The sequence below is a fragment of the Necator americanus genome, chromosome III (assembly GCF_031761385.1).
Source record: "Necator americanus strain Aroian chromosome III, whole genome shotgun sequence".
Taxonomy (NCBI): Eukaryota; Metazoa; Nematoda; class Chromadorea; order Rhabditida; family Ancylostomatidae; genus Necator; species Necator americanus.
Window position 1 is genome coordinate 24,310,879 of NC_087373.1, and position 138,936 is coordinate 24,449,814.

General features: G+C 42.3%; 21 protein-coding genes across 31 annotated transcripts in view; 10 read left to right on the plus strand and 11 right to left on the minus strand.

Annotated features, from left to right (window-relative positions):
• Window positions 1–15,412: 15,412 nt before the first annotated feature.
• On the minus strand, window positions 15,413–25,779 carry RB195_010751 (uncharacterized protein; the record flags this gene model as incomplete). Of its 2 annotated transcripts, XM_064191887.1 has the most annotated exons (14): window positions 15,413–15,567; window positions 15,664–15,739; window positions 17,916–17,951; window positions 18,050–18,155; window positions 18,208–18,272; window positions 18,321–18,409; window positions 18,469–18,562; window positions 19,249–19,328; window positions 19,380–19,470; window positions 20,269–20,348; window positions 20,407–20,542; window positions 20,622–20,722; window positions 20,792–20,912; window positions 25,678–25,779. In XM_064191887.1, the coding sequence occupies 14 exons, from the start codon at window positions 25,777–25,779 to the stop codon at window positions 15,413–15,415; spliced, it is 1,332 nt and encodes a 443-aa protein (XP_064049469.1). The 2 variants fall into 2 exon arrangements, with proteins under 2 accessions (XP_064049469.1, XP_064049470.1); XM_064191886.1 differs by lacking the exons at window positions 15,413–15,567; window positions 15,664–15,739 and having other exon boundaries at window positions 17,808–17,951.
• A 1,839-nt stretch (window positions 25,780–27,618) lies between these two features.
• On the plus strand, window positions 27,619–28,937 carry RB195_010752 (uncharacterized protein; the record flags this gene model as incomplete). Its single annotated transcript, XM_064191888.1, has 3 exons — window positions 27,619–27,712; window positions 28,655–28,736; window positions 28,787–28,937. 3 exons carry the CDS (start codon window positions 27,619–27,621, stop codon window positions 28,935–28,937), a joined length of 327 nt encoding a protein of 108 aa, XP_064049471.1.
• A 203-nt stretch (window positions 28,938–29,140) lies between these two features.
• On the minus strand, window positions 29,141–36,533 carry RB195_010753 (uncharacterized protein; the record flags this gene model as incomplete). 3 transcript variants are annotated; one of them, XM_064191891.1, is made up of 11 exons in its annotated part: window positions 29,141–29,266; window positions 30,570–30,673; window positions 30,746–30,863; window positions 31,090–31,198; window positions 32,791–32,846; window positions 33,763–33,822; window positions 34,486–34,605; window positions 34,662–34,808; window positions 34,876–34,959; window positions 35,526–35,657; window positions 36,393–36,533. In XM_064191891.1, 11 exons carry the CDS (start codon window positions 36,531–36,533, stop codon window positions 29,141–29,143), a joined length of 1,197 nt encoding a protein of 398 aa, XP_064049472.1. The 3 variants fall into 3 exon arrangements, with proteins under 3 accessions (XP_064049472.1, XP_064049473.1, XP_064049474.1); XM_064191889.1 differs by lacking the exons at window positions 33,763–33,822; window positions 34,486–34,605; window positions 34,662–34,808; ... (1 more) ...; window positions 35,526–35,657; window positions 36,393–36,533 and adding an exon at window positions 32,930–32,983; XM_064191890.1 differs by lacking the exons at window positions 29,141–29,266; window positions 30,570–30,673; window positions 30,746–30,863; window positions 31,090–31,198; window positions 32,791–32,846 and having other exon boundaries at window positions 33,703–33,822; window positions 35,526–35,637; window positions 36,378–36,457.
• A 47-nt stretch (window positions 36,534–36,580) lies between these two features.
• Window positions 36,581–37,543, plus strand: RB195_010754 (uncharacterized protein; the record flags this gene model as incomplete). Its single annotated transcript, XM_064191892.1, has 1 exon — window positions 36,581–37,543. The coding sequence occupies one exon, from the start codon at window positions 36,581–36,583 to the stop codon at window positions 37,541–37,543; it is 963 nt and encodes a 320-aa protein (XP_064049475.1).
• An 11-nt stretch (window positions 37,544–37,554) lies between these two features.
• RB195_010755 (uncharacterized protein) lies at window positions 37,555–37,842 on the plus strand (the record flags this gene model as incomplete). The annotated part of the gene is made up of 1 exon (XM_064191893.1): window positions 37,555–37,842. The coding sequence occupies one exon, from the start codon at window positions 37,555–37,557 to the stop codon at window positions 37,840–37,842; it is 288 nt and encodes a 95-aa protein (XP_064049476.1).
• Window positions 37,843–37,972: 130 nt separating this feature from the next.
• Window positions 37,973–39,105, plus strand: RB195_010756 (uncharacterized protein; the record flags this gene model as incomplete). The annotated part of the gene is made up of 2 exons (XM_064191894.1): window positions 37,973–38,102; window positions 38,159–39,105. The coding sequence occupies 2 exons, from the start codon at window positions 37,973–37,975 to the stop codon at window positions 39,103–39,105; spliced, it is 1,077 nt and encodes a 358-aa protein (XP_064049477.1).
• On the plus strand, window positions 38,221–39,105 carry RB195_010757 (uncharacterized protein; the record flags this gene model as incomplete). The annotated part of the gene is made up of 1 exon (XM_064191895.1): window positions 38,221–39,105. The coding sequence occupies one exon, from the start codon at window positions 38,221–38,223 to the stop codon at window positions 39,103–39,105; it is 885 nt and encodes a 294-aa protein (XP_064049478.1).
• Window positions 39,106–39,121: 16 nt separating this feature from the next.
• Window positions 39,122–40,515, minus strand: RB195_010758 (uncharacterized protein; the record flags this gene model as incomplete). 2 transcript variants are annotated; one of them, XM_064191897.1, is made up of 8 exons in its annotated part: window positions 39,122–39,202; window positions 39,306–39,380; window positions 39,433–39,531; window positions 39,651–39,754; window positions 39,840–39,948; window positions 40,075–40,166; window positions 40,279–40,375; window positions 40,453–40,515. In XM_064191897.1, 8 exons carry the CDS (start codon window positions 40,513–40,515, stop codon window positions 39,122–39,124), a joined length of 720 nt encoding a protein of 239 aa, XP_064049479.1. The 2 variants fall into 2 exon arrangements, with proteins under 2 accessions (XP_064049479.1, XP_064049480.1); XM_064191896.1 differs by having other exon boundaries at window positions 39,122–39,140; window positions 39,229–39,380.
• A 415-nt stretch (window positions 40,516–40,930) lies between these two features.
• On the plus strand, window positions 40,931–43,840 carry RB195_010759 (uncharacterized protein; the record flags this gene model as incomplete). The annotated part of the gene is made up of 6 exons (XM_013441127.2): window positions 40,931–40,990; window positions 41,051–41,157; window positions 41,227–41,318; window positions 41,678–41,766; window positions 43,557–43,639; window positions 43,750–43,840. 6 exons carry the CDS (start codon window positions 40,931–40,933, stop codon window positions 43,838–43,840), a joined length of 522 nt encoding a protein of 173 aa, XP_013296581.2.
• Window positions 43,841–45,534: 1,694 nt separating this feature from the next.
• Window positions 45,535–49,238, minus strand: RB195_010760 (uncharacterized protein; the record flags this gene model as incomplete). The annotated part of the gene is made up of 11 exons (XM_064191898.1): window positions 45,535–45,640; window positions 45,700–45,817; window positions 45,871–46,028; window positions 46,096–46,198; window positions 46,263–46,343; window positions 46,728–46,912; window positions 46,975–47,149; window positions 48,329–48,465; window positions 48,525–48,619; window positions 48,681–48,770; window positions 49,173–49,238. 11 exons carry the CDS (start codon window positions 49,236–49,238, stop codon window positions 45,535–45,537), a joined length of 1,314 nt encoding a protein of 437 aa, XP_064049481.1.
• Window positions 49,239–49,387: 149 nt separating this feature from the next.
• On the minus strand, window positions 49,388–53,835 carry RB195_010761 (uncharacterized protein; the record flags this gene model as incomplete). Its single annotated transcript, XM_064191899.1, has 4 exons — window positions 49,388–49,439; window positions 49,517–49,686; window positions 52,943–53,098; window positions 53,794–53,835. The coding sequence occupies 4 exons, from the start codon at window positions 53,833–53,835 to the stop codon at window positions 49,388–49,390; spliced, it is 420 nt and encodes a 139-aa protein (XP_064049482.1).
• Window positions 53,836–54,791: 956 nt separating this feature from the next.
• On the plus strand, window positions 54,792–63,096 carry RB195_010762 (uncharacterized protein; the record flags this gene model as incomplete). Its single annotated transcript, XM_064191900.1, has 9 exons — window positions 54,792–54,908; window positions 55,859–55,942; window positions 56,003–56,125; window positions 60,703–60,781; window positions 60,934–61,094; window positions 61,154–61,223; window positions 62,397–62,507; window positions 62,577–62,742; window positions 62,961–63,096. The coding sequence occupies 9 exons, from the start codon at window positions 54,792–54,794 to the stop codon at window positions 63,094–63,096; spliced, it is 1,047 nt and encodes a 348-aa protein (XP_064049483.1).
• A 314-nt stretch (window positions 63,097–63,410) lies between these two features.
• Window positions 63,411–70,665, plus strand: RB195_010763 (uncharacterized protein; the record flags this gene model as incomplete). Its single annotated transcript, XM_064191901.1, has 11 exons — window positions 63,411–63,438; window positions 63,505–63,572; window positions 63,673–63,777; window positions 63,840–63,923; window positions 66,940–67,093; window positions 67,997–68,130; window positions 68,209–68,382; window positions 68,455–68,508; window positions 68,566–68,652; window positions 70,187–70,279; window positions 70,507–70,665. 11 exons carry the CDS (start codon window positions 63,411–63,413, stop codon window positions 70,663–70,665), a joined length of 1,140 nt encoding a protein of 379 aa, XP_064049484.1.
• Window positions 70,666–72,013: 1,348 nt separating this feature from the next.
• On the minus strand, window positions 72,014–72,512 carry RB195_010764 (uncharacterized protein; the record flags this gene model as incomplete). The annotated part of the gene is made up of 2 exons (XM_064191902.1): window positions 72,014–72,328; window positions 72,402–72,512. 2 exons carry the CDS (start codon window positions 72,510–72,512, stop codon window positions 72,014–72,016), a joined length of 426 nt encoding a protein of 141 aa, XP_064049485.1.
• Window positions 72,513–79,116: 6,604 nt separating this feature from the next.
• RB195_010765 (uncharacterized protein) lies at window positions 79,117–85,335 on the plus strand (the record flags this gene model as incomplete). The annotated part of the gene is made up of 4 exons (XM_064191903.1): window positions 79,117–79,187; window positions 79,244–79,352; window positions 79,608–79,737; window positions 85,193–85,335. The coding sequence occupies 4 exons, from the start codon at window positions 79,117–79,119 to the stop codon at window positions 85,333–85,335; spliced, it is 453 nt and encodes a 150-aa protein (XP_064049486.1).
• Window positions 85,336–87,336: 2,001 nt separating this feature from the next.
• RB195_010766 (uncharacterized protein) lies at window positions 87,337–99,370 on the minus strand (the record flags this gene model as incomplete). 2 transcript variants are annotated; one of them, XM_064191904.1, is made up of 14 exons in its annotated part: window positions 87,337–87,401; window positions 88,573–88,666; window positions 88,734–88,840; window positions 88,900–89,004; window positions 89,093–89,149; window positions 89,240–89,326; window positions 90,186–90,352; window positions 91,203–91,336; window positions 92,044–92,133; window positions 92,430–92,493; window positions 92,547–92,658; window positions 92,733–92,850; window positions 92,909–92,989; window positions 99,200–99,370. In XM_064191904.1, 14 exons carry the CDS (start codon window positions 99,368–99,370, stop codon window positions 87,337–87,339), a joined length of 1,452 nt encoding a protein of 483 aa, XP_064049487.1. The 2 variants fall into 2 exon arrangements, with proteins under 2 accessions (XP_064049487.1, XP_064049488.1); XM_064191905.1 differs by lacking the exons at window positions 87,337–87,401; window positions 92,909–92,989; window positions 99,200–99,370 and adding an exon at window positions 95,940–96,029 and having other exon boundaries at window positions 88,526–88,666.
• Window positions 99,371–101,887: 2,517 nt separating this feature from the next.
• RB195_010767 (uncharacterized protein) lies at window positions 101,888–104,023 on the minus strand (the record flags this gene model as incomplete). The annotated part of the gene is made up of 2 exons (XM_064191906.1): window positions 101,888–102,103; window positions 103,955–104,023. 2 exons carry the CDS (start codon window positions 104,021–104,023, stop codon window positions 101,888–101,890), a joined length of 285 nt encoding a protein of 94 aa, XP_064049489.1.
• Window positions 104,024–108,098: 4,075 nt separating this feature from the next.
• RB195_010768 (uncharacterized protein) lies at window positions 108,099–108,329 on the minus strand (the record flags this gene model as incomplete). Its single annotated transcript, XM_064191907.1, has 1 exon — window positions 108,099–108,329. One exon carries the CDS (start codon window positions 108,327–108,329, stop codon window positions 108,099–108,101), a length of 231 nt encoding a protein of 76 aa, XP_064049490.1.
• Window positions 108,330–108,372: 43 nt separating this feature from the next.
• RB195_010769 (uncharacterized protein) lies at window positions 108,373–108,959 on the minus strand (the record flags this gene model as incomplete). Its single annotated transcript, XM_064191908.1, has 2 exons — window positions 108,373–108,695; window positions 108,830–108,959. The coding sequence occupies 2 exons, from the start codon at window positions 108,957–108,959 to the stop codon at window positions 108,373–108,375; spliced, it is 453 nt and encodes a 150-aa protein (XP_064049491.1).
• Window positions 108,960–109,094: 135 nt separating this feature from the next.
• Window positions 109,095–110,276, plus strand: RB195_010770 (uncharacterized protein; the record flags this gene model as incomplete). The annotated part of the gene is made up of 1 exon (XM_064191909.1): window positions 109,095–110,276. The coding sequence occupies one exon, from the start codon at window positions 109,095–109,097 to the stop codon at window positions 110,274–110,276; it is 1,182 nt and encodes a 393-aa protein (XP_064049492.1).
• A 9,699-nt stretch (window positions 110,277–119,975) lies between these two features.
• The window catches only part of RB195_010771 (uncharacterized protein), a gene marked incomplete at both ends in the record, with an annotated part of 41,352 nt that continues 22,391 nt past the window's right edge, over window positions 119,976–138,936 (minus strand). For 3 of the 6 annotated variants that reach the window (XM_064191913.1, XM_064191914.1, XM_064191912.1), the window contains 33 exons: window positions 119,976–119,999; window positions 120,712–120,785; window positions 122,890–123,003; window positions 124,930–125,031; window positions 125,561–125,926; window positions 126,051–126,144; window positions 126,214–126,326; window positions 126,406–126,520; window positions 126,789–126,935; window positions 128,326–128,422; window positions 128,481–128,625; window positions 129,977–130,055; window positions 130,306–130,375; window positions 130,968–131,076; window positions 131,485–131,614; window positions 131,925–132,002; window positions 132,103–132,172; window positions 132,429–132,541; window positions 132,597–132,674; window positions 134,688–134,756; window positions 135,132–135,218; window positions 135,315–135,605; window positions 135,676–135,739; window positions 135,809–136,033; window positions 136,867–137,002; window positions 137,055–137,155; window positions 137,282–137,364; window positions 137,716–137,892; window positions 137,948–138,095; window positions 138,150–138,343; window positions 138,393–138,562; window positions 138,624–138,768; window positions 138,823–138,936. The exon at window positions 138,823–138,936 is cut by the window's right edge and continues 144 nt beyond it. In XM_064191913.1, the coding sequence (XP_064049493.1) occupies window positions 119,976–119,999; window positions 120,712–120,785; window positions 122,890–123,003; window positions 124,930–125,031; window positions 125,561–125,926; window positions 126,051–126,144; window positions 126,214–126,326; window positions 126,406–126,520; window positions 126,789–126,935; window positions 128,326–128,422; window positions 128,481–128,625; window positions 129,977–130,055; window positions 130,306–130,375; window positions 130,968–131,076; window positions 131,485–131,614; window positions 131,925–132,002; window positions 132,103–132,172; window positions 132,429–132,541; window positions 132,597–132,674; window positions 134,688–134,756; window positions 135,132–135,218; window positions 135,315–135,605; window positions 135,676–135,739; window positions 135,809–136,033; window positions 136,867–137,002; window positions 137,055–137,155; window positions 137,282–137,364; window positions 137,716–137,892; window positions 137,948–138,095; window positions 138,150–138,343; window positions 138,393–138,562; window positions 138,624–138,768; window positions 138,823–138,936 (4,122 nt within the window). Of the gene's footprint in view, window positions 120,000–120,711; window positions 120,786–122,889; window positions 123,004–124,929; window positions 125,032–125,560; window positions 125,927–126,050; window positions 126,145–126,213; window positions 126,327–126,405; window positions 126,521–126,788; window positions 126,936–128,325; window positions 128,423–128,480; window positions 128,626–129,976; window positions 130,056–130,305; window positions 130,376–130,967; window positions 131,077–131,144; window positions 131,251–131,484; window positions 131,615–131,924; window positions 132,003–132,102; window positions 132,173–132,428; window positions 132,542–132,596; window positions 132,675–134,687; window positions 134,757–135,131; window positions 135,219–135,314; window positions 135,606–135,675; window positions 135,740–135,808; window positions 136,034–136,866; window positions 137,003–137,054; window positions 137,156–137,281; window positions 137,365–137,715; window positions 137,893–137,947; window positions 138,096–138,149; window positions 138,344–138,392; window positions 138,563–138,623; window positions 138,769–138,822 lie in introns of those variants that run through there. The other 3 variants (XM_064191915.1, XM_064191911.1, XM_064191910.1) reach the window with 2 other exon arrangements.

A 138,936-nucleotide genomic window follows, 5' to 3' on the forward strand; every position in this document is an offset into this window, starting at 1 on the left:
CCACAAACAGCACGCTCGGATGGATACGCTTGTATGTTTGGTCGCCTCAATTTCTGTTGTGGTCTCGTTATCGACGGCTACCTTCTTGCGCTCGGGCATATGACATGGAAACAACCAATATTTTAACGTGAACCTACGATTCACCATGCCCAGCGTCTAACGAAGCGCCCGGAGAAATCGTCAATCTTGGCTTCTCGGTTGGTTCCACAGCGGTTTCGAACTATTGCATGTGCAATAGTGCGAAACCCCTTACCAGCTACGCTAAACCCACCTCACTTTTGTGAAGTGACCCAAAATCGGAAATTTCCTCGATGACTCTCATCGAAAAACACAAGCATCACGCACATTATTTTAGACTCACAACTTTTATTAGGGTTTAAGGTTGCTGTCAGCTAAACGGGCGCTCATTTCCTAATGGCAATCTAACGTAATTCTGTTATAACCTTAGCGTGTAAGGGTAACTGGGCACTTCGAAGGTGCGGCAAGCATTACGTAGATAGCGAGGGAATTCTTGAACGCAGTAATCTGAGAAACCCGCAGAATACGTTGTAAGGAATTCCCTTATGGCGAAATTCCCGGATCCCTGAAACACAACTTTAAAGTCCCCGGATATGCACAGGTTCCATCACCATGCTATAAAAGCCATTACAGACAGTATTTAATCAATGATTTTCAGGAAAAAAAGGAACGCGATTTCATACGTTTTTAAGTATTTGAGTGGAGCAGGAGACAAATTAACCTAATTTCACATATACATCAACTAGTACTTCCATAGCACTCCAAAAATGCGTAGTGTACTTAAGAAATAAGCGGATTCCCACGGGATTAGTATTGGTGAGGTGAAAAGGTGAGAAAATTCTGGAGATTGAATTGTCCACGAACTCCTAAATTAAGATGATTCCTACTTTTAACAGCGTACGGGGGAAACGTAGGGGTTCATATGGAAGAACTTGGAATGAATTGCTGAGGAACTTCAGGAACCCTCAGAAGGGCAGAGTTTCTTCTTCAGAACACACCAGTTAACATAGTTAGCTTCTTTAATGCTTCTAAATCTCTGAGTAGATCGACTAACAAGAGAGATGCACATAAAGAGATAAGAAGTTTGCAAAACATCCACTTTATGCATCGACACTTGTAATCCAGAAAGCGCCGCTGAAGGCGAGAACAATAGAGTTGGTCTAGCTATGGCGGTTGTTGTCTGCAGATGGCCATCAATCGATTCTGTTTATTGACCTCCCGACCCAACTTGTTTTCTGATAAGTCGGACTCAATCTGTTGTTAATGGTCAATACCTCGCCATTCAACCCACAAACTGACACTAATTCGTATCAGACAAGTGAGGCAATTGCCTTAATTTCCATCACCGAAAGTGGATGACTTTAGCTCATAATTCCGCTTTGTGACACATACCACAAAATATTGGGAGGATCTTACTACGCAAAGATCTTGTTAGGGAAGTAGATCACAAGTGCGTGCGCGATCACGCTCAATTTCTCCTTCTCAAAAACGGCGTGGCGATCGAATGTTCCTACGAGGCTCCTAACTTGTCATGTGTGCGAGCGCAGGAATGCGTTTGCATTTTGGCATTTGCGTTTGGCATTTGCGAGCGAACGGACAAACAACGAGTTGCAACGCTGCCTCTCCAACAGACGCATATGCCCGCGCTCGTATACGTTATGGGTTGTGAGGTGCCTCGTAGGAAAATTAGGTTGAGCACTAAAGTTCGAATTGAAAAATTACCACAGTTATTTGTATTTCATTGTTTTTTACCAAACAATGACATAAATAAATGAACCACATCGATGATGTTCACGGTAATGAAAAAAAAAACGAACTCAGCAAAAAAAAAAAACGGGAACTATAAATTGCATCAACTGGCTTTGTTGGTCTGATTTACACGCCAATGGAACAAAAAGAAAGAAAGAAACTTTACCTAAGGTAAACAAAGAACAAAAGCGGAGCGTAAGTCTTTCTGCAATTAACAGAGTTATAATTGTCTTGTTTATTAGGTTGTTTGCACTTCACTTAATGCGCTAAATGTAAACAACCCGTAGTAGTTGCAAAAATTTCCAATAGTTCTCGAAGAAGCTCACAACAGTTATTTTGAGGATGATTCACGCATCCAGATTGAATAAATGCATAAATGGGCGAGTTAAGTAGAACTCAGTGAAGCAAATAGAGAATCAAAGATTTCCCGCACTCATGTGACGTATAGACGGTGGGGACCAGTTCTCGTAGAACGAATATCAGCTTTTCTGTACGAAGCCATCTTAGTAGCATTTACCAACTTTTAGAAGAGGAGTTGACGTTTCTGTCATTCGCTCGATACTTGCGTTGTTTACGACTACCTCTAGGACCTTCATACAACAAGCTCTGCCAAGTGAACCACACACGTCTCTGGAGTTTATAAGGTTAACACAGTAACTACGCTAAACAAATGAAAATTTCGTGTCGGAATCCCGCCACAGCAAACCTCCGTTCCAGACATCTGCGCCTGCGCAAACTCACCGTTGTTTTCATGAGTAATTTCGGCACGGAAATACATGGAAATCAAACAATGAGTGGACTGAGGAAATATGTGGGTGGCCAAACAATGACTCATTAACTTTTAAATGTCCAGTTTTTAGGAAATTAATGGATAGGGACAGTGCCGGTAGATGGGTCTGGGTGCTAGTTTATTTCCCTAATATTTTTTTCTGATGATTTCATTCAAATGCTTTGGAAACATTCCGAGAAACAAGTTGGACAACATTCTCCATCTTTCTGTTTATTGTGGCAACTGTTACGTAAAATATGTGAGTTCGAGTGTAATTTTTCAACTACTTCGCTAACCCAGTAAAAGAGGTTTACGACGTTAGGAAGAAAGCACTTCTATCTCCACTAATACCTTTAATTAATTATTCCCAAAAGTGCAAAGTGCGTTTTTTCAGATGGTCTCAATTGTTAAAATGAATTTCCACCAAAATGTTAAAGAAAAGCCAAAACAAATTCAGAGATGTATACTCTTTACATCTCTCGCTATGTTTTTTTTCTTTTGAAATGTGATTTCTTCTACTGTTTTTCTTCAAAACTACTAATCTTATTTTATTATCAGCCTTCCGCAAAATTTCTAAAAGTCAATTTCATGGCAGCAAGATTTTCAAGGAAATCGGACCTTTGGCATTCTTGGTCATCTGCAATACAGAAAAAAATCTGCAATATTCTTAGGATAGTTCTGCAGACAACAAATACTAATCCGCTCTATTCTTGGAAATAAACGGTCGAGGTGATTTTCAGCTTTGAACGTCTACAAAAACTCACGGAAGACAGCGGCTGCTGAGCTCTTTGGTGGGTTCGAGCACACACTGGCATTAAACCAAGGATAGAGCTGTTTCTTCTGCTGACTTCACAATGAAAATGAAGAAAAGACAATGATAGGATAATAAAACTGCTCAAGCTTGAACATTACGACCACTGCAAATGTTCAGGAAATGCATTGAACACCCGTCTCGGATGGGTCAACGTAACAATGCCATCAATCACACGATACGGGCAGTAATTCACGTCGGCTATGACTGTCGTGAACGAGTTCTCGTACGAATGGAGGTGGCGTGGTGCCGTGGAGCACTTTCCAGAAGGGCACAACCTCCGCCCAAACACTGACCGCTGGCGCAGTCAGTGTGGCACTTTGATCAACTATGAGAACTATTTGTTGCGTCATGTACGTCCCAATTCCGGCCGATGGTTACGTGGGCGTGGTGTCCACGCGCGCGCACATACACACAAATACGGAAAACTTACAGTTCTACCTTGACTGCTGAGTCTATGACCAATAATCGACCTGTTCCTTTTAGTTGGATCTTTGATTTCTTCGCCGAAGTCGAAGTGGCGAAAATGACGGGTCGATCACTTATGATTGTTTACTGGTACAGGCCACCTACAATAACCGCCCTTACAATCCGCACTTGAAACACGATCTCAACGTGGGTCTGGGAGAGCTTGCAACAGTTCCTTCGCTGGGTAGGCGCATCTCTGAGTCTACTGAATAACTAAACAAATTAGTAAATAAATGTCCTCTAACCAACAACATTAGTGTAGCGCAGTGGCAGGGGATCGCGCTGCACATGCACGGTCGATGGTTCGAAAACCCATTCGGCCAAGTTTTTCATCATCACTCAGAGGTTAGTAAATCTGGTACCATACTGTCCCGAAGGGTAAAAGCAACGACCTTATACAATGGATTGCCCACACAACATTTTGTTCATCCGTTCATAGTCCTCAGAAATTCTGAATTGATCTCGAACGTGGGGGCGCGTACTGATTGGAAGGTGCTGATCTTTGCCGAACACCTTCTTCGTTTTACCCTTTTAACAATAGTGATACGCGCTGAAGTGCCCATACGATGGGAATTTGCTGCTAGATTTTATTGTCCCAACATTGTCGCAACAATATTGCCGTCTCCTTGTAGGGTTGCGAGTCTCGCCCTTACGAAAAAAAGAATAGATAGAATGGGATTCGGTAGCAGAAGAACTTTCTTTTGTTGAGCGTAAGACGAACTGTTCAAACGCCCGCTGTGCAACTGAGGAATGCCAAAGTGCAGCATTCCTCAGTTGCACAGTAAACGTCCTCTCTGCAACATTAACCTAATAGACTGAAGAGAAAACCACAACCAGGTGCACAGAATTGCTCATTTATTTCCAAGATGCGTCAACAACGGTAAAGTGCGATCAGAAACGCACTCAATTGTACAAGTCTTTTTGGTGGATTCGATTAGTCAGTACGGTAAGGTTAAGAGACTCCTGTTATTGCGCGGAATGTTCAGAAATACACGTACACTCACTCTGGGATGACGTGGGTACTTTTGTTTTTCCACTTTTATCGCAAGAAAGGTGACCTTTTCCCAAGTTTCTCAACTGGAACCTCGAATGTACTTTACTTGGATGACCTGACAACGAAGAAGTGTTTTCAATTCGGATGACTTCTGTAGTGTCGGTGAATCACACTTCGACTACTGCTTGAACGGTACATTTCGTGGTTTTCTTTTTTCAAAGCAGTAAAGTTATGGTAATTAACAGGGCAGAGGGAGAGGAGTTGAGAAAGGGGACCCGCAACTGTGAACGCTAAGGGCAAAGGAATGTTCCAGTAATCACTGAGGGTTCCTGATTGACTCAACTGAACCCAGATTGATACTGCACCTTGTTACTCCGATATTTTCAATTATTTTCTTTGCTAAAACGAAAAAAGGAAGGGAAGAACAAATGAGTTGTTTTCCACCATTCTATCAAACCTCATGTCATCTCATGAAAAAATCACACATAGAATCAATTTAGAAAAAAAAATCTCTTTGGAAGCTCACTGACGTTATTTCACATGTCACAATTTATTGTTGGCGGATCTTGAATGTTACTAGGAGTTCGGCTAAAAATTCGATGCGACTTTGCGATGTGCACACGTAGAAGAGAATTTATCGTAGCATTCTGGAAGTATTTAAAACTTGTGGAAGTACTTAGTGACAAGCTGTGCTGAAGTACCTCAAACCTACAGACAAATTTAGTGTTAACTACATTGAGGGGGACCTACTAGCCTGGAATTTGAGATGTCTCAAGCGGAAAAGGGGTTCTCAAAAGCATTCATCTCACAAATTTGCAATAATTCCGCTGTGAAATATGATCTCCTCAAATACGTGAGCGCGCCACTCACGCCGCCCAAAAAAAAGTACATGTGGAGACACAATGACACAACTTCGTTAGTCATCATAAAAAGTTCGTTAGGAAAAATATCAGAAAGTTCGTTAGTCATCATGACGTTCGTAACAAACGGGAATAGGTGTGTTCCAACAAAGTACGGTGGAATTAGGAACGAGCACGGAGAATTCTAGTAAAGAGAAGACAAAAGAGGAGATCATTACTATTTCAGCATAAAATGGAGCAAAAGCTAGGATGTCAGAATAGAATGGAAGAAGCGCGTTGTAAATGTAGATCGCCAATAGCGGTGTACCTTCGTAAGTTTCGCGAAGAGCTCTGCGACCAGTGCACACCAAGGAATGCAAGTAATTTGACGAAGAACGTGGTGCACTATCAATCTGAGAAATGGCGAAACGCGCTAGCGCGAGGTCTGTGCTTGGGACCTGTCGACCTTGTCGAGGAGAACACTATAACGTAATGAAGGAAGACCAACTTCGCAGAGGTAGCCCCGCTTCTGCAAGTGACATCACTCGAGCAACCTCGACGTTTTAGGGCCTCCAGCAGAGAAAATAAGCGAGAACACCTACGGGAATACAAAGTTACTATGAATCAATGCTTACAATGAAGAAAAAAAAGCAGGATGTGACGGAAACTCGCCAGAGGCGTAACCGAGTGAACATGAAACCGTTAAAAGGAAAGATGTGATGTGTTGTGGTAATGAGTGTTGTTAGGTTTTTGGTGCGAGACTTATGTTATGCCCTTCTAATCTGACCGTAGCCTAGGACAGGGCACATCCCATCCACAGCGAACAGGAGCGAATAAAGCGAATAAGGAAAAGAATGAGAGATCGATGTGACGCAGCAGCAGCAAAGTAGAGCAGCAGTTAGGAGCGGTCGCCGACATCAATCAGTACGGAATTCGAGACATAAACACGAAACGACGACGAGGAGTAGCGAAGAGGCGCAGAGGCCGCGCTGCTGCAACCTCCAGCCTGTGTTGCTGTTGTGCATTCATTGGGAGTAACAGCTTGTGTTGTGTTTCGTTGTGTTCACCCACAACGTAAACAACTGGGAACACAACACAGGCTAATCCTATTTGAGACGCGCGAAATCGGCGGAATCGATGCGGCAACAGCCGAATCGGCAAATCCCCGAGATCTTCGTGTAGATCTCGATGCAGAACGCAGATAACTCGACCACTACCGTGAAATGCGTGTGAATTGAATGTCATTAAGAAGCTGCAAGCTCGACTAATTGGGTCTTTCACACGCAAATATCCTTTTTCGCAAAGATTGCTCGCAACTTCTGAGGAACACTTTCATGTAAGGGGTCAGAAAATGGATGGTGAGCCGGGTGGAACGAAACCCAACGGTTGCGCAACGCAATCGTCGAACGAAAACCGAAATTCGTGCGGAGAGCGTGCGGTGTTCAGTTATGGTGATAGGCATTGTAAAGCAGCGGCACTCGAACAAAGGAGAAGCGCAGTTGTTGCGTTATCCTTAGTCATAACAATCATCGACGCTCAACTACGAGTAAAACAAACTACGCTGAGTTTCAGAGCAACCAGTAGAGTGTAACAAGCGCCAGCGCCTGCACTCCTCCACTTCGACAGACATTCCGCAGTTCCAGACGAAAATCCGAGATTTCGTTATTATTTGATGGGCAAATAAATAATTTACAAGCTAAAAAGCGCGATCCAAGGGAAGGAAAAAGTCTGAGTTTTTTCAATATTTTATATCGCCTTACCTCATGAGATTTGTCCAACCCGACTGATCTTCGTCTATACTTCGCTCTTTACTCTTACCATTCTATCTAACCCGAAAAAAACCTTTTCGCGCTGCGAAAAACCTTCACTTTCTTATTGAGAAGAAGGACAGACATCGCCTGGGAATAAATTTCTTTCCAATGAATCTTGAACACACTTTTAGGAACAGCTGGCTGATAGAAAGAAAAGATTTTTTGTCCCGAAATATTCGCGGCGTAATCCCAATGAAGTTCGATGTTATGCTCGACACAGTGGATGGTGTGATCGATACTTGACAGATCGATATCTTGCCTTCATTCGGTAAGAACTGGCTATGAATGTATGTTCTACTTGTTTGATGTCACCAACTACGCATGTTGGTGCTAATTCGTTCAAGCGTCGCCTTCTGCCTTCGTGCTGTTCCTTTCCTCGTCTTTCTAGAGTGACCTGCAATTTTCTCTATAGAAATTAGAAAGGTTCTCAGGATAGGAAATAAATTCACGAGGAATTCGTACATTGACACATTATTCTAGGAATCTTCCAGAATCCGAAAGTATTCTGAACTCGTTGATCAATGATAGGTATGGAGGTATCAATCGATCCCGCGCAAGATTTTCCTGTAGTGTTCAGTCAACCCCTGCTTTTTACAGTTATTATGCCCGCAGATTGTTCGGGAGGACAGCTGAGCTCTCTGCAAATTCGACGGATGAGACAGAGCTGACGAGGTGACTTCGCCATCACACTTCTTCCATGACATGTGAACTTGTTCGGAACCCCAGAAGCACTTTAGACAAGCACGATCTTTCAACGTAACCTCGACCCAAGTCTGACAATAAAAAAAGGGTAAATGCGTCGTACCCAGAAACGAACTACGTATGCGCCTATCAAGACCTACGAGAATTTTCATCTACGCGACCCCTAAGCTTTCTTACAGAAACTCTTGTGATCATCAAGTGAGGATAAAAGTGACCTATTACGCTCTCAATTTTAGCTCATGGGATGAGCATTCGCCTACGTGTTCTGCTCCGTGTACGCTGACCATTTGGATGCGGAGGCGTTTGAGAGGATAGATCACTTAGACCTTATTTCTCAGAACTCAACGAAAGCGATAACATCAGTGTAATAGTTGGGAAGTGAGGATTGATAGCAATCTTGCATACAGTTCAGCGAACGTAATGTAAGGTTCAGTGTAAAAAGAATTTCCATTATTGTGGGAAAAACAATGTGTTGTCTGGAAAACTAAATTTACATGGGTTCTCAATCCATCAAATCCATTCCGATAGCTGATTTCTGCACTTGAATCACTACTCCCTTTTCAAGACTAGACTAGTCTTGCGTCTATCAGCGTCCTAATGTATATCCTATTAATCTAAAATTAAAAAAAAATTAAATCAACATAAAAAGCGAAAAACACTATCTTGCAGAGAAAGAAATGTTCTTTCGAAAACGTGTTACAAACCGCTAAACTTCATTTCTGTGTGTTCAAATGTTTAAATTTTATAAAATTCTCACTTATACATCAGCCTGACAGCTTTTCCATTGTTATTGGTGTTATGAAGATTATAGAGGGATTTTTGTGATCACAAGTAGCACTCGAGAAGCGAATTAATTAGTGAAATACCGAATAGATAAGAAAATAAGATTCTGAGCAGATGGAAAATGTGGAAGAACGATTTCCAGACACTTTTCAGTGGCGGTACAAAGAAATGACATCGTACCTCTCACAAATGCGAAGTAAACGAATGATACTTCGCCAGCGAAGCAGAACCCTTATGCCTCTTCTCATTCAAGCGTGTTTGTGCTCGAATACGCCGTTGTTGTCAAGTCTCAGAGGCACACTGTATACGAGATCACAAATAAACGCAAATATGCTCGGCACAACGTACTCACAGGTTGCGCTGCTGTAAACATACTCTTACAAAATGACAGTTTTTTGGCATCTGCTTTCTGACAGTTCGTTAGTTACTTACCTGACGATCAGCAATTATTACTGTCTCTTAAGCTCGAGAAAAATCTGAAATTAATATTAAATCTAAGCTTTTGTGTAATTCAGGTTTCTAATGAACTTAAAGAAAACGTTTAAAGCTAATGCTCGTAGAATTTTCTTTGTTGGATCCTGCTCGCTAATGGATAAGTTCAGAGCAAAGTAACATGTAAAACAGCAAAAGTTTAAATTACCACAAGATCTAGGATCGAGACGGATTGGGAGCGCCACACTGATCCGATGACTGAACGAAACAATTTTTTACACCCTGTAGAGCGCTCATATCCACTTTACGCACTTTTGTTCCATAGATGGTTCGGTGTCAAGATTTCCCTTGTTGGGCAATTCCAGAAATAGCTTATCCTCACTGTTAGTGCTCTTCCTTACAATATTCACTGAATATACTGGAAAACGTAACGACCACGGTTTCGGTAATGACTAGAAGTGCAACAGTTTGGAGCCAGGGTTCTCTACTTATGTAAGCCTGAAAACAACCGAAGTTGAAGTAGATTTCTTTCAAGAAATCGTTAGGAAATAATATTATATTCCTAATAATATAACATATTCCATGGACACATATATGTCCAAAATAATATGACAAGAAATAAAATAATGATAGGACCTAATAATAAATAATTACGTAATAATATGAGGACAACCAGCAAATAACAATCTCATATTGAACTATGGTAAGAGACCTGTAATAAGGTATTTTCAGGAGGCCTCCCTTACCCGACTCTTTAAGTATGAAGACAGCGAAGAGAGCAAGAGAAATTCTTGTTTACCTATAATTTTTTGGGCATCCAAATGACTGTCATCAATTTTAACATCTTCCTTCATTTCTTGAGAAAAGTCAAAGCCCTTTATTCCGAACCAGGAGGTGCAAAATCAGTGAGATGTCGAGAGCGGAAATTCCGCTCCTACTTAAAAAAACCATCGAATTTCTAGATTTTCTGACTTTCTTTTTTAAGCAAGAATCCACTCGAAAATGGACGAGGACATCATTAGGAAAGCAAAAGAAACCTGTCAGACGTCTTGACAAATTTTTCATCCGGTCATAACTTAAAGAGTGACAAGGCACATGAACCAATTACCTGTTGCGCATTGGAAAAAAAAAAACAATTCTTCCTCTTTGTAGTCTAGGTAGCGGTTGTAGAGTAGAACTCGGTGTCATCTGGGAATAAGTGTTTTGCTAATTCATTCTTAAGTTCTTAAGCGATTTCAATGATACTTTCACTGGGAGAAAACTCTGCAAAATTCTGGAATGGTTGGTGTTGCTTTCCGGTGAAAGTAACTGATGTTCGAAGGTGATTTTGGAGATAATCTCAGCAAATATATTTGAGACGTATTGGACGTAAAGGACGCTAGCTCGTAAATCAAGCTACATATAAAAAGCTTAAACATCTTTTTAGCTTATTTGTGCGAGGGAGGTTTAAGGCTTATCGCTTTTGAAAAATAGTATGGAATTTGTGGAATTAAACTACGGGTAATCTGCTTGCTGAGTAATATACTGACCACATGGTTAACACGACTCTCTCATTTTCGAAACTCGAAAGAAGGCGACGCCGTCGAACATTCGACCAGAATAGAGATCGATAGCAATCTTGTTTCTGCTCGGAAAAGTAGCACATGGTCATTAACCCATTAGAAAAATATCAACAACGAGGAACGAAGGAGGAGAAGACGTGGAAGAATAACTCTTGTAGAATTCCCGAACTAGCAGTGCTCCTACTTATGTAAGTGTGCAAATCCTGTAAAACTTACCCCATAAACAACTTTTTAATTTTTATCGGAGAATTATAAGGGAAAAACAAGAGATTCTGGAAGTGATTAATAGGTTATTAGTTCACGTGAAGAGAGCTCGAAAGTTCACATTATATTATATAGGCCCCGCCCATTCGCAAACAACGTCAAGCGACGGAGGTTAATCTCGTCGTAACCTCGGGTGCAAACAATGCATCCAGAGTTGCACGCAACCACGTGGAGCATGATCGGCGCCGAGCTGGCTCAGTTCTGGAGGAGGACGCAAAGTAGCGTCATGGCTATGGAAAACCCTCCCTACAGAGTCCCTTCGGCTGAAAGGACGTGATCGCCGTCTTTGTTACTTGCTCGAGATATGAGCAGTACGATATTAATTAAGTATTTACGATCCTGTGCACAATTTGTAGAAATTTTCGGAAATGAATACGTAATTATGTCGAGTAAATCTGATCTAAATCTGATCTTCCACTACTTTGGGTTTATTTTCTACCAATATTTTAAGGGATTTTCGAAAATATTTTGGTGTCTTATTGTTACGGTTAATTCCACTTCGAAATCCCTTCTTTTGTTTAGAATAGTAATTTCTTTCGAAATCTCAGTACGTCTCAATGTTTTTTCTTTGGAATGTGTGATTATTTACAAAGTTGTTTTCTGTCTGTCTGCTTATTCGTCTATAAAAAATATTTTTGATAGTACGACCTGCCAGTCTGTCGTAGGCATTTAAGGATGCAAGACCACAGGTCGTGGACTACGTAGTTCTCGTCATGCACCGCTATATGAAAAATGAATGAAAATCTACCGAAAGAAGTAGTAGTGCAAAAGTTCGGCCGGACACTGCAACCTACGAGTTGGCAAGGGATAAAAAATAACACAGCTGTCTATGTCTCACGAAAATTAACAAATGCACGGTCGTCAATGTGCTAAGCTCAGTGCACTGTAAGCGCAGCCATCGAAAAATGACTAGAAAATAACAAGTCTGCGACAAAGACAAACAACCTTCTTGCTAGAAACGTATAAAAAATGAGAGCAGAAGAAAGAAAAAAAGAAGAAGAAAAAAACGACGAAGGAGATAGCACAAGGCAAAACGATTGTTCGATTAATTGAGTAGCTACCACACGAGTTAACATCAGCAATTAAATCACTGCTGTTGTAACTGCTGTGTTGACGGGCGAATAAGAAAAAAAAATGCGCACAAAAAAATAATTTGCGGGGAAATAAAAGATGATGCTCGGATTTGCTTTAAGCTCGTGTTGCTGAAAAGACCTGAAAGGAAACCAAGAAAAAAGAAGAACAAAAATGCTGCAAAGGACCAAAACACGACGACAGAAACAAACACCACAACACGTTTTGAAAATTCGCAAACGTTCCAACACATTTAATTTCAATTCATCAATTATTATTACTTATTTCACTAATCGTTAGTTTATTCCCTTCATTGGACAAGTTTTGAGTTGCTATGGCCAAAAACAAGTAAATGGAAAATATACTACACGGGCAAAATGTGCTCCCGCCTCCCTCCGGTTTGTTTAAATTTCCTTGGGGAATCCATGCCAGATTAATTCGATACACAAGTTCGTCGCGATATATTTTCACGAGAAGTTCACATGTGCGAAGTAGCGTTGTAAACTCGTCCATGCAGTTAAAAATTGATACGCCTGACCTCTCTGTGGAGGCAGTGATCGAGGAAAACTTCAAGTTTGACCCCTGCCGCAGCTGCGTAGTGTTCGGGACACTTTCCAGAGGCCACGGCTGCTCTCCACAAACTCAGGAGTCAGACAAAAAGAAGTATCCGAAGGGATCTATTCGCCTCACGGACCTACTCCTTATTTCAGCGATGTGGATGGGATGGCAACAAAAACGCCAACCCCACAGCAACCACCTTCAAAACAGTTTATGATTTTTTCTAGCGATTTTTTCTGTGAAGTCCACCCGTTCTGCACCTCTTGAGAATGCTTTCACTTTCATTACTCTTTTATTACTCGTAACGAGTTACTCCTAGTCGGGTAAGTTGATACCACTGAGCGTTCCTGTCCTACTACATCCTGATATTCCCAAACCCCTTCTCGTTTTCGCAGCGTCCTCTGTGAAGCACAATACGAACTTCTCGCAGTAGAAGGGGATTGAAGGACACAAATTTGTTCGGAAATAGTTCTCAACCGAAATATATCGGGAATGTCAGCTGTAAGTATTTATTTTAATTTTCTAAAAAAAATTGGAATCTATAGAAAAATTGTAAGGTGGACATGTGGTGGACATCATTTATTTTCCGGATTATTTTATTTATTTTTTTTATTTCCTCAGGACATTTATATCCATGGCGAAGAATGAACCGACGAGGCCACCATTTTTTCGTCGTCTGCACATATGTTTTGCGAATTCTGCGCAATTTGCCTCCGAAGCGGTGTGAGCTCTGGTGCGCAATTGTTGGATTCAGATCAAAGACTGCGAGAACGCTTTCTGTTTGTTGCACTAACGAGTCCGCTCAGGAGTTTACGAGCAATCCAACGCCACTTTGTGATCTGCGTCTCTGTTGATCTTCTCCCTTTTGCAAGAACCTATCGTTTTCGTTTCGATAAATATTTGCAACCTGTCTTTAAACGATGTGCGTTATGTGCTGAATTTCGTCTCTAAACCATACTTCGTCTCCAAACTAGTCAGTTATTCGCAAATGCAAGTTATTCGCAGCGGGTGCATAGTATCACAGCAATAACATTTCGCAAAGAATGTTCTATTGTGCAGGATGCTCCTCGATTACCTCACTATTCCTCCGTGCTCGGAAAAAACGTGTAATCATTGCCATAACGGTTTTTGTTTTGTCTGCTTCTCTATTTCGTGTTGAAAACTGGTTTCACTGCTGGAATTCTACACAGTGTTCTGGCGCTTTTTCCTAGGCTTAGGAATACTGCAATTTCGAAAGAATTAGCTGGACGCCATCGAACCTTCTACTTTGGAAAAACCCCGGGTTTTTAGCTCCAATGGAAAATTCTTGGAAGATTTGATTCCGGAAATTTTGGCGTTTTCAGAGTGCTGACGTGGTTAACGTGGTCAGGTTTGGAGACCCACGGGAAGACGGAGGGCATGTTAATAAATATTATTGTTAACAATTGAGCCCCTCTTTTGCATGGATAAAGATACAAAGGAGCTTGTCATAAACTATATGTTAGATATCGTATTATTTCATGCATATTTACAAACTTTGTTGTACATAAATTACTTTTAATTGCTTACTTTTAATTTTTAATCACTAATTACGTATTTTTATTATATCCCTTACTTGTGGCTTTTTTTGATTTTCTGGATACTCGATAAAGATACTGTTTTAATAATAAGAAACAAAAAAAAAGAACCTGCGTTTACACCTCTCTGTCCGTCGAGTCTCGGACCCCCTCAGAAACCGACGCTCTAGACTACGGGCTCGTCCTCGACGCTATTTTTCTCGAAGAATGACATTTTTTGAGCCCAGTCTACAATACGATATATGCATCTACGCGTCAGACTTCAATTCAGGATCGTTTGTGGTTTATGTCCATCCTTACAATGACCTGCAGGGGTCACGCGACGCTGAAGCAAGTGTTTTTATCGTCCCAGACAAGTCTCTGATACCTATTTATCGACCACAGCGGGATCAAATGCAGCCTCTTTAAGAACCACAAAAAGTCCTTCCAATGGATTTTTCTTAATTTGTACTTTCGTCTTCTCCTCTCCTCGTTAGGAGAATTTTGCTATGAAAAAGAACATAGCTATTTTCATGATACGATACATCAGTTTCATTTGATTATAACAGTTCGTTACTAATGACACTTATTTGAAACACTGACTTGAATTATATAGTATGAAATTCTAAATCTACCAAAAGCAGAAATATACAAAATAAGTGGGGAGAGTTTGGCTGACACTAACACTAGAAATACTGACCGACGACCTCAGGGGTACTAAATATTTCAGGAAAAAAAAATCCAAAAAAATCAAATATTCTGAGAGCCATGGCTCGATTTATGTAGTCAAGAACCAATGAGCAACTAATTTTAATCAGATCTGTTTTTTTTTCTGGACGATTTAAGGTTATTGTAAACTCGGCAAAAGGACTGTCAGATTTCATTCAGGAAGGAACATCTTCTTCCCCCGTTCATCACGGCATAAGGTTTCCAACGAAGAAGAGATCAGAAGTTAGTGACTTTTGTTTGCCAGCGACAAGGCAGACTGCGGACCCTTCTCTGCTAAAGCCCTCTTTGTTTAATCAGTCAAGTGTGGAGTTTCTACTTTACCACCTATGCGGATGTAATCGCTTAGCTGCCTCTTCTTGCAAACGAAGGTCTCCTGATTTCTCGAACACTGTCGTCAAAATGAATTCGTGGTGCACACCTCTTGCAAACATTGCTTCAGCGCCATTTTCCTTGCGACCAGTGGTCAGCGAAGCTGAGAAGAATGTGAGAGTGAAAGGTTCATGAGGAACAAAATATCTGTGAGGCCGGGAGGCAAAAGTTGTTTCGAACACTGAATTGTGATGCACACTTTTGAATGTTCGAACTTTCCGCAGAAATTGGCATCGGAATGTGGCAGCATCCAACTCCATTAAGTGCAGTTCATTCTGAAACATAAAACAGTGTTTATTGATGTCTTCCCATCGCTGCATAAAATTCTTTAAAAACGGTGCGATGGTGCGCATTCTTAAAGTAATTGTTGATGTTAAACTAGCCTGATGCAAGATCTTCCAGAAAGCAAATGAACTAATCGAAAATGTTCTGTTAGTAGCGAGGATACGTTATTTTCTTACATAGATACGAAATACAGACAGGTGTTATGATACGGAAAAATAGACACTTGATGCCAAATGGATTTGGAAAGGGAATGAATAAATGATTCCTAAAAAAACAGAAGTGTCAGTGAAGAGTTGTTCCTGCACGCGTAAATATGTACCGACAACAACATTGGAGTCCACCGATCGTGGACTCCATGCACATGAAGCTTCTACAGGTGTACAGCTTCTTGGAAGACAACGCTCTTGAAGAGGTTCTTGTCGACCATCGGAGCTGCTCAACCAACTTACACAATGCTCCTCAACGGTTCCTACCGTCCTCAATGGTAAGTGAAACCGCACACAAATCGCACTAAGGGTAGCGTACAGTAAGGGAACGATAACGATAAACTGCCGTGCCCAACAAGAAATCTACAGTAAGCAAATAATAAAGCTAAGCTGCAACAACTGCAAACGGCAAGCTTCAGGGGATGCTGAACTTGCGCGCTTCAAAAAAGTCTGGACTATCACACTGGAACCTAGACCGACACAACAACGCAGTGAAGACGTAGTCCTTTCGTCCATGGAGAAACATAGAGATCAGCAGTCCTGACCAATGATCAGTCCTCACGGCAAACCAGAAAAAAGTCCGGATATCTGCACAAGTGCGGCCGTCAAAATGGTTTACAAGCAAAAATGATGATGGCGAACGCTGTCATTAAACAAGCTACCAGTGGATTGGCAACGGTCATTGTTGCTCTAGCATGATGCGTATACTAATTTCATAAGCGCAATGGAGTCACTTTATCGGTCGTATTTTTGGAGAGGTGTTGGTGGTCGTGGAGAGCTGATCGCTCTAAGCTTTCCTCTATTTTTGAGAGAGTTCCGAGGAGAGGAAAAAGAAGTTTTGAAGTATTGCTGAAGAGATCGAATTGGAAATTCTGCGCGAACGCTTCTTCTTAACGACGAGGAATGTCCGCAACTGGACTTCTAACATATTGAGGGGAGACTGAGCAAAGTATTCATGCGTACAGTGGAGGCCACTTGCTCGATTTAGTCTAGAGGGATCATGGAGCCGACTATTTTCTCCAGAGAAACAAAATCTAAGCGACCTTGACGAAGCGCTACAAGTATATTTTACAAGTACAAGTATATTTGTAGTACTTCAAAGCACTACAAGTATATTTGCCCTGAATATAAAAATACCGTAGTTTTCCAGTTGCATCCCTCTATTATTATTATTGTTGTTGTTTCACAATGCAATTTAGTCTACATAGTGAAGATCGCTTATCAACAGCCAGAAACGCTTTGTGTGGCGGGTGTGGCGCAGCCGGTTGGAGGTCCGTTGCAGCCACACAGTCGACGGTTCGAAACCGCCCTAGGACAAACCAAGCCTTTCATCTATCTGGGTTCGACAAATAGATATCAGATCTGTCTGGGAGGATAAAACCACTGACTTGACCATCGGCTTGCCCCCACAAGTCACCGTATAGGCCAACACGTATTCCTAAACCTAAACTATTACGAATTGCAGTAAAACGCGTCGGTGCATCCCAAGCGGATTGATACGCCAGTGACTTTATCCTTCATTTACAGTAGAACACCCGTCCTAATTCATGTTAGAAATTCGGAGAAGAAGCAGCACGATCAGTAGAGAAGCAAACAACGTTCGTGCCTTGGCTACTCTACTGCTTGAATCGGATCAAATCCAATTAGCAATCTCATTCTTTCTTAAGACTTTTGTTTTTATTTTTATTATTTATTTTATTTTTTTTATTTTCTCAAGACTTTTATTTCAAGTGTTTTCTTTGCATAGTTCTTCCTCTACTGCATGAAAACAATTAAAAAAACAGAAAAAAACAAAGAAGTTAGGCTAATATTTACTTCATTCAATACGGCAGTGTAAATATGCTTAGCATAATTATTTCTGTGGTGCAATGCCCATGTATTTACAAATTATCGACAGCATGACTTCGTCGGCCCCGGCACCGATGGAGTGCAACCGGAGATCTCGATGCATCTGACACACCGGATTGTCCCATGTGAACCCAGTTCCACCCCAGAACTGAAAATTATCACCTTTTCGCAGAAAAAAAACACCTGTTTCTCATTTTCTTTTGCAAATGCACTCGTATCTATGGATGGGTGTTGGGTGGCATTTACCTGCAAGCAACTGTCCGTTACTATTCGAGCCAATCTTCCCGCTTTCAGCTTAGCCATCGACGCCAACAGAGTCACGTCATCACCGTGAAGTCGTGACAGCACTGCTCTGGGAAATACGACTACTAATTTTGTGCATACGAACACCGAAGCAACGGTACCTGTACAGAAGTGCGCGAACAGCCTCCAATTCGGACTGTAGCTCGGCCAACGTGAAATGTACTGTCTGGAACGGTGACAGTGAGAATGGACAGCGCAGTTCAGCTTCACCAACCTGTTGATTCAAGACTGTGGTTCCGAAGATCCTCCGATCTCTCGCGTATTCGGCCGTGAGAGAAATGCACCGTTGTAGAGGTTCAAGCACTAAACACCACAGTTTAACGGCTCTCACGACAACGCGTGACCAAAATCCGTCCACTTACAGACAGCGGCAGTTACCAGCCGTTCGTCTTGGAATTGCAACATTTGGTAAACGAAACCCTGTCCTTCTTCACCAATTATATTACGAGCCGGCACCTGAAATTACAGTTTAGAAAATGTCTGCCAGCGAGCGGAGAGACGGCTTTAACAGCCCTCTGATTGTGCGCTCGTTCACAAACGCGTCGCGTACGCTTACGTTCGCAGATATGGCACGTTACTAGGTGGCTTGTAGCCAAATTCGATCGCAAGGCCGTTTATCACGCCATCTTTGAGAACTTTTACGGGGACGCGAGAAATTCTGGTTATGGACAGAGCTCATCAGATAGATAGAATTAATCGACGATGGTCTCCAAATTTGATTTGTCAGGGATTAATAGGCGTTATGCAAGGGTGGGAGGTTAACAAATGCCTTAGGAACGTTTTTCTCGTTAGCGGCTAATAGCAGGAACAAAAACATCGGAAAGAAGGTGGTTGTGTTTGCGACGATAGAACTCGTTACAATATGATTGATGTACAGAGTTGTGGATTTCAGACCTAACCAAGTAAGGCATCTACTCTGAAAAGGCCGCATGCGCACACAAATGCGTCGAATCCGTTGACGTTGATCTACATATCCCATTCAAATTGTTTGAGTGAGCGAAAAGAATGGACGTCCTTTCGCTAGAGATGTATTTGACGAATGACTATCTCTTTTTACACTTTTCACCCGTCGCTGACGCAATTCTGAACTAAGTCGCAGTGGCGACTCCACTAATCAAACGGGAAAACAGTGAATCACCCACTCTGACGTTGTCGAAGAAAATCTCGGCCGTATCTGAACTCTGCATCCCTAATTTTTTTACATTTGCAGTGCGAAGAACTCCTGAAATTTTGAAAAAAATCCTCTCCAAGAAAGAGTTGGATGCTTTCATACCTGGTTCGTCCAGTCTTACACAGACAAGACTTTTGCTACGGTGTGGCGACGAGTTGTTGTTGGTGTTCACAAGCACGCAAGCCCAATCGGCCTTAACAAGCAACCGCCAGGCTAGCAATGAGCACGATTGACGAGGCACAAATAAAAATGCTTCGTAGCCGGATCTAGGCGTGATGAGCCGGGTCACCGCGACGCTTTGCGGCAACCATCTCTCTCCTGTTCTTTGATTTACACATCCATCTTCACTCTCTTCCAGCCAAATGCACTCACCCCGCTGGACGCATTTGCCAACAACTACAAAAGAGCTTGCCATGCCCGAACTCTTGCTCACCGAATGGTTTTTCGCTCCACTGTGCACCCTACCACATTCGATCTAATCATCTCATCTAACCACATTCAATTTGTGAGATTTAAGAAATCGCGTAAGCAACTGCGCTCGAGAAAGCGACACGTTCTGCAGTATCACAGTCCATTTAAGACGTGATTCCCTAGAATAACTTCAAAAATGCAAAACATTTTCTATAAATCCAAAAATCTGAACCTTCAGCAGCATCAGTTTGCCTGAGCAGGGAATTCTTGGCATAAGAGTGATAAAACAAAGGTGGTGTAGTGACAAAATCACCTGGCGAAGCAACTTTTCGCAGCCGCACCAACAATGAGATCTTCTTTTTCGTTCCATCTTCCCGCAGCTGTAAAAAGTTGCTTCGTCGTGTCCACTGAGGCCTCAGGGTTTCCTGAGGTGTTTGACTCAAAGAAATGTGGAGAGTTTTGCGTTTTTATTTTCAATCTTGAAAACTACATCTCAAACCCCACATTATTTCGAATGAATCCTACACCGAAAATTTCCAAAACAGAGTAAAGCATCAAACTGACAGAAGGACACAGATACCTGCGCTCCATTCGTAATCCACATCTTATGGCCGCTTATAATGAGATCGGAACCGCTTCTGGTAGCCCTAGTCCGGATTGCTGATTATATGTCAAAGAAAAAATCTCTATGAATAACTGGTGAGAATCAAACCACTACCTGCGACGTCGCTGCCCGCTTCTGGCTCGCTCACTGCAATGCAAGCCACCATGTCGCCGTTCACTGATGGAGTAAGGAATTCGGCTCTCAACGAATCGCTGCCGAACATGGCCAGCGCAGGTGTCGCCATGTGTGTCTGCACAAGCGAGCATGAAGTTCTCGCCGGTGGATGTTTTAGCTTGGGATTTCAGAACGTTTATGTATCTCACGCATACCTGAACGCAGACGGCCATCGGAATCGCAGCGCAGTCTATGTTGCCCAACTCTTCTGCGACGGCGATCGAGTAGGAGAAATCCAAACCCAGTCCACCAAAAGCTAAGCAGCGGAAGTTTGATGACTGGTCACCGAGCTACGAATTACGAGTCTAACCTGCGAATTAGTTACCTGAAGGTTTGCTAACAGCTAGAACCCCCATATTTCCCAGCTGCTTGAAAACCGCATGTGCTGGAAACCTCCCCGCATCCTCCCATTTTTGCACGTGGGGATTGATCGATCGCTGGATCAGCTGAAAGGCTTTAGTGATATTTTCGTACAGTAATAGTGCCAGTAGAGATATTTTGTATTTAAATCTCTGGAACATTCCTAACTTCCGAAACCTGAAAAGACTGATTTGATTCGGAGAGTTGTGTGAGTGCTGCCATACCGTGAGTGTAAAGGGAATACGTTGATCGTTAAGCTAAAGACGTTAAGCTCTCCCGGTTGAACACATTTGGCGCAATCTCTATGTTTTGCGTCCACGCATCTCCCTCACCGAAAGGATCACAGTTTCCTCGATTATTCGCAGTAGCGTGTGCCCACAAAACGCAGGATAGAGGCTCAACGCAAAAAAAAACAGCGATCTTGTTCTAAATCAAGCCAGATATAATTATGAGACGAACTCCTTTTTGCGTTGCGAGCTCTGACAGACAATGGGTGTTCAGAAAGTTGGGGCGAATTTAACAGTATCATAAAACACATGAATTGCAGTGGAAATTTAAACTTTTTCCACCGAGGAAGGTTCAATGCTGGTGTACCATTGAGACAGAAAATATGATATCGTGCATAAGGGCAGGCAAGGATGTGTGACATCGAGGTATGCTTCCATTGAAGTTCGATATGTTTAAATTCTCTCAACGAGGAAAATAATGTACAAATTAAAAAAATCTATCGAAAGACTATTTATGACTCTTGTACGGCCATTCAAGTCTTTCATCCCTCCGGAGTCTATAAATTGGTGGCAGACTTGTCTGGGGGATGCAAACACTGACTTGACTCATCGGCTGGCCCCCGCTAGTCATTGCATAGGCTAGCAAGACGTTCGTAAACCTCAAACGATTCTGAATTGAAGTGAACGGGGGGGCGCATCCCGAGCGGACTGATTAACGCCAGACACTTTATCCTTTATCGTTTGCTAACAGACTGCTGGCTCGATTTCGTTGATGGTTCTCACAATTTCCTCCTTCCTTCTCACGGGATATTCTGTGGTTCGTTTGGATGAACTGTTGACTTTGCAAAACCCCAGAAAAAGAAATCTCATGGGTCAGATCGCAGACAGTGACAGGCCGTTCTCGATCGCCAAGCAAAGAGATGCTACTACGTTGAGGAGATTTTTCGTTCAATAAATTTTTTATAGGGTCAGAAGATTGCTCCATCCTTCCAATAAAAGATTGTAAAGCGCCATCCCCTTCAAAATGAGGCAATCCCAGTCAGTAAGCATAATTCTGTGACGATCACGGTATACAGTGATAGCAGCTCCATCGTAATCCTCAAAAAATACGGTCGGATCACTCCTAATGCCCAGAATTCACACCGTACAGTTGCGAATTGTGGATGCATCGGACGTTCCGTAAACAATTCGCTCTCCGTAACCCAAAAAGTTTTGTTTATTTACTTACCCGCTTAGGTAAAAGTGTATTTCACCCGAAAAAAATGTTTTTTAATTTTTTTTTAAATCCACAACTTCGAGTCGTTCTGACCCGACTATAACAGGCTATAGATGGTAGAATTAAGAGAAAGCGAAAATGAAAAAAGCAGGTGCCAAGAGTCGTCAGAAAAAATGGCGGTATTTCTAAATTTCTACCAAATTCCTGAACCCCTGCACATTCCGTAAAGCATAATCGAATTCGTGCATCTGTGTGGATGTGTTTATGCGTGCACGGATAGCAAATGGCAGACCTGCCCCCGCTCTCAACCCATCAGCACTTGAGGGCCGAACAAATAGGTCAGTCTGCAGTCTAGTGGTTAAAGGCATCACTCCAAGAATTTGAGGTGGTACGGATTTCAGGTGGAGTATTCGTATACGGGATGGGAGACTATGGATAGAGAGGTGATTCCGTCCATTTCTTCCTAATTGCCGTAAAAAACGATCCAGAAGATACGGCTTCGGGCTTTATGGCGCACTATTTTCTACAAGGAGTTTGACTGGAGCGCGCCAGCCTTGGGCGGCGCCGCATCTTCCGTGCCGTTTTTTACGGAAATTATGAAGAAATGGACGGAATCACTCCCCTTTCCATAGCCTCCCATCCCGTATACGAATACTCCACCTGAAATCTGCACCACCTGAGATTCGTAGGGTGATGCCTTTAAAAGGTCCAGCAAAGGCGACTTCGAGTTGTCTCCAAAAGAATAACCCTATCCTACTCCACTTCTGATTCTGGCTTTCAGGGGAGTCCATCCAGCCTCCAAGAGACTGGATGCAGACCGGCTGCCCACGTTCTCGTATCGTTCACAGTGAAAAGAAGGATCAGTTGTGCTTCGGAGCAACGCCGGCAACGGAGGTGACGGGGGCCATCCGAGCAGCGGAAAGGACTCGAATGGCGATACGTACATACATACATCTTGCATCAGTAGCGGAAGCTTATTGGTGCAAGCCAAGAAAACCAGGCACGTCATGATAGGACCAACAGCTGCGAGGAGTACTGCTTCTCAGAAGATGCGATAGATGCGAAGTCTTCGTCAATATGGCGTTGCAATGATCATCGACTTCACAGGACAACTGAAATCCCAGTCGCACGCCTAATGGACTAGAAAGATGTAAATCGGTGCAGTTCTGACATCCTTCGCCGCTTACAATCCATCATCAGACTCATAATGCCAGAAAATCTTTTCTCCATTTGATAGTCACTCAGCGGGACAAACTATAACAAGAGATAAAGTCTCTGGCTCAGCTCAGCGAGCGCCAACGCGTTTTCACTGCAACTCAAAATCCTTGAGGTACGAATAATAAATAAATAATATAAATACGAACGCGTGTTGACCTATACATGACTTGCACGGTCCAGGTGATGTGTCAAGTCGGTGTTTTTCTCTAAGACGAGTCTGACACCACTTTAACGACTCCGAAGCATGAAAGGTTTGGCTGGCACAAGAGCGGTTTCGAACCTTCGGTCGATCGTCCACTCCCAATCGAACCACTTACCGTCTGCGCTGCACCCGCCAAAAATCATAATGGGGAACGGAAAAGAGTATTCGCTATGCTTCACCGCTCTTGCATTCATGAAACTGGACGAATACCTTCCGGAACCCGAAAGGAACAACCGCAGCATCTGGAGAAGGTCCCTCATGACTTCTGCTCTGATATTTGCAGTCACGTTCACTAGATTAATTATCGTCTAATCGATTGATATCTCAAGTATCACTTCCTCGAAGTTCAGCATGAAGCATCAGCCGTCAAGTCGCTGAAAAATCGTTCCGTAGTATCGAGTCTTAACATTCAAAAAAAGTTGCCGTCTGCCTATTCCTTATTGGAACTCCGGCTCTTCACATCCTTATTTCAAAATCAGAGGTTTTTAACCAGTAAGGAGCCAGCATTACCGTACAGTTACTTAAGAAGGAGAATCTGGACGTCATCGGCAACGATTGCCGAATCTGCTTGCTATCTACCTTCCACAAGCCCTTTACAGGGGTGATTCTAGATTGCATTAAAAGAAATTGGAGAGGATTTTGAAAACGAATCAGCACGATTGAGTGACCACTATTTCAAAGCTTATACGAGTTCCGCGAGAATAAAGAAAACCATCAGGGCTTCCATTAACTTAGAAAACGCACTTGAGGTCAGCCAGGACGGAAGTTTTCGACAACCAGTTCACAATTTGATGGTCGAAAATATTTCATAGCTTATATGGCAACTTCGCAACCACAGTTCTTTGATTCCATAACATCATTGTCGATGTAAGGGGAAACCTAACAGGACAGTAGTCTCTGAAACGTTCATCAGTCAATTTTAGAAGTGAAACGGAAACATAAGAGAGTAAAAATTGATGGATTGCAATCACAATCTTTTAGTGTCGCTAATGACATCGTTCTTACAACAGCAATCCTCAGCAGTGTGGAACAGGCGCTGGAAAAATATGGCGAAACGTGTGGAAAATTCAGCTAACATGAGTAAAGCAATGTTTTTAAGAACAGATAGGTTTTCTGATGCCTCGTTCAAGCTGAGTGAAACAAATATGTTCGGACTCCTCAGGCAACCATATCGAGAAAAGGAAGTTATGAAAGGCATACTAATCCCTGAGGGAACGAACAGTGGGGGGAGGCCAACCATGTAACGGATTCGAGGACATGAGGAGGAGGACCGGTAACCTCCAGCTCCACGCCCACTCTCTTTAATAGCACTGTTTTTCCTGCGTTATGCTTCATATACGTCCCAATTCAGCGTTATTTAACGCTACCTTGAAAGAGTGATGCTGTGAATAGTATACCATGAAGTAACTTCAGGCAAACGGAAAGAGTTTTCAAAGCTCATCGTGAGGATCGAAAATCATAGGTGCTGCCACATTTGTCAAGAAACGTAAAATGACTTGAGCTTACACGTGATTTGTTTGAACGATCACCTTTCAAGCAGAGCCGTGAGTGATTTGATTCGACGAGACAGAAAACACAGAAAAGGAAGTGATCCTATGAGCAGATTTCTCGGCCAAATTTCTTGAGAAAAACGAAGTACATCATGACTTTCGAAGAGTGGTGTCAACCCACAACTCTTGGACGCGGACAGAACAAATGAAATTACTGCTGGTTCTCGCCTCAGCAAATCGAAAAACAACGGGAGGAAACGGGAGTAGAGGCGACAGAAGTGGTGTGCACCCAATTCTGTCATCGACTAATTATCCTAAACATCCTGAAGAACTAACATACATAAAAAGACGAGTGACTCTTGCCGAGTGATTTGCAATGTTTTAAAATTTCGCACGTCTATTTCACAAAAAAAGCATGATTTTTTTTTGGAATGAAGTCCAAATATCAGGACTTCTTTACAAGAATCGGGTCGCGATTTGAAAAAGTCAGAGTTCTACCTTGCGAAGTTCTCTGCGAATTTCCATGTGCTTCTCCGTATACAGCATATGATGCTTTGTCGGTACAGCACGGGTGCCGACCCGTAGTGCTGCTGTTGACATTTCCGTCAACGATAGGAACTATAACTGTATGAGTGTATAACATTTTCTATGGAACAAATTATGAAACAACGCAATGACAAGAAGGACAGATAGACAGTTGTTGGAAAAAATGACGGACACGGATAAGATGAGACAAGCTATGGAAGGCAATGAAGGTGACTGCAACAGGAGTGAAGCAGTCTGCTACATCCTAGCTGCGAAAGCAATTAGCCAGGGAGCCGAACCGGATCGCATCCGGCCGTAAGGATTGGCGTTCGATTGACCACCGCAACAACAACACGCAAAAGGAAAACGGTGATCAAATGGGGAACACCCTAACTTGTGTTTTACATCTGGAGACTGATTTAGGAAAAGAGAAAAGGATTAGAAACAACGCTTGGCAAACAGGAAAATGAATATATGCGACAATCACTTTCTAACTTTTATGTTTATCTACACGTATCGCTTTTAGCGATAATAAAATAAGAAAAAGGATGAGGAAAGTTCCTATGCGAATCGTAATCATAACTTTACAATTAAAAACGAAATAATTTATCTATCATCACGAATCGATACGAAGTGAATTTAAACTGAAGTACATACTTTTGAAACTGCAGGCTAATATTCACAGTGTGGTGCGAAATGGAAAGAAAAGAACAGGGAAAGATGAAGAAAAAGAAATAAAGGAAAGAGATGTGTGGTTGAACAGCGCCATGTTCGCTTGTTCATTTGAGGTATGTAACTTTCAGACACAGGCGATGCGGAATTTTATTTTGCAGTAGTAAAAATCAGCGAGAAAATAGTGCTACTGTACTTATCACATACCAACGTCTACGTATGCAATTTGATAAGGCCGGAATCGAGATTTCTATGCCAGTATGGGCTGGATGAGCGGTATTGATGAAGACGCCTCAAAGGGCAACTTCCGTGAGCGATACGTTACTCCCAAAAAGGACTTCCGTCCACAAGAACACGGCAATAACGAAACTCTGGACTAAGAGAGGGTCTGTGCTTCGATACGCGTTTCAGCATGAACTGGATTTGAACACCGGCTGCTACCAAAAGGGTGTCGCAAACAGGGCCGGTTGTTTGAAAGAACGAGGAGTGAGAAGGAGGGACACCTGCAGAGAGTAATGGACCACGAACTGTCAACTTTCTCCTATGATGCAAAGAATATTTAGAATTCGTGTTATTTCTGAGATACAGAGACGGGAATTTTGAGAAATTAAAAGAAGAGCTAGAATAGACTCAGAGATTCATGAGATTTGCTGAGAGAAAAGTGCGACGACAAGATCCGGGCACGCCGGGAACAAAGGCGCTAACACATCAACACCTTCCCCTAGTGAAGCATATCGGAAAGGTTTTGAATCAGGAATCCAATAGTTGTGGTGAAGAGCGAACCGACTTTTAAAGAATGAGACAGTACTCGAGCGCGGCGCCTCGACTCGCCAGATCTAAGCGACCTGTGAAATGAAAACTGGCCTTTTGACAGGAGAGAAACTGAAAGTGCCTGGATAGAGGACAAATTTCCACGCCGTAGAAAATCATTTATTTCTTCTGGATGGCTGTCAATCAGCGGATCGCCTCGGATGCGATCTTCTTCCTTTTTATAGGTGTTCAATGTTCTTCACATCGAGGTTTCTTCGATTTCAATATTCGCCATTGCCACTGTCTATTGGCCGTTGATCAGCACCGAGCAAACAAAATTATATCAAAAAAATATTTCAATAAATTAGCAATTGTAGAATTTTATAATATGGAAGATGGAACGAAATGTCTCTCCCGTCCTCTGATCGAGATAGCGACAATGCTGTCATCCAGATAAGAAGAAGAATGCTGATCCGACATCAAACTCAGGAAATGATGCTGAGTCAGGAAGTACTCAAGAAGTGTCGTGTACTACCTCAATACATTAATCCGCTAGCAGCACAAAATCTTCTACCTCAGAAAATAGGTCATATCGTTCAAAAATCACAAAAGAAATTGGCTCTTATTTTTTACTGCAAGCTAATTTTTTGCGTACATCAGCCCGACTTTATTGAATATGTTTATGGCGACTCCCAAACAACGCCGAGATTAACGTGACACTCCTACCTATCTTCGCTGAAAGTTGGACTGCTCCAGCAAATACGAATCTGCACTCGGGGTCGTGCTACTGTGCCTCGAAACAAGTTCTCGCCCATTAAAATTCTCCTGAACATTGTCGTTGACGACAGAAGGACTTCCAGCGGACCAAAGGGCATGTGATAACCTACATGTTCTGACCGCCGCGAGGATAGCTCTTAACATTGGAAGTTGATATTCAGTTGAAATATTATACAGGTAACCAGGAATTCCTACTCCTCATTTATTCAAAATATTACAAAAAATACAGAAAAGGGGTTGTTCTAGGCTTCAACCACCCTAATCATTTAATCGTTAATCCTTTAATCGTTCCTTCTGTTTGAGGAGCCGACATCCTCTCGCGAAAAATTGCTCCCTTTTAACTCAGGAAGAGACTGGCTTGCACTTGTTCGAGGAGTTCGAGTTTATTCACTGTTTTCAAAGAATTCACCTTTGAGAATTCTGATAGATGTGGACTTTATAGATAGATTAAATCCTTTCTAACACCTGACCAACTTATACCTGACTGTTAGACAGCATGGAGGGTCGAGACCTCAACCTGACCGGACCTTGAAAAACTGATCATTTTCTTAGGACAGTAGTCTTATTTGTTTGTTTTTCGATCTTCGCTATCCTAGTTTTACAGCACCTTGCCTCTTGTGAATGCCTCATTTTTAAAGGAGTAATGGCGAGTCATCGAATTTTGCTACCATGATCAATTCTTGACCTGCTCCTCTTGGCAGCGTAACGCAGATAAAGTGATAATAACGAATGAATAAGCACAAGATTTCAGACAGACACGGGGACGTAGCATCGATTCCAGAAACACCACAATCCTCACAACCGGATCTTAAGAAAGTCAACTGTGAATTCCAGTAAGTGTAACAAGCAGATTTTTCTTGGTATTGAAAGTAAAACGTATCAGCTATGAGGCAAATATTGCTCTAGAAAACCCACAGCTCAATGTCGCAGCATGGAGAAAAATCAAGAAACGAAGAAAGGAACTCGATGATGGAAACAATACATCGGGAAATGACGAATGGAGAGATTTACGAACTGAACACGGCGTAGCTTGAGGTAATTTGAAAAAAAAAACATTCAAAACACCGTGTGACATCTTTTTGACGGTGTTTTTTTAGTATGTAAACAGAATAGAACTGGAAAAAACAACTATTTGCTAATTTTCATTTTGGCAAGATAAAACATGATAGCACTGAAGCAAAGAACTGAAAATTTTCCATTCAGTACCTATTAGTCAATAACAATGTGCAGGAGTTAATCATACAAGTTGTTTCTGCATGACATACGCATCGGCAGGAATGCATCGGTTGTAGTAATTTTTCGTGGCTTCCACTATCGTGAAACCTCGCTTTTCGTAGAACTGAATTGCGCTTCCGTTGCTGACCTAAAAAAGTGGTGACGAATAATTGTGCCACGATTTTGTTTACACTGCGAGTGAAGGTGGAAAATTTGACAGTAAGAACTCAGTTTCTCCGATACTATACTAGAAATCTTATTAATACAAAATGCACACTACTAAACAGCCTTTCTGGAGTGTTAGTATCAACATTATACCGGATACGAACAGTCCCCACCGAAGGAGTTTAACTGGATTGATGCTACGCGTCTGCGTACAGGTATAGTCGTATCAAAACGAAACGAACGGATGGAATCGAGGTGGGACCCTCGCTAGTTCCACCCATCGAAATCGAGTGCAGCTACCTATGGTTCCATCCCGATCCCAGCCCCTCGCTCCATAGCGCTATTTCACGCACAGTTGCTTACGCAGTTGCACCAAGCTTCATACCGCTTTGATTCAAATATACGCACGAGTGTCTTGCCTTTCTAAAGAACGAGGTTGCATTTCGTTCTGCTGATGGCTTCCTAGAAGCACCAGTGCCCACGTTTGCCGCCCACGCTTCAAGCCTGACTTAGCTTTCAGCGGTGGCGATTCGCAAACCAAAGCCTGGACAGTGACTGAGGAAATTAGGACGGTTTTATTTTGGCACCTAGATGCCAGAAATAGAACCTTCCTAATTTGACTTTTGCGAGATGATACCCCTGTGTTGTGCGTGTTTCCAGGACTAGAACTTTCTAATCACATTAGGTCAAAATTTCAACAACAGTAATACAGTCTGAGCCATCAAAAAGTGAGAGCACCACGTCTCACGCATGTTTTCGGTTAATTTTCATCAAAATCGATAAAAAGTTTTGAAAAGAATTCTTACGCGTTTTGTTCTTGTTGTGGCAAAAATAAGTATGGAAGTGAGATAGAAAAATAACATGTATAACACTTTCTGAAGACTACCAAAACAAAAGACAAATAAATAAATAAGTGTGCGATCCTATAAAAGCTGTTGCATTGAAAACAAGCTGCTGGGAACTTTATTTACAAGCTCCAAAGGAACTATGAAGAGAACGCTCTTACTGTAATCCAAGAAAAAGGTCCAGTAATGCAAATTCATGGCAGATCAACGCTTCGCATGGCAAATTGGCACACTGAAAGCTGTTTTTCTCGAATTTTTATTTCTGATAATGATTTACAAGCGGCGGTACAGAACTCAAAAAAAGATTCGCTTTGAGAACGGGTGCAGAGTGGTGGTAATCGTATTGATTTGACTGCCACGACAGAACAATTATGTGCGTTTCAGTGCGGAGTTCGAAAACAAATCTATTTATCCAAAAGAAAAAGAAAAACAAAACTTCACCTGCACGTGAAGCCTTATTAATTTTACATGATGATTCTCTGCCTTGCTTGTCGCGAAATCAAGGAGTTTAGCTCCGATTCCTCGGCAGCGGTATAGTGGATGAACTGTAATGAATTCTTAGGAGAACACTAAGAGCAAGAAGCAGAAAAACAGTCTACTATTAATTGGAAACAAACCTGCAAGTGACATTATATAGAGAGTCTTTGTACAGCTGACAATTTCAAGTGTGCAGCAGACTACACCGATACAATCACCGTTCACCATTAGGGCAGCGCATAAATCATTGTTGGAAACCTCAAAAAATCAAGATGTTAATAAGCTCCATTGGATTCAACCCTGTAGCCAAATTTGCGTCATACACATATTTTCTAGACCTTGTTTTCAAGTGTACATTGACTTTTAAACTGACTACGATTTAAGCAAACGTCTTCGACACAAACAACAGTAACGTTCTTTCCACAGCTTAGTCCCTTGTGAAGTAGCTAAAAGATCATCTTAAATAGTTAGGAAAAAACAGCACCTTCTCGAAAAAAGCATCAGAATACTGAACAGGAAATACACCAGCATGAAGATTCTTAACCGAGCGAATATTATCCTTGTTAATGGCACACAAAGACATTGACGAGTGTCTAAACAAAGAAACATTAGAACAACAAGAAGATACTCTGCTTCACGTGGAGACTTCGCATTTTAAAGTATGACTAACTTATATCTAAACGTCACGAGGGGGTAAAACTAACAATAATAATGGTGCCTTCAACTAAAGCCAATTGTTGAGGGAAACTAAAAACCAATATGAAAAGAAAAAACTAAATCTTCCGTACATTGGCATCCTGTAAGAAGAGTGCAAGCATATTAGTCATGTTTGTCTCCTTAAAAACAACCACTTTTCATGCTAATGTTAAGATATAGTGTTATGTTATACAAACACAAACAGCAACATACAATAGGTTTGAAAGGCGTGGATATTCTTCATAATAGGTTATCGTATCCAATATGACAGCTTGTCGTCTCAAGAAACTCTGTAGGTAGATCATCAAGAAATTGGTTACGTGCAACCGTTGATTTAGTAAGAGATAAAAATCCCATTTCTTCGCTTGTCATTTGTCCTCAGAAGCATTTAATGAGCTAATGTGATAAGAAAAGATTATAGCTGTCGTTCTCCGAAGAATGAGTGCAAAACTGCCCAAACAATTTCAGTTCGTAGAAAATCAACTGATGGAAATATGTGTTGCTCACTCATCAACTCATTCTGGGGGATTCAGTTTTCTTTTCCTTTTCTTCACGTTTAAATACTTATTTCGTTATTTAAGTTCAAGTTTAGCTTCCTTTATCGATTTTTCAAAAGCAAAGATTGTGAAGATGAGAAACAACCGAGAGAGGTAATGTGGGCAAAATTTTCTCAAATGCTCTTTTAATGCTTTCTATTGTATTTCCGGCATGTTCAAACCACTCCTGTATGTGACACTAGGCGAATTTTTGCATTTCCTTGTTTGGAGACCAAAAGAACTTTCCGGTAGCTATTCAAACGTATCGGATACCGTGGCGCTCCACTGAAAACTCGCACATTACTGTAAGCTTGGTTTCTAAGGAGCAACTTATTCCAGCATCACTAAATTTTTCCCAAAGGCAGTTGAAACGAAATTCACGGTTGCTTCGCGACGAGGCATAAATGCAAAGCGAAACTGTGGGTCAGTGGCTTCGCCAGATAGCAGGGTACCATTCGTTTGAGCACGTCCGTCGATGGCTAAGATCTTGTGCTGACTTTGACATTGCAGAGCATTGCTTGAATTCCGTCGCTGCATAGTTCTTAGAACACAACTATTCTCATGCAAATAATGCCGTTAGGAAAAGGGAAAACTAAATCTGAAGTCGTACTAAAAATGTGAATATTGATATCAATTCGAAATGTTCGGAAGTGATTAATAAACTAACTACCACTTCTTATTCGATTCTCGACAATCTACCGAAGATATATTATGTAGTCCATTAGTTATGCACTGTGACGGCTGTTGCATGCTTCTTTATTCATTCCCTGTTTATCATGCCCGCATGCGAAAACGCGAATTTTTTTTCACGAGAAAACCACGAATAACGCTGTCTAAAATTCGTCCTTTCCTTCTGCTTATATCATACGTATCAGGCAACAAACCACATTTTGAAAGTCTGTAAGCCTGCAGTTGGTAATGTGTCTAAATAGCTGACATTACCAAAAGCTTACCTGATCAAATTTTTCGCGAGGCCCTTCAAAAGATTCAGTAACACGCTAACTTCTCCCTATGAGAGAGACCAGCGAATGAACCGAATCATATGGGATGGACTAGAATACATCACCTTCTAATTTGGAAAAAAAAAGTCACCTGTAGAGAAATACGACAGTTTCTCCCTTTCTGTGTACTTAAACAATGTGACATACGTTCAAAAACATTTTATTGGAATTTCAAAGCAGGAGACCCTTCACAGCCGTTTGAACCATAAGACTATACCACTTAAGAGCAATGCAATGAAAGAAAACGCTTTAAAAAGCCATGGTCACAATGAAGTGCATTTAAAACCGGTGAAGTTGGTATCCTTCAGGAGGCGTGGAATAATAAAATAATTAAGATTGTTTTATTTCCAATAACTTCTGTTCCATTAAAATCATTATTATCTATTTGTAATTTGCTATTGCTATTGAGCAGCTAATTTGACTTTAGAAACAAGAACTCTAAACTCATGTTATCTCAAATACTAAGCTGAATGTGTGGCATATAAATATTCCTCGTTACAAAACAAAGATATGGAGAATAACAGAATATTCCTCGTTACAAAACAAAGATATGGAGACTTCTGCTCACTGTCTCTACGAACGAGATATGAGATCACAACAGCAATTTTACCAACAAAAAAAGCTGCTCACACTTTGAGCTCAGAAAAGTCCACGATAACAAATGAATGAGCAGTCATCGTTAGAATGATAGGGTTACACGTGAAAGTGGCCGAAGTGGAAGAAATAACAATCCGCAACATGTATTCTTCAGCAAATTCTATATTGGTCTTACGTGAACGTCCTCCTTCACAGGTAATCCATGTGGAACATTGTGAATAGCCACAACGAGTAAGAAATTATGTACAACTGACAGCAGCACTTTGTTCACTCCGCAATCCGCGTCATTTGGTCGTCGAGAAAAGTCACATCCGTCCACACAAGAACTTTGTGGCTTAATGAACTCTGTGGACATAATAAGCTCATACGTTTATCTTCCATATTGATCTATAACAAAAATTTAGTACTAAGACTGCTACAGAAAAGTTACAATAAATGAAAAATATGTATGCGATTTCACCACTCCAGCGGGAGAAAACTCAGAAATTAGTACGGCCAGAGCAAATGCTGCCTATGTTTTGTAAATAGCAGGAACATAAAATGCAAATACAGTAAGTAGTAGTCCGAAACCTTCAGGTTTTTATGCACAAAGAACCAGAAATTCAACGTAGCGAGATACATTGAATCGAGATACATTCTCTGGGAGACCTTTAGCTTTTTACGTATTAACTATAGCTACAGGGTTAACGTTTGCTCGTGATTTAATAATCGTTGTCTTTCGACGACACTTCTTCTAACTGTGGTCTTGCCACTGCAGGGAGAGAACAGCTTACCCCATCAATTTCCCCTTGCAAGTCTTAGCCGAACTTTTCTCAATTGTTTCATTCAGTTTGTACAGTTAGAAGTTGCCGCCAGCTCATTTTTGAAATAAAATGCCCGGAATGAAATATGGAGAGTGTTCAGTTCACTTCGATGCTAGTAAAGTAGCGACTATGAAAACTGTTTAGCACCGCACTGTCTGGACTTTTTTCTCCGTGGATTGGGATATTCTACGATGTCATGCAGATGCTGATTGCACAGTGTTACAAAAGTCAAATATCCTAATCTTACCTCGGTAATTACAACAAATCCTAAAACGCTTGCTTTGAGAACAGCTTGGGAGACAGTGGGGCACGGAGTGACAGCAAACATCCTATGAGCCATATCAGTGGACGGATTTATAGGGACAACCTAAGTGAGATAACTGAGTGTTCTCGAAACAAGCGAAAATGAGCACGCAAACACACCTTGGTTTGATGGTCCTCGACCTTTGAGCCGAATGGTAGACATGATTCGGGTACTTTTTCTGTACCAATCTTGCAGAATATCACTTCAGAGAAGTTCAATTCAAAGGTGAAAGGGAAATAAGGATTAGAGTGGACGCCGTAGAAGTACTGCAAATATGATTTAAAAAAAGAATGAAAAAACAAAAAGGGCAAACAAACGAAGGCAAAGACTAACCCGATGGATAGAAGCGCTTCGTGCTGCTATCCTTGATTGGCGCGAGCGCGTCTCAACTCCACCAGATTTTGGTTGGTGTAGTATCTGCATATATGATAGTGTTAAAGATCTTCGACTAAACCCAAGGTGATAGCTGATACTGTTTTTGCCTTAAAAAATGCAAGACATCCAAAATAAGTAGACCAAGATCCAGAACAAGAGAACGCTCTACTTTTTTTTCGCGAAAACAAAGCCCACTTCGCTAGCCTGCCAGCCCTCCCGCCTGAAGCAGCGCGGCGGATCTAGCAGTTGTATTGTAGCAAAAGTATTCGAGGTGGAACCCTAGCTAGCTCCAATCATATTTGAAAAATTCAAGGATCCCGCCTCTACGGCAGCCGCTCACGGAATTGCACCAAGGTTAGGCTCGTTTTCAACTGACTATACAGTGATGGGAAACCGAGTTTCTCGAACAATCGAACGTCAAATTGATTGAGTTCGACCAATTACTGGACTAATCAATAGAAAACTACTTGGAAACGAAGAGAGCTCTTGTACAATGGTACCGTAACTCAAAAGTAAATTATCAAATTAGTTCTTTGAAAGTGACATAACCTAAGCACTGTGAAGAATTTAAAAACAAAGAAAAAAGAGCAAAAAAATTCGCAACAAACTTTAACAAAAGTCGGCAAATCCCGCTGTAATTCGTTATATAGCCGTTCATGGTCAAGGACAACAACAACGTCCACTTCGAAAGCTTCAGCAGCAGCAACAATACAAGCATATCTGAAATTGCTGAAGTGCGACTGAAACCTTTTCAAAAAGCAATTTTTGTTATGTTTGCCGAAAGCGCCACATGGGGAAGTAGCGAATACAAGAACGAGTGACTAAACTCTCAATCTAAGTTTCATTAGCACAATGAGCTAATGAAACTTAGATTGAGAGTGAAACTTAGTTTGAGCTCTATGAGCCAATGACGCTCTCAGCACTCTGCATTTCCACCTCGTTCATTTCATTCACATATTCCACAAAACTATTCCTCGAAACAAGGAAATATCAACTTTCCAAAATCAGTCCATTTCAATCATGTAACCAATACTCCACGGAAGAGGAGCGTTAGTGCAGGCCGTGGCGCGTCCCAGGGGCGGAAGGGGCAACCGCGGACCAAAACGACCGGCGCCCAGAGCGCAGGCGATTCAGGGAGGACCCCCGGCCAGGACGACCGTAAAATCATTGTATCCCGCACGTCGGTCCGGCCAAAACCGCAATCAATGACGGGAGGTGCAAGGGAGGCGTTTGGAGTCGCCCAACAAATAAGCCCACATGTCCACCTGGGAGAACGGAAGTCTCCAAAAACCAGGGACTAGAGGCGCAACCTGCCCGTGGGTTTAAATTTCATGCAAAAAACAGTAATAGAAAAGAGTCTCCGACCGGTAGAAAGCCTGGTACGGTAGCGCCAGGTAGGACGGGGTTGCAGGAGTCATGTAGGCTACCGAAACGGAAAAGGACTAGGATGACGATCGTACTTATAACGCACGCACGCTTGCATCGGAAGCGGCCACGAAGATCTGATGGTGCAAGCCAAGAAGATCAAGTACGACGTCATCGGACTGACCGAGACGAGACGACGTCACTCTCTCAACGCTGTATTTGAAACTGGAGAAGAACGTTCTTAGGAACATGCGACAGTAGAGGTGTTGGTGGAGTTGGCGTCCTCGTCAACACGAGTATGGCACAGAACATCGACTCTTCGAACAACTCACGACCCGAATCGGACGTCGCGATGAAGATGGGCCCACACCGGCTTGACTATCTTCGTCGCTTACGCCCAACATCAAGCTACGAAGAAGAGAGTCGAAGCTTCATAGGACCGGAGAAGTCACCGAGAAGATCAGCCTTTTACAAGGTCATAATTGGCGACTTCAACGCCAAAGTTGGCCCAAAGAACGCCGGAGGAACTTCACACGGGACCCACGGCCTACAATGGAATGACCAGGGGAGAGGCTTCCGAGTTCATCAGACGACTAAGACCATCCAGGAACTGCAATCCAGAAGCCCCCCTCTACGCTGGACGTGGGAGTCACCCGGTGGAGGGACCGTAATAGATAGACCACATCATCGTCAAAAAAGGTTCTGCCGACGGATGTCGCTGTTGTACCAAAGTTCTATACGGGATCGGACCATCGCCTCCTCCGAGGAAGATTTTCTTCACGCGGAGAGCAGAGAAAGCCGCCAAGTTCAGCAAGAGAATCCCAGAACTACCATCAACTGGGATCCTTCGCTGGACGTTAGCCGGCTTTGGGAAGATTCCGCAATGGACAACATCGACGAGGAATACGACCGGCTTGTCAAACACCTCATGACGCGGAAGAAGGCGAGAGTATTAAAACAACCAAGAGACGCGTCTCTGAAACCAGCGAACGCCAGCGGAGCAGCACGAGCCGCAGGGAACCAAGAGCTTACGTCGAGCCGCAAGGCTTGCAGAGGCGAAAAGAAAGACCTTAAAGGAGAAGAGCAGAAGTGCGGCAAGCAGCAGAGGCGAAAAACATCCGCTATGCCGCCGAGACTTCCACGCAAGACAAGGATGACAGCTCGGAACCCGAAGGGAACAACCATTCATCGAGAAGGGGAATGGAAAATCATCACGACTCTACCGATCTCTCACAGCGTGCCCATGCCTCCCACCATCTGAGGGAGATGGACATGTCATTCCAGCGGTTCTCCCGTCCGAAATACGACAGCTATCATGTCGGTGAGAAATCGTACGGCAGCCGGTCCCGACAGAAAAAACCAGAACACCTGAAGAACCTTCCGCCAGTACTCATCAACACCCTGGCGAGGATCTTCACACGTTACCTGTCGGAATGCAAGGTCCCAAACAGTGGAAGACCAGCAAGACCGTGTTGCTGTATAAAAGGAGATCCACATGACATCGGCAACTATCGCCCAATCGCTTACTGTCCGTCATCTACAAGCTCTTCACAAGAGTGATCCTTAATAGGATTGAAAAGGTCTTGGATGAAGGACAACCAGCGAGCAAGCAGGGTTTCGAAAAGGATTCAGCACGATCGACCATATTCACACTGTTTCGAGACTCATCGAGGTATCACGAGAGTACAAGATGCCGCTCTGTCTCACTTTCATCGACTTGAAGAAGGCCTTTGACTCAGTTGAGACGGAAGCGGTCGTGGAAGCCTTGGACAACCAAGGCGTTCCCACTCAGTACATAAAGGTGCTTCGAGAGTTGTACAGTAACTTCACGACCGGAATCTCGCCATTCTACAAGAATATCATCATTGACGTGAAGAGGGGGTTCGACAGGGTGATACAATCTCACCCAAAATATTCACAGCCACCCTCGAGAACGCAATGCGAAAGTTGGAATGGGACGACATGGGAGTGAAGATCGATGGTCGGCAGCTACACCATTTGCGCTTTGCTGATGACATCGTACTGATAACACCTAGCATCAGCCAAGCGGAACGAATGCTGACCGAATTCGCCGAAACATGTGGATGCATCGGTCTTGAGCTGAATCTTCAAAAGACGATGTTCATGCGGAACGGATGGATCTCGGATGCCCCATTCACGCTCAACGAACGAACATACCGAATCACCAGCTACGTCTATCTGGGTCGGGAATTGAACATGATGAACGACCTGGCCCCCGAGCTGGGCAGGAGGAGAAGAGCGGCTTGGGGAGCGTACAAGAGCATCGAGGACGTAGTGAAGAAGACCAAGAACACCCGGCTCCGTGCTCACCTCTTCAACACCACCGTACTTCCTGCTTTGACCTATGCCTCAGAAACCTGGGCACTTCGCAAGCAGGAAGAAAACGCGGTGAGCGTCATTGAACGCGCAATTGAGAGAGTGATGCTAGGAGTATCCCGTTTCAAGCAAGTGAGAGACGGGATTCGAAGTTCTCTCCTACGTCAGCGATCGAAGATCAGAGACGCCGCCGCGTTTGCCAAGGAAAGTAAAATAAGGTGGGCCGGACACGTGATGCGCTTTAACGACAACCGTTGGACCAGAGCCGTGAGCGACTGGATTCCCCGCGATATTAAGCGCAATACAGGAAGACCGCCGACCCGATGGTCAGATTTCTTCACGAAGTCCTTCAAAGAAAATTACGATGCTCTTCGTGTCCCACGCGAAAGGAGGAACCACTGGGCTACTCTGGCACGCGACCGGGACAAATGGAAGAATTACTGGCGCCCGCTCGACCGGTTCGAAGACCAACGGGAGTCAAGGTGATCAAGGTGAACCAATACTAATCAAAATTTGAAAAGCTTATAATCAAGCAAAGTTTGGTTCGAACAGCGGGGCAAATGTTCAATGCGTAATAAAGAGTCTTGAAAACATAGAAAGAATACCCACCCTTCACCAGTTACCCATCCACAAGTGTTTATAACAAGGCCGCCCAGGTTTGCTTCGGGGTGAGTAGCGCATCTAACCGTAACAGAATCCGCTAATTCTTTCACCAGAAGATCATATAGCGGTAAGTTTTCTCCAGGCGAAATATGACCAAACTGAAAAGGAAAAATGTGTTGTAATAATAAGAACGATAACCAAATTCCTCACATTGTACACTAATGGCTTCGAACGATCGAATCCTTCCACAACGTCAGCGGTTTTGTTGATGAACAGCGCACCAATGGTTCCAGGGACAGAAATGCTCCCCTAAAAGTCGTCAGAGTAATCGCAATTCCAAATATTCATTACTTCATATATAAAATATATGTTCCTTCCAAATATTCATTACTTCATATATGAAATATGTTATTATAATACGTGCATACTTGTCCAACATCGAGGTCGATATAGACAGGGGATCTTCCCTGCCTAACGGCGTAATTGCAGAGAATGCGGCAAACAGTTGACTTTCCGACATCCATAGGGCCAACTAAAACTTTTTTCTTTTCAGCAGTGATTATGACGAATGAATGGCTATTGTACACTTTCAAAACAGTAGTTAAGTATGCGCAAACCTAGCATGATACGAGGACCCTTGGGATTCTCTGTGCCACCAACGGATGCTTGTTCCTCCGTATGTTGCCGCAGCTGCTCCAGTGCAGCATGTGTATTAAGATAAATGACCTTAATTCAGTACTTAGAAATTATCCACTTATATAATTTCATAATAAGTACTAGTATGTTACTAAATATCGCATGAAAAAAAAACTTCGGAAAACAGATATTTCAAGCGGTCAGACAACTACTCACCATGGGAGTATGCTCCGCGACATAAGCACTATTCGTTGAGCCGATCAACTCAACCGAAGCCCCCTTCCAGCTGAAAACAGCCACACGAGTATCTGTAAGAAACTACTCTCGGATGGATATAAATCAAAAATAAATGAAGTCTGAATATATGGCATGGTAGTAGAAATGTTCATATGCTCGTTGCAAGTCCCATTAATTACTCACTTGGGGGAAATGCATATTTCTTGTGCATTTCTAGTTCTGTACCGAAAACCTCGGCTCTTCCTTGAACCAGCTCAAGAACAACTTCCGTACCCCCCACCTGAACGCTGTGATAATTCTTCTTACCATTGAAAACAGAAAAATGATAAGGTTATTCCATATATGAAGCTAACTGACCTCAAACCTTAGCTCGTGATCCTCCTTGAGAGTGAATTCTTGCAATTTTGGCTCCTCCGACATTTCCGGAAGCTTTCTTCACCTTCTATTGTCCAATTATCCAGCAACAATAGCTGAAAACTAAACGAACTCTACCAAACCACCGACTGACACACTGATATAACGTCTTTAAGACAACAAATCTAATTCAATAACTAGGAGAAGATCACTTCAAAACGGAAACTAATCCCTGCTGACTGAAGGTGCAACTGCAGACATCCGCAGAAAACGGCCAAATCACGTGTTGACCGTAACTGCACCGGTTCTGCATAATTTGACAGAGTAAACCAAACATGGGATGGTGAAGCGTGGCGGTGGTGTGGTCTCTTGTGGTCCTCTTTGTCTCTTTCCTCTGTTGATCGTTTTATTTACTGTTTCTATCTTTCCACACTCGGCCTGACGTTATCGACGTTTGCTGTAACGTGACTTCCTTGCAGATATGGCGACTGTGGTTTCTCAAGTGGCTGTGAACCTAGAGAAGCCTGTAGACAGGGAGAAGGTATGTTGGCGTCTTATTTGCTGTTTCTCCTGTCAAAGTCGAAGAATTGCATATTACTAGATCTGTCCTTTGCTTCTGCGAGTTTTCTGTGCGAATGGCAGACATAACCCCATATCTGATTACATGAGGGGTGGAGTTCCAGCTAATGAGCTTCAGATGTACACATGGTGATTACATATTTGTTCTGTCCTTTGATTAGGATCCATAAGGTTACAAGCAGTAAGTAGGAATTTAAGGATGGATTGTACCCTTCGAGAACTGACGTCGTTGATTAAAGAAGTGAACCCAGACGCTCGTCGACGTGGAACTACGTTTGACTTTGCGATAGGTATACAACCGTTTTTTTCTTTCAGTTCTCACTAACCAGCTTGTGCAGTGATCACCTACTTGTGTTGAGAAACATATTTTAGTGAGCTCCGTAGCTTTTCGTGAGTTTTACAAGGACTGACCACTTGTATACTGAGTAATATGCTGAGCATTTTTACTTGAGAAAAGTTGAGTGTTAGTTCGCAAAGGTCACTTCTAAATCCGTTTTATCCTGCTCTCAAACAAGTTTAGTTCATAGTCCAGCCATGTAAGAACAAAAATCTGTCCAAAATTGGTGAATTATTGCGCATTCAAGGGGTGTGTTACATTATGCTTACCTAAGGAATTGGAATTTATTGTCCATATCTGATTCCGTTATAGTGGCACCTGATCGGATGAACAATCGTTACACAATTCGCGATATTGGTAACACCATGAATGGCCAGAGAGGTGTTGACGATGGCAAGTCGGTACGAACCTGATTTGTTGCTCTCTTTTAAATTATCTAGTTGTTTGTTGTTTATCTAGTTCTTGCAAAGTTTTATGAAATCAAAGAACAATCTCATATCATATATAGTCAACTGTGGTGCTTATAAGGGTCGCCATTATGCTTTATAACTACCGAAGCCTCATATCCAAGTAGTTTATGCTCCGATCAATTGGTGTACCTTATTTTTGTGTCTCGCCTTGGAGATAGCAATTTTAGCTAGCGAAATATTAGGAGAAGGGCATCTTTATTGCGAAGTGTAAAGCGCCAAAGTGAACGATCCTCTACAGTAGTGTTGATCGTTGTTGTTATCGAAAAAAGAAGGCATGAGAAACGACATTGACCTTTTACGAATTCGCTGTTTTTGAAGTGCATGGGAGGACTCTAGTTTTCACTACGTCAGAATTCTAGTTTTATTTTGTCTAGTATGAATATTTAAACGTAGATAAGTTTACAGCATTTCGAACATCTTTATTCAGTTGACCGATTGATCCTAATATATTATAAGTGAGCAATACATGCTTCAGTCAAGCCAGCAAGCAAAAGAGAGTGGTGAAAGGAAGGAAAAAAAGGATAATCAGAATAAGAACAGAAATTCATAGTCCAGAACTTGAGTTGAAATAAGTTAATGAATAATCAAAAAGGAGAAAGTACTTGAAAGTTGGTCCTCGTAACCATTGGAGTAGGCAAACATCCCATCGAAACATCCATACGACATTTAATGTGAAAAGTAGCTTAGCCACTAACATATAATCGTACTATGTTTTTAAAAAAGATCAGAAACAGATTTTAGATAGTTTTTTGCATCGTACTAATCCGCTTGTGTGAGGATTTGCCTTGAGTAGCTCCGATTCATGAAGAATTCTGCTGCTAGATATGTAGACATTGACCAAAATTTGTTTTTTTTTTTTCGAGTTAGTTGCTTCCTTTACTGGTGCTTACTCTTGGTAATAGTATCAAAATAATGTGGGAATAGAATGGTTTCCGTGACATGCCGTCTTACATCTTGCCTTCTATCTTAGTTTAAATCGATGCAAAATTCGACTTTTTTTTTTGGTTATTTTACTTACACCATTGATTAGCCTGGCTCATCTACAATAATGAATTCCGAGTTAGTTTCTGATCTTGACTATTCGGTGGCTCACAATTTGTTTGAGTTTTCAATTGCATGGAAATCACTTCGTCCTCACTGATCAACACATTGATTTAGGGGATTAACAATTACAATAACATTTGTTTTGTACTTGACTGGCAGATCAACAGATTAATTAATTCCGAAACTTCGTTTAAGGGTAAAGATTGATTCGTTTTGTTTTGTAGTAAAGAGCGCAGGTTTTTCACGGGTTACATATGTTCTGAAGTTTGTTGTTAGATGAAGCAATTGCAGAAAGTGTTGGAGTTTTCTACATGAGGTAACCTATAAGGGCCTCATACACGCTAAACCAGACTATGATGCGAATCGCAAGCATGAGGACAGCATATCTGTCTTGCAATATTTGCAAATATGAAGATAGAAGGAATGGTTTTAATCTAACAACCCGCAATCATACCAATGAAACCTGCATTCTCGTGCTGATGAACTTCTTTCTTCGAGCGGTTCTTCGAAGATGTAATTTGGATCCAACTATTTTCACATGATAAGCAGGAGAATACAGCTTTTCTTCCTTATAGTCTTGAAATTGCGACCAATTTCTTAGGATAAACTTCCTTCTATGTCTAATTGCTTTCTTCTTTACTTCTGCTGCTTTATCATCTACAACACTAATTGTTCAGCTGTCGATGTGCAAGTTCGAAATTGGAGATTTTATTGATGTCGCCATCACTATGCCTGGAGTGGGACCAGGACCTGTTAGAAGGTATTCATCTATCATTTCATAAATATTATTGTAACAATAGTTGTGTAATAGTGTCTCAAATTATGAGTGGAAATCTTGCTTCCAAGAAATTTAAACTTTGTACCACTCAGATATGGATCCTTCGGTGGACCGATGAGGCGCAACGGCGATGATTTTGACAGAGAGAGGAGAAGGTTCAGCCCTACTAGGGACAGATACTGACGAGAAGTTGATCTCTATTGTTGCGTCTGTTAACGCAGAAAATTCTCTATCCATCGGGATAATTGCTTATCAATCTTGTTTCTTGTTATTTCGAATCCGCATCCATTATATTTGCTGATATTCGGCTCTTCTATTCCTCCGGCTATGATTGTATTTGCCGAAATAAATGTTTGTCCAAATTCATGTGCAATTCACTACAATTCGCTTCATAGAGATGATTGCTAGATTGGAATAATCGATTCGTGGGCATACGAGTTGCCTAGTGCATAGAACCCTTTTCACTGTCATCCCTTATACGAAACAGAATTCTCTCCGCATATATCATTTGTTTCTATCAAATACTACGAACATTTTTCGCGAAACACACGATCACATTTTAGTACCTAGCCGCTTTTTGAGAGAGGGAAAAATGTCCAGGCAGTGACAATGTGTGCTGGTGACAGTATAATGGAATCTGAACTCAAAAATGATTGCTATGTTTCGATAGGGGTCTTCTTGTTGGGTTAAGTGATATGAAATTGAGGAGAGAAAGGAGAAATTAGTACTGTATTTCATGTTCTAGGATGTGCAACTGTATGCGGAGATATTATATCACATTTTACCCCTTCCTATACAACGCGTCGCGTCTCATGTGAATGCGAGCACTAAGCTCTCTCTACAGCATGCGGAAAATTCCCCGGACCTCCTTACCTTTTGCTTCTTATAGTTTCCATTATTGTCTTCATTTGGTAGTGCATGAGTAGTCTTACACTTCTTTAGTGGGGTTAGGGCGCTTTTTACTTTGTAGGATTTTGGTTCCTGCCCTTTTTTTCGCTTTCAAATCCTCCCTAATTCAGAGTTTCTCCTGATCCCAGAGTTTTTCCTTAAGGACTTTAGTTTGCAGCAACTGAATTTATGCCCCGCTTTTTGTGCAGCTGAACATGCTTAGCTTTCGTCTAGTTCAGATTTTGGATATTACTATGATTTCGACTACAACAAATGCTACACATTAACACTCAAAAAGGAGAATAAAATGAATCTCCACAAGCTAAAATATTAGAGGCGCCTTAGGAGTAAAAGCAAAAAAAAAAAGACAAAACAAGACGGGAGGAACTTTGTTACGAATGCGTAGTCCTATTCAAGTATTAGTGTATAAAAATGAAGCAAAATCATGAAAGCAAGAAGAGAGGTCTGAAGAGTTTTCTAACTAGTGTGCAGAAAGCTCTGTACACGCTTTCATCGAGAACGCTACGCATCGTCACGTTACTTCCTATTTCACAATGGCTGTACTTGCTCTATAGTATAAAATCGGCGCACATACGTCACAGTAACCTGATGGGGGAACGGAACTGCTAACAGTGGCACGTTGTACATCTGAAAAAAGGAAGCAACATTTTGTTCCTCATCGTGGACTTGGTGACTGCTACGAAGGTAGTACTTTTAAGATTCACTCCTTCCCTTTTGCGTTCAATTAACATAATCCTCGTATTTTTTTTAAAGTGAAAATTGTTATTGGTTACAGTAAAAGGGTGGAGCTTCGCTTTTCAACATCTGCTACTTTGCTACCTTTTCACTTTTATGACCGTTCTCAAAAACAAACTCTGTCTGTTATTGCATTAGAAACAAGATTTCAAAGGGATGGAGGTTTAGTGAGCACAACATGTTCAGGATATGCTTGCTCTGCCTTTTCTGCAGGCACAGACTCGCAAGTATATTTACCACTGCAGTTTCTGGGCAATATTACTATCAACTTTGCGATACTGTGTGTACAGAAGTGTCCTCCATTCAGGATTTAGCTCTGACCAAGCTTCCTCAATCTTTCTGAAATGCAAATTATTCATTGAGAGTTAATGATAAAATAGGGCCGGCCTGGCACTCACCTTATTTCTAATGCAGAACCATGCTTTATTTCTGCGAAAGCCTTTTCTACACTGGTCAGAATCCGTTCCCTGTCATTAGCTGTTTCTCCACGGATTTGTGCACCTCCATTACCACAAGCTTAATTATTTCCTACCATTTTAGAAACCAATCTGGGAGAACAAATTCCATACCACTTGGACAAGCCATCACTTCTACGTAATCATAGGTGCTGCTGTTGTTTTTCAGCTTCCGCACAAAGTTTTGTATGTTTCTAAATCCGTAGATCCGTGCGGTCCGCAAAATGACATCACCATCACGAGAAACAAAGACTGCATCAACGTTTCTTGCTCTGCAAGATGAACACGGAATAGCCAAGACAACAGTTTTCTTTGGGACCTATGGTATCTAAAACTTACATTCTCTGCTCAGTGAATTCGGCACTGTGTTCTTTGGCGAATCTCCTTACTAACACATCAAGAAAACCCCCGGATGTTCCGCCATCATTCCCGTAAAGAATACCTGCAATGGATATGGATAAGTGTGAAAAACTGGTGAACATAGACTAAACAGAATTAGTTAAAACCTCTGCTGAAATCGCCCAACCATCCGCTCTCTTGAGATTCGACAATTTCTTGAACATCGTCTAGGAGACAGTCGATCTCAACTGAAAAGATAACAATATTAAATCCTCGAGAAGGAAGAACTGCTGCATTACTTCACTCCCGAAAATTCATGTACTTTCGAAGATGCCCTCAAGAAATCAGAGAACAGGCAGAGGAGTCAAACTTGCACCTTTTAATCGTTTTTAGCAATCAGATAGTATCTCGTAAGTGCAGTGCTAAAACCCTAATGCGTTCATATTCTTCCTGAAGTAGTTGTTGCATAGCTCTTACAGATGAAGAAAAAAAGATCTTCAGATTATCAGCATGGTGGATTCAAATCAATAGATTCATCACAAACGTACTTTGTCTTCATAATTCACAAAGTCACATAAGAAAAGATTCCCAGATACCGAAGGATTTGTATACTTGGCGACTTGAGACTATACCTGTGCTTAGTACACAGTCTGTTTCACGTATTTCGGAATCATGCACGTAGAAATCAGGCCTCGATGCTTCAAGCTTCTTGTCAAAACAAGGCATTACTGTTGCATGATAGATAGCAGATGGAAGAACACCAAACTGATGAGACAGGAAGTCTTTCACCAAAGCACCACACATGGCCTGCGGAGATCTGAATCAACGTTGTCTAGAAAACGTTTTCATTATCATCAAAAGGAGTCCATTATCATTTACCTAACTTTGCTGAGAAAGGGAAGAAGAAAAGCACCATGACTTTTTTCTGCATAGCAAACAAAACCGGGACACGCAGAAACTAACACAGGATGAGAAGATGTCGAACAGAACTCTTGATATGCTGCTTCTAGAGAAAATGCACGGCCTATTGATGAGTCAATCACATAGTGAAACCCTGAAATCAAGAAAAAGTTGAATTGATACTTTTGGGGGAAAATGTCAATGAAAATGTCAAATGTCTCATTTTTTTTTCTTATAGTAACTTTAGCTTACATGTCGTAGATTCTCTGAGACCAACGTTTGAATCTTAGCGGCCCAATTTATTTAGTTTTTTACTAGCAGAAATAAGGGCGCCATTGAGTACCCTTTTTCCCAACTACATTTCACCCTACTTTTGTAGTCTCATGATATATTGACGATTTTCATCAGAACTCTGTAGTTCTTGAACATTCTGGAACGGATATCCACGCTTCAAATCCACTTGGGCTTATAGTCGGCACCAAATGCTCATCACAAGTTTCGTCAACGCGTCTATCCCACCATCCACTTTTCTGCTATTCACACACCACCTTTTCCTCTACTCTGCCTAGATCAGGGCGCTCAACCGACATTCAGCACCTACTACACTGTAAGTCACCGGTGCCAGCAATCGCCTCAAATTCAAAGAGAGGTTTCATGAGAACTCGGATAAGAAGATGAATAGAGGTGGTGATCACGAAACTAATTTCGGTGTCATTATCAAAGTAGCTGAAATAGTGAGGCCGTGCTGCTCATTTATTTACTTCTTTACGTCCATTTATTTACTCAGCTACTACTTTTTCGAATCTATACAACAAACGCATATTTATAAAGCATAAAAGTGTTTCAGCTTAGCTTCAGTGCAGCGATAAACAGACTTTTCGACTTTTCGCTCTCATGCGGTTGAATGCTGTCGGTGCCAACTACACATTACCCGCAAACTGTGAGTGAAGCCAATATCGTTCACTCAGCAAACATTCTTCCGTATTATTATTGTTCTACTTGGGAATAAATTATTACTATAATTACTAGTGTTCAACTTGGTAAGTTCTTTTTTTTTGAATCAGTCACTGCTATAGTCGGGTCAGGATGAACTAAAGCCTCTCCAGGCTGCTGAGATGAGTGGAGGTAGTGACTGTTTCGGTTGATCGCAACTGGTAGTGTCATCGCTTTCAGCGCAGCCCTTGCGCCAGCTACCAGGCTTCAAGCTGCTATGACCCGACTACATCGTACTGCCCACATTTGCGAAGCAGGTAACAGAACAAGCTAAGGAGTTCTTCAAACAAGCTTACTGTAAAGTACAAAAAGTAGTGGCAATACTGGACAACGTCCCCACCTTTCGAGAAAAAGTAAGAAGCAATCAATTTTGCTGCATCAGGTACAGATATTTGCCTTTTCACAGCGATCGAACACACACTTTGAGGAGATACTGTCACAACGCAGAGTTGCTTTCCACTGATACTATCGAGTAGTCTGAGAAACAAATAAGATAGGACATATTTAAAAAGGTAAACTGTTTCGAAAAAAGGTGCCTTGACAAAGATTGCTCCTCAACTAAAACAGTCTCGGCACTGGTGATGCAACCGCTACAGGCGAGACAATCATTAAGTGAGATTTTCACGGCGCCCTGAAAAAATGCGGCACCTCGAACAAAATTAACATTCGTTAAGTAAGTATGAATAAAGCACTTTCTCGGGCTTGCTCCTACTCAAATGTTTATTTCGAAGCGACACCAGCGGTTCTTCTATTGTCTTTGTTTCCAGCGGTATGATACAGTTCTGAAGAAACAATAAAATTGACTACAAATCAGTGCAGTGAGTAAAACTGAGACGTGGAGTAAAATAAAACAGTAATAAGTCCCTCGAATAGTAATTGCAGAGGACACGTCCGCATTGCCAAAGAACCAAAGTAATGGCAAAGAGGACAGCTAACCGTTATGCCTCATAAAACTTGGTTTAGAAGACATAACTCTCTGTTAGCAGAGATGCGACGGAAGCATATATGATAGCTACTGGACGCGATACAAACAGTCAAATAAAGTCTGGTCACTTTGTCGAACCCAATGAAATAAATCAAGTAGCTTCACCGTGTAAGTGCTCCTATATGGAGCGGGAAAATGTCCTTTTTGTAAAAAAAAAAGAATAACAAATACATTGGTTTTCTCGCACAATAGAACCTACCGGGTTCGGAGCGATGAAATCACTAATATTCGAAACACGTACGACACCACTGAAGCCTTCATCCATCTGTTCACCAAATTAAAAAGAAACACAAGTACACTCAGAACGAAGTATGGCTTCGAAATATTGGTGAGCAATACTTATCAACAACACTTTCAAATAGGCAAAATCCCCTATTTATACAAGTTTAATTTATACAATCTGATTAAAATAGGTCACTGTTCCCCGTTATTACACAGTATCTGCACGGCGGCTTTTGTTAATGATCTGAAAATGTGTTGAATATTAGCTCTGAGTAATACAACAGAGTCAACTTTTCTGCTCCTCATTAATGCTAAACTTACTCGGATCTAATTTCACTCCCAAATGTGTGAAATGGATTGGAGATAGCGTTGCAATATAGTGTGTGAAAGCGTTTGAAGATCCCTCGGACATCCAAATCCTTCAGATCAATGTTGTTTGCTTCGAGAACCAAAACCATTCGAACACCAGTATTCGTTATGAAGCCATAAGACTGAAACCAAGTGGTATTATTCACTTCATTTTATTGACAGCAATGACAACAGCTTGCAGCTAAAAACCTTGGGCTGCGTACATATGTAAAATAGTGATGTTTCTTTGCGTACTTTTTGGAAAGCATACCCACTTTCATCTTTTTTCCAATAAGTAGTGAATTCTAGGGAAGATTTGCTTCACACATAAAACTTGTGAAGACTGTTCAATGTATAGGGTTGGTGAACAATGTAATTTGAAAAAGGGCAATCATTTACATTATTATTGCTGTCCTGTGTTCTACGGCGCACAGCCTGAATGAGTCTTCTTTCTGTAATCACTGTAAACACCTGTAGTTGTACTAGTTTATGTTTGAAGCACAACTGCATAATCACGGAAGAAGGCTGACGCAATAGCGTGAGCGATTGAGCTCGAAGCGACGTGATGGAGTCAGCGTTTGAGACAGAGGTAGGGTCATCGCTAGCACTGCAGAAATGAGTAGTGCTAGCGAGAGTCCCTCCTCGATCCCAACCGTTAACTCCACCGCGTCGGATCGAGTGGAACCGCTTGCGCAACTGCACCAGACTTCAGGTCGTTTTGATTCGAAGAGCTTTCTAATTCCTCTAGTTCACCTCTCTGCGTTATTCCGTTTCTCCTTCGAGGATGGCGTTAGAACATTCAAAGAGTATAATTAAATCTGACCAGTATTATATCACTAGTAGGGAACAACTATTCGGTGGAAAACTATACGTAAAAGCAAAACTGTAGAGAACACAAACTAGTACAATCATATTGCGTATACATTGATTACAACAAGAAAACTCACCTGAGATTGTCACTACTTCATTGCCGACAATGACGCATCTGTAGGTCTGCTGCCCAATATCAAGCCACTATCGCGGAAATTGTTGCGGCGCATATCGCTTCACTCTAGCAACTGATATCTATAAAAACTGAGGTCGTCGAAGCACAGCAATGATAAGCACTCTGCTGCCCCAGGATTGTACTTGCATAATGAGATATATTACCAAAAGTGTAGCGCCTCGTTTATGGAAACAAGTGTCACACAATCGAACTAACCTGGTTCTATGCTATAAGTTAAACGTACTTTTCGAAATGTAGTACTCCAGTTTTTTGACTTCATTAAAGAGACCTGAACTCAGTTTTTGCAAGTTTTTGCAATTAAAGATGATTGTCTTCTTTGGCAAAGCAGTTTATAAACAGAACAGTTAATGAACGTCCGGCTAAAGCCGGACTTCAGACTTTTTGTAGTGTCCGCTTCGTTCGCCTACAGCGATCAGTAAGAAATAACAGCAGTGACTTTTTTTTGTAGAATTATAATTGTTTCTTCCTTTATTAATGCTCTTTTCATTTTTTTCCTCGAAAATCTAGGCATAGATGAGAGATTTCATGATTTTCTCCCTAAACGCGTTAGTACTATATTTGGAGAACAATCAAACTTGATCACATTTCTTCATTTCTTTACATTTTTACATTTCTCTGAAACCTCCACAATTTGGAAACATCATTCAAAGACACCGTGGGACCCGACTCACCGTATTTTACTGCGTTGGGACTCCTGCGCACCAATCCGACGCAGTGGAACCCGTCTCACCTCATTTTACGCTTTGTGGCGTCGGAGCACCATTCCGACGCCGTGTGACCCGACACCCCATTTAATAGCTGTCTCGCCCCGGGGAACGAATTCGACGCACTGGGATCCGTTTCATTCAATTTTACCGCGGTGGCGCTCCTGCGTATCGATAGGACGCCATGGTACCCGTCTCTTTCTCTTTTTGGAATTTGGTTACAGAGACACACAAAGATGCACACATGTGACAGAATAAGTCCGTCATTATATAGCATGATAGTTTGCAAATTTAGAAGTATACATTCACATAAAAGTTTACTTACCCTCACTAACATATGACAGAAACTAACTTGCTTTATCAAAGCCAACATACGTTCTTAACTATGACTCCGGACAATGATGAAAAGGTAGAGTGCTCGTCTCTCATGTGCATGGCCATGGTTCGGCACCTCACCGGCGCAAAGTTTTGCACCATCATGGGGCATTTTCGTGACACACATACACGAACAAAGCGCGTTATTATATAGCATTACTACATAGTCTTAGTAAAGTACTTTTCTTTTAGTTTGCTATATGTTTTGCTCCTAAAAACGCTTCCAAGATCTTATTTTGCGAGAGTTCGATTTCTGTCCCGTTTTTTTGTGCTGCTGGGCATGATTAGCGTCAAAGTAAAATCCTAAAACGCTTTCTAAAGAAGGTTAACTAACTATGGACAGCTACACATAAAGTGGACAGAATTCTTACTGCAGCTAACTGAAGTTTTCCAAGAGATGCAAAAGAATCCGAGAGAAGCATTGAAGTAGCGAAATGCAGAACTACACAAAAAAAATTAAATTAAAGGACTCAAATCCTTACAAATTAAGGGGTTGTAGGCGCCCTAGAAGCAAGACAACGATAAAATGTACAGTTACACGAAAAAAAAAACAATGAAAAACCGTAAAGAGCTAAAAGGAAAGAAGTCCGTTGAGTTTCTCGCATGCTGTAGGGAGGGGTCAGCGCACGCCTTCACAGAAGACATGCTGCGTCAACGCGTTAGAACACATTACGACGACTGCAAAATCGTAAAGGATTTGAGAAATACTAGAGCAACAATCTCAACATTAGTTTCCGAATCTTTGGGAGCAGCTAGTTAGCCCTTTCAGATGTGCTAAAATAAAGAGAATAAAGAAGAAAATGCCTTTCGGATACGTCGCAAATTGCGCCGCATCTCGAATGACTCTCCTGATCTGAATGAGACATCTGAGTCCCTTGTGACCAATCAGAGGTCACTTTTCAAAATACTACAATTCAAGAGAAACATCTTTTCTTTGCTTTAATCACTGAAGAAATAGTTCTTAATTAAATAAAGAGTTTTGCCTTTTTGGTTGGAAAGAGATTCAGTGGAATAGGTTGCAGGTTGAACCACAAGGCAATTGCGTAAGCAGTTGCATTAGAAGCGATGCGGTGCAGCGTAGGAATTGAGATCAAGGAGGTACCTTCTCTAGCACTATTCACTGTTGCAGCGCGAACAGAACCAGCGGTACGCGTGCTTCAATTCTAACCGCTGAGCCCACCATGCCACTTTGGGCGCAGCAGCTTCTGCAAGTTCACAGATCGTCAGATCACTCTAACTCGATTATTCCCCAATCTAGGTAACCGCTCAAAAAATAATGGAAATACGACCTGCGACAAGTATCTCAAAACATACCTTATATTTCTGATTGCTGTACAAGTGCCCCAAGAACATTTCATTCGCTTTTGGAGCTTTCTCGTCGATTATGTCCAGCGAACAATGAATGAACAGCTCCAGATCGTACGTGTGTTTTTGATACAAGTCATTTATGATGTTTAACAACCGCACATGCTGAAAACCACCAAAATAGCAGAAAATTAACAAGGAAATTCTGATGCGCTAACAAGAAGTCTTTTTTATGGACAACTTTTTATTGATTTATTCGATATTTCTGCTCTGCTCTGAATGCATACAAATTCAGTCTACGTCGAAATGTTCCTCCAGGAGTACGCGACACGACGACAATACACCACCCTCTTTCTCCTTGGCACACACTTCATTATCTCTTAGTACTGCCACAATCGGAAGGCCCTCACGCTCACCCGGTTGAACATATTCATCGCCTTGAATATATTCGTCAACTACAACACACTTTTCAAAAACTTTTTGGATATAGAGGAACTTTGTAACTTCCACTCTCATTTGGACAGAAAAAACGACATCTTGAGTCTTACCGATGAGAATGGCGTTCCTACCGAAAACATTGCGCACTAGATCATTTGCTTGCTTCAGAGTTGACACGAATGATAAGTTTGAAACAGTTATAAGACAAGGTAAACGTCATGTTTTCGACTAGATCAGGTACTCAAAAAAGAAACTCGTACATTTCATAGAGGAGAGAAAGAAAGGAGAGATGGATAGGATGGTATGGACCGCCTATGATATAGATGGACGCAAATAAACATACAGTTGCGAGTTACAGTTTTGAGACCCCGTCTTAGCCATCGTTTTAATTCAAATCCATCTAAAACTATAGGAAAACTCACATCTCTGTCAAATAATGCGAAAGCAACTGCACCGCCACCCATGCGATGACCTGAAAGGAAAATAATGAAGAAACCAAAATAAAAAGAAGCAAAGCAGACCACTTGAGGATGTATCTGGCACCGATATCTCAAAAAAAGAAAGTTTAGACAACAGCCAATACAGCCGTTATCTTGTGGTCATTGGTGAAGATGATCACTCAGCGGAGAGACAACAGTTGAGGTGTTTACAGTCGTCGCCGGACTGCTCAATCGGGTTGACGCGACGCATCTGCCGCAACACACATTCTTCTGCAAGACACACAAATTCGCTTCGCTCTAAATTGCTCTAGTCGAACGCACGCTGGCCCTCTTGATTGCGCCACCGACTATAAACAAGCAACACTGCTACTAACTCCTCCGGTGTTCAACATTGTCAGTAACGACTCAATGCCCAATTCTTGCAGTCAGCAGGGATATTCTTCTGCTCGGAAAAACTACGATGCTCTCGTTTATGTGAGGAAACCGCGGGGAACATACAACAATCCCGTCTTGATGCGGTCCATCCATAGAGGTCAATCAAGGCAATTACCAAGTATTAGAGTTACATTAGAGGCTTTTCAGAAGCATACAGGCCCCTAACAGCATAATGACCCTAACTTCCTCAAAAGAAAGGAAAACCCATGTGAAGTGAATATTGTTGCGATAAAAACTTTCCCATCGGGGCTGTTTCTGCAATCTCGCAGCTGTCTCACATATGACGCGCAATTTGAAATTCGGCGACGATTTCGAAAATTAAGTCAGCTGCATGGTTGCATTTGACGTCAAGAGCTTGTTGTGTCTTATCTGATTAGGGTGTTGCGTGAGAAGATCGGCCGATTTCGTTTGCTCCTCATAAATCCTCTCTCCAAGTGCTTCTCCGCCTTCAGTTCTTTCGGACGTGTTATCCTTCTTTTGCCTTTGTATTATTTACTTTTGTTTATATGTAAGCATCGAATTCTTCTTAGCATTAGTATTTTCAGATGGATAAAGGTGAGAAGATTGGAGATGGTGACAATTCTCTTCATGAAAGCTTCTCAAAGGCGGAGGAAGTGATCAGTGACATTGAAAGCGGGCAGTTCTCGTCAAACGATATGCAGGTGAATTATCTACCTTCAGTTGTTTCCTTCAGCTGATCTTTGTAAACTGGAAAATATGAAATCATTGAAAGAGCACTTACCAGTGGATTTCCACATGCACAATTCATGGACAGTTTTCCTCAAGTATAGTCGGCACTGAACTTGTTCAACCGTGGGAACGCGACGCGCCTTCGATTTCGGAAATGCGGATGAGAGATGCAGTGTGTGTCGAGAACAAAAGACCAGGCGTTGCGGCAGAAGCTTCGCAACTGGACAGTTGGATACGAAGCCCCGATTATGTGCATCCCTAGATTCTTTGCGGAATGCACTATCACAAGGGTTAAGAGTAGCGTTATTTGCTGCCTTGTTTACCCTTACCTCTCTCCTACCAGCTAACAATCTAATTTAGCTATCTTAACTGTGAAGTACTGGTTGATCACAGCGTTTGCGCTCAGAGATTGTCGAGGAAATCACTCCAGTTACTCGAACTGTAGAAAGAACTTCTGAAGAACACACCCATATCTCGTTCTTAACTCTTTTTAGTGGTATTTTTCCTTTCTATGACTGTTGAGTTAATGTTAATGATAACTAACGGCACAGTTCTGAATGCTCAACCAGTAGTAAATTTTGACAGAATGTGTTTTTTTCCCCTATTTTCTGTCTATAGAGCTTTTGCACATCTGGAGCGAAGTTGTTTTCTTACAGAGAAGAAAAAAAAAACTGGTCAAGTGTTGCATAAGCGAGTTCTCTGTTCTGGGTTGTCTTTCTGTTTCTTTTTAATAAAATCCTCGATTGTGTTTGGTTATTATTTTTCCTTATTCTGATATGTCTGGCTCATTTTGTTCCCATAATGTGGGGTATTTCTTAGGAGTGATATTACAGTAATGCTCTGTCAAAATTTTTTTCTCATGAATCCTTATGGTACATAACGACGATACCTTTCAATTGCTTTTTCCATAACTGCATTCCAGGGTCGTATAAAGGACGCAATTGGGACATTAGAAGACCTCACCAGGGCTGTATCTACGCTATGTTTATTTTCAAGCAACGAGCAGGTCAGTAATTTGCGTGGTTTCGGAATCACCTTCATGTTTCATACGCATTTCATTCACCAGGTTGAGGATATACCCACATCTTCCCTTCCTTATCTACTTATACCGTGCTATCTCGGTGTTGCCCAACACAACATTGCAACTACTGATCCTATCCAACGCCGGGATCAGCTGCGATTAGCGAAGGTTTGTCTATTATAAAATAGTTGTTTCTTCGCTCTCAAAAATATGAAATCAGTTCATCCGTATGAGAGATAGGAGTAGTTCGAATGTTCTTTTGTCTTGAAACCTCGGCATATTCCGTCTGTGTTTTGTTATAGTATGCCTGCGAGGTTTTTAGGTGGAACCTTTATTTGCCTGACGTTTCGGCTTTTTCGCTGTCTTCAGAGGCCTAAATAGAGGATGACTGGAGCAGTGCTACGTTTATCCCGTCAAATGCTACACTACCCTGGGTCAGTGCTTCGATAATCGTTCAGGGTAGTGAAAACAGAAACCCATCTACATTAAAAATGGTCTTACGTTTTGCTCCACCGGATGTGGCGCGGCTGGTTGCACGCACTTGTCACTCAGTGTACCAGCGAATGAGTATTACTGCGAGTAGATCACCAGCGACGATGTAGATGATTTGATCTACACACAGAATATCAGGCGGTTATAGGTCACAGAGCGGTACAAGTGGCAAGAACTCATTCGTTATCGACAAGCATTCATTCCTATTATTCATTGAAGGGTTTCTTTTAAGAATCCAAAACGCCTCCAACGTCTTCCTTGCCGATAGTTCTGTTTCGTGAGCCAGTATAACGCATTTCACATCGTAATCTTTTCCATTGTGGGCCTTATGTCTGTGCCTTCCTAGTGGTGTTATCAAACTTTTTCGTCGTTTTCCTGCCATGTGTTCATTAATCCTCACTCCAACATTCCTACCGGTCTCCCCAATGTAAGTTGCATTGCATATCAAGCACTCAATCTCATATATTACCCCCATTTTTGCGCAGTCGCCTGTTTTTCCGTAAGGACAAATAACACATCTTTCACAGATGCAGTATCTATCATATAGTCTGTTTCTAACAAGCTGGCTTTTGACGTTTGCATTTGGGATATTTACCAAGATCACGTCATCTTGTAATGCGTGGATAATGCTGCGCTGAACAGCGGCACTAACACTGCTAGAGATAAAAGGAAAACACAGAGAAATTTTGTTTTCGCGCGGAACATTGCTATTTACAGTGCGGGTTCTTCGGTAATGCGGACGTACTGTATGGCCATTAGCACATGCAATTTTCAAGGCTAGTTTTCGTGATTCGTGTCGTTCTTGGTTGCCAGTGTATACTTCACTAGCGGTTTTGAACATATTACGAATAACTGCGCGTTTTACTGCAGTCGGATGTGCAGATTTGGCGTGCAATATGATGTTCTTGCAACTTTCTTTGCGATACCACTTTACTCTAATAATGTCGTTAGAAGTACTTACTTGGGTGTTGAGGTAAGGAAGCCATCCTTCTTTTGGGGTTTCTCGCGTGAGTCTTATATATTGCGATTGTTGGTTGAGTATTCGGAAACACTCGTCCATTTCGGACTGTGTTGATGTTATGATGTAACTGTCGTCAATATATCTGCAATACATTATTGGTCTATGTGAGAGCACTGGTTCTTCGATTCTGCTCATGGAGCAGATCACCAGTACTGGTGCTTATCGTTGACCCATTGCTAGCCCTCTCAGTTACGCAAAATAATTTCCTGACCACCTGAAGATATTACAATTCAGGCATTCCTTGATAAGTGTTATTATGCGAGATTTACTTAGTCCATATGTTTCCAAGTTGTTACCATGTAAATGTATCATCTCCGAGAGAGCTTGCAGCGCTTCACTGTTTTTTACATTCGTGTAGATTCATCCGCCCTCACGTTCACTTCAATTCAGAATCGTTTGAGGTTCACGAACGTGTAACTGGCCTATACAATGACTTGCGGTGGCTAGCCGATGTGTCAAGTCAGTGTCTTTATCCTCCTAGACAAGTGTAGTACCAATTTATCGATCTCGGAGGGATCAAAGGCTAAGTGAGCATTAGGACGGATTCGAACCTCCGATCGATCGCGCAGGAAGCGGAACCTCTAACCGCTACGCTACACCCGCCCCATAATATATACGTATATATATATATATATATATATATATATATATATATATATATATATATATATATATATATAGTACTACTAAATACTGCATTGATACTTATTGATCTTGCGTAAAGGGAGAAGGAAGGACAATAAGAAATTCTCATGTTCAGTTTGTATGGAATATAAATGATTAAGCAGGATGATTTCTTCTGCTCCATCATTATTTCACCGCTCATTTTTGCACAAAATAGCTGACTATAAAGATAGATTTACGGAACGTATGACTTTTCCGTCGCGCTGTACATTTTTTAATACGTATAGCTGCTTAAGCATCAATAATAACAGAATTTTCGCAAGTTCAGAAGAGGCGAAATATCATGTTACTTGTTTTTCTTTTCAATATGCAAGAGATTTGTTCACTGCTGACAGGGGTAGTTTGTATCGAGCACCTTCTGAGTGGGTCGTGGAAGTGAAACCAGACAATCATATTTCGAGGTGCCCTAGCAGTGCGTCCTTATTTATCAAATTTCTGCTGAAATCCAGCTGACTATGGAAGACACGAAGAATAGTAGCTGGATTGTTATTCATCAGAAATAATATTTCGATGTTTATTAGAAAATAATGCTTGTGATTATTTGCTCAATTTCTTTTCGTTTTTAAATTTCTAGCAGTTTAAGGGCATCACCCCACGAATGTGAGGTGGTGATGATTTCAGGTGGAGTATCTGTATATGGTGTCGTAGATTATAGAGATAGGGGTAATTCCACTCTTCTCTCCCTGCATCACTGCAAACAGCCGCCTCCAGAATGCTGTTTTGTACGACGCCATCCATAACAACGCTCCACCTGTTGCGCCGCCCCCACCCTGCGATTCGTCGAAAATCAATTCGGACTGTCCCGATAAGCAGTAAGGGACGCTACGCGTGCAAGGGTGGCGCGCTGCAATAGAAGGCATCGTACAAAACAGCATTCAAAGACCGGCTGCTTGCAGTGATTCAAGGAGAGATGAGCGGAACCACTTCGGTCTCCATAATCTACGACCCTGTATATGGATACTCCACCTGAAATCCGTACCACCCCAGATTCGTGGTATGCTGCCTTTAAGGAGTGGAGGTGATTCCGTCCATTTCTTCCTAGTTGCCGTAAAAAAACGGTTCGGAAGATACGGCTTCGAGCGTTCCTGCCCGCTATTTTCTACGAGTTCGACTGGAGCGCGCCAGCCGTGTGCACACACCGCATCTCCCGGGCCGTTTTTTACGCCAGTTAACAAGAAATGGACGGAATCACCCACCTTCCATCCCGTATACGAATACTCCACCTGAAATCCGTACCACCTCAGATTCGTGGGGTGATGCCTTTAATGCTGCTGGGCTCAACGCTTGAAACAATAGCAGGCAGTTGATAGTATTCTCGGTATTTACAAGAATTGTCTGGAAAACTTATGAACTTTATTCATAATTTAAGTTTTAAAAAGAAGTGTTTTCTGTTTTCTTTTTCTTTTAATATAGTTGACCTGGAGTATCGAAAACTTCGTTTGTCATGACTTTACTGAACGTTTAAAGGTATGCTATTGCTGTCCTAGAACTGTTTTGGCCCTGGAATTACGAACTGATGATAAATGAAATAGGGAGTTAGCACTGAGGATGTCGAGCTTTTATAGAGTAAGTCAGTAAAATCTATCAAATCACCATTTCCACCTCTAATTCTGCCATGTAAAAATCAGTTTTTTTTTTTTGTTTTAGCCGGAGCATGTTAGAGGGGAAGAACAAGAACGGTAATTAAATGTGACGAGAAAAGTATTAGGTTGCTCGAAAAGTCTTGCATCAAAAATTTTTCTCAAATGACTTTATTTAGAACAATTCATATAAAGCAATATGTTCACCATAGACACCTGTGACCTTTGTCCCTCTTTTGGGCAAACCATTGATGCTCTCCGCCCAGAATTCAGGCATCGTATTTGTCGAACTTCTTCCCGTGCAGATGACGGTTCAACTGATTGAACAAATGATAGTATGTCACCTCAAGTTCCGGTGAATTAGGCCTGAGGGCGACCGAATGCCAGAAAAAAAGAATCGAACTCCGCAATTAGGTTGCGAATATCCAAAGCCAGATGCAGAAGTTGTAGTACATTTCTCATGTTTTGCAAATTGACAAAAGCGTGCACATGCCTTTTGATGTACCCCCATATGAAAAACTTTGAAAACTTTCTCGACGGTTCTCACACTTGCTAGAGCATTAGATTCATTTCTGAAAAATTCTGGATTTTTAAAGTTTTTCGTGCAAGATTTTCCGGGCTACTTGATATAGACCACAGCACAATTGGAACCACTAAAATATAAACGTGATTTACGTAAAAAAAAAACATGAAATTGTGTTGAGGATAGTGTAATTTAGAATGTGGAAGTTTTGTGATGCGAACTTGAGAAAGTGCCTATCCCATTGTTTCCTCTTTGCATGAGTGAACTCTTCAAGCTTGAAGAGGGGCTATAGAGTTCAACCAATAAGGCAGGGTCCGGGATGACCTATACAATTTCTACAACTTTGCTTGTAAGTGCGATTCCGTGCAATGTAAGTGAGATAGTGACGATCCAGTTATTCTATGATAGATTTGAATTACTCCACAGGGACAATTTTCATATTTAGGTGTATTACATTGACTTCATTCGACGCATAAGGAACTATGGTTTCGATTTCGAAAGCTATGCACTTTCTTTGGACAGTGGTGATTTCATTCTCCTCTTCTGAAGTATATTCTCTGTTGGATCTTTTTTTCAGTGGAAATCAGTAGCATTTTGTCAACTTTCTTATCCGAAAAATCTGAGGATTAACTGCAAAATCAACTGTTTAGTCACAAAGATCTGTTTTTTTTTTCAGGGGATTTGTCTGACACTCCACAGCCCTCGATAAAAAAGTTTAGTGGTGAAGAATTAAGGGAGCAGAAAATTGCACGTTTCCGGAGGCAAAAGGAGTTGAAACAAGCAATGCAAGCTTTAAAACAGCAAAAGCAGTTGAACAATTCTGATGATTCGATTGTGGTAGGAGAGTTGACTTTGATTGTGGCTTCAATTCATGTTTATTCACCATCGTTTTGCAGAGAGAGCTCCATCTAACACTGATAAAGTACTGGATCGAAAAGATTTTGGAGGAGTTAGGCTCTATTGAAGGTATCGTTGATTAGTTCCATGTCGTTTGCGTTTTTAGAATTAATAACATGTACATTTGCACAGGTGTAAGGTGGAAATGTCATGTCCAAACACTTTTCCTTATTCTGTTTATGGACCACTTCCTCTACCTTTTTATTGATCGGTTTTATCTGTTTGAGCCAAAGATTGAAACTCCTGAGATAAATGGCATGCCTCCGTTTTAAGTACGCCGAGGATTTTTTGAGGTGATCCACTGTCTTGGCGGACAGTGAAACTCTGAGAACTAAATTCACTAGTAGATTTTTTTCTTACCTGTGAAACCTGCATTGAACTCGCTCCTTTTTGTGCGTTGAACTTCAATTTTTTCCCCAGGATTTTTTACTCGTTGGTGCGTTGTAGAAGTCCCATCAGTAGTCATGAACAAAATTATTCTTTTCTAGAATTGTACGTAATTGTAATTGTAAATTCGCTGCCATTTCCCTCCTACATCAGTAGCGAAGTTTGAGTTCAACATTATCCCATAAAACTTCATTCAGTTAGTTGAAACTTTTTTAACACTAGACAAATGTGATGCAGTGATAAGAAGTTAAGCTGCGACTGCATGATTTTTTCTCCAGCTGTTCCTTTCATCCCTCCGGGATCGATAAACGTCGGTTCGTTTTGTCTACTAGGATAAAGGGCTGGTCCTGCAGGGATATTGTATTTAGCGTTCATAAATCTCAGGCGATGCTGAATTGATGTCGAAGATGTGCATAAAGCTTTTGATTAATACAAATCACCTTTCCTTTTTATTTAAAATAGTTCTGAAGAAAAGTTAACCTGCAACCAGACCACTTATGCATTTTCCTGAACCACTCTTAAGCTTAAAAAAATTCTCTAGTTTAAATGAAAAAGTCCGATGCTCATCACCAATAACCACTCGGCAGATACCGGAGCAGGTGAATGTCCGATTGAGATCTGGATATTATGGTGGGTGTGAATAACTTTCTCAAGGAGTTGTTAAGTGCCCAAATCATGATTCGACTTCTGCGGAACAGTTCGCGGTAGATGAAACGTTCGGTTCTTTTTTATTAAAGGACTATAAAAAACCGGACAGATTTATAGGAAAACGCGATAGTATAAATTCTCTGTTAAGGCTAACATCTCAGGAATTGTCTAACATAACAAGTAGTCTCTATTCACTACCAAATTCAGATGAGCTGCCGCTAGTGGAGATGATGGGGAAACGGCAGCTCGAGATGAAAAATGGTTCCGAATTAATTAACAACAGAGCAGCCTCCACTTCAGAAAGCGCTGCAAAGCCACGTGAGTAATTGTTTTATCTTCAAGAAATGTTCAAAAAGTCTTTTTTCTTTCCCAACTATGTCTTTGCAGCGGGTTTGAAGCCGTTCATCATCACTCGATCTGAGCAACAAAAAGCGGTTTTTGGTCTTGGATACCCATCAATCCCAACAATGACCGTCGACGAATGGTACAATCAGAGATTTGGTGATAATGCGTCATCAACACAGTCTTCTCAGAAACCTGGATGCTCCGACAGGTTTTCTTATCTTGATTTGTCTGAGACAGATGTACAATTTCTGTTCTACAACGTGGAAAATACGGTTAAAACGGCGAAATGATTGTTTACTAATGAATTTTTTGTCGTAATGTAGTTGCATGTGTGTAGTTGTCGAACATAAGTGTTACATTATAGAGAGAAAATAGCTGTTGTTTTAACCGATCGAAGCCAAGTTTATGCAACAAAAATATTTGAAGAAATGCGGGAGACGGTTGCGAGGAAGATCATGGACGAGAAGAAACTGAAGAGGAGACCAGAGCAAACCTGATGAGATGGGATGAATACAAGGATTTTCACCGCCGAGGATGGGGCAACACCCATAACAAAGGATAAAAAAGATAAAGTAGTTGTATATCGGCCGTCAGTCATACGTGTATCTACTTCATTGCTTCTTAGAGTACGTGTTCATTGCTTGATAGAATAATGTTTCGTCCAGTGTGTTTCTTTATATTTTCTTAGTTATTACTTCCTTTGTGTTATGCGCTGCCCAGATTCGATTTATTAACCATTTTAAATAAAAACTAGCAACAACCCATGAAGATCTCTGTTGTGGTTCATAGTCCACCTTCTGCTTATTGTTAAACTATCCCGTAAACCCTTTATTTTTCTAAAATAACATTCAGTTATTTTTGTAGCACCCCTCAGGAATGGAGAATTACAGAACAAAGGCACAAGGTTTGTTTCGACCATTGTGGCTTTAATACTACGTTGTTCAAAAATATCATGTACCAACATTTGCAGAATCGGATGTTTCTGACAATGAGGAAGAGGTGCTCCCATTGAACTCTGACGATGCTCCAAATGAAGAGGTTCGATTTTTTGTGGTCTTGTCTCCCGTGATTGGGTTAATTGAGTTTTGTGAATAATATGTTTTTTTTAGCTTGCCTTTATTCTTGCATTTTTTTTTAGGATGGTGAGCCTCCTGAGAAACGACCTGGTGGGAGTCTTTGGGGCGATTCCCTTGTTGAGCAGGGTTTGTTGCAGAGAGGCTCCCGTATCGCGTTGGAGAAGCAGGTTCAGCGATTATTTCAGTCGAATGCTAAGAATCTTATTATAATCTTATTATTGTTATTTAGAGAGAGTTGCGAGTGCCACGTGGAGTCGAATCATATCAGGTCCCATCTTCGTTCACTCGGGTCGAAAAGAAAGACTTTGAATCGGTATGGTTTAGAAGATATTTTTCAGAAAGCTTTCTTTAAGAACTTAGAAAAATGGGTGCCACTTTTTCGCAGTAGTACAACAGATGAGAAAGTACAGTAGAAGTAGTAAAAAATGAGTCTTTGTTTTCCCTTCCTATTCCTGGAATTGAGGCGCGAATTCGACTGAGACTTCTAGCGTATGTTATAATTACGTCTTGAAATGACATGCCAGGATATATGATATTCTGTATTAAGAAGTAAGAAGTTCGATCTTTTAAAATCACCGACCAAATTCTGTCAAGATGACGAGTGGTCAGCGGTTTCACCGTACACATAAGAGCTGGCAAACACTAGCAAACATTGCAACAATTCAATTGGAAGCTTGAATGAGCATTCCAATCCTTTGTATGATATCCGTTGGCCTTCATGACAACCTGTCATCTCTGCAGCCTACACTCCAAAAACTTCTCGATAACTGCTGATAGCATTTCCTTCCTAACTCAATCCCTCCAACGAAGTTCTTGTTGGCATTCTTTGCAACTACTCCTCTCTGCTGGTGCTCGATAGTGGCTGGAATGCTTCTGGCAACGATTCTACCTCAAAGGCAGCATACCTCGAAACTGGGGTGTTGGTATCTCTCCACGGATATACGGGGTTAGTGATTCAGTGGGCACGACGACCATAGATGTGATAGTCGGAGCCGATGCTCTGACTCCCTTCACTTTTGAACTCTCTTTTGGGGAAGGGATCTCCTTCACTTTTAAACGGTTGGCGAAATTACCCCCTTCACTTGAGCTGCACCCCATAAGCTAAACCCCCTTCACCTGAGGAGGGCCCGGCTTCTCGCTATCGCACCTATGACGACGATGCCCAATTCCTCCAAATTATCCGGAGAAAATGACGTGAGAAACAACCTTGTTGCATAGAGATTCCTGCGTGGCATCTAACGACGTGCCACCTTTGTGAGAGTAAGCATACGCGCAGCCTCCGCGAGCGAGCGGACGATTAGTAGTTGATGATTTTTCCTCTCACTGGCAGAGGGGGCGCCTTCTCGGAAACATTGGCCGTTGTTAGGTACTTCGTACGGGTATTCAGTGCGATAGATTGTTCTTTATAGTTAGGCGGAATTGAGCGTAATCCACCCCATAGTCGTGAACTGCGCCGATAATCCTATCTTCTCGTGAAGAGGTTCCTGCAAGTTCAATTTATAGTACACTGCCTTAAAGTCGCAGCCACAGCTTTACGTTTCTCAAGCAAGTGGCGTCTGGCTTCTATCATACGGACTTGAGCACTAATAAAGGAGTCTTCATATGCGAAGAAGCACTCCCGCCATACGAAGAATCGACGATGCTATGAGGTGCCTCTCCATGCTTGGAGTCCCTTCCCGAATTCATAGAATCATGGAGAATTCTGTATACCAGAAGATTCCTAGTATGATATTCTAGGCTCTAGGGAGGAACAGGGTATGCAAAGCCGTAGCCATATTTGTTACATATTGCATTTATACCCCACAACTATTTATTTACAGCTCTATAGTGACAACAAACTATTATATATAAAATTTGATCGTCGATTGAATTGAAATTAATGAAAGAACTGTGATCTGCACAGGCACGCCATTATTCGTTTTTCCACTGTTTTACTTTAATGCTCGACAGTGGAAGAACGCTGCCAAAGGTTGTAATAAAGCGAAAAATTCTACAGGAAAAAGGCTACGAAACACAGAACATGTTATCAACGGGGAGTGTTAAATGACCAGTTTGACAGTTGGTGAGGGTCCAACGAAAAGTGCTTTATTGAATTCGATATGGAGAGTTCTATGCAAAAATGCAGGAGGAAAAGAGGAGTGCAGAGTTTGGAAAATTTCGATAAATGACGACAGCCGTCCTGTCGGCTTTTATCTACCAGCTCTATTAAAGGCATCACTCCACGAATCTGAAGTGGTACGGATTTCAAGTGGAGTATTCGTATACGGGATGGGAGACTATGGAGAGGGGGGTGATTCCGTCCATTTCTTCCTAATTGCCGCAAAAAACGGCCCGGAAGATACGGCTTCAGGCGTACTGGCGCACTATTTTCTACAGGGAGTTCGACTGGAGCGCGCCAGCCTTGTGCGGCGCCGCATCTTTCGGTCAATTAGGAAAAAAATGGACGGAATCACCCCCCTCTCCATAGTCTCCCATCCCGTATACGAATACTCCACCTGAAATCTGCACCACCTCAGATTCGTGGGGTGATGCCTTTAAGGGACTTCTCCCCACGAAAAAAATATAAGTTGGTGAACGTATCAGTTCTCCAGCAACATAATTGACGTAGGAACGATTCTCTTTCTTGCAGCATTGCTAATGCAGAAACATATTAACATATTCTAAACATCGCATTCTCCGGTTTAAAACACGACTCAGCTGTAACGATTGTTTGTCATCGTCGGATAGAGAATGAAGAAGTCAGCTAGACGATATCGTGAACTAGCTTCCTGGTTCTCTTTAACAAATGTGACGCCGAACGGTTTGAATGATCTATAGTTGGGTCAAAACGATATGAAGCACGAACAGTTGCGTAAGTGGTGGAGAGTGGAGGTTGGGATCGTGTAAGGATCTTCGCTACCGCCACCCACCTCTGCAGTTCGCCATGGCCCCACCTCGATTCAAACCGTTGTCTCCATCGCAACCCTTCGACCGCAGACGCTTACGCAATTCTCCGTGCTTCATGTCTTTTTAACCCGACTATACCTTTCTTTGTATCAATTAAGGGAAGATTTCTGCAAATGCGACCTTCATTCCATGTTTTTCTACACCGACGTTGAAAAGACAATTTTTTGATGCAAATACCAATTTCAGAATAACTTCTGAATTCTAGCGTGTTCATAAGAAAACAAACAAACCAAAAAGCCCAGCGAAATTTGCAGAAATGGCTGGAGTCAAATATTAATTGCTCTTAATTATATTCAATGTAAAGAACACTAGTTTAGCTTGTTTCAAGAAATTAGAATTGTGCTGAAGTTCGTCCCTCGATTGCTTTTTTGTATCTTATCCAGTTTGTTCAACGTGAAGTACCAATCAACTCGAGTGAAGACCCATTTGGAGATGCTCCTGTTGACTTATCTGGAGAAACTGCGTTCTGCGAACGACTGTCTGAGGGCAGTTGGCTTCCTCGCGGTCGAAGTATTAGGAACGAATCGAATCGAAGAGGTTTTTTTTTATTATTTTCACCGTTTTTCTTTTTGCTTTTACTCAACTGCACATTTTTATGAGGTAAGTAAAAGACGGGGTAGCATTGCATTATTTGAGTATTTTACGATCCTTTGGGTTTGGAACTCGAAAAGAATGTCTGAGATTCGAATTCTCGAAGTCTGAAATCTCTACTGAAGTGAAGCTTTGGTGAAACACTAGCCCAACTGTGTTCGTAAATAAACAGGAAAGTGCTGAAGGATTTGAGAACTAGGGTTTCACTGCTCTGCGTTATTCGTCGTTTGGAACCTCATCGACATTGTTTTATTGAGGAAAGCTTTGATTGAGCATATTGAATCGGAACCTATGTTATAGCTCTGAGTATATGAATACCATGAATGAATGAGTACCACCAGATGAAATCATGCGTAGGAAACATGCTTTTTAGATTTCAACTTGATAAGTCTTTGCTTTATAACGAACTGATTGCAGTTCTAGATTGAATTTGGAGTTTATATACTCTATTAATGGAGTACTCTCACAACGAAGATATCAGGGAAATATACCCATTGATTTTGAGTTTCTCAAGAAAAGTCCTGAACTAACAGGAAGAGAATTGTCCTAACCGATGAAACACCGAATGGGCTTTTCTTGCCTATTGATTTAGGTTCAATGTTATAAAAGTTGTAGACAGTGCATAGTTGCGTAGTGGATGTTCTGTTACCTTTTTTGTAGTTGCTACTTTTTGAGAGTATTTATGCATCTAAAAGAAATACGAAAAATAAATCGACTGCCTGAACTTCCCGAATGTATTCTTATGTTGAGCACCCATAGCGTAGTTTCCAAAATCGAGGTAATTGAGATAACGTATGGCTGGCAGTTATTTTCATCTTATAGCTTCTATCTTTTAATTGTAAAATCAAGGACAATCGTCAAGTCGAAACAATCGAGGACGAGGTACTGGTCCTAATGGGCATTTTCACCGAGGACAGAGAGGGAGCATTAGAAGTAGAGGTCGTGATGGTGGAAACGGATTAAAGCGGCCATGGACAGGAAAAGTAGTGTACTTATATTTTCATTTTTCTTTCACCGTCGCTCTGCTTTTATTTCTTGTTTTCTACATGTACATTTCTCAGGTCACTGATCCTGCCCAGCTGCTTCTAGCATCGTATTCGCTTGAAACTTTGATGGCCGTTGAATTTGCTTCCGATATTTCTGTGGAACAACTTGGAGACGAGATGGCTAAGGCAATGGGGGAGCGGGATCCCAAAACTGTGAAGAGTATTGTCCAAGTATGCGGTGTTGAAAAGGTATATGTTAAGAAGGTTACCTGCTTGTACAATTCAATATTTTCGTATGTATCATATCGTTTCCACTTTCAGGCTATTGCGTTGTTCGAGGAGACACGCAGTGTCGAATCTCAGGGAGGAATGATGGTTCCGTTCCAAGTATTTCGCGTTACACTATCTACATATGAGCTTTATTATGTTTAGATTGACAACGGGCAAAGGAGGCGAACTCCAGGTGGAGTCTTCATTTCATTGTTCAAATTGGACCCAGATATTCCTGGAGACGTAAAGGTGACGTTTATTCTTTTTTTTATGCCGTTAGTTAGGCTTTTACCACCTTCTCCAGCGCCAAGAATTCTGTTTATTGCCTGTCTTTGGGGCCATCTGCTCCTTGATTTCCCTGTTTGTTTTGTTCGCCTCGTAAACTTCTGCACCAGGACCAGAACCGTAGTCTATCATCCGCACCTTACCAATGGTTAATCTTATTGGGGCGTAGTCGGCAAGAGATTTGGTTGTGACTGCATAATCGATCGCTCGAAACCACTCTTCCACCAACTAAGTCTTTCGTCCCTCCGGGGTCAGTAAATTGGACTACCAGACTTGTTTGGGGGTTGAGAACACTTACCTGACACATCGGCTCGCTCGTTATTGTAAGACTGCACATTCGTTCATGAACCTCAAACGATTCTTAGTTCAAGTTGAATCCGTAGACGCACACCAAAGGGATTGATCATCACATGCACTTTATCCATTTTGTCTTTTAAAAATTGTGTTTAAAACCTATATTGTGACGTCTCGCTGTATAACATTATTTGTTGCGAATTCCAGTGGTTTTGAGAGAGCGCTACGCTACGAGATTCATACATGGGGCTGACATGAACCAAAGCTGCCTTGGAGGACGACGTTTCTCGAAGTCTTGGCAAAGCCAGTCGATTACACCTATGTATATTGAACATATGTGTTGATCGAAAGCTGGTGATTGCCCGACGGTGCCCCACCGTCAATGAGTTGTGCATCATGTTGTGTGAAGCCAACTACTTTTCGTTGCCAGGAAATGTGCTTTTACGTATGAACACTCGACTTCACCTTTGGAAACTCTCCCTTCAAAAAGTTGTTGGAAATAATGAGATTCATTCGTAGAAACTTTTGGTAAACTTCTGACTGAGATTCCGTTCTATTGAAAAGCCTTTCTGTGCAAATGTCATCGCAAAAAAAAAAATCAGTCCAATGGGGATTTTCTACCATTGTTTGATGGAGTACTTCAAAAGTTTTGGCAGATAGGTTATAATTTTATAGACTAATTTTATCGTCAAGTTGATGAAATAGTGATGGGTTTCGGATGTTTGCTTATAACCAATGAATGAATGTTTGAATGAACAATGAATTCAGACCGTTCTGATCCGTCTGTAAAATCACCGTATCCCAAACTTTTAAATACAAATATGGAATAAACTTCTATATTTAAATATCATTCAAATTATATTCGCACGTGTCCAAGACATTTGTCCACAAATTTTCAAAAAAATAAGAAGAAGAAAAGATTTTGCTGTTTGACGCAGTTTTGATGAAACGGTGATCACAGAACAAGATCCCAAGATCCTGAAAACAATTCCCCAAGAACTTACTTTATTAGGAAGAAGAGCTCTTAGAAGGTGAAGATTTCCCACGTCTATAAGTAATGCGCAACTTGCAACGGATTATTTTTTCTTTTCAAATATCGGCACAGACCTTAATCTTAAATGAAATATGTTCTTAACATTCACAAAAGGGAATTTTTTTTTGAAATTTGGAGTTTGTATTCACCGTCTAGTTTTGTTATTTTAAGAAACGACTTTTTGAAGTCACAAAAACAGAGGCGCGAAGAGTGCTGCGCGCTCGAAGAAAAGGGCGATCTGATTTCTCGCATGACGTAGCCAAGGTATGTTCTTTTTTTGAACTGTTGTCTTTGACTATGATCGCGTAACTATCTGTTTTGGTTTTCGAGAGGATTCGTGTTAATTTCAGGTTTTGTAGCTAAGTAACTCAGAACATTTTGTAGATCCGAATGAGGAACTAGTTTATCTGTTGTCGGATTTGTTCAGCACGGAAAACTTTTTTCTTCACACAGTTTTATGAATATTGGCTATCGGACTCTACTTTTTTCAGGTGGCTGAACTTATAAAGAAAGAGAAAGGGAAGGATAACACAGAAGATACTCTGAAACCATTACCTCATGTGGAGCAGACCTTTCACCCAAATAGTTCGTCTGTTGCTGGTGGCAGCGTAGTGCTAAACGATCTCGGTGATGCAGAGATGGAATCATAACTACCTTTCGATTTGTTCTCTTCTTTCTGTTCTAAAGCTTTCTTTTGTATCTAACATACTATTCACTCTGACTCTGATTTTGACATACCGGTAGCTTTTTGATTCTCTATACACATTGTTTAATATGTTGTTACAAATTTTAGTAAAGTATACATAATCTGCGTTTTTTATTGGACAGTAACTGTCGTAGGGGATTAGAGGCGGAGTACGGTTCACACAAAGTTCCGGAATGTAGATGTGTTGTATTCAGTTTTTTCTGCGTTTAAACTTCATCTATAATCGTTGACCTCGGCCCTGATTTCGGAGACGAACTACTGATTGAGTTTTAGATAGTAGTAGTGTTGAGCTCAACAATTACTGACTTTAAAAGAGGTGTTGCTTAAAGACAGCGATAGCTTTCGATCCTCGATTTTTGCTTGTTTTGGTTGTCGATGTTGTTTAAAACAGTAGTAGAATAAGTTCAGGTCGTGGTGATCAAAACTCGCAGTGAAAATGAGAGAGTGATCAAACTAACTGAATCGGTAATTTTACCCACTCAGTTAGTTTGATCACTCTCTCATTTTCAAACTAACTGAGTGGGTAAAATTACCGATTCAGTTAGTTTGAACTTTAACTTTTAACTGAATGGGTAATTAAACCAACTCTTTGCGGCAGTACGGATATGTAGCCACTCTTTGATTGATTTGCAGCTCTTTGCCTGCATATGAAAGAGGAAGTCGTGGTTTCAACGAATTCAGTAAACGTCTGGATTTTAGAGTCAACTATGTGACTTTTACAGTGCATTCATCATAAAATGCTTACATGTATCCGGACGTCTACTCTGTCGCAGATTTGCGTGTTGAATGGTTTTGGGTCTGATTGAAGGATTAGTTTTTCTAGTTGATATTTTATTAATCAGAAAAAGAAACAGTGGAAGTTCAGGTGCTTAGAATGTTAGAAACGTTTGCAGTCGCGGTTTTTTTATACGCAATTGGGATACCAGCATTCCGTTGAATTTCTTTGAAATCCAATTAAAATTGGTTCCAACCAACAACGAACCCTACTTTGTTTCCACTTTTTTTTTCGGGCGCTGAACTGTGTCGTTACAGCGCGCTGATGGAAGCTAATCAACCATGACTACTTCTAATGAGCACATATTTAATTTATGAGTGTATAAAAATGTTAGAAAGTCTCATTGTTCAATGTTTAGTGTCGTAGAGTAAAATACGATTTTTCAAACTGTAGGAATAGAGCGTATATTTAATTTTAGCACGAAAATGATACTTGTATTTGAAGTATGGGAATTTCCTTATGGAGAGATTTCTTTCTATTGCGTCCAGAAAAAAAAAATCGACATAATCTACAGTGATTATGGTGAGCTGATGAGCTCGGATATGTTCGTTCCGTTGAGCGTCAATGAGGCATCAGAAACCCATCCGTTTTTCATTAACATCGCCTTTTGCAGATTCAGCTGAAGATCGACGCATCCACATGTTTCGTCGAATTCGGCCAGCATTTGCTCCGCTTGGTTGATGCTAGATTTTATCAGAATGTCATCAGCAAAACGTAGATGGTGTAGCTGACGACCTTCAACCTTCACTTCTATGTCACTATACTCCAGCTTTCGCATTGTGCTCTTGAGCGTGGTTTTAGGAGAGATTGTATCACCCTGCCGGATTCCCTTCTTCACAATGATGACATTCTTGCAGAACGGAGAAATTCTGGTCTTGGAGTTACTGTACAATTCCAGAAAGTACCTTCATGCACTGAGTACTGACGCCTTGGTTGTCCAATTCTCCCATGACCTCTTCTGTCGCAAGTGAGTCGAAAGCCTTTTTTAAGTCGACGAAAGTGAGACACAGCAGCATCTTGTACTCTTGCGATGCCTCGATGAGTTTCGAAAGAGTACGAATGTGGTTAATCGTGCTGAATCCTTTTCGATATTCTGTTTCTTCGCATGATTCTCCTCCATCTAATACTTTTAATCCTGTTTAGGATTACTCTCGTGAAGAGTTCGTAGATGGCAGGCAATAAGTAGAACGCACGAAAGTTGCCTATGTCATGTGGACCTCTTCGTATGTATATCCGGGTATAGCCGGGTTCTGCTGGTTTTTCATTATTTAGGAACCTTGCATCCTGATAGAATAACGAGTGAGGAGCCTCGCTAGTGGATAGACTAGGACTGCCACTACGTTCTGCAGATGATCAGAAATGATTTTGTTGAGACCGGCATAGGTACTATTTCTCAATTCCCAATTTTTCTCAATGACATGATCGTATGTCTTTAGATCTTCTTCTTTTCTGCAAAGAATCGTGCATTCATGGTTGTCTGCAGCTCCTGCTGCTTCAATTTATCGACACCGGAGGTATGAGATGCTTGGTGAGCACTAGGGGATTCAAACCTCCGATCGATCGTGCAGGAAGTGGTACCTCTAACCGCTACACTACACCCGCCTTGACGAAACGACACTGACGTTTTAGCTCTTGAGTCTTCAGAAACAGGATTCTCTTGTTGGTTCCAAGCCTCCCCTCTTTCTTTGCATAGTCGTGATGAGTTTCTGTGAACCGATCAAAGTCACTATCTGAACATTTATTTATTCAGTTTTGAATCTTAAGCGAAGAGTGCTCAACAGAATTTCTAAAAACATAACCTGTTCGTCTAAATAAATGTAGTCGCCAAAATGTCCTAGGAAAATTTCTGACAAAACTGGAATTGCGAATTGATAAAACCCAAGCATGGAGTTTTTTCCATTACAAAGGCTCCAGTTTTACATTATAAAATGCACAATGAGTAGCGCTTTGCATAGAAGATTCTCTCTAGAACAGCGGCAGAATGAACTGGTTGGCGCTATACACCTTCTATAAGTTTCTACTACCTGGATTAGTCATCAGGAGAATTACTCGACGATGCATTTCTTTACTATTTAGTATTTTTCGCTTCAATTGCATTATTTGTTATGCATAGTATCTCCTCGATTTCATCCGCCACGAAAGAGGAGATAACATCGATGACTTCCCCAATGCCTTCTTAACGATGGTCTTGTATTTTGCTAGGTTGAGTCGAGAGTTCTCGGACAACGTGGAAGTGATGACCTTTAGAGTGATGACTTCTATAGGGATGGCTAGAGGGGAGCTGGATTTGGACTTGCTGCGGAGACAGGTGGAAACCGATCCGTATCAAACCACTCGCGAACTGATAGGGAGATTGGGGAGAGTCAAACCGCACTTGTTCGCGGATTGAAGTCAGTCAGCAAGATGCGAAAACTAGGTCGATGGGTACAACATGCTCTGACGCAGTACGCTAGACACGGACCGCTGCGCTGATATGACACTTTCTCTCCTCATGCTCAAGCACACCCATACGTGGCTGGAGCACCTAGTCACCGCAGGTGAGAAGTCCCTATTCTAACATTCACCGTCGTGCCCAATGGACTGACAAAGGTGCGGACACAGAAGAAGTCGTTAAACGCAACGTACGGGTGTACGCCAAGAAGGTTACACTCTGTATCTGGTGGAGCGTACGCAACGTCGAATACTGAGAGCTGCTCGACGAAGGATGACCACAGACGTCTACATTGAGCAACCGAAGAATTTAAAAGCAAATCTCAAAAACGCACACTCGCAGCAGCACGAAGTCTACTTCCAGCACCACCACGCTCGGCAGCACATTGCAAGAACGACCAAACTGAACTAGTAGAGTTTGCCTGGACCATTGTACCACATCCACCGCATTCGCCAGACCTGGCTCCTTCGGATTACTACTTTTTTTTCTATCTCCAACGTCATATGGATGGTCGAGACTTCCAAACCCGCGACGACATCAAAAAGGCTCAGGCAGTTCTTCAAGGACCAGCCCCAGCGTTCAGGAGTGAGGGCACCTACGATCTGCCTAAACGTTTGCAGAAGACCATCGATGCCAATGTAGCATACTTCAAATGATTTACAGTTGTTTAAAAATTGCAAGATAAATAAAAATATTGTCAATTTGTCGGAGAACTTTCGACCCAACTAGTTAAAAGATTTGGCTTTTAGTTAGAGCATACAATCACTAATACATCTAACTACCAAGAACAAAAAAAAATGTTCGTTCATCACACAAGAGTCACTGATCCGTTAAATTTACTATTTCCTCACTCCTGTTAGGTGCACATTTATCAAAAATGTCTAGTATTATTTCCAGCAGTAAATATGCCTGCTCTCGAATGCTCGTGAATGTACAGTACTGCTTCAGTTTCCAAAGTTTTTCCCGCTGATGAGAAATGCAACGAGATGTGAAATTAGCTACAATAGATTGTTACAAGAACTGCAGCTAATTGTGCCCGTCTGTTGACACATACCAGGCGGTTCTAGTAGCTTCCAGCACCCCTGAAAAGAGATAGTTCCTTCCCTTTTTCACTCCTTTCCTAGAAAGAAATGCTAACCCCCTTTATAGTCGAATATGTTCCAGTCTTCTTCTTTCACTGTAACTCCTTTTCTCTTAAGAGCCTCTAAACTCTAGAAATCCCTCAGATGAAATGAATTGCTTCCAAATCCATTTCTTCTTCATCTTCATGTAATCTAAACCTCATGTAAAAATTCGCGAAAATATGGATTTATTCGATGAAATTCCACAACTTTAGGTGCGTTAGTATGTTTAAGTTAAAAGATTTTGATGTCTGGTGAAAGGATCAGTAGCTTACCAGTGCTTGAGATGTACTTGTCTGTGGTGGATGAAGAGGTATGACGGTCATTATCCGGAATTTCTCACTTCATCCATCGCTGACGAACGCTTGGTCCGCCTCCTAGTCATTTAAGGCTAAATTGTTGTTTTTGCCTTTCTACAAAAACAGCACTATCCACCGACAGTGCTTTCGGTAAACGATGTATTCTTCCGGTCAGCTCATTTTTCAGCCGATCAAAGTTTTCAGCAGTTACCTGTGGTTTTCACCTTCTTCACTACACTGGGTTGCTCTCCCGTAGAGAAAATTTGATATAATTCTACTTTATCGTTCCCCTGTGCGACTTTTTTAAAGACATCACCCCACGAGTCTGAGTGCTAAGGATTTTAGGTGAAGTATTCCTATCCGGGATCGTAGATTATTTAGAAGAGGGTGATTCCGTCCATCTCTTCCTAACTCGTAAAAAACCGCCCGGAAGATGCGGCGTGTGCACACGGCCGGAGCGCTCCAATCGAACTCGTAGAAAATAGCGCGCCGGAACGCTCGAAGCCGTATCTTCCAGGCCGTTTTTTACGGCAATTAGGAAGAAATGGACGGAATCATCCCCTCTCCTTAATCTACGATCCCGTATACGAATACTCCACCTGAAATCCGCACCACCTCAGATTCGTGGGATGATGCCTTTAACTACATGCGCGAGCAGTTGGATGTCGTCAGTGCTATTGACTCTAAGTTCACATTTATCCTGGAGTTGCAGTGCTTTTTCTTCCACCTTTAATAGGCCATATAACAGTTTTTCTAATGTGCACAAAATTTAAAAATTCTTGAAGAAAAGTACTTGTAAGTTGCAGTTTAATGTCGCTGGACGTATACATGTGTGAATACAGAAATTGATGGGAAATAACAACTTATTGCAAGTGTTTGTGATCCAGCCTGTAGAAACCTCCACAATTTTGAAGCTTTTATCGGAGCTAAGACCGTGAATTAACTCTCCAAATTCGTCGTGGAAACTTCCACAAATCTTCCATTTGCCCTTTTCACTCTCCTCTTCGCAGCATGGGTACCGATCTAAAATTTTTACAGCGACACGACTATTAATAGACAAATGTAGAAATAGGACGGAGTGTAATAAGCGGCGTTCGCATGATTTTTGATGTTAGATTTTTTCTATCTAGCTGGAAGGGCTAGGGACATAATTCTCAAAAAAATAGAAGTGGAAATCTCAAACGTCAGTACAAGTTGAGGAATTTAAAGCGTCAGGAGTACCCTGACAATAGATCCCCTCCCTCTTCCACAAGTCCTTTATGCCCTTTTTTAGAAATGATGGGATGGAACTGCGCAGAGTCTCGCGTCTCGATCTCACCGGTACAAGTGTAAAGAGTTGGCTTGTTGGATGAACTGAGATTTTCGGGTCCTTTCGATCTTTCTCGTTCCTAAATCTGTAGGGTATGCTTCGCATTTTCACTGTTGTTGTCGAAGAGGACGTCCGGAACACTAATTACGAAGGAATCCAACATTGAAAATCTTCCCGATCACTTTGCGAATGATGTTCAGCTTTTGACGTAAAGGCGTACTTTCCAAAATGGGTACAGTCCCTAAGGAGATTTGACAACCATACGTATTTTTTTGTTGGAGCGGAATGAAGTTCTTTTTTGATCTTGTTTCACAATTTAGGAAAAACAAAAACAAAACCAGAAAACCAAAAAGAGGAAAGACCACGTCTTTACGCTATAATAATGAGCATATGGAACTAAGAAATGATGGGTACACAAAAATTGAGACGATTATAAAATGTGAAAAACGATTGTAGTTCAGAAATGTAAAACATTCCAAAATACGATATCTTCTACTCAACTTTTTTTATGTTTTTGCGAAACGATGGCGGTTTCGCTGCTTCTGCTCTTATGAGACGTGCGGCCGGGCCCACCACGTGGTTGCTTGTCCCCGAGGTGTGTGTGTGTCGCGGGAGTAGATTATTGTATGTGTTCTTTATGAAAAGGAGTCAGTTGCCTTGACCCGCGAGAAATTGATGAAAGATCCCACGTTTTGAGCGGAAAAGTCAGAGCGAATTGGGTTAGCCGCATTACATAGCACATATCAGCTCGTTCGTCAAATCGAAGGCATCTTCTACACGACTAATTTGCCTTATGATGCGATTAGTCTAGTCAATGAGTTCCCAGAAGCGACGCCCCAAATTTACCGGGCGGATCTGCGAAATAAGTCGAAAGGACCGTGCAAAAATAGCTTTTTTGCGTGCCTGTGTTGGCGCCTTGAATATCTTGAGTTCCCGAATGGAACAAGGTCGCTTCCTCTACGTCATACTCTGCACTAGTCTATCTGTGTGCACATGCAGTCGCAGCAGGCACTTCCGCGTTACATGATCTCCGAGCGATCACGGTCTCTCCGTCCCGTGCCCCACGTGTTTACACCTCTGCCCAGTCGGCGGTGGTCAGTGATACTGATATGAACGGAGAGTCTTTTGCCGATAGATTCAGCATGTTTTGGTGGCTATTCGTAACGAGGCTCCGATTAGGTTAAAACTGCTGGGAGCGGTCTCCGCTTGTTCATGAGGGCTGCGTGCGTCACGCGTACTTCGCGTTATAGCACGTAGAAATTCGAGAACGGCTAGGTATCAGGTCTCGAATTCAGCACTACGATAGATCCCGGATGTTTAACTCTGCGTGTACTCAGTGTTTAATTCTGAATATTCTCTGCAAATTTAGTTTGGAATTTGGTTTTCAAGAAGGGCAAGAGACAAGAGACAATCCTGCAAATCCAGGGATCTGAGCATCAATTTCCGCAAAAATGCGACACTTTACATAATTAAAATCATCAAAATCATTGGTTCGGTAATGGAAATTCCCAAGAAAGCATCTGTAGGAGCAATGACATTTTTGCATTCATTTTATGCAGTTCACTTTTGTCACACAGTGGACGTCAAGAGTTGCCTCGTCGGGTAAACAGAGGCTTTTGGTGCTCCCGAGGCGTCTGATTAATAGTAGTGCTAGGCAGTGCTTCGCCTTCTCGCTGTGATTGCCACAAACTCTTGTACGTTAGGGCACTATCTACTGTTAACGACATCGAAAAAATCAGTGGGCTGTAGTTCGTGTATGGAACGTAAACCAGACAAGAAGGAAAAAAGAGAATTGCTTTTGCGGGAAAACTCCCGAGTCTCATTTCTAAACCGTCATCCAGAAAAGGCAGTAGACGTGGTGCTGGGATCGAACATGTTCCAGAGGTGGCACGCTACGCTTGCCACTAAAATATTCTCGGATATGCCTAGATAGCTGCGAGGTCAACGCATAAAAAGTTCTGTGCACCTCACTGATAAACATATCATATTAGGAACAGGGAGGAACATCAATCTCCAATATGTTTCGTAGTTTCATAACTTTCCAAAAAGACGGTTACTCGCGACGGTGATTCAAAATAAACGTCCCGAAGGTCCAAAGGTCCCTTTTATTTTATCTACGTTCCCTCTCTGCAAAACTCTTCCTTTCGAATCGATATGCATACTTAGTACGGCGCTGCTGTGCCTGTCGAGGCACCTCAGAACTGGTGCAAATCATCCACATATCGACATCATATAACTCTGCTTCTCCTCTGCCTTCACTATTGTGTACACGTTTCTAAGGTCTGTACTGCCGAATCTACTGTTTTTCCTCTAAACTGAGGGAAGTATTAAGTCTATTTTATTTTAGACATATTATTGCAAAAATCTACTCAAAGGGACTATCTCCTAATTGACATACATTTAAACAAACAAACTCCTTTAGAAAGCCAGCGCTACTTGAATCGCGTTGACATGTTGTCAATGCCAGAGAACGATTTAGTCGAGGAGTTCACAGAGGAGAAAGACGAGAAGTTGCGCCAGCAGTTCGTGCGGTAAGGAAGTTACCGTTAGTTACTGTTGCTTCGACTACCACAAAATAACCATTTAGGTATGAGAAATTTAAAATGGAGTACGTCGAGGCGCAGCAGCGTGCACTGGAGTTCAGAGCGTACTGGGAAAGAAGACATAAGGATGATCGTGACCTCTGGAGAGACAAGGTACCGCTTCTCGTCCCCTCTTCATCCTTACTTTTCCAGATTATCCGAGTAGCAGCGGTATGAGGCTGCTTTCTGCGCGTGCTTGACCCCATCGTTAAGGTCACGGAGCAATTTGCTTGCACGACAAATATTGCCTTTTAATCCACCCCAAGTGGTAAGCGATCTCCCCACAACATCGGCTGTTCAAAAAAAAAACGATCCATCTCCATTCCACAAGAGTCCACTGAGCTTCAAGTGCCATTTCAGCATTTTCAGGATTTCGCTAATGCTGTCGATAAAATGAGCCGAGCTGGATACAAAGGAGAGTTTGGGGATCATGAAGTGCCTGAAGAGGACAAAATCAAATTGGATGCGCTTTACATGCAGGTCACATCCGGTGATTATGGTAAGCTTCTTTCGAAGGTACCTGCTTCCAGAAGAACGATGATTTGTACAATGTAAACAAAGTGCGTATTTTCAAAGAGTTCTCTTAGGGATGAAGTGCTTTGACGTGAAAGCTGATTTGAAGAATACAAAATCAAATTTTAAATATGTACGCTCATTTACAACGTCTTTTGTCATTTTTGCGCGTTGTTAATATCATCAGTATGAAATGAAGTGCACTGGGTTTGGCTAAATTTCTTCGTTCGATGATTTCGAAATATAAAGCTCTTTGATTTTTCTTTCTGTAAAAGGGAATACAGTAGCTGAAGAGAAAAAGAAACTCCTCAAAGTGAGAATTATGTGCATTCCATCATTTGTGCGCAATTAATTGAAAACAGCAGCCTGGAAACGCTTCCAACCAAAATTTCCCATGATCCATTTGGATCATAGTCCATCTAGTAAACCGTGCCATTATATTTTCCACTAAGAAATATTTTGCAGAGAAATTATTTTTTGAAAAAGTTCTAGAAAATTTTCAAAATGGGAGAGAAGAAAAAAGTGTCTCCTTGCTCACTCTTGAAACAACCCGTCCATCTTCTTTCGAAACATTAAAGAAACTTTTCAAATCATCCTAATCGAATAATACCGTGGTGCATAGGAGATGTCAGTCGAAACAACAAGCTACATATATGAGCTTACGATAGAAGATGAAGCAAAGGACAAGAGATAAAGTGTACGACGTTGATCAATCCCTATGGGGATGCGTCTACGCCTTCTACTTCAATTCAGAATCGTCCGTGGTTTAGGAAAGTAAGTGTCAACCCAGTGCTCTTATCCTCCCAGACCAGTTTATCGACGCCGGAGGGATGAGGGGCTTGCTCGGCCTCAGGGCGGTTTCGAACCATCCATTGATCGTGCAGTCACAGCAGAGCCTCTTACGCACTGCTCTACGTCCGCCCTGCAGAAGATGAGTCGGACAGTGGATGGTTTGAAACCGCCTTGGCGCGTCCCATGTGGATTGATACGCCAGTGGGTTTATGGTTATTGAATTTTTTGAAGTAGGAAAACTACGGCTTCTTTGATCAGTGTGATCCGCTAGAATTGGAACTTAGCACATATAAAGTGCCAACATACATAGCCGCACGTGCGAGTCGCGATGGAACAAAAAAAAACTGGCGTACACTTTCCACTCCAGATTTCCTTTCCTATCTCATAACTTCTCGACCACCTTTCCTCTATCGATCTGGAGAGAAGCTTTTACATTAAAATAATGCCAAAGCCGGTTCAGATAACAAGAAAAACTAATTAAACATAGATTTCACGTTCTAACTGCATTCTCTGACGATCCCAACTCGTTGTTTTCAGGCGCACTTGTGAAATCCCATGCAGAGATAGCAAGATCTGTATCCGAGTAAAAACTCACACCCAATTATTTACCACAAACACGGAGCGAAATAAATGAAAATGTTGAAAGTGGAGCAGTTTTGAGAATTTTGTTCTTGGATTTTCAAAATATTTGATCGCTTATCCGGATAGTTTCCTTCACCTTTCAACTTTTTCATTTAGATAGTCAAAATTGAAAAAAAAAATACTAATGAACGGTTATAAATTAATGACAAATCGGTTTGCGTAGAGGAAACAGGTGTCCTTTGACTTCAAATTTGTAATTTGTCTCATATCGTCACCAAGCTCTCTATAGCAGCTTTGCATCCGCTACTATCGATCTGTTTATTTGTTCATTTACTTTCCATATTGGTCAAAACCATGCCAAACTAAGGGGCAACAACCCAGAAATCTTCAGAGTCGGATAAAAACAGACCTAAAGAATAGGTAATGGGCAGCACTGCTACTGATGAACGAAGATGGAGCAAAGAGCAGAATGGGAGTTCTTCAAGAGAGTTTCGCGTATTTGTCTGGGTGTGCTTATATGCTAATCATTTCTTTCTTTTTGTAAAATTCAGGAATTTCGCTCTGCTGTTTGGAATTACTTAGGCTTCGTTTGACGGCTAAAATACAGTATGAAAGAAAAAAGAAGAGCTCAAAGACGTGACATAAGCGGTCAACTCGCATCGCCTCAGCCAATTATTTGGAAGAAAATTCAGCCAGCTTAATTGCGCATTTATTCATTCAATTTACCTTTAGAGAAAAAAACCAGCATCTTTCTGGAATGAGCACAATATGTGGGCTAAGTGATTTTAGTGTAAAAACAACTATCATTACCGGTTTAGGGATTGTAGGTGCGCATACGAAACAGGTCCGACAAGCTTGACCAAAATGAACCTTGTGGAGTGTATCCTTGAGTCTGGATGCACGAAGAACAAAAATGACCGTAATATCAATAAGTCAGTGAAAATGTTACTGTTCACTACCGTATTAAACAATTTAAAATCTACAATATTCTATCTACACAAAGTAGCCTTGAGAAATTGAGAGGAAATAGATAGAGAACATTAGAATTTGATATCAAAATGGTGGAGTTTGGAATAAAAGAAGAAAAACTGGATCTGAATGTTACTGCCTTGTATATCTACCTAGTGGTCTCTCAGAGAATACTGGTCGGCGACGGACAGACTTTGAGATCTTTATTCATCATTTCATAGATCTGATGTGAATTCCAATCATTTCCAGTGATTCTTTTTGAAATAAACCTCCTCGCAGGGCACACACTTCTTCTTGTTTGGGAGAATTTCTTGGACGTAGATTTTCTCAAAATTAACCACGAGTAGAATGTTTCAAAATTTTTTAAACTGTTCTTCCTCCCTATGACGAAATCTTTGACATACATTCTCTTCTTCATATGGTCTAAAAAGAAACATAAGTGAATCTTCGGAAATTTTATTGACGCGAATAATACGTTGTGACCAACACGAGATTTTTATAGCGGGTGTCGAAAAACGATTTCGAATTGAAGTAAACACGTTGGAGCATCCCAAGCGGATTGATTTACGCCAGACATTTTATGCTTTATTCTTTATCGAATATGTTGAACCCAGTGACCGAAATGCGCATTCGCTTGGAACGAGTGAGGTGAGGTGTGAGGCAACTGTATTAAGGAAGTTAACATCTCTCTCAGCCGTCGTGCTTAAATCAGCAACAATGTCGACTCTTCTGCCCATTCGATTCCTATACATACTTCTCGTTCACGACAACGCGCTTTTTTGCGAACCTGGCGTCAACCGCCTTGCACGAGCTATATTTGAACAAGGAAATAATAGTATTAAATAGCAACAAAATCAAAATAAACCCAGAATAATAACAATTACAGCAGCAGAACTTTCGAAAAAAATGAGAAAATCATGAAAAATAAGCGCTGTTGCCAACGCAGAATAATCTTCAAAAAAAAAAACCGAAAGTAACTGTCGATATTGGGTTAGCATCAGGAATAACTGCAATCGCTGTTCCCTTGTCCTCACTCTGAGTCTAATGGAGGCATTATTCTTTTGTTGCGATTTTGAGTGATTTTCTAGTTCGGAAACTTCAGTCAGATCTCAAGCGCGTACGAGTTAATTCAAATTCAAAGGCAGACGTAGTTAGACTGCACTACGTAGTCCTTGATCTACTGAATTATGGCATTACTGGAAATAACACTGCGGCACGAATTGTAGAACGCATTTAGAAGTAAAGGTGATTGAAAAATTAAGATATTAAGATTAATATTAAATAAATGTGAAACTAAGGTTCAGGAAATCATAATTTCCTGGGACTTAATTTGGTTAACGGTGTAATAAGAACGAATACTCTCGAAGTAAACGGCAACAAATTTGAAAAATTCATCTTGCGACAGCTACGAAACCGCAGTCAATCGTATTCCGTACATATATCGAAAGTTAGCTCGACCACGTACATCAATTTCTTTTTGTACGAGGTGGACGAGTTTCCCTTGCTAGTCTTTACCCTCTGTACATCTTATACGCCAGCATGCATACGGCGATGTGTCACGTGAATGTCTCATGAAGTGACGATGTTGCTAAATCCTTGACGTTATCATTGTTCTTTACACAACCTCGTCCGACGTATCCATGTGATCCTTTCCAAATTCCACTACAGCTACACCTTCTATGAACAATTTGGTGTACTTTTCACGCGTCGGAAGGTAACGATGTGCTCAATTGTGCCTAGGGGTTTTCCAGCAGAAAATCCAAGCTAAAACCTAAACTAGGTGTCACAGTCCAACCTAGCTAAAAAGTTCATTCTACAATAATATTTTTTGTATGACGGGTGTCTGCTGGTCACCCCGCCACCATTCTGTGGCGTTTCCCCATCTTCAATCCTGTTGATTTCATTCGTACCTTAGAACCGCGCCCCTTGTGATATTGATGATGAAAATTGGAAAACTCAACGGACAAAATGGAAAAGAGAACGTTGCAAAAAGACACTCCTCAGAAATGCGAGAGTCGAAAGTCGTCCCTACGGGTACTCGACGATCTCATTTCTCCCAAAAAAAAGGAAAATATTTACGATTTATACTTACTGTTCTATTTTATTTTTAGTATTTTTAAAAGTTAATAGAATTGTCGGAATCGGATAGCGTAAAGTGGGTCAATGGGAAAATTGGCAGCAACTTTTCGCTCTCTCTTCAAAGTAATTAAGTCGTTTTTACGCATTTTCATCCCGTGAGTACCAGACGTGTAAAGTATTGCCTTGTAGGATGTACTGAAACATGTAGTGTGGGAAGTGTGGGAGGTGTTTTGCGTTTTTGGAAACACGGCTGATTCATACATCTTCCTGCTGGCTTACAACGCTTGCATTAAAAGAAAGAAATCTCATTCCAGTAAAGAAATGAAGAAATTCCAATGAAGTTGAGCCAGATGAGTTCAGCCTGGTGAGCGCAACACGACTGGCACAATATTTTTCCGTGCTTCTGGCACTTTCTCTTCCTCCTGTCCCTCATGAGGGTTGCGCACAACACAACTCCAAGTTTTATAAATTCTACGTCGACTGCGAATCGCATCACTACATGATTGATAACAATAGCAAAAATATTACCATCTTCAACGTTATTTGCAATTTTATTGTGAAAATAATCCCTAATACTTTGGTAAAGAATTCTCTGTTTCTTGCCACAAGATTTACAAAAAAAATAAAAGAAATTTTGAAGGAAGGAAGAGGATGAAAGAGTGGTCAGTAGCGTTCTTTTCAGCTTATAGTTTCCTGTTAGCTTCTTATTTTTGAAAGTGCTGTGACAGAAAAGGAAGCGATTTGTAGTCTGGAGATAACGACATTTAATTTTCTCCAAGCTTTTTCCGCTTTTCCAGGATCCATTTTAGCCTTATTCAGGTAGTTTCACTTGTCCTACATTTTTTTAAAGAAAAGGGGAACGAGAGCTTAATCATGTGGATGAACAGGATTCCAATCGGATGGAAACCTCCCAACGAGGTGGCCGGAACGGTTGCGGTTCAACTTGTGTACTGGATTATAAAATGCGGATTTGGATTAGACATTGATCCACGCACAAAGCACGACGCTAATGCTTTCAGATGGGAATACGGCTCTTCGATGTGCTGACGAATGGAAACTTCTCGCCGGGAAGACAAAGATCGAGGCTCAACGTGAATTCATCCATACGACTAACAAAATCCTCACAAGATACGGTTGGAATCCACCAGATGGATGGGTTTAACTGCTTGCCACACATCCGAGATCGCTTCTTCTAGGTCTCTTAATCTTCGGTGTTTACATTGGAAAAAATGCTGCTCTTGTTCCATTCTCATAATTTTATCTCGCTAGACATCCACACGGCTGTCCAAAACGGTCGAAAAATTTATAAGCAGTACAATCCACTTGTCTTTACGTTCTTCTAGTGTTCATTTAGCAAGTTCTAATCCTTTGCGCTTCGTTGTCGCCGTACTTGCGACACTGAAAACATATGACTTAAATCCTCTGCCGCCGTAGCGGCGACGCGCTTGCTTAGCTTATTTCAGCACTTCCAGATAAAAAATAAAGTCTGTTCGTACTTGCGGTTTTCAGCACTGCATTTTTACTTCTCATTCTCTTTTTCTTTACTTCACATATTACGGAAAGGAAAGAAATGAAGCTGTGTCGTATGTTCAAACAGACAAGAAAAGGGAAAACGATGCGAGTTTTGTGATATTTGTCCTAGAAGGCCTCGAACGCAATGGGTGAATGCTTCCAAAAATATCAGATTTCGAGAAATTTCAAAATTTAAACAATTAATTTTGTTATTATTTTACAAACTAAAATTAGTTAGTAACGGTGTTTACCAGAAACAAATAATATTGCTATAACTGCATTTTCTGCGTCATTAAATAAGTGGCTTAGGATTAGGATAGCATTTGTAATGAGAAAGTGTTGGAACTGCTGGTGTTCCCTGTGCCAGAGTAAACTGGAGCGCAAAGGGCTGAGAAGGAACTTCGAGAAAAAAAGACTTGTAAATTCATGCATTATGCGTGGAGAACAATATTGGCCCGTAGATGTAACTGCACACTCATTTTTATCGCCATCAAGAGCTGGTCAGCTCGTGGGAAACTCAGGTAGAGTCAATCGGTTATAGTTGTGTTCGAGTCGGTTGTGGCGACGCATTTCCGCGACGCACGCCTCGTCTTCAGACTTCGCTGCCGCACAAGTTGTGGTTCGCAGTGATTATATTAACAAGCGAAAACGTTAGCGTCGGTTGCTGGTTTGAAAACTGAGAAATCATTTCCTTATTTTCACCACCCAGGACAGCTAACGACTTCGTCCAGGTTTTGCTGGGATGCCCATTCAGCTCCTAATAGTGTAGTCTGATGGGTTTCCTTCCGAGGCCTGCGAACAGGATTTTGGTGTGGGATTTAATCGGTTTCGTAGCTAAACCGGAATGTCACAAGTTTTCAGTTGACGCCACTGGTTGAATTCTTTATTCTTTCTTTCAAAATTTTCTTTTCTCTTCTTCCTTTCGAATTCTGTTCACCCTTCTTGAAACTCACGAATAAACAAATAAATAAACGGAGATTTCTTATGCACAAGCATAGTTACTTTTTAAACCAAGGATGAAAAAATACTTGCGCAAATAATTTGCAACACCACGAATTCAGAAGGAAGCTGATTTCACTTCTACAGTAGCTGATTTAGCTGTAGCTTTATTGGTCAGACAACAATGGAGACCTTCAATTTTGTAGTTTCAAAGGACCAATCACAATCAATGCTCAACACAAAAAATAATAAATTAATAGAAGTGTGCCTAAAAGGAATAAATAAATAAATAAATACAGACAAGATTCACATCGCATTAGTCAGCGATTGCACACGATAGCACTATAATTGCACATCGAACAACCTGTAGAAGAGTTGAAACAGAAAGTGGACTAACACAACTAACTGGGATCAAGAAGAGCTAACCAGAGTCTAAGCAGTATCGGAGGGAAATAGGTGTGCTCGCCGATCGCTCGAGAGGCGATGGCGGGCGTCTGACCAGCAGTCCTAGGTGGAACAACGTATGATACACAGTGGAGGGAGGGGAACGGGGACGACGAGGAGGCGAGTAACACGTCAGCAACAAAGAAAGCGAAGTGGATATGATGGCTACCTGGATCATCTATCGACTAAACCACTGGGCGGCATCGCGCAGGGAGACCCGCGGAGAGATACCCGAACATGACGATATGAATCGTAAGGAGAGGAGATTCTACTGTAGGCGCAAGTAGTCGGGCAGAAAATCGTCGAAGAACGTCTCATCGTAGAACGACGAGTCTGAAAACGAGCTGCATGAGTGTGTACGTACGCATTGGCTAAGACCGCCCTTTCCCTCAGTCACACGCGGTGGCCTCAATCTCTACAGATGAGCTTGCGACAGTTGAGAAATCCGCTTGATTTCACCTTATCGGACTTTTCGTCATTCTCACAGCGCCGAGTTGGAGCGAGTTATGGCCGCAAGCTCACTTCGCATAAAATATCTAACGCTTCGTCGGCTTCATCCACGTTTGGCTCCTCATCTAATTACAATTTTCTTTTTCGTGCCTAGTTTCGTTCATTTTTGGATGTGCTCGCTAACTTCAAAAAAACAGGCTTTTCTAGCTTTTTTCTCACTGGGAACTTTTTTCGACGAGAAAATGAGAATTTTCTGTATGGAATTTAAAAAAAACATATTCTATAAATCAAATCTAACTTTTCATGTCGAAAATAAAAGTTAGTTGTTAGAGAACAACATTTTATTAGTCTTTTGTGTTTTGGATATAGAAGTCACACTTTGATTATTCAATTAACATGTTTTGCCCTTTTTAAATTATTGCCTGAACAATTTTCCATGAAAACGTTGGACAGTCCAGAGGAAATTAACAGTCAAAGGTGTTCAACAGTTGTTAGGATTAAAAACAAAATAAAAGTCTGAAGAAACTCTTTTTTTGAAGCTGGCAGAGCATGCTATGCATGCAAGTATAGCATACGTAGTCGAAACAAAAGTCGTATATTGGTTTCGTGCACTGCTGGTTCGACAAACGATATCAATCAAGAGCTTTCTTCGAATCAATTATTGTACGACACCGGCTGTTGAAACTTTAGCGTATGGAAGTCTGTGTGACCTGTGAGAATATCTGGAGCAATTATCTTCAGCGAAAATATCCACAAGAACGTATGTATTGTTTTAGAGTAGAAGGAAAAATCTTCTGGACTCAGAAGTAAGACTTTGTTTCATGCAATACCTCCCCCCCCCCAAAAAAAAAAAAAAAAAAAACGTAGTTTTTGGCTCGATCTTCCGAAGTTCTGAATCCATATGCCTACAAGAATTCGGCTCTTACAAAAATTGAAATAAAAGCCAAAAATAAAAAGAAGGATCTCAATCCATTTTTGCAGAGCATCTTGTAAACTGGCCATAGACATCATTTGCTTAGATCGCAGAATAATTCGAGAAATAATGGACACGAACCAAGGATGGAAGGTTTTCCTTGCTCGAGGCGACGCTGCGCCCTCCGTGTCATTCGACGGATGGAAGCGGACGAAGCCGGACCGAACTCGGAAACCTTCAAAAAACTCCAGATTGCAAGGCTCATGTGATGAGGCGAAGAAATGAGGAGAAAAGCAACCAACCTCTTTCATAACACCATTGAACTCTTTCTCAATAGATTCACTAGCAGCATATTCGGGGCTACCTCTATACGCATGCAAACCCAACAAGAAGTTACACAACACCTCACCTGAAATCAAAGAATTTGGTCGGTTAGCAATCGTTGCTAGACCTAGACCAGCAACTTACTGTAGGTTTTTGATTCCACAGCGGGAAAATGTAAAAATTTTTGCAGTTTCGCTTCTATCGACCGTTGCACATCATTAGAAGCAAGACACCGTGGGATTCTGGTTTCTGAATATACGACCGGAAGATGAAATTCTCGAATGAATTGTCGTGAATCATACGATTGCTTGATGATTTCGCATTGAAACGAACTTACGTTTTAAAATTCTCTTCGCTGCTTTAATTCGTTGCTTCGGACTGTTGTTGAAATGATCTGAAGTGGAAATTTTCGTTTGGAATTCATTTGAAAACGGAAGAAAGAACGTGGAGGAGAGCAGAAATGAAAACATCAATCCTCACTTACTGCTGGACGCCATCTGGGAAGAGTTGTTGTGGATTGGCACAATTTCATTCATCAACCAAACGAATAGACAGTACTTTGACGACCCCACTTAAAAAAAGTTGGAAATTACTTCAAACTCAGGTCTTAGGGAAAGGTTTATTTTAGTTGACGGATCGAACGGAAGCCGAGCCGAAACGTAAGAAAGCACTAAGAAGCATGCGGGGAACCCCCAAAACTTCATTCCTCCCTGGGAAATGCTCCTGTCAGACTGAGAATCAAAAACCACATTCTACGGTTCGATACGTTGTTTATCACCACCTTAAAAAAGAGCGGAGTTTTTTTCCCCATCGCTTCAAAAACTGTACGCGATATCTGTGGCGGAGGCGACAGAGAGTGTGTTATCGGGAAATTACACATCAGACGTGCATGTTTCTCTTATTTCTTGTTTTACTTCAGGTTTCTGATGAAACAAAAAACCTTCTCGTTACCGATTGGTCCTATTATATGTTGACTGAGAAGGTCCAAAATCCAAAAAAAAAACATAATCGGAGCCGTTTTTGAGTAGAGGGAAGCATTCTGTGCAAACTGTCACGATATCTCTGTGAAGAGATAAGAAGGCGCCAGCAAAAATGCTTATTCCAATTCTTCATTCAAAAATACGCATCAGCTTCCTCTCTGAGACATTACTTTTTCCCCGGAATCGCAGAAAATGAGTTTATAGCCATAGTGTGGCAAGAAAGAGGAAAGAGGCATGGAAATTTCAGGACAACCCGAAATTGAGTCGAAGTGTACTTGAACTCATTTCGGTACGCTGTGCCGCATAAGAGGTGGCAACAAAGTGACGTCAGGGACTATTTCCGACCCGAACTGTGTTGCGCTTATCGCGTCCGAGAAAAATGAGCAAAAGCTTGTAAAAAGCAGCATTGAATAAACCAGATAGGAAGGAACGCTGAAGAACTCCACCTACCGTAGTTCCAGTTGATGCCGCATTTGTCGTCCAAAGCGAGTTTGATCTCGTCCAGTGGAATGTTCTTGTAGAAAGGATACATGATGGCTTCTTCCTTTTTCGCATGTTGAAGCCCAAGTGCATGGCCAATTTCGTGCGCCAGAACGTAGGGGAAGAATCGTCGATTGCTGAAAAAGCATGTTTGAACACACCCACGCTTGCACTGTCAGCTTCCCAAGAGTGGTTTCCTAGCACGGGGTGAGTGCTGCGCGCTGGATTTTGGCGCCTGGGAGCACGTGGTTGCTGTTCCATGTGCTATCTGCGCTGAGTTTTCTTGGGTGAACGATGCGCTCGGCAACATTCACCGCTTGCTTTTCATTTTAGAGGTTGTGCGCTTTTGATTTCTTCCGCTTCATTTCAGAATGCACTGCATCCGTTGCATAGGAGAGAAGTTGGGTCCCATCGTTTGCGATGGAACTTATAAGGAAAACCGACGAGGGAGACCTTCGTGAAGAGTGCCTTCAAGTTAAAATATTGACTACTGGAGGTATCTTCGCGTTGAGCGAAATCTCGCCCTCCTTGGAAATGAACTGAAGAAGTGGGTGGAACCTTCCGATCACATTGATGGAAAAGGTGGCACCTGGTCAATTTTCCCACAGAGTCCACCACTTATAGTCACGTTGAACATACTCCGCCCGGCGAACGCGACGCGTGCCCCGCAAATGTTGTTTTGAGGGGAGTTCCAGGGCTGCGGAACCGTGCTCCAATCGTAGGATGAGTCAGAATGGCTGGACACCGGGGCCCGCATCGCCGCCGATACTTTGCGTCTGCAATTTGTCGAGCTCAGCTCTGAATCCATGTTCGCTGTAACTCGCTACGAAAAACATCTTCTTTTTTAGTGCGATTTCCGAGTAACTTCAAAGCGGATCTCTGCGCAGTTGGGCTGTGAAGGGTTACTTTACAATGGCACCAAGCAAAGTTTCCAAAAGGAACACAGAAAAACGTATTTAATGTAAAACATAAACCTGAAGAACGTACTAGTTGATGGCGGCAGTGAGGTCAGTCTCCCATGTCTCGGCGTCGTCAAAGTGGATGTCACCGTTGAGCGGCTCCGGATGCCCGGGGAAGAATGCGTGTGCCAGGATGTTCTCATGTGCAGAGGCGCCATCAAACTGCAAAACATTGTCGTTGATTGAGAAATCTACGGTTTTGGTCCGTCTAACTATCATTATGATTCGTAAATATTAGATATTGACAGAAATAATGCGATTTTTTCTACCAATTCACAGCGATAGTTTTTTTTTTGATAAGCGTATTCTGGAGTAGGAGGCACGAAGGTCTTCCAGAAACACGGAAGAGGATTTTAGAAAATGAAGATTAATCAACACAGATTTTAAAAAAGTTTTGCTTTCTTTTACGTTTTAAAAAATAAAGCATTAGAGGCATCATTTATGGAATGAAAAAATAGTTGCGTTCCTAAGCAATTTGTCGCTGCATATTTTCAAGGCAGGTTTTCATAATCGTAATCACTGTTTGGTCTAGAAATGAAGACTAAACTCGTTCAAAAAGGGGAACAAGTGTTAAATCTAGTTCGGTTTGGGTTTTTCCATATTAAGGTCGAAATTCTGCGTGCACCTGTTTGCTGGATATGAAATAAAGCGAACTTGTGAAGGGAAGTTGGTGAAGAGGGATATATTCGAAATATCCAGAAGTCACGAAAAAGAAATCACGAAATATTCCGCTGTGTTTCCCTCTTCGCTGAATTTCCTTCCGAAAGTGCTCGTTAGCGAGCGGCTGCAGTTCAACTATGAGCTTGAAGCCATGAGTTTGCTCTGTTTCGGAGCAACTTCCTGCTTAAGTGCATTGTAGCCCGGCTCACCTCATGTTGATCCCCGTGAGCACCTGTTGCCCATAATATGTTGATGTCAGCCTCCTCTTGCGATGCAGCTTCTTCAAAATGGAACGTCACCTGAAGTGTTTCGTTCTCTTCACGATAATTCAACTCAAACCTCAGTTGTTGTCCACTCGCAGCTTTATCTGCTGCTAAACACCACGTGAATCACTCGCATGAGTAAACACTTCATTGAGTTAAAATGTCAACAATTTGTTTATCGTCATAAGAGGCTTGCGTCAATGAACCAAGTAGTCTTTGACCATTTCAGTGAAAAACAATCTGAACCCAATTCATCGGGATTGACGATGCATGATAAGACGTCACTTTTTTCCGGAAAATAAGTACATCGGCACAACGGAGCAAAGACTAACCTTTGGCAAGTTCCTCTCATTGGCTTGCTTTGCCCAAAGCTGGAAGGCTTTCTGGATTGTCGAGCTGAAACCGCCTTGGTGGTGTGATGATCGCCGCGAATTTGAAGTTAATCCTACCGGATGATCGCCTTCGGGATGTCATTCGTGTACTCGGAGACAAACCATTTTAACGACAATTCATGCAAACCAATGAAGTGCTTTTTGTCCCATTTGGAGGTGCCGGAGAGTGCTAAAAGTTGCGGCTGTGAGCCTAGTTTAAGAATCACTACGGAGAAAAGAAGGAGCGTTGCCGCCAGCACCAACCAAATCGCTTGGATCGACCTGTCTGCTTGCGGATATCGCGCTGAGAGCATCGCGGTCGACGTGTAGCCTCCACAGTCGCGGCATCCAATTCTCCTGTCGGTTCCACGCCCACTACGCTCTGAAATAGCTCGTCATTGCAAGAAAATAGTCGTGTAAAAGTAAAAAAAGAAAGCTACTTGGAAAAGCCGTAGAGCAGATCGAAGTTCGTGAAGACTTGGCGTAGAGGTGCTCAGATAGCCGAATTTGTGCAGGTAGTGCTGGAAATGTTCAATATTAGGGAAGAACTTGGAGAATTTGGGCAGCGAAACTGTGTCAACGTTGAAAAGTGCAACTCCTTTCACCAACGTTGTTTCCAACAAAATGAGCTCATTTTGCCGATTTTGCAGCTCTCACAGCGTCCTACGGTTACTTTTCTAATTTTGTCTTGAATATATAGCGATGCATGTGCTGTGTTGAAGTGCATACGCAGCTAATAATACGACGAACGTCAGCGATCAAACATGGCAAAGGACAGAGAAGAAGCACCCGCTGAAGCAATCAGGATTATCTGTTTCTTCCGGGTTTCAGACACATCGCTGTGAGATGTCACACAGTTGTGCCTCTCAGAAATCCTACTTCTGTCAGGTCTTTCGAGCGAGAGGTATCCACAATTAGAAGTTATGTAATCATGGTTAGCATAGATTTTTCGAGTGCTCCTGGCTTTAAATAGGTCGCGACATCTTCCTTTCTCCCTAATGTTATGCTAGGCTTAGAAAGTTTTAATTTAGCAGTTAAAAAGGCTATAAAAAAAGAATCGATCGCCAACTGGATGAGTCGCATCAGTTTTGGATTACGTTGACGAGTTTGCCGCACTACGCTTCATTAATTTCCACGTCTCACTAACTTATGAGGTGTAGCTGCGAACTCGTACGCAGGATTGATATGAGATGTATTTCTGAACGAATTTTAACTACGGTGCTAAGTCGCATGCTGCACAACACCTGAAGCCAATCGTTCACAAAAAAAATTGCAGCGCTGCACAGTGATGGAATCATATGCTGTCACGTAAGAATCGGGAAAAGAAAGATTAGTCCTTGAGCTCCACACCTTTCTTGGCACTGCGACCACTTTACGGCACCAACCTGCTTATTTTTGGGTCTTCTCTCCCAAAGGACGTAGTTCTCGGGAAATCCCGCTTCTTGCTGGTCCTTTGTAACTAGTAAACGCTTAAAACGTTGTCCACCTATTCCAAGAATTCAAATGGTCATTTGGTAGATCAAAACATATCCATTTATTTTGGACTGTACAAAAGTCAGCTTCTTCCGTACAAAACTGTAGAATGGTAACATTAATGAGGAAAATCTACTCCAATCAATCGCAAAGGAACTTTTTGATACGTGATTTAAGAATTTTTGTGAAAAAAACAACTATTTCTGTTTGAATACACGCTCAGCAGAGCACTGTTTTGGAAATAGCAAAAATATCATGTGAACACATGAATTCCGAAGGAGAAAATGTGTGCACGGTCTTCTAGGTGATATTCTAGGTCTTTCGTAGGCTTCGGACTGAAAAATCCACTTGCTTCTATCGTCCGGTTCAAAATAAAACGATACTAAAATATTCTCAGCAGTTTCTTCGGAGCAGAATGACAGACCTGATTGTTACGATGAGCCATTTTAATGGCTTTGGCTGGTTAACGTCAGAAATATCTTACTGAGAAAAATGTTCTACCGAAAGAAGGCGTAAATCCAGTTCCTACTCCAAAAAGTCTTGTAAATGTTCAGTCTAGCATTGGAAAAGTCCGTCAAAAGACAAGATCAAAAAAGATGGGATTTGAACACTGCAGTTCAAAGCGCAGATGATGAAACCAAGGTTCCACTCAAAAAATTCTACCTTGCGTTTCGCGAAAAAACTTTATATTTTATTTGAAGAAAATCATGTTGAGGAAAATTTCACAGACATACTTTCTTTCTTTGAATCCCTCCTGGGAAAACATAGTATCCTATCAGTCAGGGCGTTAACAAGGTGGACCACCACCGATACGGAAACGCTCGAAACTGTGGCAACCCTGACCAACTCGACAATTCGTCTCTCTCGAATCAACGAGCGTCATCTCAACCAGTGTAATGATAAGTCGCCACAAAACTACACCGAGTACGAACTTTTAGCGACATTCTTGTTCCTTAGAAAAATGAGAAACAGTTCTTTTCGGGAATGAGTGGCGTTTTTGTTGTGAAAAACGATGGCGATGTTCTGCGAAAATGAGCGCGCTGAAATCTCATCGTGTCTGCATGGAAAGTGTCCTCAATTTCTGTTGGGTTGAGCGAAAGTGTTCCGCGCAGACATCTTGAATAATGGAAATGATTTCAGAGTCTCCAGAACGTCAGAAAACCCTTTCGTACTACTTCAGTCCCTTCTTCTCGGCTCTGCGAAAACTAGAGAAATGCAGGTAACGAAAGAGCGCAGTGCAAGCTGGAGGTGATGGATCGTGGTGACATCCGACGAAACAATGAAACGCGGATGAGAAGTGAGGAGTTTCAGTGTTACAAACAACTAAGAAATGGCGTTGTAATGCCGATAAACAGGAAAACAAAGTGGCAGACCAATTGGACACAAGATTCGTCAAACTGTAAACAGGTCAGGCTACGGAATTGACGCTGGGGATTCGTGTAGGCCGAGCAGAACCTCGTCGTTTGCGTCTGGTGCTAACACAACCTGACTGCTGCAGATTACGCGCACTGATTTCGATACCTGTCTGACGTTCCGCCGATAACCTCTCCTATCAGAACGCAGTCTTTTTCCAATAAATTAAGTCGAAATGAAGAAGATATGATCGAGTAGTGCAGAGCTATCGATGATTTCTTAAATCTTAACCGGAAGGATTCGAATGTTCAAGGCAAGACCAGGTTTCTAAGGAGATGTTCTCCGCGGAGTGGTGACTGGTCGTGCCGAACTTTTCATACTACATCAGTTCAGCTCCGTTCACTAATCAGCACATACCAAAGTGAGTAGTTCAGCGTATCTTTAAATTGAAAACTTTGAAACCAAAATTGTTCTGTTTGTGTAGATAGATGCAAAGGCCAGTACGACGTACAAATGTAGAAATGTCAGTGTCAGTAGAAGTTGCACCCTCAGACATATGACACAGTATTCAAATCAACGGAAATGAGTCAAACAGTGGTCCTCTAAGGGACTGAAAAGTGCAAAAGTTTCATGAAGATCACGAACCACAGTCTCATCGAAATCGGTGGGGAAAAGTGGAGCGGACCGGACCGGAGAAAGGGTGAGCAGCAGTAGGAAGAGCGCCAGAGAGCACATCTCGCACGGCCACCGGCTGCCCCTACCGCACGGCTGTGGGCGGTCCCCACGACGCCCCGCACATCTACCGTAGGTCAAGCAGGCGGAGCCTCCGGAGATCCTGATAAAGACGGCTAGCTCACTCGTCGAGGTGGGTGGTCTTTGGACAGAAGAACAAAAAACCTTCGACGTTGCGACCTAGAAAAAGAACTCAGCCGAAGTTGTTTCAGGTCGGAGCGGAGACATTTTCGCTATGGCAGAGATCGCAGTAACAATTTGATGTGAGGATTACATTTCCGGACTCGGCGGCGCTGTGAGCATCGCATTTTTTCCGGCAGAACAGCCGCATGCTACAGTACTACTCCTATTCTCTGCAGAGAAAAACATTTGTCTCTGCCCTAACGTTAATCTGTTGCAGGGCGTTGCATTGCTATGGCATGACTGACGATAATTTTCTCTGAGAATGACCGTTCGAAAAAAACAACACAGAATTTCTGAATAAAGAACGATTTTCGTTGCTAAAAACTCTTATTCTACAGAATTGTAGTAGAACCGTGAAAATCACCATTGAAATGATACCTAACATTTACTTTTTTCTTGACGAAACTCAAATAAGAGGGAAAATTTGTAAAAGGCCGTTATAAAGTGCACAAATCAACGTCACAAAGCAAAATAATTCTCAAGATTAGAAAAAAAAAACTGAAACTCTTCTCAATAAAGCTTTAGAGCCATTCTCTGATCAGTCTTTTTTTCAAAAAAAAAAAGATTAGGAACGAATGAAACTTAGTGCTCCGGAATTTTTAAAAACTCAGTGATAAAGATGATTTAAAATTCCCAGGAAATGGGAAAATTCCGTATTAGTTCTGCACGCCAACGAAAAAGTTGAGCACTTTAGTTAACCTAATCTAATTTTGACCAGGAAGATATGACCACGTTATGTGACCTGAGTACTCTTTAGTATCAATATTGTACTTATAAGCAGTGCTGTATTTAGTAGTTTGAATTTACCATGCCACGGAATGGGCAAAGTTGGGATCTTTCTGCAAAACGATAATGTTAAAGGTGAAGACTGCGATTAACAGCGTGTGCACCTTCAATTCCCCCTTATCACCTTGAAAAACGAAGTGGGAAGCGGTCTTTCTGTGCAAATGATCCTACGAGGCACTTTATAACACCACCTTTGTATGCGGTTCGGTTCTCTCTGCAGCCTTCCATTGGTTCTACTGAAACAGGCTGCTGGAGAAACCCCATTGATTATTGACCTCTCGCTTGGCACATGTGCGAAGGTGGAGCGTTACAAGGTGCCTTCATGGAAAGGTCATTTCACACGAAGTTTTTCAGATACGGCTAGATCGAACTAGATGATTTTGACATGCTAAATCCCTCTAATTTCTCCTAATCGTCATGAAAGGCGTGCTCTTAGTTCACAACCTAAGCGCTATCTTCTCCTGAGAAAATCCTATCATCCTCAATCTCCTTGAATGCTGCGTTCGTTTAGCAATATCTGAAGAGCTCAGATTATTGTGTGAAGCGAAGATGGCAGGACTGAGAAATGACTTCAAAGGCAAGAAGTACTAGGGCGAAATGCCCATTTAATGATTTCAAAAGTCCCCTTTTCAGCTTTTTTTCTGTAAAATGTACTCGAAGAGAAAATTAGTAGCTTCCGTTGCCTCAAGACTAAGAAGGCTACTGAAAAGAGGTTAGAAAATTTTCTAAAGATGCAGAATTAAGGAATGTTTCTCTGCTTCCATTTAAGCAATCCCAAAGCCGCAAGTATGATTACAACGGGCGATCACATCAACAAAAAAGTACACTTTGCGCAGCTTCTTTGCCCTGAATCAGAACCGGAATCAGCAGAAATCCTTCCCAGAGATATCCTAAAAGGCGACCACGATTTGGTTCTAGCCGACTTCTCCGAAATTAGAAGTTAACCTTACCGGTCGATTACTAGAAACGCATAAGGATCTGATCATTTCAGACAGCGTGATGGCTTCTCAGTAATTCTCAGCCAGAAACAAGTAAGAGTGTTCTAATAAGAACATGAGACATCGCAAAAGTTTGCTATGTAAACGAAGATTTCCATGCTGATCACAATTATGAGATCCATACGACATCCTCTCAAAATATGACGAAACACAAGAAATAAACAAGGAATATAAGTGTCCTGCAGGATAGGGAATACTTGGGTAAATAAATGAAAGAAAAAACAGCACTAAACACAATGGTTAGCGACGAATCTATGCATTCCACTTTGAAAGAGTTCTCCCTAAACCAGCAAATAAAACTGGATTTCGTTCCCAAAAGAGAAGAGACAGTGAGTAACGGTGCGGCACCACCCACTGTTGCTCGCCTTCAACTTGTCACGAAATGGGAATTTCAGAACAATATGTGGTACACTACAGGAGTGCAAGCTTTGAAAAAAGGACTTTTTATCCTCTCTTCATATTTACTATGCATCTGCTATGCATCCCGTTAGCCTCTAGAACAGAGCAGAAGTTGAAGGAATCCAAACAAAACTCTTAAAATACACAGTGTACTCCTGTGTATGAGGCTGGTTCTCCTCTGGATGGATTTTTTCACTCTCTTGTAGTACCATGTTTTCATACTTCTCAAGCAAGGGAGAGGATGGAGCTTTGGGTAAATTTTGTGCAACTATTTGGGCACCATACTCTCAACCTACAAAGAAAAGTTGAGTACGGCACAGCATTTCGAGTTGAATGCTTCAAAACGGTTCGAGACCATCTATTTCCACTGCGATTCCACGGCCCAGCTATTTTCGTGCCTCAGCGAGTGCTGACCGATTGCACTCAATGAAAACTGCTACTGTAGCGTTGGAAGGCCAGCATTACGTTGACGTTGCCACATTTTCGTTCAGAACAACTTATGAATTAATCTTTTCGAAATATTACATTATCAAATTAAACATTAAGAGTAATCGAATTCTGATGAAGATGAAGTGATGCATGTTCTCGAATGCCGCTGAGCGCTCCAGTTCAGCCGGCAGATGATGCGATGAGATTTAAACTGTCTTCCTTTTTGTACTGGATACACAACTGCACAATCGATCGATGGTTCGAATCCGCCCTAATACCAACCAAACCTTCCATGTCTCCTCAGTCGATAACCTGGCACCAGATTTATCCAGGAGAATAAAAAAGCAGTGACCAGGCACATTGGATCGCCCCGCATACCATTGTATTGCTGCACGTGCGTTCATAAACCACAAACGATTCGGAACTGAAGTCGAACGCAAAGCGCATCCCCGTAAGGACCGATTTTGCCGCCGTACACTCCATCATTTGTCCTTTACTCACGCAACTCCAACAGTAACCATCTTTTCCCTCGGGGTTCTCTTCGGGCATTCAACAGCACTATTGTTGAAAAATTATCTCTAACTTCACTTCATTTTCAGCTGTCATTAAGAAATCCACCATTGGAGGATAAACAACCGCAGCGTTTGCGAAGTGTTCAACTTTTCTATTCTTTATACATATCTCCGGTTCCGGGAACAAAATCTGGATGAAGCATCCACCCAATGCTGCATTTCCCGTGCTACAGCACTGACTGTCAATGGGGCAATAGGTCAGCACCGGATGAGGCGAGAGAATAGCTGGGCCGCGGAGCCTCACAGAAAAAAAGTAGTTTTTTTGAAATGACATCATTCAACTCGTAATGTTATGGCGTACTGAAGTTTTTTCTGCGAAATAATAAGTATGGTGCAGAAATAATTGCATGAGATCTAGCCCTCGCTAGGGAAAATAATGAAAAGACGGTGCTGCAAGAGAGCAAGAAAATCCATCCGAAAGGGAACCAACTTTTCATACTGATGTACATTGAGTGCTTTAAGGGTTTTGTCTGGATTCTTTCAACTTGGATTTTGTTCTGGGGACTATCGGGGATGCAAAGCAGAGAGAAAATATGAGTAGAGGTCGAAAAGTGCAATTTTCAAAATTTGCACTGCTCTAATGCACGAACTATTTTCACCTGACCAAAAATAATAAAAATTTCACAAAATCCATACACTTTTGTGCTTAACGGCGATCTTGATGGCTGGTTTGATAATTTCTCCTTTTGCGACTAAGGTTCAAAGTAAGGACGAACCGCAATTCTACACGGAAATCAAAGCCGCACAAATGAGAAAAAAAACGATAAATTAGCGATTTCATGTGGTTGCATTTTTTTGTCGTTTTGATGAAATATGAAAGTCTTATGCATAAATTGTATTCCGTACGCACTGAATAATTTTCAACTATAACCACTGCTCTGTTAGACTACAATTTTTTTACAGTTTTGGGACCATTTTGTTCATTCCTCGATGTGCCGATTTTTGCAAAGATTTCAAGGAAAAGGATATAACGATATGTAAGTTGTTTTGAAAGTTAGATTTTGTGAGAAGATGAGGGCTGTGACGTTGGCCGACGGTAGCCGATGGCGCTCCACCGTCACTGCCGGTTTTTCAACATCCGTACATAGCATTCTACTTTTGGACTGTAATTCTGTCATTTCTTGATGAGGTTCCAGATCTGCTCAAAATTTGAGCCTTTCCAGAAAAAAACTTGAAAAAAATACCTTGTACTTCTATTCAACTAAATAAGTAGTCCTCGTACTACATCACTCTCGGTATTTCTCCCCGATGACTTTCTTTGTGTAGGGGTGATCTACGCGAACTCGTATCTAAGCAAGAACAGCACACAACAGAAAGTAGAAATCGAAATATTTCTCAAAAGTGGCGTCACAAATTTCTTGCAGAACAGTGTCTAGAAGTTGTTGATGTTATATCATCTTTGAATTCTGCAGGAGCGCATTCAAACATCAGAGTTGGCTGAGTCAACACAAACAAGTGCTGCTAATGATTAGTTGAATCAACGGAAAGGACTGAACAACAAAAAAGATTAGGACCTCATAGAAGTAATCAGAACCAGACGATTCGGTTCCAAGCATAATTATCGTTATTCTAAAACATTCAGTAGATCAGAAGAACAATGTAGTGAGAAAACTTTGATGTGCAACGTCTTTAATGATCCCAAACACGGAAACTGCTGTTAAAATTCTCCTCTGAGATTTCGAGGTGCAATCTTATTATTCGGCAGGTCTCTGACAGGGCTAACTAACTATGGGGGAAAGAAAGAAAGAGGGGATATGTCCATCCGCTTCAAATAGAAACTTCTCTTGAACCGATCGAAAGCGAATGGGCTAAAGTATTTTCCAGGGCAAGAGAGGACATTGGTCGCTTACCTAAAAACCGTAGGTCACGAATATGATGTGGTGCGCAACCCATAAGAAAAGTGTAGAGGTTTAGGTAGTAGATTGCGGCATCCAGCCTCGCTCCGCCCATCTTTCCCTAGTCACTGTAAAAAAAACAGCGTGGAAGACGCCGTTTACGACGATTTCAGTCGCAATGCGCCGCACTTGTGCACGCGTGCACGCATCCACGTGCGAGCGGTCGAAGAACAGAGAGACCTTCTCAACAACGTATTCAATAATTAGGCTGCTGAGGGGTTACGAACGTGTACATAGAGGCGTCTTCTAACGTAGTTGGTACGACCTGAGACGGCTCCCACGCCGTTACTACGACGATTAGGGAAAGATGAAGGGAACAAGGCTGACTTCCGCAATGTACTACCTGAACCTCTACGCTTTCGCTCTGGATTCTGCACTACATCAAAATCGTGACGCGCTGCCTTTAATTGGCCGCAACTCTTCAGTGTTCGAAACAACATGTGCTCGCCAAAGGTGATAAAATCCAGACTTACGTGAAATCGCCAAATTCAAACCTCATTGGAAGCGTCCAGTTTTCGTTGGAACCCATTCGTCGCCCTCCACAGTCTTCAAATTCTCCAATTCAGGTTCAACCAGAGCGGTTCTCGACCAATGGTTCCTCATACGGACACAGTGGTCAATTCAGAGGCAGAGCACGCATTGTCACCTCCCCAAACTGAGTCGATCCTTCTAAGCTTCACGTCATGTGCTACTTTTGGCAGCTTTGCTTCTCTTTCCTTCTTCTCCTCGATCAAACAGGCCAGAAGATGAGCCTGTGTCTCTTTAGCTACACCAGCAACTGCCTTCTTTTCATATCGGGAGATTCCACATTCTTTCTGATCATTATAAGAGTCAATAAAAGAGATTACAACATGCAAAAGAGGAATAAGATAATAAAATACGAAGAGGTTCGAAGTTCGAGTTCCTTTCTTATTTTATTATCGAACTCCTTTTCTGTATCTGGTGACATCATGGCCAGTTTCTGTCCACGCGAATATCAGACCCCTTTTGTGTTTGCTATTCTAAATTGTAGCGACAGTAATTTTTGTTCTATATTCTACGGGTTACTGTTTACATTGGTATTGTCACAGTCCCACTACTTTTTTCAATCGGCTCTTAACTACACGTGATTGGAATGTCGGATCTTCCGGAGTAAATTATCTTCGACAGCTGGCAACATCGCCTGCTCGCCAGTCTGCTCTCGCTGCTGTTCATATCGAAGCTCTTGTGAACTGCCGAGAAAGCAGCAGATTTTAGATTCTGCACCTCTTCGATGGCTGCTACCGACGATTGCGTCAGGATTCCGGACTCCAGAGTTCTCTAAGATTTTAATACGAAAACGCAAATCCGCAGTTGTGGGACTCCGAATAGGAAAATTGTTTCAAAGGTAGCATACAACGAAATCAACGAATTAACGAAAATCACTCCAGGAAAATATAGGACAAGGGAGGCAGATTATTGGTACGTGGGTGACCACCAGTCGTCCTGAAAAGACTCACACTCGTAATTTACATTCCGAACTCCATATTGTCCCATAGCGATCCCAACCTCGTCGTCAATTTCGTAGCATGCTGTCTTAAACTGATCGACATAGAAATGATGAAATTTTAAAGTCGTAGAAGAGAAGAAATTTCTGGAAGCCTGCTCAGTGGAATAAGGACGCACTCATAGCCTCTTACTACTACTTACTCTTACCGATAATGATATGTTTAAGAGGAAAGAAATGAAAGGAGAACTCCGAAAAGAAAGTTATTCAGACGAGCCTACCTCTCTGTTTAAAGAATTCTAGTCCTGAAATGGATAGAAATTATGTTTCGGCGGCTTTCTCTCCATGAAATCAGGAAATTATCAATATAGAGAAGGAGAAGTGGTCGCATAAAAAGGGTGAAGGATGAAGTGTTTAGAGTTAATCACTCCGCTTGGAGTGAGCCAACGCGTTCTACTACGTCAAAATCGCTTGAGATTTATCGGAAAGCACCCATTGCTTAAACGACATTTGCTAAACATAAATGAAGTGGGAGAGGATTGATCGGTAGCGTGGCTGGAAATTGGCAGCAACCGAAATCTGCCCGTATGAGTGCGGTTAAAACATTTTCTAGACTACCTTTTTGCAGTTTTCCTTCTCCTCCGAATCTTTGCAAGAAGAGGAGAAAGAGGACTTCTGAGGAATTCTCGGCTGCATATGAACGACCACTCTGGTCACTCGCGTTCGATGCATTAATGGGACCCACAGTGAAAACAAAGAAAAACCTACAGAAAACTTCCAGTGAAACTAACATTTGGATTTGATGAGGCGTTCAGGGTGTTATCCCATTATTTTCACAGCGGAGTCAAATTCAACTATTGCAGTAACTAGTATATAAAAGTTGTAGCTTTTGAAGATCTCTTTATTTTTCACTAACATGAACACGAAAGAAATTAAATGTCAGTTTTGTTGATGAATCCAGAAGAAATACACAAGTGTGGATAGTGTGGTACTGTTCGTATCACACTGATAATGTATGTATGGTTGGTTCTAGAACGTTCCAGAAAGAAGCAAAAACGGTTTTCTAAAACAATATTTGTTTCCCTCTACCCATTATTCTTTTGGTTGAAGAAATGAAGTGGAAGGAGTTGGCGAACCCCGAACGGATTGATGAGCGTCAAATATTTTAACTCCTTACCTCTGAAACCTCTGGAATCTTTACCTCAGTAAATCCAAACAAAGACAAAGCCTGATCGTTCAGGTTCAGCTCGTCCAACTGTGGACTCAGCATCTCGTCCAACCGGACCTTCTGCGTACACACCTAGCACTCCTACCGCCATTTGCAGCTGAAGAAAGAAAGTCGCCGTCGATGATATTAAGGAAAGTGACCTGGTATAAAATGACTCCTCTTCGTGGGATTTTGCCCGGTAGAGATTCGTGTTAATCACTGGCTGGTGTGCTTTAGGAGTGATGTTCAAAAGGAGCCAGCGCTTACATCCTCCCTTGAGAATGCACTTTTTTAGAGAATACTCTTCTGGCAAAATACAGAAGTTGCTTGGTGTTATGCCGTAAGCGCTGTTCTACCCCGCGTCTAACCTCGTCTCCCAGTCCTGAGGTAAACCTCTGTCGCTGTCTCCGCCTCTCCGCTCCTATCCTTGGCACGCTCTGCTTTTTTCCTGCTTCAGTTATGAGCTGCTGTCAAAAGCGAAGTCCCGTTCAGTGCAGGAAGAATTCTTATAGGCAAATCTTAAAGTATACGCTATGTATAGAATATTGTACACATCATGGGTACCCGTAGGTGATCAATCATTACTAGTATGGAATACTTGTCTCATCGAACTCGGAGCGTGAGTGCATAAGGACGTATTTTACATGGGAATATTACAACTCGTCGCCTTGACTCTTGTGACAATTAAATTCAAACCTTTTCATCGCACCTTCTAAAATGACGGACTATCAGCCGACTGGAAAACGTTTCCGTCATTGCATGCTATCTTATTTTCGATCGAGTGTTAATGGGACGGTTGCAAAAAAGAGGATTTGTGATGTATATGGAGACGGACGGAGGTCAATAAGTGCTAACGCTAATTTGGAAAATTTCCCAACGGTTATTTTTATTTGTATGATAGCGATCGAAGTGGACGCCTTTTTTGAGTTTGATGATGGCACCTCAGGATCACTGGTGGAAACTGACCCCAAACTGAGTGTTCAGGAAATAACAAACACTCTTCAGCCTACATACTAGGTCAACTTGGTCCAAACAAATCTTCAAGAAATTTGAAAGGTTTGCAGGCAGGCCGCGCAGCAGAGATAATGCCAGACCGCGCAGCAAGATCAACGCAGGAAAAATAAGGTGGCTAAACTGGGAGATTTTTCCTCATCCCCCTATTCTCCAGACACAACACCATCTGATTTTCATATTTTTCATCGATGGAAGATTTTCTAAGAAATAAATATTTCAAAAATACTGATGAATTGTGAGCTCACCTAAGCTTTTCTCCAAAGAAAACGAAATTCTATGAATTGGATCGAAATCCAGCAAGATGGCAAAGGTCCTAGATAAAGATGGAGATTACACAGTCGAATAAAGTTGAAATCAAATGTTAGTAAATTCGCTTTTTTCGTTGCCACTGAAAGAATTGATTATTTATGGGTGCCTCTTATTTGTGGTGAAAGTGAATAGAACGCTGGTCGTTAAATGCAGTATGTCCGAAGGAAGAAACCGTCATTAGGGCATCCATCTTGTGCTTTATTGTTATTCCGTTCGGATTATTCGTTCACTCGAATGGTCGAAATTCGACGCTAAAGTCGCTGAAGCTGCGCTGATCTAATCAATGCACTGTTTTGCAGTGCACAAAACAACACCTGTTAATTATTTCTTATTCCGATTTTTCGATAGCAGTGATTTCCAGCTCTACGTTCTCGAAGTTTTCGAAAAGCAAACACTACGTTGTCTCAAGTTTGATCAAATCCCTACTACACATAAGTATATCTCCTTCTCTGACTCTCAAGCTTACTAAGACGTACAAACGTTATGGATTGTTATTTGTTTTAAGAACTAGGTTCTCGCTGCAAAAAATGAGAACCGTGCACGTGAACAAAAGCGCTCTGTCCAGACAGACATCTAACGGTATCGAATGGGTGCAAATACGAAATAGATGCACAGGACGTCGTAAAGTGCAGTGAAAGCTCAGCATTTAAAAGTCTGAAGAGCCTGAACTATTCTATTATTCTATTCTAAAACTATTCTTTCCTAAAGGAAAACTGTTCTTAGAGGGCGAGCTTCCAAAATGGAAGCAGCAGTGGGCCTAATTGGCCGGTCTCCATCGCTCCGCGATTGTCCAAGAGCCACGTTAGTATGTTTTTTTCGAGCTGACCTGCACCTGTATGTTTGGGCTTCGTGGTCGCGCGTTGACGAAGTGGTGTCTAGAACAGAAAAAACGTCGACGTACAGTATCGAAAAGCATGCTTCGGTTAACCAGTTCAAACTGGCACTTGGCAACTGGGTTGGATCGAAAGCCACTTTGCACAAAAACGGTTCGAGATCTACTCCTAATGCTATCGTTCTCACGCGCCTACAGGGAGCAGAAAATTGTCGGCTAGCAAATAACATCAACAGCAAATAACATCGGTATACTTCGTTTTGGAGCGTTTCTCGAAAAGATGCGTAAATTTCAATCTCTCTGTCGCACAACGCCGAGGTCTACGTGAGATTCGCAATCTTATTACATCTGGAGAGATCAAGGTCTCCATTAGTGACAAGGGAGGCGATTTTGTTGTTCTATCACGTGAACTGGACAAGGCGATAACGAGACAGCATCTTGACTATGACAGTTTATATGTCCCATCTCCGCCAATGAGTTTAGAAAGCAATATCGCCGTCTAAACAGGGTTTGGGTAGAAACAGCTGGAACAGCAGGGCTACCAAAAAACCTTATTACGCGTCTCAAGAACGACTTACCCGCATGTACAGTCCTATACACGCTAATCAAAACTCACAAGCTCTCTGAAAATGGCTCCGCTCCGAACGATCCACCTGACTTTAAAGTGAGACCTATCATTAGTGGCGTCGGGGGCCCCACAGATAGAATCTCCTGGCTGCTCAAGATAATCCTAAATCAGCTGCTCAGACACGTCCCTGCCTACCTCAGCAGTTCTAGCAACTTCCTAAAACATCTTCGCAGTACCTCCTTTAATTGTGAATGTGTAGTAGAGACCTTTGACGTTACATCACTCTATACGAACGTTTCAAACGATGTAGCGATACACACTGTTTACGAACTGCTCACGTAGCGCCAAACTTCACTGAACATGTATGGATTGCGCATTAGCCAGATCATGACACTGATAAATGAATGCCTGAATTGCCCTATTTTCAGATGGTCGGGACAGTACTACCGACAACTTAGAGGCCTAGCTATAAGACAAAGGCTCCTGCCATTGTTTTCATGGTCAAGACCGAAAAGCCTATAATAGGCCGCAAACAACTGCTGTATTATCGTTACATAGATGTCTGTTGCGTCGTCTGCTCAACACGAGCAGAACTAGACACGTGCTTCAATCTTCTCAACCAGCAGTGTCCGCACATTAAGTTCACCAGGGAGAGACCGATAGACAACTGGTTCGCTTTCTTGGATGTGCACATCTACTTGCGGAATGGAATATGGAAGACTAAGTGGTACCGAAAACCCAGTAGCAAGAACAATTGATCCACAATCTCTCAGCGCATCCCAGCAAAATAAAAAAAATCTATTATAGGTAACATGTACGGGACGGCGGCAGGAGTCTCATTGAGTCACCCTGATCACCTTGACTCCCGTTGATCTTCGAACTGGTCGAGCGGGCTCCATTAATTCTTCCATTTGTCCCGATCGCGTGCCAGAGTAGCCCAGTGGTTCCTCCTTTCGCGTGGGACACGAAGAACGTCATATTTTTCTTTGAAGGACTTCGTGAAGAAATCTGACCATCAGGTCGGCGATCTTCCTGTAGTGCGCTTGATATCGGGAACCCAGTCGCTCATGGCTCTGGTCCAACGGTTGTCATCAAAGCGCATCACGTGTCCGGCCCACCTTATTTTACTTTCCTTGGCAAACGCGGCGGCGTCTCTAATCTTCGATCGTTGACGTAGGAGAGAACTTCGAATCCCGTCCCTCACTTGCGTGAAACGGGGTACTCCTAGCATCACTCTCTCAATTGCGCGTTCAATGACGCTCACCGCGTCTTCTTCCTGCTTGCGAAATGCCCAGGTTTCCGAAGCATAGGTCAAAGTAGGAAGTACGGTGGTGGCCCAGCTCTGGGGTCAGGTCGTTCATCATGTTCAATTCCCGACCCAGATAAACGTAGCTGGTGCATTTGGATATGTTCGTTCAGTTGAGCGTGAATGGGGCATCCGAGACCCATCCGTTCCGCATGAACATCGTCTTTTGTAGATTCACTTGAAGACCGATGCATCCACATGTTTCGTCGAATTCGATCAGAATTCGTTCCGCTTGGCTGATGCTAGGTGTTATCAGTACGATGTCCTCAGCAAAGCGCAAATGGTGTAGCTGCCGACCAACAAGCTTCACTCCCATGTCCTCCCATTCCAACTTTCGCATTGCGTTCTCGAGGGTGGCTGTGAATATTTTGGGTGAAAATGTATCACTCTGGCCCCCTCTTCTCGTCAATGATGATGTTCTTGTAGAATGGCGAAATTCCGGTCGTGAAGTTACTGTACAACTCTCGAAGTACCTTTATGTACTGAGTAGGGACGCCTTGGTTGTCCAAGGCATCCACGACCGCTTCCGTCTCAACTGAGTCGAAGGCCTTCTTTAAGTCGATGAAGGTGAGACAGAGCGGCATCTTGTACTCTCGTGATACCTCGATGAGGTTCGAAACAGTGTGAATGTGGTCTTCAATGGTGCTGAATCCTTTTCGAAACCCTGCTTGCTCGCATGCCTGTCCTTCATCCAAGACTTTCAATCCTATTAAGGATCACTCTTGTAAAGAGCTTGTAGATGACGGATCCTAGGCAGATTGGACGATAGTTGTCGATGTCATGTGGATCTCCCTTTTTATACAACAAAACGGTCTTGCTGGTCTTCCACTGTTTAGGAACCTTGCATTCCGACAGATAACGTGTAAAGAGCTTCGCCAGGGTGTTGATGAGTACTCAAGTCCCACGAGTTTCCGGGAGAACGGAAGTTCTCCCAGAATCTCATGGGGCTAGAGGCTTGCAACCTGCCCATGGGTTCTAAAATTTTTACGCAAAACAGAGTAATGGAAAAGAGTCTCCTGATTCCGGAGGAAAGCTTGGTACGGTAGCGCCAGGTAGGACGGGGTTGCAGGAGTCATGTGGGCTACCAAAACGGAAAAGGACTAGGATGGCGATCTGTACTTGTAACGCACGTACGCTTGCATCGGAAGCGGCCATCGAAGATCTGATGATGCAAGCCAAGAGGATCAAGCACGACGTCATCGGACTGACCGAGACGAGACGGCGTCACCCTCTCTACGCTGTATATGAAACTGGAGAAGAACTGTTCTTAGGAACATGCGACAGTAGAGGTGTTGGTGGAGTTGGCGTCCTCGTCAACACGAGTATGGCAAAAAACATCGACTCTTTCGAACAACTTACGACCCGAATCGGACGTCTGCGGATGAGAAGATGTGGTCCAACACCAGTTTTGACTATCTTCGTCGCTTACGCTCCAACATCAAGCTACGAAGAAGAAGAAGTCGAAGCTTTCTATATGGAGCTGGAGAAGTTCTACCGAGAAGATCATGCCTTCTACAAGGTCATAATTGGCGATTTCAACGCCAAAGTTGGCCCAAGAAGAACGCCGGAGGAACTTCGCATCGGGATCCACGGCCGACAATGGGGGGAGAGGCTCTCCGAGTTCATCATGACGACTAAGACCATCCATGGGAACTCGCAATTCCAGAAGCCCTCCTCTCTACGCTGGACGTGGGAGTCACCCGGTGGAGGGTACCGTAATGAAATAGACCACATCATCGTCAATAAAAGGTTCTGCCTGACGGACGTCGGTGTTGTACCAAAGTTCTATACGGGATCAGACCATCGCCTCCTCCGAGGAAGATTTTCCTTCACAAGGAGAGCAGAGAAAGCCGCCAAGTTCAGAGAGAGAAATCCCAGGACTACCATCAACTGGGATCTCTTCGCTACGCTAGCCGGCTTTTGGGAAGATTCCGCAATGGACAACATTGACGAGGAATATGACCGGCTTGTTGAACACCTTCACGACTGCGCGAAGAAGGCTGAGAGTTTTAAAACCACCAAGAGGCGCCTGTCTCTTGAAACTCTTGAGCTGATACGCCAGCGTGGAGCAGCACGAGCCGCAGGGAACCAAGAACTCACGTCCGAGCTCGCTAGGCTTTGCAGAGAGGCGATAAAGGAAGACCTTAAAGAGAGAAGAGCAGAAGTGCTGGCTGAAGCTGCAGAGGCGGGGAAAAGCATCCGCTATGCCCGTCGAGACTTCGCCAGTTGCAAAACGAGGGTGACTGCTCTCCGGAACCCAAAGGGAAGCTATCATCTCATTGAGTAGCCATGAAAAAATATGCTCTGTAAATCTGGCCCACAAAGTGGCAATATCCAATGGGTACCCAACTGGAGATGGTGCTACCCGACAAGCACGACATCCCTCTCGAAGATCCAACGCAGTGGATAGCCCAGAAAAGATCCCTTTCTGTTTACCTTATATATCTGATTATATGAGGTGAGCGGTATCTACGGAAAACGGATGTAGAGAATGACGTGAGGGTTGTGGATATACCTCCAGCTAACCTCAAGGGTCAGCTGGTACGTAACCGTGCGTACGATCGACTCTGCACAACTCCCAGGGTGGTTTGCCCCTTTGGCAGAGCGGGTGATTGCATGGTATCAGGAGTAGTTTATCGTATCACGTGCATATTGTGCGGTGACTATTATATAGGGGAAACGGGACGTCCACTGTGTATTAGGGTAAAATAGCATCTAGATGGACTCGCTAAATCTAAAATCTTTAACCCATTCGTAGCGCACCGTAGAATATGTCATCCAAACTCCGAATTAGAAGTAGAAGTTAGTATATTATCGTATGAGTCCGAGATCACAGCACGCAGAACACTAGAGGCATTTTGGATAACCGCCAAATGTCAAAAAATGAACAAGAAAGATGGGTGCATTGCTATCACAAGACCTATGCGGGTTTTGATCTACAGGGCGGGCCGTGAGGTCCCTATCTAAAACCTTTGTGACTCGTTGTTGTAGCACGCGGTGGTCTGTTGCGTTACCAAGTCTAGCTAATGAGGTAAGCACTAGCCAATGTGTTGCTGTTTGAGTTTGCCTACCGTTTGGATGCTTCTGTAAGGTGGTGAGGCGCTTGAGAGGATAAATCACTAATGGCTTTGATTTTCCAGGCTCTGGCGAAGGCGATAACGTCGAAACGTTAGCTGTTGTTTAACATCAATACATTTCTCGACATATCACATACCTAATATTTCTTTGTACACGATTTTCAAACTTCTCCGTAAAGTCCTTCAAAGGACTCACCTCACGAATCTGGGGTGGTACGGATTTCAGATGGAGAGTTCCTATACGGGGTCGTAGATTATGGAGAGGAGGGTGATTCCGTCCATCTCTTCCTAATTGCCGTAAAAAAACGGCCCGGAAGATGCGGCGCGTGCACAAGGCTAGCGCGCTAAAATCGAACTCGTTGTGGAAAATAGCGCTCCCAAACGCTCGATGCCGTATCTTCCGAGCTGTTTTTTACGGCAATTAGGAAGAAATGGACGGAGTCACCCATCTCTCAATAATCTACGATCCCGTATACCAATACTACACCTGAAGTCACCTCAGAATCAGGAATGGATATTCTTACGATGTGTCAGTACACGACCTCCACGAGACACGACAAACCACTACTGATGTCGAGCAACCATCCCCTCTGCCAAATCAAGTGGGCGAATCACGCGGATAGCTACTTAATGTATGATCTCCTAACCCCACTGTTTTGTTTTTTTTAACTTATTTTCAATGGTCCAAGTTGCGCTGATTGTTGCAAGTTTTTTTCACCTTACCGAAGTCTTTTTAAACTTTGCATACTCCCCACAATTTCTCCACGTTAACTGATCAAGAATCTCCAAACCACTACCTCAGTCCCTGAAACCACAGTTATTACTTTCTCTTTCTTTCTATTTGCTTTTTTTTCTGGAAATCACCAGAATTGTTTGATTTGTAAGCCCTTTTGTTTTGTTTGCACAAACGCTTCTCTAAATAACGTAATTGTTGCTCTTTTTTGAAATTATGTTTACAAGCCATATTTGAAGATGACACACAGTTTCCTTTCTCAGAACATGGCATCTGAGGAAAGTGGGGTTGTGAAACAACAGTGTGATTAATTCTATGAAGAGGAACTTCGGTAGAATTAACTACAGTGTGTTGTGACTCTACTGGGACTAACTCTACCAAGAAATACAACTAAGAGCTTCTTCGAAAGCGTAGTGAAATGATTTGAAAAGGATCGAACTGCGATATCCATGTTCCGCACAGGTCATATACAGTGTGGCCACATGAATTTTGACAGAAAACCACCTACAACTTTGCACCAATCAATCCAAATAAGAAGTATTTTTTTATCCAATAGTCAAAAAATTCCACATAAGATCCTCTCTTTCTATTCTATATCTTTAGATTCTTTATCTAGAAACAGAGCATAAGGCTGGCCAGAGTAAGACTAAATATATGAGGAAGACGAATAACCACAGCAAAGCAAAAGAAAGCAAAAAAAATGAACGAAAATGGATTTTCAAGCCCGTTACACTTCATATGGACCAGTCCCTACGTACCTATCAGTCTGACGCATGCTAAGCAAATGTTGCCGCTTCGATTTCTCACCCCTCCACCTCAGTTGTTTTCACTCCGAGCAAAGAGTTAGAAAGCACATGACAGCGACTGAAGAGTGCGTGTCGCTGACTCAAAGTAGTGCCAGCGAGTGACCGAGGAACCCCATCACCGCCCTCATGGCTGTCCAATTGTTGGAGTTAAAATGAGCGGGGTTCGTCCTGTAAATGTGGATGAAACAGATTAATTAGCGGGCACAGCACATTAATGGATCAAACTGTGTATCGACGTTGATAAAACTTGTTATGCGACATCTTTTGATTCCTGGAACGAAATTTAGGAGGAAAAGCAGTGAAAAATGTCAACAACTCTTGATAGAAGTACTGTGGAAGGTGTCTCCTCTGTTTTCGACGTCCATACGTTTCCTTTCACTTTTCATTCAATCGAACTTGTTCGCAAGAACATCTTCGAGGTCTCTTTGGATTAAAAAAAAACATTCTTTTGATAATTGAGCGCGCCTCCGGGAGATCTCCACTGATCCAACAACAGAACAAGTCACAGAATGTATGAATGTATGTAAAAACCACAGGAAAACAGGTGAGCGTAAATTACCCCAAACTAACGAACTTTACTGGAGGGAATATATGTGCTATGGAAGCTCACGGGCAATACTTTAGTAACCAACAGTGAGGCAATAGAGGGGAATTTTTTATTTCTATTTACGAATGTTCCTTCCATTCATTTCTTGCACAACTCTTGCACGGAATTTTTTTGACGGAACTCTAGAAAGTTGTTCATTTCAAAAATGACAAGTGCCATTGAGTTCTGTTCAGCAGTACTTGAAGAATCGAGTTGCCTTCATGGTTATTGTCATTCTCTCTATTCCTGCGTCAACATCATTTGAGGTACTCGTGAAAGTGAGTGCTGGGGAGTGAAGGGAAACATCCCACCTGTTTTCCTCTCACCGCGACAAACGCACTTTTCGGATAGTAATCCTGCCTTCAGTTTAACACACGAGTAGGTCGAATGAGTCGTAAGAGAAGCAGAAGCGTAAGAGGCAGCACGTAATTTAGGCACGTAATTCTTCCTGTGCATTCCTATTTGGAAAAATTTATGAAAACTACCAACAACAAGAACAGACAGCTGAAACAAAAATGCTGTTACCAGGAACGATTCAACGGACACAACGGATGCAGTGGGGATTGAGTAGAGACACTGTGACCACTACCACACCTAGAATGGCACGAAACTTCAGATGAACATTTGAGTCATTCACTTTGTACGAATGTAACAAAAATGACCTATCGAGTTAGAAATTTTGTCAACTCCTCAACGCTATTCTAGAGAGGAAGTTCGGATGAAGCTTCAGGAAGATAGACATAGATCAAAGCAGAATTATTAATTCTTCCCAGAAATAGAGTGTGGAGACAGTGTGAAGACGACACGCAACCAAAATACACTTATGAAAAGTTGATTGAAAAAAATTGACGACACGAGTTGCATTAACAGAATCAATAATTCGTTAGATCCAGCGTATTCGCAGTGGAGCATTTGACAGTTTTTGCGAAACTTTGCTAGAGGGGAAACTCTAAAGAACCTCTTGTGTGGACATTTTGGAGCAGTTCCTTCTGATGGCTCATATTTAATTCTTATTTTATTAATTATTTATTTGAAGCTCTCACATTCAATCTTATTTTCCAGCTAATGGAGCGCAATCTGGATTTGCGACACACCTGGATTCCAACGGTCTGAATGGCTACTCATGTTCTTGTAGAATTTGGATGGCTGCACACACGAACTGCACTCTTTGCATATGTTTTGTGCCTCAAAAAATCAGAACTACGACTGCGATTAAGAATCTCTGAAGTTACTTTGCCGGCGCTGCTGGCAGCGTTTAAAAGGAAGCAGAGCATGTTCTTTCGGGCTTAAAAAGCAGGAGAATCTTCTTTCACGTTGAGACCTTGCAAGAGGTTCTTGGCAGCCGTCAGGCTGTAGTGATAGTACGATGCGAATCCCGACGCCAACACGTTTCGATGGCGGAGCAAAAAACCAAGTGAAAGGGGAACAATCTCGCGAGCAATAATTTTTGACCCGTGTGCTGTGACGAACACTCGCAAGACTTTCGCCCTGACCTGCTTTTCGCTAAGCACGTCTTAGTGTCTTGGTTGTACGCTTATCCCAACATCCAGTAGGAACGCAGCGATAACCAGCCAATCACAGCGCTTGCAGCTCCCGAGTCCCGCTATGGTCGCACAAGTAAAAGTTCCTTGAAAATTTCAGTTTTTCAGCTATTCCTTACAGGGCGCGTTTAGCGTAAAAATAGGTCCCGACAACTTCATCGTTACAGTAACCCACATGAAGAAACGATTAGTGGACAATTCCGGAGATTGAGTTCAGAGAGCACGAATAAACAGCTTATTGTCGAGCGTAAGTAATCAACATAATTTGCTTGCGCACAGTAGAAACCTTTGCGAGAAACTTCTTCCATGTTAACGTAGATAATTCGGCAACTCTGCTTAAGTAGCATTAACGGCATTACCGCCGATAGCGTAGTATTCGAAGATTGACGCTTAGATTTTGTCGAGCTCAGAGAAGCTTAGACGGCGCTATCTACGATAACGCTCTGGAAGAGTACATGATGACGATCATTCGGGACTTCAATGAGATTTATTTATCCGAAGTCGTGCCAGTTGGTGAATGGGATAACTGTTCACGATCCTGAGTAGTTGCGTGGCGGATTTGGTCGGTTCGACCACAGAGGCGCTTCAAATGTGCCCCTCTGACGTATTCCTTGAGGAGTGCATTTAGTCGCTTAGGTGTACTGGAATCGAGGCGAGCACGAAGTCACGAGTTACAGGAGAACAAGCTGCGTGCGCGCGAACCTTTTGAAGCGAGACATGCCCACAGATTTTACCATCGCTTGTCATCGCCTACGGAAGACTCCTGCTCTCATCAACTTCATCTCGTCATTCATCATCTCATCATCTTTCCAAAAATGAACTCCACAATAGAATTTATTTTCAAGAACCACTACTTGAATGTGATAAATGATTTTAAGTGCAACTGGCCTTAATCGTACCCTTAGGGCACATCTATACTTCGAATTAAAACACCTTACCTACAGAGTCTACATAGGATTACTGCACAGTCTTTCTTGAAGCGGTCAGCCTTAAGACAGTTCTGGAATCGTCACCTGTTCTGCTCCTCTTCGCATCTGTCGGGTCCAACTTGGTAACCAACTACGTATCCTTTTTAGTATTGATTCCTAGGGAGCAAAAACCGCATCCTCGGTCTTCGGGCAAGCTGCTACGACAGCCCATCAAAATCTCAGTCAGGATTTTACGATGCAAGCGGATAAGCGCAGCGTATTACGGGGACTCATATCTAACCTTCACAATGCTGAGAGGGATTGCCTCTTGCACCCCTGGATCGTAATTAAAGGAGTTAATTAATTAGTTAAATTCGACAGATAACTTTAAAAATAGTAGTTACAGGTTACCCACTGCTATACATGGTTAGAGCACACTATCTTCTTTAGCACTGATCTCGCGTCTGTACTGATCCGTCAGTTTTCCTGCGAAGGTCGATCGTAAGCTGTTTCGACGGTCTAATAACTAGAATTCGCTGTCTTTCGGGTGTACTTCCAGAGCAATTGCTGGATTTTGTCCCAGCTTTTCTTCCTAGCACTAAACTGTTCTTAGACTAACTGCGTGTTGCGTTGCTTTAATGGTAATTACGGTATGACCCCATCCACCATTACTGTTCCTTGATCTTTTTCCCTTGCCTCATTGCCATTTGTTTCTGGCACTGAAACTTCATAAACGAAGTTAGAAGTTCGATGCTCGGAAATTGCTGGAAAGTGAGATTTCACGGTTCTTCTTCATATCTCTGGATTTCTGAAACTGATAGTCCAGTGAAGCGTTGGACATACGTAGTGAACCATGATTGCTCTTATTTTATTGATTGATGTCTATGAACAATAAAGTTATAATTGTTTGAAAATGTGTGCGATTTGTCAAAAATTTCCTATTAGGACCAACCTATTAGTAGCTATCGTAAAAATCTCCACGTTCATATCTTTTCCGTTACTCAAGCGAATCTTGAAAAGATGTTCGAATGCACAATTTTCAAAAGACATAGTTGACATTTTGAACATCTAATGTCAGAATTAGCAATGTCTGAACAAATAATGCAAGGTCTGGTCATTGCTGTCGTTTCAAGAATAAAAGTAATTCTCTTGCAGCTCAAAACTTCACCTGTTCGCTAAATACGAGATGAGCAGATGTTTCGATTTGACTTTTTGCAACCCGGAAATGCGGGGCTCAAGGAAGTGGAGCGAGGGGGACTTTTTCAGATGTGTTCTACGAGTCAGACGACTCCTTTAACCCGGAAACAAAAGCGGTTATGCTCATCTCCAATCAACACATCTTATGCAGACAGATAGTCCGTAATCTAAGAAAAGTAAGGATTGGGATTTCTGCTGGTTCCCACTCGGAGAGAGAAAAGTGGCGCGAATCTATTGACTAAAAAGCGATTTGTGCAGGATCATCCGATGGAGTAGAATCATGAGGATCAACGTTCATCAGTGAGGTTTAATGCACCTCAATGTTTGAAGGAGTAAATATAAATTTAGGTTCACCGCAATTCTAAAAATTGCATGTATCAGAGTCGCAGAAACCATGGGAGCTTGAAAATAGGTGGATGAAAAGAAAAACCAGGAATCACTAATGCTAATCGCCGTGACCCCCACTAGGGCCAAACAATGTTTTTTCTTCCGCCTCAAATATTTGATATAATATTCAGATATAAGTAAATTGCGCGGCATTAATTATCGGAAACAAAAGCAAGCGACTTCTTCAAAACAGGAAAGACACATAGCCACCGATTTCGAAAATATCACTCCTTGTCCCACTTTGGCTGAATTTCTCGGCGTCTCCGAACCAAGTTTCTCCCTAAAGGTGTTTGAAGCATATTCCTAGTCTCATTTATCAACAATTTCTCATCTACAACAGATATGTTCCTTGTTTCTGAAAAACTCCAGAAAGATGCAAAAGGTCTTTAAATAGTAGCTAAGCAATTTACTTCATCCGACGTAGAACTTTAACATTGTCAGCACGACGTTCACTTCTTGTTCGTGCATCACCCTATGCTAACAGTTGGAGAAGAGGACGAGAAAATCTGGCACTCCGAATACTTTTTCTGAATTGTAGTGGTAATGTAGGAACAAAAATCATGAAATTAAGTTTGAACAGTCTGCCAACGAAGTACCGACCCCACTAGGAAGAAAAATATGTAATCCTTCACCAATGCTTAAATTTCTCGAAAAAAAAATTAACGAAAAAAACGTTGTCTGGAAGAGAATTTAAATCTGTAGCAAAAATTTACAGAAAGTCCGAGTTCTTCTAATTTCTTGTGATCAGTGAAGAGAAGCGAAGCGAGAACCGCAAGAATTCTGGCTATAGCAGGACTTCAGAACTGGTAATAAATAATTAAGAAGAGCTTCCATACGTCTTCTTCCAGACTCCTCTTCATCCTTGGAGAAAACAAGTATCATCCGAGGGCTCAAAGCAGACCCTCAGTGTCTTACGAAGAAAGGTTCACTCTGAACCGCGCTAACTCAACCACGCTCGGCGATGGTCGTGTCCGTTTCGATAGGTTTGTATTTCAAGCAGTAAAAGAGCAACCTGACTAGAACGTGAATTCTGCGAATTCTGCGAACGCCGGACAAAGCAGATTGAGTAAGTTCCAAGTTCGACCTTCTTTGAATCTTGGCATCGTAGAGTTTGATTGTGTACTACTTTCTTAAGCTGAACCAAGATTGTTATTGATCTTTATTCTGGTCGAAACGTTAGCCAGAATAAAGATCAATAACAATCTTGGTTCGGCTTAAGAAAGTAGTACACAACCAAAGCAGATTGAGATAGCGCACTTATCGCAGCTTCTTTGCTCTAACTCAGAAGTGGAGTTAATAATTAGGTGAATTTTTTCAGACATATTCTAGATCTATGCGGCATTTGTCATAGGAGATAAGTCGTGAGGGTTTTTTTTACGTGAAAAAAGCATCCAGGAATAGAAACTATTTTAAGAATATCACATACACTTCGATTGAGACTTATTCGCTCTACAAGGTGGCTGCATTCTGATTTTTCAATTTCGTTGACTACTATTTTTGCTAAAACCGTGTGGAGCAAAGGCAAATCGGAGCATTTCGACGATGCTGGTTCTTTGGATTTCATTTGGTAGTGCGTATGGAGAAGAATCAACGCTTGGAAATGCCGCTGCCCACTTGCCTTCGCGTCTCAAAAATGGGAATTCCAAAACGCTTTCAAGCTATAGGGTCCGTGCAACAACTTGGTTCCAGCTTATAAGGGCATTTCACACAAGACTAATCTCACACTACTGGTGTGTTCGCAGTAAGTCTAAAGTCCAACTATCCTTTGTGCTGTTTTCCTCGGAAAATTATAATCTTTGAAGGCTGATCACACATCGATCGATCAGCTGTCGTTCACAAAACAATTCATCTAGTTCCTCTCCCTTCCATTTCTTCTAAGCAATGAGCCCACAACCAATCAATAACATAATCTCCATCGTTGTTCTTCTTTTCGCCAAATAAGTTTTCTGATGCTTCACATTGGTTTTTTTCTATGTTTTCTTTTTTTTTGGTTTTGTCGAAAATGTTTCACTTTGTTGAACATGGGGCCCCGTTTTAATTGCCTGAAAAAATTGGTAGAAACCACAGTGTTGCTACCTTGTAGAATGAAAAATTCTCTGCTGAATGGTGTATAACATTTCGGAAATATTTATATTTTAATTTACATTTTTGCACTTTTCCTTTGAAAAAAAAGCTTAATTCTCGACCCAGTAGTTAGACCGTAAGCCCCTTGTATAAGAAAGTTCAAGAGCGAATGGATTTAACTCAAAGTATTTAAAATATTCACGGATTCTTAAACTCATCTAGTCAGAACTCTTTAGAGAACTTCAGAGGAAGTTATGAACAGGCGACTTGGACGCTTTCGTTCAAGCCGCTCTCAGAAAAGAAAACAATCCATGAAATCGGACAAGAAAGCACGAGTAGTCAGTACAAAAACACTTTATTATGTATAAATGAGCAATTTCACGTCTGCAGTCGACATGTATGGGATCTATGATATGTCTTCCTAGAAAATAAATCTGAGTAGTCAAAAAATCAAGACTTTCTTGCCGTATTCGAACGAAATACGAGTGAACAAAGATCAAAAAAAATCGTTCCAAACAAATAGTGAAAGTGAACAAGCAAGGCAGGACTTGAATGAAAGGAACACAAAAACTCAACAAAGAATGTGAGAGTATGGCAGTAAAGAGAACATCTGAATAAGTGAAGGAAAAAAATGATTAAAAAAAGACATAGCACCGAATTCACCAAACACTCTCGTTAGCACCGAATCTATCGCCCTCCCGAGGAGTGCTCCTGAAAGTAGAAAATCCACTTAGAATACACTTACTGGTGTTTTATACTGGTGTTACTCTTGAAATTCCCCTCTTTCTGCTTCCTCTTATCCGATGAATTAGTTGGAGAGGGATTTCTTTTAAATTCTATTAATCGGAAAAATTTTCAATCCTTCCTGCGCGCATTGTTCGCGCATGGTGGTTGCTTACGCATTTCACAATGTTTCGAAATTATTTATAATATGTATAAAGCTGCAAGCAACGCTGGAGGAAGTGGCTTCTGGATCTTTTGGTTCCCCAAAGACACTATCCCCAGGAACTCAAATTTTACAGAGAACAACATCGATTTTCTGACACATAAAGGATTCGGGTTCCCGAAGTCCAAAGGCGTCGGGAACGTCGCGACATTCAGTACTCAAGATAAAACTGATTTCCAGTCGGTGGTGGATTTTCCGAGGAATTCTCTCTATCAAAAATAGTAAACAAACAGATGCAACCTCGGAAGTACAAGACCGCATCTCTGGAGGGATGTGCCAGACTAAAATCCCGTTTACTTTTCTCCATATCTTATTGTTTGTTTCGTAGAAGTGGCTACCACCCCCATTTTTACCCTGACTGCTCCACGCAGGTGCCAAGCCATCTGAGCCCGATCATAGTATTTCTTATTATTATTGGAAACGAAAACGGCACAGTCTTACTGTTTCTGATATGAACCGTAAGTGGAAGGAACACACCTCCTTATATGATCTGTGATATTTTTCCTCGACGATTTCTTTCGCATCCCCGTGTGATGTCGATGGACCAGCTTCTGGAAAAGCTAAGTTTAAACAAACAGAACAGAAGTCGAAAACACGTCATCTGACATCGTCGCTAACGTAAATGACGATGGAACTTCATGCTGCGGAATACAATCTGCTTTCATGCAATCTTACGTAGGCTGCGGAACGCACGTTGTAAATCTCTGTTCTAGTCAAGATAACAAAGTACTATGATTATACAAAACACCCTTGGTGAATAACAAAGTTGCAGAGAACCGTGTAATTCGTAGAACAAACGCAACCATCTTCTAAGAGTACGAAGTCCTATGGCATGAATAATAGGAGATTCTCTGTCAAAGGATATCACGCGCACCCTTACTCTCTTCCTCGCCCTCTTCTCCTTCCTTCTTTTCCTCCCTCCTTTCCCTTTTCTTTGTATTCTCTTCAGAGCAGTTTGATTTGAAAGCAACATTCACAAAATTTTTCTACACCGACGTAGGTTCTGGTTAACGCCAACCTTACAATCGATGCCAAACGAGTTCAACCGAGCGACCGCGACGCATCTGCTGCTGCGCACGCTCTTTTTAAGCGACGGAACAGACATCGCAGTCACTCTGTTGCACACATTTGGCTATGTATTCCAAATGGACAGCGCTATCTGTATATGTTCGTTCCAATTTTTCGCTTTGTAAAAAAATAATGTTTTCGGTAGAGAATATCTAAGTTGATTCTAAACCAAAGGCATTTTCACAAATATTGTTATTTTTTATTATTATTAAACATTAATACTGGGATTATCAAAGTGGTTTTCTGCAGTAGAGCAGTTTTTTTTTTCAGTTTTGGTAGTGTTATGTTTCAGTAGAACAACTGAACCAAAAAGAAAACACTGTTTTCTTTACGTTCGATTGCTCTACCATTTAGGTTTCCTAGAATGCTCCACTCACACTGACGATACTTTCATGTGCATCTTTTAGAGGTGAAAGAAAAGGCCCCGGAATTGTTATGTCCAGCACTTATCAACTGATTGGCATCGATTTCGGTGTTACTGATAACTGGTGATCTCGTCTGCTGTCGGACAGCCCTTCCCGTGCGCTTCCACCGTGTGGAGAAAGTGAATTACTGTTATTTGTATAAAGTACAGTGTTTTCATGGCGTACAAGTCCCAAAAATCGCGAAAACTTCAGAAATTCAACTCCAAAATTCCCATGGGTGCTGCTCGCGAAGGAAGGGCAAGGATTCTGATTGCTGGAATGCGAACCTACTCATAGATGATGAAAATGCTCCAAGCATGATCTTTGACCAAGACAAAATGTAAGAAAAAAATTGCACAAAACTCATATTTGTCGCTTGTTTCGAGTAACGCAGTGCCGCCCACCCTTTTTTCTTTCACTTCGCCCTTTCTTGATCACAGATAGCATTTGAAGCATTAATAAATTGCATTAATTTGCAGCAATCATGAATGGCTTCAGACTCCGACAATTAGAATCCTTGTTGCTTTTCTACGGACACCAAAAAATGAAAAGATTGAAACTGCGCTAGAATTTGACCAAAACTAATCCTTCACCGAACAGTACTCGCTCACGCGATCTACGCACATTTATTTGTTTAGATTCACGCAAACAAAACTACAGTCCTCTAGTACAACTTTGCGACTAATTTGAAACTTAAGAGAGACGATGGTACAATTGCATCACGAGTATTTATTAGCTTTCAAATTGTTTATGCTACTGTTGTTGTTATTCGTTGTTTATGACAGATCTCCTCACCGAAACCCACAGCTCTATGCTGTGTAAGAAATCAATCAAATAAGTTAAGGAGAGACGCAAACACAGCTTTTTCAATTTTTCCAATCACATCACGGATGCCGCAGCGCTACTCCATCTAGGATCTAGGATTCGTTTGAACAATCAATAGAAAATGTCAGGCTTTTACGAAGTAACGTAATCATGTAGGAATGGCGAATTGATAGGTCATAGACGTAGCGGGAGCAAGTTCTGCGCAAGCGCCAAATAGTCCATGGAGAGTACGTACTCTGAGGCTGTCCACTAGAGTATTTCCGGAGATCATTCTGTGATTTCTCATCCCAGAAAGTCATGCGTTTTCCGTACTGCAGTTATGCGCGTCAGCTTCAAAAACGACTGGCTGAGGACTCACCGACATTCGCCGAGGAACTGCTGTACTTCTTCATTCTATCTAACGTCTTGTTCATCGGCTCTGAAACGATCTCGAGAAGGTCGTCGGCCCATCTGCCCGCATCGTCTGCGGAATCTGCAAGCGCTTACGAAATGGAAATTCTGAGAAATTTCAACGAATTCTGGATATGAAGCGATTGAAGCGTCTGGCTTCGCTTGAAGCCGACCTTGATCTGTTTTGTTTAGAAACATGCGGATGTAAGAGAGGCAGGGCAAGCAGGGACACTCATGCTTATCAATCAGTAACACTGCAATGAATACTGAAATCCGTGAAGGCGTACAAACGTTTTTCTCCATCTTTTTTTGAATTCGTTTTTTTCCCATCTCATAAAATCGTGTGTAAGACGGCTGAGTGCTGTTGCGGTTTTCTTTTCAGATGTTGTACTGATGCATACTGTACAAAGTCCAGAAACCGCAAAGCAGAACAAAACCATGTACGCATGTAGGAACCTAACTACATGCGCAAAAAAAGGTTCTGTTAAACGGACTAACGCGAAAAAAGATTGAAATTAGCAAAAGCTAAAAGCAGGAAATATTTCTAGACAATGTATTTTGAGAAATTCAACAACGATTGTCAGTTACCGCTAATTCTTATCATTAACATCACCTTTTTTCCCCAGGCAAAAGAAATGTTCATTTAGGTGTGAAAACACGAAACAACTGCATTTAGATACGATACATTCAAACATATTGAAAAGACATGAACTGGGTATCCAGCTAGAACATACTTGGCCGAAATCGCGAAATCCATGAAATCATGACCTGATGACAATTTGACATTTTTACGTAAGGTGAAGCTTCGTTTATACTTAGATCGCCGCGCCCATTCAAGCACTCACATTCCTTTGTAGCGTTCAAAACCGGGTGTTCGGTACTGAGGAGGCGTTTATGATTTTCTTGATACGCGGCGCGTGCAAAATGGAACTGATGCGTTTGTTTTCTGCGCGGCAACAGATGCCGGCTGATGCTGCGCAACCTCGCAAAACCACGCAACAATCACGCGCGCTGCAAAAGTGTAAATGCATTTCCTTCGCGACTTTCGCGTAGAAACCTGAAAAGCTTCTCTCATGGCGTTTCTCTTTCATCGCTTCTCCATCCTTCATTATGCGGCGCAACGCGGCAAAACAATGGGGGTGTTTTTATTGGCACTTATTCTTTCGCAGATTTGTGGACTTGAATTTTGGGACCCCCAAACACGGGCGTATATTTGCTGATCGGAAGGTACGGAGAGCCTATCCATCTATTTCGTTGTTATTTGTTCTGGAACTAGTAAGATCTCAGCATGGTGCTATTCCCCTAGGATTGCTCCTATTTCTCGTATTTGCAGATCTGATGTGCTTTCCTTCCTCTTCCTTCCCACGCCTTCTTTCAAGATTTTTCAGTGGTTCTGTTTATAAGTGTCTATGTTCGCGGAAACTAGTTGTGATATTTGATTTACTCTTCTCGTCCACTTCTACATGTTTGCGCCTTAATTTTGCAGCCAGCTCTTAGATCTTGGATTTTGATGCTTTTTTCATATTCTGCAAGGAAAGATAAGCTTGTGAAAAAGAAAACGAACTCTTCTCCTTCCACAGTGAATTTTCATATACTTTTTAAGATTCTGATTGCTTATTTTAATAACTTTTTAAAACTTCCGGAACTAGGACACTCATTTTTGAACAACTACTCACTAGATGAGGGAGAACAACTTGATCCAGCTTTCTAGAAAAAAGCTATTAACTACAGGAAAGCGACAGATCTGCGTGCGATTACTTAGTAAGGGCACCACTACTAGCGACAATTTCTGGTCATTTTAAGCTCACAATATCTACGCTACATTAATCAAGCAGTAGGAGAAGCAGTGAGTACGCAATTGTTCGTATTGTCAACCACAACTTTGGAAATTCTACGGACAAAGAATGAAAAGAGTTTTCGATACACGATAAGGTTTGAAGAGATGAAGCAAGAGTCATATCCATAACCTCCACGGATGTGTTTGAAGTTTAGAGCCACGTTAACGTACCTTTTCCAGCGGGCCTGGCCGTGTGGGTGCTAACCCCGCCAGCGCCGGCTCCACCCACGGTGGAAGTTCGCGTTTCATGGTGACGAGATGACGAAAAGGTGTCTAGAACAGAAAAAACGCCAGCATTCAGTATCGAAAGGCATGCTGTGGTTAACCAGTTCAAACCAGCAGTAACCTGGGTCGGATCGAAAGCCATTGCACTCGAAAAAACAGTGGAGAACAAATTGTAACTAGCTGCCAGCTACCAGTCGGCGAGGCACGCCCTACTCGGGATTGCCGTGTACTCGAAACTGAATACGCAAAACTCTGCCCAAGACACCAAAACTTACGGCGAATTCGTCTAAGCCCAAATTTCCAAAACCATGACATGAAGTAAAGGAAACAACGCGATACTCATAAGCTATCATAGGTAATGAAGGGAACACTGGAAGAGGAATTTCCAAGCGATTTCCCCGCACCTCAGACATAAAATCATCGGGATTTTGATCGTAACAAAAGTGCAATATTTCTGGTCGACCCTCTACGCTAACCCTTCCATTCTGACCATAACCATTACTTCTCCCCCACAATGAAGATAATGCATCAGGCTTTCGTTCCTACCCAGTAACCAGAAAAAGGAGATATTAATCACCGTAGTCATAGTTAGAATATCCGCGGGCTTTCGAACGCACTGTATCGTAGGCGGTGTCGGAGGTGTAACCCCGCGGTGTCGATCGATCTGGAGAACGACTTAGTGTGTCGAGCTCCCTCTGTAAGGTGCTGAGCGCGTCTCGCCTCGCATGTGGCGTGCTCGGCCCCGGCCTGGAGCCGTCCAACAACGTCTGACTCGCATACCGCCTCGGGCTACCAACATCCGAACGGCTACGATAGTTGTAGCGCTTCGAGTAGGTATCGGTGCCTTGTCGATCGGCCATCCCTCGCGTGATGTAGGAGGAGCCGGTGCCGGACGCGTGTCGCGAGCGCTGCTCCGCAGTTCGACTCTCGAATGCTGCTGAGTCTGAAAGGTGAAGTAGCACATGCACACTCCAAACTATAGTAGTAAGTCACAGCAAGCTTCATGCAAAGAGCGGGCAAGGTTCGCTAGATGATAGCATTTGGCTATGGACAGGAAGGAAGCAAACCTCGCGCCAGAGCCGATGCCGACAGAGATCGGCGGTTTCTGCCGAGAGTTCCGTAGCCGTCGCCCTCAGATGCGTACTTCAGGTAGTCTCCAGGCTAGAAAAAAGAGACGATGACGACATTGATATTAAAGATGATGAGGTGGCTAATCGCTCTAAAGCCCACCGTGTAATGTCTTCGAAGAGTGCTTCTACGGGAAGTACTGCTAATTTCCTCGAGTTCCTGAGCCAACTGCTGTCCACTCGAAGCGTATGCGAGGGTATCAGGTTGTTGGTTATCTTAATTAGACTTAATTTTAAAATGAGCAAAATTTGAAACAGGAATAATGAAAGAGCGTAATTTCAGAGGAATACTTACAAACGTGATAGATCTTTGTCGAATGGATCTCATCTCCTTTGGTCTTCTCAAGGGACGTCAGCCGCTCGGTCAGCTCCGTCAAGGACTGTTGAAGACGGCGAGAATCCTCGAAAGTCTGGGAACACTCATATTATATTCACACAACAGCGAAAAACAACAAACAAAATGGAAAAAAGCTAAAAATTACAAGGTAACATGTGCCATATTCAAAATTCATTTTAAAGGCCATTTAAATCGCTAAAATAAGACGCAATAAATAGGTTTCTAATCAACTGACTGCGGTCGAGAAAACTTTCGAATGGAACGAAAATCTCCCCTGGTATGACTACGCGATTGAGAAATTGCTAGGACTGAGAAAACAAAACCTGTAAACGAATACTTACCCTCCTCTCGCCAGTACGGCTGGCCGCACCCTCTTTGAAACCATCAACGTATCCTTGTTTGAAATCATCCTGACCAGGATACTGCTCGTCTAGTCGAGAGATCAACGATGGCGTCACGCGATCACCAAAAATACCCGAGTTTCCATCCTAAAGAAAAAGTGTGCTTTCTAACGATTGCCGTTCCGCGTGTTTCCTACACAATTTTAAGAGAGGATTTTCTCTGCGTTTTCCCGATTGAGATTTTCCCGACTGCATCCAACGCCACTGTATCGTTGAGGAAACTGTTGAAGTTAGCGGGAGAGGCCTTCAGGCGAGGTCAACGAAAAGTCCCTAACCTTGAGAACACCTTTAATGGTTTCACGAGAAAGAAAAGGCACAACAACCGATGGTTACCAGAAAGCAGGTGGTTAAATTTCTTCACGGAACTATTCCGAGAAAATATGATATATTTTCATCCTCCGAAGAGAAGAAGTCATAGGGTGATTTTCAAACGTGGTCAGGAGAAGTGGAGGTAGTTCTGGCCCCTGCTGGAGCAAATAGAACACTAATGGGGAAGGGCGCGTGAGACAAACGAGTGGAAAAACCATTCTGAACTTTGGATCTTTGTAAAATGTGAAATTTGTAGTAATTTTCAAAGGAGAACTGCGTTAACTGATCATAATATCCTGTGCCATTGACAATGAAGACGTCCTTGACGGCACCATAATTCCCATGACTATAGAGGACGTTGAGATCCGAATTGCTTGGTCCAAGATCTAGCCGTTCTTCTTGTTTCAACAAATGAGCGTTTGCGACAGGACCTTTACGATTCCAAAACCGTGAAAGCAGCGAAGTCAGAGCAAATTCTGGATATTTTCATGTTTGCAATGTAATACTACGGAACCATCGAAGTACGATAAATGCTGTGTAAACAACGATAGCGACTCCTATGCTAGCCAGTCGGAACAACTTTTTGAGGAAAAGACGTGGTTTCGATCAAATAGCACTCTCAAGGGATATTCTTCAGTTCGGAAAATACTACTACTAAGTGATGATCAGAAAAAAGGATTTGCTACCAAATGCAGAAGGCATGTTCTCAATTTTTTAAATTTAATTTCTTTTCGTCCGGATAATTTTAATATTTTCAGCTTTAACTATGTGTATGCATGCAGAAATCAGATGTAAATAGAAGCTCCTTTCAGCAAGATCTATTCAAAATAGGTTCCGAACAAGTCTCTTGTCACAAAAAGCCTTAAAAATCGCGTAAAAGCCTGAAATTCATACTAAGGAGAATCATTTCACCATTTCAATGTGGATCTGAAAAAGAAAAACCAACAGCCACACAAACGATGCGAGGGTGATTTGGCAACCATCAGAGGAAAAGAAAGTATTACCATCTGATTTTCCTTAATCTTTCAAAGATTCGTTTAAAAAGTGTTGTGGAACTGCAATTCACCAACGAGATATTCACTGCATTTATGCATTACTCTTTACGATCGGAGTAATCGTTTGCAATTCTAAGTACCTATGCAGTATAGTATCGTAGAAGTCACCCTACCTTGTATCCCTGCATGAATCCACTAGAATAACCACCACCAGCACCTCGCTGAGCCAAGTTGTACATCGACGTTGACATGCCCGTCATGCCAGCATCCCTGAAATGCGGACGGTGAGTGAAGGCGAACTGGCGCACAGAAGAGAATGACGACTCACTTCAGCCCCTTCACGTAGCCTTCGTGGAAGCGGTCATCCTTGCTTCCGTAGTCGTCATCCATTCTTCTTCTTGCGGCACTTGCTGAACCGAGCTTGTTCGCATCTTTGTAGCCTTTCATGTAACCATCTTCAAAATCGCCTCGCGCTGAATGAGCAACTATTTTGAACATTCGAGCAGGCGCCGCGATGGTGCAACTATAGTTGGCGCCGACGCGGACAGCTGAACGAGCGCGACGCGTCTGCCACAAGGCATGTTCTTTCTCGGCTTAACACGCACTTTCGCATTTCTTCGCCCTTTTCCAATCGAACGAGCACAACGCAATTTGGTTTTCCGCCGCCCGCGATGCCGCAGAATAACAAATTCACAGTAAGTCGGAGATCAAAAACATAAGAAGGTAAAGGCGTTAGCAGGTTAGCCAATTAGACGACCATTAGAATCTGTATGGATAATCGTTCCCTGATAGAATCAGTTACGAATTGGCAAGTTCGTAAATAAATTAAGCGTATTTGTAACTATTTCAGAGAGAAAACTCCTCTCAGTAGTCTTCACCGTTCAGAATCAGCAGTTATTCGGTCGTGTGGCGAAATGAGCAGCGCGAGAGCAGTTGTCTCAAACTTGGGTATTCGGGTGACATAACTCTGAGCCGTCCTTTTTTAAGAACCTAGAAGCATTGTAAACTCTGTCACGTGCACGCATTCGTAAAGCGCTTAAGATCCAAGCTCTTGACGGTTATGAACACGCAACATGATAAATTTCTACCTTACAGCGCGACAAAAATTATTCGACCTTCTCGAACTTCTTTACAACTTCATTATCTAGGATACTGTGACCTCATCCTAGATCAGACGCATTAACATCAGTGCTGATCTACCTAAGAAAAATACAATACGTAGCTAAAACGAAGAATTAATGCGTCCTAAAAATCCAAGGTTACGATTAAGATTTTTTATTCGCAAGACTTCTAAGAAAAGGTCACTAATAAGCGGAGGTTCACATCAGGCGTCTATTGGCTTTGCTAAATGAAAGCAACACACAAGAGCTAATTCTTATTTCTTATAACTTTCTGGAAACAACACAAAAGGGGAATTCACAGTCCAGCCCTCCATACACGACTCTCTGCCTTCTAACCCCCTCTTGTGCAGATAGCCGGTTTTTCCTGCCTAATTTTCCTCCAAAAGTGCAAATTCCCCAACATTTTCAATCAAAGCAAATAGTGCTGCGACGAGAATGAACGCGAACAATTCAGCGTTCAGTTCGCACTCAACTCTGTTCACAACCTCTGACATGCAATTACCATCTCGACGATCAATAGCCTTGATGATCGAGAAGATCGTAGCGGTGGCGGACGGTGGCGCAGCTCGAATTTCCGGTTCATGTGCGTTTCGGTTAGCAAATATGCGGTTTTCACATGCTATTCTACGAGAGCCACGCCCATGTCAAGGCTGTTTCATGATGAATTCGCGGCTGAATCGCGGCGACCGTCGCTGTTACTAACCTCGGCCGTCGACCGCACCGCGCATCTTGTCCAGACGAGATTCCAGTGAACGAAGATTAGCCTCCATTCCGGTTTTGTCCTGGAAAAAATGAAATTTCACATTCACGTCTATGCCAAGTGTGAAAGATATGGATTGTGACAGATGCAACAACAAAAATTGTTTTCTATGGTTCATGGCCTAACTCGACGGATAAATCGCTGGCATAACTTATAGGACTAGTGGGTGGCAATTAACCGAACATTGTCCTGAACTCTTCCAGCTTCTGCCTTCAGACGACAAAAAGTTGTCAGCAAATCTACAAATTCAACAGCAGCCAAGGAACGCTCACCTCCTCGAGCAGCGGCACATGTTGACCGTTTGTCACGAGTCTTCTGTGCTCTTTTCGAGTTCGATACCGACTGAAATGAAACATTTAACGATAGGATCGAAGACAAAGTCATTCATGTTACTGTAACCGGTTATTCAACAGGTTCACACGCTCTTTGGAATTTTTGAAGCACTCAAGATTGAAGACGATATGGATTGGAGAGTATTGCGCAGAAGAAAGGAAACAGAAAGAAGTATGGCAATTTGAAAAGAACATTGTAGAGGGAAAGCTGGAGATAGTAAGGTTTTTTGAGTAAAAGAGAACAGACTCATAGTTAGAAAAGCTGGTTATAGAAAACGCAAATGAAATAGTCTGGAAGTCGAATTTTCTTTCAGGCGTGACACCCAAAACGATACCTAAAAATAACTGCTGTCCAGGTAACGAACTACCAGTTCGCCTTGGGAGGGCGGCTGTTTATTGAAGAAGATTGACGAGAAAATGAAATCAAGTGACTCAGTTTCAGGGAGGTGCAATCGCGCGAACCTGTTGAACCACACGGCGTTAGGCAGGGAAGTCGCAAACAAACTCATGCAACCACATGCTGCATCAATCAAAGAGCCGGAAGTACAAATGAACGGCAGCAAACTTATGAAAACAGTCTTCAGTTACGAGAAAAATCGCACCCCTGAAGGCACCAGAGCAGGCAACAGCACAGCAGGATTAGTAGAAGAAGTAGCAGTAGCAGGAGCAGGAGCCACCACCATGGCCAGCCTGCCGCCAGATACGGAGAAGCTGAAATCGAAACAGGTGAGCGTGAATGCCATGCGTCATGCACCACACACTCGGGTGCATGAACTCACTGAGAGAAACAACAAATCCAGATCAGACACGGCAGCAGAAGAGCCACCGCTAGCAGCGCCGGCAGCAACCACCACCATGGCACTCGGCTCCACCAACTACGAACGTCTGCAGAAGAAAGTGATCGCTGCGAACTCACCGTCAGGCAGCCAGGCCATCGCAGCGAGTGGTGGCGGCGTGGCAGGGGCGTCTGCGTCTCCCCCGACCACCACGCCCCGACCACACTGCCTCCCCCAGCCTTATCAGCCGCCAGCCGCTGTTCCGTCTTCACGACTTCGTCGCAGACGACTGATAGCGTCTCGTATGCCTCTGGGCCTCCCTCACACGTTCTCGGCTACTCACCTCTGCTTCTGCCCACTACCGGCACACCGGTCACGTTCCACACTGTGTACACTTCGTAGTTGTACTTCTTGCCCTTCACTAACGGGTAGTTAAGGTATCCACCGATCACCGTTCCATCTCCAATGCGCACCTGAAAAGATTGAATGTGTATTGAATGTTCAGGCAGTGAACGTGCGAGTCACGCGATTCGCAGCGTTTGACGCCTTACAGACGCAGTCGATGTGCTATTTCTAGGCGAATCATTTCAATCTTCGCCCAGTAGCTCTTTTTGTCCACGTTTTACACTTCAGAGTGACGGCGCGCGATAAGAAATTTAGTCGCGTAGCCCTGGAAGCCGCATGAATCTCCGTTTTCATATTTTGGAGGTACTGCGTCGAGAATTGGTTGATGGTTTCTTTGCGCTTTCTCTGCGTAAGCGAAACGCTTCCGCTAAAATTTACCTTTCTCGGCTCGGTGAGAGTATTGATGTCGTACGAGGCGGCGACGTAGTACGGTATCTTCAATTTGTTGGCGGTCACCTTAAACGAAGTAGACGATGGCGAAGTAGTGGTTCACAATAAGCCTCAGCTGCTTCAGTTTCACATCGGATTCACAGAATCAGAATCAGATCGAACTGACCTTATCAGTGAGTTCTGTCCAGTTTGACTCTCCCGGCGGATCTCGTTCGTCAACAACAACGTAGTAACGACTAGAATAAATCCACATGTGAGGATCGATCAGCAGTTTGGAAAAATTCCAATTTATGACTCTAGTCTTCAACTGTCAATCTACACCAGCCAGTTTCAACTGCTTCTTTTTTTAAGAACTAAATCACAGTTGTCGTCCACGTAAGAGAACGAGAATTAGCCAACGAACTGGTTTCTGCGAACGCACGTGCGCGTCCAAACTGGCCTCTATTACTCGAGTAAAACGCTTATGTATTGAACCTCGACTACGGGACTTACGTAACGTCTTTTTCAGTGGCAGCGGGGCTTACGTCCACTTCCCACCATGAGCCAGGGCTTCCGATGTTCTCAACCATGTACGGCGGAGGTACAATGCAACAACTTCGCCGGATCTGAAAGATGACTCTTCGCTACGTGAAAAATTTGGGAGCAGCCCAACAATCAAACCTCTGCCGTCTCGCCGGTGATCACTTTCCGTGGAGCCGACCTCCAATGATTCCATTCTCCGTCCACCTTTGCTCGGACCTGCAAAAGTTCGCCATACTCCTCAGAACATGCAATTCGACAGAAAACAAACTACATTTGTGAAGAACCAGTAAACCTATTCTTCCTTATTGATCATTGCCCACATTAACAGGTCATTAAGATGTCATGTCGAGGTAAATGATTGACCGGGGTTAAATTATTGCGGTTTCCGTAGGAAGCAAGAAACCAGAATTTCGCAGCAACCCCGTCAGCCAAGGTCGCAAAACGGGGTCGAGCGCGTGTTTTCACGCCGCTTAATGCGCAACTAATAGAACGCATAACGCTGAAAACAAACACACTCCAATTCTCGTCCCATCCTGGTTCCTCCGGTCTTTCCCCTCTGTCTATATAATCTATAGAATTCCTGAATGGAAACGAGTAACGATGGCGAATACGCCCAAAAGACGAAGGATTGCAGTTGGGGAATTCTGGATCACCGCATGAATGACATTTTTATGAGATTACACAACATTCATCACGTCGCAAAGCCAAACGTCTCTGACTTCCATAGGATTGTTCTCAATTTTTTTTCTCTTGCAGTAAAAAAACGCCGCGGATTTACAATCCTCGACAAAAGTTCAGTTTTCTAAGTTTTACACGAAAATTCAGGAAAACTACCCGATTCGGAGACAAAAACTCGAGGTGTGATATGCGAGGCACCAGGACTCCGTGCTGTGTACACATCAGATGTTTTCAAGTCGGTCCTACGTTTATTATCGACTGTTTTCGGGTACCATGCGATGACTTAGGGAGGCAGAGGTACTACGATACGCACGGGACGTTATATCCACTGTTCCACGGATGCGGCTCAATTCTGGAACCATTACGGTTCGACCAGATTCGAGATTCAAAACTTAGAAAAATAAATAGAAGATGGTTTCCATTCAAAAAAGTCCGCATCACTTCTAGTTCGATGGAAAGCTGATGAATCCCGGCAGATTTCCGATGAGTGTTCCAATCAATATGATTGAAGACGTTCTAGAGGAACGAGTAGAATTCCTATCGTTCTTCTCAGCACCAAAACCGACCACATTCCTCACGAGTCTTTAATAGCAATGAAAAACTGGAGGCATTTGAACAGCCTCTCCTTCGATTGGGGAAGTGAGGAAAAGGTCAAAACTAGGTTCACTACACTTGCAATCGATGCAATCGATGCACGACACGAGAATAACTAAGTAATAAAAGGGAAAAACTGCTAGAAACTTAGTTGACTCGAACTCAGCAGCAAAAAATTTAGGTAAAAAGTTCAGAAAATACTGGACTTTTTTACATTTTTCCACGAAGAGATATTAAGGATAATCCAAAATAAATACCAAAAGGTTCGAGAGCAGACGCACAATCATAGCTATAGCAGAAAAACACTGCCAATGTGACAGTAGTGGGACAGATGCACTGAAAAGTATTGCTCCACTCATAGATGTGATATTCGGAGCCGGTGCTCTGACCCCCTTCACTTTTGAACGGTTGGGGAAGGGAACTCCTTCACTTTTAAACGGTTGGGGAAATTACCCCTCGCTTTTAGACGGTTGGCGAAAGGACCCCCTTCTCTTGAGCTGCACCCCATGAGCTTAACCCCCTTCACCTGAGGAGGGTCCGACTTCTCCCTATCGCACCTGTGGCTCCACTTACACCGGAAAACCTCTGCACACATGTACAGCATCACTGTATCATTAAGCCACTTCTGCTCTTTCAATCACTTCATCTCTGACGCGCTCCAGTGGTGAACTAGTCTTTTACCACCGATGCGGGGGAAACAACCACACAGCATTAGAGAGGGGTTTGGACTGAGTACATGTGAGTGGTGCAGTTCCGCCTCCAGAAAACTCAGTGGCTTAGAGTCCGATTAAAAATTCTAGATCGCAATGCGGTGTCAGCTCATGCATTCGACAACTCTACAGCGAGCACTTCCACTGTGGATCCTGAGGTACAGTTTTCAGTGTTTTTCTGGTAATGTGGAGGAATCTGGATCGGATTTCACTGGAATAAAAAAAAACTTGGAAGTGATTGACAAACCTGGAAGATGTACTCAGTTGGATTGTGAGGAAGGTTGAACACGAGATAACAAAGGCGACCGCATCCATCCTACAAACAAACTGACAGATCCGGTTGTGTCAGCCAAGTAATCGACGAATAAATAAACAGAGTATCTCAAAAGAAACCGAAAAATGAGGAGTACTTGTATCAGTAGACCTTATGCCTAGAATTTTTTTGAGTTAGGTGCGCTCAAAAGGCTATAACGACCTTAGTTAACAGAAAAGAAAGAAAATGGGATGCGAAGCGTTGTTAAATGAAGGAGGAAGTAGAAAACCATTCAAGAAAACTCTACAACCCTTTTCTTCAACTTCTTCCTAAAGTACGTACTGGATGAGGTCACTGTGGAACCTATTCGACCAGCAGTATCCAGTACGCACGAATAAGATACAGGGATCACAGCTTCCGTACGAATCCAGCAGATACCTTAGGACAAAGCAGTTCCTTGCTTTCTCTTGCGTCTTCTTCAGTCCAACTGGCTTCATGGTGGTCCTTCATACGGATGTATCGAACCTAAATATTGTTATCTCACGATGAGTCTATAGGAGTGCAGCATCTAAGAACCGCGACTGCAAGATCGCTCAAAATCTGTTCAGCAGCCGATTTCACCTGGTAATGCGAGGCCATGTTCAGCTCCACTGGCTCCCAACTCATCGACACAGCAAAGTTCGTCTTGTCGCACTGTTTGAGGTTCTTTACCAGGAACCAACCGGGAGGCAGCGTAGCGTACGCGCCCCAAGCAACCTCGTTTTGGTCTTTCGGTTTCAGCGTCACGTTGTAGACAGTGCTCGGATGCAGGCCGCGAATTACAAAGTCGGATTCCCACGGCTCAACTTCGAACGTCTTCACTTGATTGATTCGAACGTTACTGTACACGGAATGCAGCGAACGTGCGGTCAGCTGAAATTTCCAGGATCCGTTAAAGAAATATCACAAAAATTCACAAATGTGTTATTGGGGTAATACTTACAACGTATCCACTATGGCTACGTCCCCACACTGGCTCCCATTCTACGTGTAATGTGGTTGGAGTCCTCAAAGTACGATATGAGGATTCAGAAAATGAGGAACAAATACCAATTCAATGAAAAATAGAGAAAAACCTGTTAATCAGTCGAATGATGTGTCTTTGCCCAGGTGCAAGGGTACTGTAAGTTCCCCATAGCACGTGACCGTATCCTGAGTTTGTGCCTGCCTGGACAGTAATGTTGTAGACGGTCTCGGGGGTAAGGCCTTCAAATTTGATCGAATTTCCAGGAACAGGAACCGTGTAGTTCTTTTTCGGACCAGTTACTCCTGTACGTGGATCGAACGGAGCGATAGTTACTCTGAAAAAAAGGGAGATTTCTAAGAGAACCTGACGCAAAAGTGGAGAAATGAAGAAGGTACATAGATCTCATTTTCAGCATTTGCTGAATACTGGATAAATGTATTATATTCGTCTTAAGGAGGATAAATACGGCAGAAGAAGAAACATCGGCACCTTTCTTCTTACAAGTCTATCAGTAGCAGAGAGTCGACAGAACGAAAACATTATAGCTAATTGACTTACTAAAAAGTGAGATAAGAATTCAGAATGGAAAAAAAAGAATTTGAATAAATTAAGGAACGACCGTGATAATTTTAAAATACAGCAAAAAATTTTGGAACTTCAGCCGTTGTAGTCTCCCCATAGTTCAACAGCTGTCATTCATTCTCGTGAATTTCGTGATAATTAATCGTTAGGGAATGTTCAAACTTCTTTCCTTATACTACTTGAGCGAGCAGGATCGTGAAATGGGCGGGGATAAGCTGAATGCCGCGCGATGCTCTGCTGATGCTGCTAACTGCTGCGCAGCGCAACTTGCGGTCCCCGCTGTCAGTCATTTCCTCTAAGGCTACGCACTCGTTACGTAAGCGGCTGCGCTCGGCGCGGCTAGAATCTAGCAGAGACCCTTGCTAACAGCATTCCTCGCTGCAGTTCGCGATGGTTCCACCTCGACTCCAACGACAATCTCCACTGCGGAGCTTCGAGCGCACCTGCTTACGCAACTGCATCGGGCGGTGTCGTTCTGACCCTACAGCAGATGATTCCATCGTATTTATTCTCCCACGGACAAATATGTTGCGACTGGGCCATCCGAGCTGAGCCAGACCCACATCTCACACTACTTCCTCTTACCTGTAGTGAGTGAGCAGTTCACGCTGCTCGACGTCGAATATTTCCGGTGGCACCCAATCGACGTGCAACATTGTGTCGGATTTCTCGATTAGATGAAGGTCAGTGGGAGCAGGTAACCACGTAAGCAGACCCTCGGCTGAAAACTACGTCAAAATCTGAAAAAAAAACCTAAGAACTGTGGAGCTTACCGAAGTCTGTAGTGGCAAACACAGATGAGATGAACCATAATTTGTTAGCGCCGGATAGTCCCTGAACAGTAACGTTGTACTGCGTGACGGGATTGAGTTGTCTGAAAATTTCAAAGCATTTTAGGGACTGTTCTGGAAAGTTCCGCCAAAATTATGCTGCATTAGTCTGCAAATAATCAAATGCAAGCATTTTCATCACAATTTATGGGAAGGACACTTCGAAATACCTGAAGTGATAGTCCGTCTGCGATCCAGGTGTAGTAAATTCCCTGGGATTTTGGTCAATTTCACTTGCAACGGAAATGAAGAGCTGCAATACGAAATTTTCAGAGGCAGGTGCGTAGTATGAGCTCAAAAATCTTTCGTGGTACTTCTTATTTCTAAAGAAAATTGAACAACCTTGTTCGTGCCTGGGAGAGACAAACAACAGCACGTGAAAATGAATCTCATAGCAGTGTTTGCATCAAAAATTTTGATAAATTTTATTTTTAACCTTCTTCAAGAAGAACTTGGAGCGAGAAAAATTATCATATGTAAACATTCAAGCACTGATGCATTTTTATTTATTGTCTGCTTGGGATTTATCCTTACGTTGATGTGTTTGTGAAATCTGACCAAATTTTTTTTCGTTCTTTTTTTTTCCAAAAATAAAATCACAAACCTGATAGGTGTCGATCTTCTCGCCAATCACAGCGGGAGGTGTCCACTTGACTCGGAGGTTATCATGGCCAGCTGAGAGCAACTTCAAGCTACCGCCAAGAAGTTCGCTGTCATCTTTTCTTGTGGTGGAGAAGTAGTCGCTTGACCACTCTCCCCAGGTTCCGGATGAGGATTGACCCTGGGAATTGAGAAGGTGTGATATCCCAAGATGCAGAAAGGGCTAGGTTAAGTACCTGGACAGCAAATCTGTATGTCGTAGAAGGCTGAAGGTTTTTCACCGTGGTACACAGATTGGCGGTGGTGATAATAGGACTCTTGTATCCCACACAGGACAGTTCATCTCCGGAAAGTTCGAACTCAGTAGGGTTTGAGTCATCGGCTCTAAAAGCACAAACTGGGAATCCTTCGGAGAATAGAGTGCGCCGAGATGCTTACCGAGGGCTGTATCTGATCCTATAAGCGGTGACAATCGCTTTTTCAGGGTAGGGAGGCAGCCAAGTGAGTTGGATAGCAGTGCTCTTAGTTTGAACAGCTGTCAATTCTCTTGGTGGACCTAACTCCGATCCAGTGGTGCGAATTTCGAGCGGATCCGACCACGGGCCTGGTCCCTCAGCGGTGTAGGCGCGGACCTATAAGCAGATGTTTCAAACTAGAACCTTTTCGAGTGGACGAGTGCACCTTCATTCTGTAGAGCGATCCTGGCTGGAGCTGATCGATGATCGTGTTGGTTCTTGGAGTGACGCCTTCACGAGTGCCTTCGTTCCATTCATCCATTCCCACTAATTCGAATTCATATTGGCTGACGTTTCCATTTTGGTGAACGCACTCCGGTGCATCCCATTTGAAACCTAAACATTCTCTCTTAGTCAGTGGAGTTGAAAATTGCTCTATTTTCATGTGTGGACCTACCAAGCTCAGTATCTTTCCTGACCGTTGACTGTAAATTTAGTGGCGGACCAGTAGGTACATCGTTCTTCGTCTTGAACGTACGCACAGTCTTTGGAGCGACAATCGAAGAGTGCAGTGACGGAGGACGACGTGGAGTGACAGTCACCTATACAAAAAAAACTCACAGACACCACAGGAAGATCTACGGGGTACAGCTCACCTCGTAGACACTTCCAGGAGCGAGCTCCTCCAAAAGCACTTGCTTCTCTTGAATATTAAGCTTGGTGATCGGTTCGTGGGATCCAGTGGCGGCTTCGTTGCATCCACCCAGCTG